At 45.4% G+C, this 144,179-nt stretch overlaps 1 pseudogene; it reads right to left on the reverse strand.

The window, feature by feature from the left end:
* Positions 1-128,913: 128,913 nt before the first annotated feature.
* LOC146823232 (thioredoxin domain-containing protein 5 pseudogene) lies at positions 128,914-129,945 on the reverse strand (annotated as a pseudogene).
* Positions 129,946-144,179: the final 14,234 nt, after the last annotated feature.

Raw genomic sequence — 144,179 nt, forward strand, 5'->3', positions numbered from 1 at the left:
CACTACATCTACCACAGTCCCTTGGGGCAACTTGCTGGTGTGACGAGCAGTGTGCGACCAACCTTTGCATAATTTATTACGGCTCCCTTGAGCCAACGGGCTGACGAGCCTTGGATCTGCACCTGCGCGCCATGAGAGGTATTTGACCTGTTTTAATTACATTTTTGGCAGTCCACGCGGCACCCCTTTACACTGACCTGCTCCCTGCCGACGAGAGGCAACTACCTCGAAACACGTGTCCAGGGATGGCTAACGCAACACATACTGTTCTTTATACATCGTGGCATAGGCGTACCCGCCGTCGCCACTACATCTACCACAGTCCCTTGGGGCAACTTGCTGGTGTGACGAGCAGTGTGCGACCAACCTTTGCATAATTTATTACGGCTCCCTTGAGCCAACGGGCTGACGAGCCTTGGATCTGCACCTGCGCGCCATGAGAGGTATTTGACCTGTTTTAATTACATTTTTGGCAGTCCACGCGGCACCCCTTTACACTGACCTGCTCCCTGCTGACGAGAGGCAACTACCTCGAAACACGTGTCCAGGGATGGCTAACGCAACACATACTGTTCTTTATACATCGTGGCATAGGCATACCCGCCGTCGCCACTACATCTACCACAGTCCCTTGGGGCAACTTGCTGGTGTGACGAGCAGTGTGCGACCAACCTTTGCATAATTTATTACGGCTCCCTTGAGCCAACGGGCTGACGAGCCTTGGATCTGCACCTGCGCGCCATGAGAGGTATTTGACCTGTTTTAATTACATTTTTGGCAGTCCACGCGGCACCCCTTTACACTGACCTGCTCCCTGCTGACGAGAGGCAACTACCTCGAAACACGTGTCCAGGGATGGCTAACGCAACACATACTGTTCTTTATACATCGTGGCATAGGCGTACCCGCCGTCGCCACTACATCTACCACAGTCCCTTGGGGCAACTTGCTGGTGTGACGAGCAGTGTGCGACCAACCTTTGCATAATTTATTACGGCTCCCTTGAGCCAACGGGCTGACGAGCCTTGGATCTGCACCTGCGCGCCATGAGAGGTATTTGACCTGTTTTAATTACATTTTTGGCAGTCCACGCGGCACCCCTTTACACTGACCTGCTCCCTGCTGACGAGAGGCAACTACCTCGAAACACGTGTCCAGGGATGGCTAACGCAACACATACTGTTCTTTATACATCGTGGCATAGGCGTACCCGCCGTCGCCACTACATCTACCACAGTCCCTTGGGGCAACTTGCTGGTGTGACGAGCAGTGTGCGACCAACCTTTGCATAATTTATTACGGCTCCCTTGAGCCAACGGGCTGACGAGCCTTGGATCTGCACCTGCGCGCCATGAGAGGTATTTGACCTGTTTTAATTACATTTTTGGCAGTCCACGCGGCACCCCTTTACACTGACCTGCTCCCTGCTGACGAGAGGCAACTACCTCGAAACACGTGTCCAGGGATGGCTAACGCAACACATACTGTTCTTTATACATCGTGGCATAGGCGTACCCGCCGTCGCCACTACATCTACCACAGTCCCTTGGGGCAACTTGCTGGTGTGACGAGCAGTGTGCGACCAACCTTTGCATAATTTATTACGGCTCCCTTGAGCCAACGGGCTGACGAGCCTTGGATCTGCACCTGCGCGCCATGAGAGGTATTTGACCTGTTTTAATTACATTTTTGGCAGTCCACGCGGCACCCCTTTACACTGACCTGCTCCCTGCTGACGAGAGGCAACTACCTCGAAACACGTGTCCAGGGATGGCTAACGCAACACATACTGTTCTTTATACATCGTGGCATAGGCGTACCCGCCGTCGCCACTACATCTACCACAGTCCCTTGGGGCAACTTGCTGGTGTGACGAGCAGTGTGCGACCAACCTTTGCATAATTTATTACGGCTCCCTTGAGCCAACGGGCTGACGAGCCTTGGATCTGCACCTGCGCGCCATGAGAGGTATTTGACCTGTTTTAATTACATTTTTGGCAGTCCACGCGGCACCCCTTTACACTGACCTGCTCCCTGCTGACGAGAGGCAACTACCTCGAAACACGTGTCCAGGGATGGCTAACGCAACACATACTGTTCTTTATACATCGTGGCATAGGCGTACCCGCCGTCGCCACTACATCTACCACAGTCCCTTGGGGCAACTTGCTGGTGTGACGAGCAGTGTGCGACCAACCTTTGCATAATTTATTACGGCTCCCTTGAGCCAACGGGCTGACGAGCCTTGGATCTGCACCTGCGCGCCATGAGAGGTATTTGACCTGTTTTAATTACATTTTTGGCAGTCCACGCGGCACCCCTTTACACTGACCTGCTCCCTGCTGACGAGAGGCAACTACCTCGAAACACGTGTCCAGGGATGGCTAACGCAACACATACTGTTCTTTATACATCGTGGCATAGGCGTACCCGCCGTCGCCACTACATCTACCACAGTCCCTTGGGGCAACTTGCTGGTGTGACGAGCAGTGTGCGACCAACCTTTGCATAATTTATTACGGCTCCCTTGAGCCAACGGGCTGACGAGCCTTGGATCTGCACCTGCGCGCCATGAGAGGTATTTGACCTGTTTTAATTACATTTTTGGCAGTCCACGCGGCACCCCTTTACACTGACCTGCTCCCTGCTGACGAGAGGCAACTACCTCGAAACACGTGTCCAGGGATGGCTAACGCAACACATACTGTTCTTTATACATCGTGGCATAGGCGTACCCGCCGTCGCCACTACATCTACCACAGTCCCTTGGGGCAACTTGCTGGTGTGACGAGCAGTGTGCGACCAACCTTTGCATAATTTATTACGGCTCCCTTGAGCCAACGGGCTGACGAGCCTTGGATCTGCACGTGCGCGCCATGAGAGGTATTTGACCTGTTTTAATTACATTTTTGGCAGTCCACGCGGCACCCCTTTACACTGACCTGCTCCCTGCTGACGAGAGGCAACTACCTCGAAACACGTGTCCAGGGATGGCTAACGCAACACATACTGTTCTTTATACATCGTGGTATAGGCGTACCCGCCGTCGCCACTACATCTACCACAGTCCCTTGGGGCAACTTGCTGGTGTGACGAGCAGTGTGCGACCAACCTTTGCATAATTTATTACGGCTCCCTTGAGCCAACGGGCTGACGAGCCTTGGATCTGCACCTGCGCGCCATGAGAGGTATTTGACCTGTTTTAATTACATTTTTGGCAGTCCACGCGGCACCCCTTTACACTGACCTGCTCCCTGCTGACGAGAGGCAACTACCTCGAAACACGTGTCCAGGGATGGCTAACGCAACACATACTGTTCTTTATACATCGTGGCATAGGCGTACCCGCCGTCGCCACTACATCTACCACAGTCCCTTGGGGCAACTTGCTGGTGTGACGAGCAGTGTGCGACTAACCTTTGCATAATTTATTACGGCTCCCTTGAGCCAACGGGCTGACGAGCCTTGGATCTGCACCTGCGCGCCATGAGAGGTATTTGACCTGTTTTAATTACATTTTTGGCAGTCCACGCGGCACCCCTTTACACTGACCTGCTCCCTGCTGACGAGAGGCAACTACCTCGAAACACGTGTCCAGGGATGGCTAACGCAACACATACTGTTCTTTATACATCGTGGCATAGGCGTACCCGCCGTCGCCACTACATCTACCACAGTCCCTTGGGGCAACTTGCTGGTGTGACGAGCAGTGTGCGACCAACCTTTGCATAATTTATTACGGCTCCCTTGAGCCAACGGGCTGACGAGCCTTGGATCTGCACCTGCGCGCCATGAGAGGTATTTGACCTGTTTTAATTACATTTTTGGCAGTCCACGCGGCACCCCTTTACACTGACCTGCTCCCTGCTGACGAGAGGCAACTACCTCGAAACACGTGTCCAGGGATGGCTAACGCAACACATACTGTTCTTTATACATCGTGGCATAGGCGTACCCGCCGTCGCCACTACATCTACCACAGTCCCTTGGGGCAACTTGCTGGTGTGACGAGCAGTGTGCGACCAACCTTTGCATAATTTATTACGGCTCCCTTGAGCCAACGGGCTGACGAGCCTTGGATCTGCACCTGCGCGCCATGAGAGGTATTTGACCTGTTTTAATTACATTTTTGGCAGTCCACGCGGCACCCCTTTACACTGACCTGCTCCCTGCTGACGAGAGGCAACTACCTCGAAACACGTGTCCAGGGATGGCTAACGCAACACATACTGTTCTTTATACATCGTGGCATAGGCGTACCCGCCGTCGCCACTACATCTACCACAGTCCCTTGGGGCAACTTGCTGGTGTGACGAGCAGTGTGCGACCAACCTTTGCATAATTTATTACGGCTCCCTTGAGCCAACGGGCTGACGAGCCTTGGATCTGCACCTGCGCGCCATGAGAGGTATTTGACCTGTTTTAATTACATTTTTGGCAGTCCACGCGGCACCCCTTTACACTGACCTGCTCCCTGCTGACGAGAGGCAACTACCTCGAAACACGTGTCCAGGGATGGCTAACGCAACACATACTGTTCTTTATACATCGTGGCATAGGCGTACCCGCCGTCGCCACTACATCTACCACAGTCCCTTGGGGCAACTTGCTGGTGTGACGAGCAGTGTGCGACCAACCTTTGCATAATTTATTACGGCTCCCTTGAGCCAACGGGCTGACGAGCCTTGGATCTGCACCTGCGCGCCATGAGAGGTATTTGACCTGTTTTAATTACATTTTTGGCAGTCCACGCGGCACCCCTTTACACTGACCTGCTCCCTGCTGACGAGAGGCAACTACCTCGAAACACGTGTCCAGGGATGGCTAACGCAACACATACTGTTCTTTATACATCGTGGCATAGGCGTACCCGCCGTCGCCACTACATCTACCACAGTCCCTTGGGGCAACTTGCTGGTGTGACGAGCAGTGTGCGACCAACCTTTGCATAATTTATTACGGCTCCCTTGAGCCAACGGGCTGACGAGCCTTGGATCTGCACCTGCGCGCCATGAGAGGTATTTGACCTGTTTTAATTACATTTTTGGCAGTCCACGCGGCACCCCTTTACACTGACCTGCTCCCTGCTGACGAGAGGCAACTACCTCGAAACACGTGTCCAGGGATGGCTAACGCAACACATACTGTTCTTTATACATCGTGGCATAGGCGTACCCGCCGTCGCCACTACATCTACCACAGTCCCTTGGGGCAACTTGCTGGTGTGACGAGCAGTGTGCGACCAACCTTTGCATAATAAACTCACCAATCTCTCTACATCACTAGGGGTGTTTCCACACAGTCTGAAAGTAGGGACTCCCTCTCTTAAAACAAAAAGCTTCTGCCGACAATAATAACTTCTGTTCTACTTCTTCTCTTCATCTGCTCACAGAAAGTCTTGAGAGCAGTGTCAACAACCAATTTCAACAGTTTGTACATGAAATAATGCCCTGGGTGATGTCCAATCTTTTTTTTTAAGGATGAATGCAACAATAAATTAGTCATTCTGAAAATCACTGGAAATGCCCGACACATCTCCAGCAATTGTGATTCCAGCAGGTGGGGCCAACTCAATCTATCAGTGCTTTTTACCATGGCATACTAGACTAAACTGCAAGAGACCTCTACCATGGCATACTAGTCTAAACTGCAAGAGACCTCTACCATGGCATACTAGTCTAAACTGCAAGAGACCTCTACCATGGCATACTAGTCTAAACTGCAAGAGACTGCATGGAGTTTGCAGATAAGGTATTGAGCTGGTTCAAACTCTACCCTGATCTCTACCTTGACTTCTACATTGATCTCAATAAATCAAAATAAGCAGCTCCTTCCCTAACCCTGTTCCTATACTACAAGGAGTCCCTGAAGCTCGAAACAAGCACTTGCTTCCTTCAACCTGTATCTTGATTTCCAGGTAACATCACTGAAGACTCTTGCATACCATTCCACCAATATGCAAATATCACTCAACACTACTTGAAGGGCACCTTCCCTGATGAGAAGCCCCTTCTTGCTATGACCCTAAACAATATTCAGATCTGGCTCACAATGCATCACCTCAAAATCAAAATTGTGTTCCCACTTAAATCACCACACTTCTTTTCTACCCTAGCTCAAAACTGGTTGGATGCCATGAGCATTGTCAATTGACCTCCAATCATCACCACTGAAAATATGAAGTCCCCTTGCTTTACTCTAAATGACCTGAGCTTTGACAAGCATATCAATAACATAGCCAAAAAGGGCAACTATCAATTGAGACTTGACCATGGGATCAAACCATCTCACAACCCCAAGGGCATTGTTCAACCCATGATTCATTCTGGAATTGACTAAGGCAATTCTATTTTAACTGGCATTCTTAACATTCAGCCTGCTCCTTTAAAGCCATAAGTCACCCCGCATCCTGACTGATTTCAAGAACTGATAGCCTTCACCACTCTACCCTCAGCTGGTTTCCCACTGAGAAAATATCTAGCTATAAACATGCTTGCTTAGTTCTTGTGCGCCTGCACTCTGAACCCTGTCGCTACTTGTCCAAGAAACTGAGCTCTCAGGGGAGTCCAGCCAGTTTGACTTCCCAGATTATTTTTACGTGAAGTCCAAATGTTGAACAAAAAGTGAACCTTGGACCAATCCTTCTCTGGATGCACACCCAACGTTTACAAGTTCATTCACACCCATCCCTCTTATTCTCTTTCTGAAAAGAAATGAATCTACTGCTTGCCAGCCAATACCACCCTCCTTCCTTTCTCTGAGATTAGGCTCTTTGACGGCATGGGATCTGCACACCACTGGCACATTTCACAACTTGAGGAGTGTTACTTATACTTGCCCCCGTTTATTCGATGCATTGGGATTTTGGTATCCTCCATCTACTCTGCTGTGCTCATTCCTCGGTTACGTATTGTGTATGTGCCTAGGCTTCTTGTATATTTGCACATCCGATCTGTTTTCAATGACTGCTCCTGATATAATATTGATCTAGGTAAGCGCTCTCGTGCTTATGGGCCTTGCACGGCTACACAAAATGCACAATAAATACAGTGATCATACTATAAAGGGCCCACAATTGTGGAATGCCCTGAAATCTAACCTGAAATATGTACTATGCAGGAAACTCGTAATGATTCAAATCCTCAGAATCGCTTTTTAACAGACTCATTGCCAAGAGCCACAATCATAGAACAGGAGATAAAAGGACCAGGGTAGATAGAACTCTAACTGCCCTTGCTCTCTTGTTACCCGAATGCACTTCATTGTTTCAGTAATTCTAGCACTCAGTAGTAACTATATAGAGGGGCAGGAGCAAGAGTAAAATTTGGTAAAGAGGGCCAATGTTCAAGGAAATTCCCTATAAAAAAAGGAGTACGACAGGGTTGCATTTTAGCTCCATTTCTGTTCAACCTTTATATTAATAACGTGGCAACCCATTTAGTTAATGAAAGCCAAGACTACCCTCAAATAGGAGGAAATTCAGCCCCCATTTTACTCTACGCGGATGACGCGGTAATCATGGCCAGGACCCAGAGGGGATTACAAAAAACACTTTGTTCTTTCTCCGACTATATGAGTGATAGGGGCTTAAAAATTAATATAGGGAAAACCTTTACTATGTGTTGCTCACACAAAAGGAATACCCAATGCAAGATCTTTCTAGGGAAATCAAGGATAGAACAAACCAAAACCTTTTCTTATTTGGGAATAGTATTTGAACAAAATGGGTCTTGGTCCGCCGCCACGTACACAAGAAAACTAGCGTTCTCTCGTGCTATCGGGGCAATACAACAATTTGCCAATAAAGTGGGAGGTAGGCCAGTACATGTCTTACTTGAAATTTACAAATTAAAATGCATTTCAATAGCAACTTATGGGGCAGGAATCTGGGGCATAGCAGACACTCGAGAGATTCAACTCTGTGAGAACATTTTCCTTAGATACCTGTTAGCAGTACCAAAGTCAACCTCTACGTACGTTTGCCACAAGTAGTTAGGTCTGACCTATGTTACAGATCTTATTAAAATGAGTCCTATTTTACTGTGGCATAAGGTGTGGACGACTAAGGAGACAGAATTAAATAGGAACATACTCCTTGGGGCGTGGCTAACCGAGCAGCGAGATGGCCGCTCTTTGAGTGAGCTCCGCCGGCTGCACATGAATTAATCCTTTAATATCCTACACAGCGCTACCGAGGGGCCCGGCTTCCGTGGGTAACTGATGCGGCAGTCCGGAGGCACGATAAACTGAATCCTTGCCGCTCGCGGGTGACTGCGCGCCGAGATCGGGCGGCCGCGGGTGACGCCGGCCCGCATACCAAAGCCCTCCTGCTGCTGAGGAGCCCGAGGCGGCTGTGACACCTGGCCGAGCCTCGGGGATTACTGGGCCTACGGAGATCGGCGGGGGTGAGACCACTCTGGCGCTCTTGGCGCGGGGCTGGAAGCTGCCGGCGGCCACTACGCGGAGACCATTGTGACCGGAGGCAGGGAGCGGAGCGGCCATTGGACGGAGGTAACAGCTCGGGGGAAGGTCGGGGCTTGGGCTGAGGCGAGACGCCGCCATTTTGAGGTGCGGCCGGGTCGATAGCGGAGAAGCTGCGGACCCGTGGCGCGCTGCAGCCCACACTGCGAGAGCACCCTGCTTGGCGTGCCCCTGAACCCCTGCAGATCGCCGTTTGGTGTACAGGTGTCGATCTTGCCCTGATACCAGGAGCTCCGCTCCCGGGCACAGCAACGTATTAGCAACCTCAGCCTGATCCTGCCGGAGCCCTTCCCGTGCTTTGTCCTCCAGCCGGAGCTCGTGGGGGGAACTTGGTGGGGTCGCAGAGGGACACTGGGCAGCCCACCGTGGATTGGGGCTGCTGACCCCCAGTTCCCTCCTGCGACGACTCGCACTGCGCCTGTCGGCCCTAAAAGCCTACGCGGTGTGCCGGGGAGTGCTTCCCACCACAGCCTGCACCCCGTGCTCCACGCGTGTCGGAGATGGGGGGCACGAAGGATGCAAAGCAGCCCAAACTGACTTTTGACCATAAGCAGAAGGCCAAGCAACATACAGCGGACACGGGAGCCGCGTCGTCTCCTCCCAAAAGCCCTGCAGCTGAGATTGACTTTGGCGCTTTAATGATGGAGGTTAGATCTAGCCTGAAGAGTATCGACGCAAAGTTGGATGCTATGGCCACACAGCTAGAGGCGGTCAAGTCCAAAGTGGACGTACACGAAACGAGGCTAGACTTCCTAGAAAACGGGCATACCGAATGTGCCGAGTTTCGGCAGCAGGCGAAAAATCACATCACCAATATTGAGCGCGAACTGGAGTCCATGCGGGCCAAGGCGGACGATCTAGAAGCGCGCTCCCGGAGGTCCAACGTCGGAATCACGGGCATTCCGGAGACGGACAACACCGGAAAGATGGAGGTCTTTGTGACTGATCTACTACACGAGCTGTTTGACCCGGACCTGTCCCAGGTATTCACGGTGGAGAGGGCGCACAGGACACTGGGCAAGAGACCGCCACCAGGCGCCACCCCACGCCCTATATTGGCCAAGCTGCTCAATTTTCAGGACAGGGACCGCATCCTGCAGATGGCCCGTGAAAAAGGCAAGATCATCCATAAAGGGAATCATATCTCATTTTACCCTGATTTCACCCCCCTCGTCCAGGCTGCCAGAAAGGAGTTCATACCTGCGAAGAAACTATTGATGCAGGCCGGAGTCCAATACTCCTTGTTATACCCAGCCAAATTGAAAGTCTTCCATGAACAAACTGCCCACTTCTTCACCGACGCTAAGTCAGCCTTGAAGTTTGCTAAACATATCAGTGGCCCTGGCGCCAGACGCAAATCGCCGAGGTTGGAGGAGGAAGCGGCCCGCACAAGCGACAATGATTGAGGGACTGAGGGTAATGGGGTCTGTGTTGCCCCTTTCAACTAAAGCTGACATTTGCTGGCTTGTTTGGTTCCCTCGAGAGGTGAAATGGAGGGCACTACTGGAACTGCTGGAGCTGACCCATTCCTGTTGGGAGGGTCTTGGTTGTTGACTGTGTCACAGGTCCGAGGCGTACTGGACGGCGAAAACTAAAGTACTGTTTGTTCCATGCTGCTGGGCACCCCTCGGGTGTCGCGTATAAACTTCAGTGTGCAGCCACCCTGTATATTCAGGGGTGTCAGCTAGGAGCACCTCGCCCCATGGGAAATCTCCCGTTGTTTTTGTTCTGGGTTGACTCAAGTGCGATTCAGAGCACGTATGGGATTCTAGCGCAACCTGATTGGGGGGTTGGCGTGGGTGGGGGTTGGGGGGGGATGTTGAATGTTTGGTTACCGGTGCTGGTGGAGCGAGTTGCAATCTATCTTCTCATGACTGTGCTGCGCGGGGGTGTGCGGCGGCCTGGGCCTGTCGGTGTGGGGGGGGGAGCGGGGTGGCGGCCTGGTCGCCCTGGATGTGCTATAGACATGGGGGGAGTTAAACTGTGGACTTGGAACATTCGTGGCCTTGGGGACTATAAAAAAGCCAGATTGATGCATAACATGTTGACCAGACACAATGTTGACATTTGCTTGCTGCAGGAATCTCACATCAACTCGACCCCATCGCCCAGGCTGAAACACCACAGGTGGTCGCATGTATATTCAGCTATCTACTCTAACTATGCCAGGGGGGTGGCTGTCCTCATACGGAAAGGGTTGGATTGGAGAGAGCATCATTGTGTACTGGATAAAGAGGGTCGTTATGTACTGGTGCATGGCTCGTTGCAGGGTAGGCCGCTGGTTCTGGCCGCTATATATGGTCCAAATGTAGACGACCCTGATTTTTTTCGAAATGTATGGGCGCAAATTGTGTTGCTCGATTGTACCTTGATAGTGGTGGGGGGGGATTTCAATGTAGTGCTGGACGATGATTGGGACAGAAGGGGTGCTAGTAGACCTACGCATGCGAAGGCGAGACAGGCGTTGCTAGATGTGATGGAGGAGGGGAGGCTGACTGATGTGTGGAGACTTCGTCACCCTGGGGAGAGAATGGGGACCTGTATTACGTGTCATCACGACGCTTGGTCCCGCCTAGACTTTTGGCTGCTGTCTCCTGAGGTGGCTACATGGGTGGGGGAGGTGGACATTCAGGCCAGGTCGCTCTCGGACCACGCCCCCTGCATGCTAGAGCTGCGGATACCCAACGTGGCCCCTAGGGCGTTTTCATGGCGGCTGCCGCCCCACGCCCTTACGGATCAGGTGTTCACGGAAGAAATCAGAGATGACATTGTCAAGTACTTTGCCGAAAACGAGGGTTCGGCCTCCTCTGAGGCCGTGGTGTGGGACGCTTTTAAGGCGGTGATACGGGGCCAGTGCATAGCTCGGCAGGCACGGGTGCTACATACCATACGTCGGACACTGGCTAAGCTAGAGCAAGAACTCAAGGAACTGGACTTGGCCTTCTGCCGAGACCCGACGTTGGCTATTGCAGGTAGTATTAAAGCAAAACTGTTGGACTTCAACGAGGAGGCACAGAGGGAGGTGAAGTTCCTAGGGAAACAGGCCGAAGCCCGCAGATATGGGGAAGGTGATAGACCGAGCAGGACACTAGCTAGACTGATCGCTCCCCAGGCTCAGGCGCATTACATACACACTATCAGGAATAGTGAGGGGACACAGGTCACGGGCCAAGAGGCGGTGCTGAAGGCCTTTGCCGATTTTTATGCTTCCCTTTACACGTCCAAGCACTCTGCTGCTCCGCCTCCCCTGGACGGTTTTCTTGATTCTATCGCCCTTGTCTGGTTCAATGACAACCATAGACAATACATGGACCTGCCTGTCTCGGCCCAAGACATAGCTCAGGTTATCAAGAGCATGCCAGCTAATAAAGCTCCCGGCCCAGATGGCCTAACCACAATGTTTTACAAGACATACGCTGAAGAACTGGCCCCGAAACTGCACTCTGTATTCGTGGAGGCGCTAGAGCTGGGTGCCCTCCCAGACTCCATGCGCGAGGCACTCATTGTCACCCTATTAAAACCCGACAAAGACGAATTACACTTGGACTCCTATCGTCCCCTTTCTCTCATAAATGTGGACGCCAAAATTTTCGCCAAGGTCATTGCAGACAAATTGCAGCCGCTGTTGCCGATCATCGCTCTCCCGGACCAGTCAGGCTTCATTCCTGGCCGTGCCACCTCGCACAACCTCAGAACACTTTTCTCCATCCTACATTATCTCCACCCCTCTGTCCAGGCCGCAGTCGTGTTTTTGGACGCGACTAAGGCCTTCGATTCGTTGGAGTGGCCGTACCTGTTTCGTGTCTTGAGCAGGATGGGCTTCAGTCGTAACTTTATTACGCTCATCCAATTGCTATATGACAGACCTCGAGCTCGGGTGCGAGTAAATGGCCTGGTGTCCGAGCCCTTTCCCATCTCCAGGGGGACTAGACAGGGGTGCCCACTGTCGCCCCTCCTCTTTGCTATTGCGATGGAGCCACTGGCGGCCAGAATACGCCAACACCACACGGCGAGGGGGATAAGCTTCAGCTCTCGTAGTCTGCTGATCTCTCTTTATGCGGACGACGTCACTCTGTATGTCTCCAGCCCCGCAGAGAATTTGAATCCACTGCTCCGAGAATTTGTACGTTTCGAGGGTCTGGCGGGCGTGTCTATAAATTGGTCCAAGTCCGTTGCGTTCCCTCTAACTAGCGAGACAGCTCAACCTCCTTCGGACTACCCCCTACGTTGGGAGACCGACGCGGTCAAATACTTAGGTATTTGGATTAGTCGGGACACGCAGGAACTATGGTCACTTAACTTCGGCAGAGCGGTCGACTGGCTGGAGCGGAGGGTGGAGGTCTGGAACAAACTTCCCCTGTCCCTGGTTGCGAGGGTTGCACTGGCGAAAATGGTAGTTCTCCCGAAATTCCTATATCTGTTCGTTAATCTTCCGTTGCCCATGACTGCATGCTTCCATGCACGAGTCCGCTCCTTACTTGTATCTCTGGTGTGGGCTGGGCGGCAGGCAAGGACCTCTTGGGCTTTGCTCACACTCCCGCTGCGGCAGGGGGGCCTCGGGGCGCCTGACCTCAAGCTCTACTCGCTGTGCGCTCAGGCTCAATTTTTGCACTTCTGGGTATTCCCCACCCCCTACCAGCCGCATGTAGCGGTGGAATTGGCCGCGGTTGCCCCGCTGCCACTTCGGGTGGCGTTGTATGGCAGGGTTTCCCGCCCCTCGAAGGAGGTGGACACCGTTGAAATGATCCGCTGGTCATGGAAGGAGTTGCGCCGGAGGGCGGGCCTTCCCTTGCTCTATGCGCCGGCCATTCCGCTGCGAAGCAACCCGATGCTGCCCTGCCTTTGCGCTAGGGGAGACACCATCACGCTCCAGGGGAGGCGGGTGGCCACTTTCGCAGACATCTATCCTGATGGGACGTTTGGAGCGTTGGGTGTCCGTGAGGACGGTCAGCCTACCTCGTTCTCGGACGCGCTTCTGTATCACTCCCTCCGGGAGTCCTGCAAGAAGATGTGGCCTCAATTCCCTGAGGCACCTCCACAACTGGATGCCCTGCAGAACTTGCTGTCACGACCCTCCCCCGCGAAACTGGTATCCAGACTGTACAACTGCATGCAGGAGCAGGCCCCGCTCACTGTGCCTGTGGCCAAGCTGGCTTGGACCGCAGACCTGGACGGTGCCCTGTCAGATGACGTGTGGGAATACTGCTGTAAGCAGCTCACGGCGCTGTCACCGAACTATAGGCTACGACTGGTCCACTTCAAATTCTTGCACCGGTACTATCGCACACCAGTGCTGCTACACCGCATGGGAATCCGCACTGACGCTTCATGCTGGAAGTGTGGCGGAGCTGACGCGTCCTTTCTCCATGTGGCGTGGAGCTGCCCAAAGCTAGATGAGTACTGGTCGAGCATCTTTGAGGCCATCAATCACATTTTACACAGGTCAGATGAACCCACTCCGCTTTTGGGGCTCCTGGGATACGTTAAAGACACCGAACCCGTTGACAGGAAACTGCACGCGATGCTGCTGCTTTACGCTAAACGCCAGGTGGCGATACACTGGGGCCGTGGAGCCTTGCCCACGTTCGCCGCATGGGTTCGAGACGTTACATATGGTCAGGCACAACTCACGAACTACTGGGAGACGATGCCTACCGCGTCTAGGCCCAATGACATCTGGGAACCATTCCTGCAGTGGACTAGAGAGCAGGCGGGTTCGGATGCCTCTGTGGACTCCCCTGGGACGGGTGTTTCGGATGACATGGGGTGAACCTTTGAGCCCTGTGTGCATTGTGTTGGGATGGATGGATACATGCTTTGTTGATGTGTGTGAGGGCTGTGGAATGTGTTGCTCTTGCCGGATCCCATGCCTGTTGCATCCTATCGGGTGGACGTATTGCCCCCCTTCCCGTCCAGGCGCCCTGCTGTTTTGTCCTGCCGCGTTCTCTCCCCTCCCTCCCCCGCCCCCGCCCCATGGCCGCTGCCTTGCGTTCCTCCTGCAGCCACCAATACTGCTTGTAGTTGTCCCTCAATGACGGACGGGTCCTTGTACGTGAGCCCCTGCGTATGCGAGATGAGATGTCTGTTGGTTCTTTTTTTTTTCTTTTTGTAATAGCTCTGCACCGAAGTTTGCTGTTTCCTTCCGAATGTTGCGGGGGGGTTGGGTGTAAAGGTGGTAGTGGACGATTTACCTATACAGTATCTCTTTCATGTGCTGCGGTCCTGGTACTCGCCGGAGTGTCTGGATGAGACCGTGAGCCTAGGATTCGTTTCCAGTTCACGAACCCAAAAATGTAAGACCAATCCACTCTGCACTGGTTACACCTTGGTACTCCTCACCAGGGTTGAGGGTATGTATCGCCATGAATGTTAGGATATTACATTGTTTACGTCTCCTAATCTGGTACACCTTAATTGTAAACACTTGTTGATATTGCGGCCTGCCTCCGGGTTGTTGGCGTGACGCGGTGTGACCATTCTTTAGCACAATAAAGGTCTTTAAAAAAAAAAAAAAAAAAAAAAATAGGAACATACTCCAAGATTGTTTAAAGTTACAGGATGTATCAAATATTAAGTGGCTCACTTACGTCAAAGCTTTTTTGAAGGAGATTGGGTACCCTGAATTCTTTGACTCCCCGGACATCTTAGCAACAATATCACGACAAAAACTAAAAGAGATTTGTCTTATTACTTTAGAGACAAAACGGTGGTAAGTAGAAGGAAAGAAGGTCTCGGTAATGGAAAATCATTTAATTTTACAGAGACCTGGGCTACAGGATTATCTAGTAAATACCCAGAGTTGTTATTCTAGGATGCTATTGACCCGTTTTAGGGGGGGGGCACTTTTTTCAGATGGATCACGTTCCCGGAACCGAATATTTGGTCGAAAGAGATGATACCCTGCCCCTGTGACGATATTTCACAACAATCATTGATACATTACATTCTGTTTTGTAAATTTTATACACTGCCACGAAATAAGTATCTAAAATTTTTATTGAAACGCTGGGGATTGAAACAATGTAGATTGGCACTGCTAAAATTACGCATGTTGGAAGATGAAATGTCAACATACTTGGTTTCCCTGTTTTTAAAAAGTGTAATTAGATGCAGACTGTCAATGAACTGAAAATTTTATTTGGTTGACCATTCGGAAATTCCTTTAAAGTTTTAAATGGATTGTTTTTTTAATAGCTTTTACAACAGTTGTTATGATTTTAATTGTGCTTTTGTGATTTTTGACTAAATCTGTAGAAAATAGCTGAATCTATCAGAAGAAGCACTGCATTTGGCTTCATGGTCATGCAGAACCCATTCAATGTTATGATTTTGCCTCAGTTTCTTTTGGAAGCGATGCTTTGTCAAGTTAGACTAGCAGTCTCTCCATTGGTAACACACCAACTGAAAGTGATGCGGCAAGCAGAAGTTCTTGTATACTAGGCTTCTGTGGTAGGTGCTATGGTGCGTCAGGTAAGATCACCTGTTTATTTTCACTGGCGTGAAATCAGGGGCGGATCCTACACTTGAGCGGAGGAGCGTCACCTTACAAGCCCCAGAGCTGAAAAATAACCGTATTAAGTTTTATTTTTCAGCAACCCATCCTGAACTAAGTGTCAGGACAGGGAGGAGCCAGCGCTGCAGAGTGGCAGCAGCAGAGAGCTATGCGCTTTAAAATGCCGGCCAGCTTGACAAGCGCATTTTAAAGTTCTCTAACCCAGCTGTTATAGCCCGGAAATTTCATTAAATTCATCAAAAAAGGTTATGGCATGCCAATACAGTTCATAAGTGTCCAGAATAGTACAAAACGAATAAGGGAGTCTGTCAGAAGTATTGTAAATAAACGTACAGTAGAATAAAGAATAAATGTAGGCCAAGGAATCAGCAGCAGAAGAATGGATGATCCAAGAGCCCGAAGACGCAAAGGGTCCAGTATAGGCACCAGTGGAATGTGAACAGGGTCAAAAATTGGTGACTATGCCGTAATAGCTGCACATCTGTCGCAAAGATATGGATAAATTGAAATAACACAATGTCAAATATTTTCAGCATGCCGTGGTGCTGTCGTGTTACTCACCAAGCCACCTTAGGTGCCAATCAGCCACACCTTGTAAACAAGGTGCAGGACTGTATCTACAAACAAGAATGCACTCCAGCACACACAATCCAGTTTTTCACAATAAATCCATTTTTTTTTTTTTTTTTTTTTAAAAACCTTTATTTCTTCAAGAGTCTGGACACAGCTATTCAGCCGACAACCCGGAGGTTCGGCAGCTTCGGTAGAGAAGAACAGAGAAGCGTCCACATTGCATTAAAGGAGCAGTGAAAAGATTCCATTTTTAAATAAACACAAACACACAACAAACCCCAGCAAGGCAAGAACACTGAATGCCCATGGTGATAGCCCCCCAGGGGAGGCCGGACCCCAATCATCTAACAGTCACAGTACTTTGATAAGAGGAAGAAGGGGGACAGCAGAGGCCCAAGAAGTCAATTAACCATCACATCTGATATACTGAGCTGGAAAGAATGTCAAGAAGAAAGCTGTTCCTCTGGGGGATCCAAATCAGGGGCAAGACATATTCCCCCCCTGTATTGATTCCACCACCCCCAGATGGCATGCCACTTCCGAGGGCGGCCTCTAGCGCAATATACTGTCTTTTCCCTGAGCATACTCCAGTCCATATTGTCTTTCCACGCGGTCAATGTGGGGGGCCCCACGGATCCCCACAATCGCGCGATATCTCTCTTAGCGACCATGTTACCCAGAGTCACCCATTGGGTCTGTGCCTCATCGTGATCAGTGGGCCCCCAGACATTCAGGAGACAACACCGCGCTTCCGGCTGCATAGCAGTGCCCGTCACCTCCCCCATCACTGCATGGACTCTCCTCCAGAATTCCGTGATGACACCACATTCCCAAATAATATGCAGGAAAGTACCCACCATACCACATCCCCTCCTACATAGGCCTTCCTCAGAGAATCCCATATGAACCAGCCTTGGCCCCGTCACATACACTCGATGCAGTATTTTGAGCTGCACCAGCCTCAGACGCGACGGGATCGCAACCTCCTTGGGAGAGGAAACAGCAGACTGCCAATCCTCGTCATCCAACTCGAGTCCATCCCTAGTCCACTGGTCCCGTAGCCCCAGAAGCATATCCGCCCGGACATTTATCAATTTCTTGTAGATGAGCGAGATCGTGCTCTCAGGCATATGGCCATCAAGGATCCGGTCCTCCAAAGGAGAGGACTCAGGCACCTTCTCGCCCTCTACGAGGACTGACCGGAGGGCGTGACGCACCTGAACATAGCGGAAAAACTCGGATGTCCCCAGCTCATACTCCTTCTGCAACTCTTCAAAGGACTTCACCCTCCCCTTAATCAGCACATCTCCGACCCTGGAGATGCCGATCAAGTCCCATTTATCAAAACCTTTTGTATGCCAAAGCCTACCCAATCTTTCAGATTCAAACAGCGGGGTAGCGAGGGTGAGCCTATCCTTCCATCCCAGCGAGTCAGTTGCCATCTTCCACACACGCACCGCCACCCCAGTGGGCCCCGTGAGGGACGAGTCCAGGGACCGCGAGTACAACGCCCTGTGATAGTTACCACCATGCAGCAACCACCTGTCCATGGCATAACCAGGGCTGAGGGCAGGGCCATAGAACCCATGATTAATCGCACTCAGCTGGGTGGCCCAATAGTAGCGTCGGATGTCTGGAAGCGCAATACCCCCATCATACCATGGAAGCGTCAACTTAGCAATTGCTATTCGCGGCCGCCCATCCCACAACAACGTTCGTTGGAGGCTTTCGACCTCCCGAAAGTAGTTGGCCGGTACCCAATCTAGAGTATTCTGCACTGCGTAGAGGAACCGGGGAAGAGACATCATTTTGAACAAGGCAGCGCGCCCAACGAGGGAGAGCGGCAGCCTCCGCCAGCCCTCTACATCCCGCCGCAGGCGCGCTAGGGGGGGGAGCAGGTTCCTCTCATACCGCAAAGCGGAGTCCATGGAGATAAAGATCCCCAGATACACGAAGCCCTGCTGAGCGATCTGGATCGAACAAGTTCGCGGGATCGGTGGAACCTCGCCACTCAGAACATATAAATACGATTTACTCCAGTTGATAACGAGACCCGAATTCCTACCGAAAGATGTAAGTACGTCACAGACCACTATAAGTGATTTCTTGGGTGAGGCAAGATACAACAGGATGTCATCAGCATATAGCGAAATACGGTCCTCGTGTTCGGGCGACCATCTAAGTCCCCGTATATCCGGGTGCCAGCGTATCCACGCTGCCAGCGGCTCAAGGGCGTGGGCGAACAACAATGGCGACAGGGGGCAACCTTGCCGAGTGCCCCTCCCAAGCTGAAACGGAGTCGACGCCCGGCCATTTACCACCACACTCGCAAGGGGTCCCTCATACAGCAACCTCACCCAGCTCACAAAACCATGGCCAAAGCCGAACTTGGCCAGCACAGCCCACAAATATGCCCATTCCACCGTATCAAAGGGCATCGTGGCATCGAGAGACGCCACAATAGCCGGTTCACGCAGCGTGCCCGCCCTGGCGATTACACCATGAAGGCGCCGAAGGTTTAACGCAGTGTTACGATGCGGAATAAAACCGGATTGATCCGGGTGGATCAAGTCTCCAAGTACCCTGATCAATCGGTCCGCCAGGATTTTATCCAGAATCTTCGGCTCGGCGTTAAGGAGTGAGATAGGCCTATATGAGGCACACTTATCTCGGGGTTTACCATCTTTGTGTATAACAACAATTGTCGCCAGTCGCTGATCCAACGGGAGGGTCCCACTCCCCCGCGCCTCCACGAACATGGCGCGCAGGTGAGGGGCGACCCTATCCGGAAACAGCTTATACAGGTCCACTGGCAAGCCATTCGGGCCCGAGGCCTTGCCCGAGTTCAGCGCGCGGATAGCTCCCGCCACCTCATCGACCGTTATGTCACCATCAAGATCATCCCTATCTACGTCAGAGAGACAGGGCAAAGCGATATCACGCAAGAGGTCACGCGAGTCCTCGGGCGGCCTATCCGACACTGAGGCATAAACCATACGGAAATAGTCCGAGAAACACTGTACAATCCTCTCAGGTTCCACAATCACCTCTCCCCCCTCTCCCGTCAACTCCGGCACTACTCTATTAACCCGTTCTTTTTTGTCCAGCCAAGCTAGGAGTTTCCCGGCCTTGTCACCAACATCATACAGGCGGCCCTGCTGTTCCCTACTGAGGGTCTTAGCGGCATTCGTCACCAGGTCCTTATACTCAGCTTGCTTCAAGCTCAGCTCATGCAGTGAGGCCTCTGTAACCTCCTCCTCTAGCGCTCCCTCCAAAGCCACGATCTCCTCCTCAACCTGCATAACCTCGCCATCTCTCCGCCGCTTGGCCGCCACTACAAGGGAGAGGGCCTCCCCTCGCAGCACGGTCTTAAATGCTTCCCACAGCGACACTGCTGAGTCCACGGATCCCTGATTGTCCTTGAAAAAATTATCAACTGTCTTCACCAGTGCGCTGCGCATCTTGGGGTCTCGAAAGTACCAAGGGTTAATAGGAGCCACCCTTCCCCCTCCCTCACGGCCGACATCCAGCCTGACCCACACTGGCGAATGGTCCGATATACCACGCGCCATGTGCCTGGCCTCGGACACCAATGAGGCATGCGCAGCCAGAGTGAGCAGGTAATCAATCCTAGAGAGGCTACCATGCGCCCCGGAGTGGAAGGTGTATTGGCTCTGTGTGGGGTGCCGGAGCCTCCAGCAGTCTATCAGGCCAAGTGTGTCTAGAAAGTCTGGAAGCCACTTCTGAGCCCTCCCTGTGTCTCTGGGCGGGTATCTATCCAGCAGCCCGGAGCCGACAGCATTGAAATCACCCCCCACCACAAGCATACCCCCCGGGAGATCCAGCAAGGCCCTACCCAGATCTGTAAACGTGGAGGCCTGCAGTGCCGGCGGGACATAAACCGAAACTAAAACCAAAGTTCTTCCTTCCCACCGCCCCGCCACCGCCACAAACCTCCCCCTATCGTCAACAATGGTGGAGTCCACCTCAAATGGTAGCGAGGCTCTGACTAGGATGCCCACACCCCTGGACCCAGAGGAGAATCCCGAATGAGCTATGAATTTATAACCCTTCCTATTAAGAGCATAGCACGTGTTACCTATAAGGTGCGTCTCCTGCAGTAGGGCGACATCCGGCAATGACCGTTTCAAGAATTGCAAAACAATCCCGCGCTTAATGCGATCCCCCAAACCATTAACATTCCAGCTAATAACACTTAAACCCCTACCCCCCATCCCCAAACGTAAAGAGGCCCACCCCACACCCGAAGAGCCACCATGGAACAGTCCTGAAAATAATCACTACGCCTTGCAGAAACGAACCCCCCAACAACAAACCCAAAATCCCAACTATCCCCCCCACCCTGCACCCCTGCTGCAGCTTACAAAGCCCCCCCAACTTGCAGTGTGCCTGTCGCCCTACCAAACCCAAAGTCTACAAAAAGTACCCTAAGGGAGGAAAGAGCTCCCCTCGTCCTCCCACAACCCTCCGTTTTTACTGCATTCAGTTCAAGTCATTAGCTAGAGTCAAATCGAGTCAGTCCGGTTCCGAAGACATCAACCTTGTTCATCCCGGCCACTGTCCCCGCCTGCGGCAGTGTCCTCTCCCGTCCGTCGTCGGGGCAGAGCGTCCAGCCATTCATCGGCCATGACAGGCGACTCAAAGAAGAATGTTCGGTCTTCGTACACCACACGTAGTCTGGCAGGGAAGAGCATGGCATATTTCAGTTCCCTCTCCCGAAGCCGCCTCTTCACCCCCAGGAAGCCCTGCCTCTGCCTCTGCACCTGCTGGGTGAAGTCAGGATAGAAATTCACCGACGCGTTCTGGAAGGGGACCGGGCCCGTCACCCTCGATGCTTGCAGGATAGCGTCCCGATCTCGAAAATGAAAGAGCCGGGCGACAATCGGCCTCGGTGGGGCTACCACCTTGGGCCTCCCACCTGGCACTCTATGGGCCCTCTCAACTGCGAAAAACTTCCCAAGACCCTTGGGCTGCAGATGGTTAAGCACCAAGTCCTCCACGAGCAGGTCTACAGAAGTCTCGTCCGAGGACTCCGGGACCCCGATAACGCGCACGTTGTTGCGCCTGGCCCGGCTCTCAAAGTCCTCCAGCCGACGGGCGGCGAGATCACTCTCGGTCCGCAACTTACGGACCTCGGTCTGTAGTTCCGAGACATCATCAGCGAGGCCCGTGGTCTTGAGGTCCAGGGTTTTAACACGTTCATTTGTTTTGCCCAAATCCGCGCGGATCAGATTAACGTCCACCAAGATGGTATCCACTGTGTGCGCCAGGGCATCAAACTGTCTCCCAATCGAAGTCTGCAGCCCTTCAAGCGCGCCCATGACATCCTGCAGCGAGAGCTCCGGGGCCAAGGGTGAGGCAGTCTTCTGTGTATCCGGCGACTGGCTCGGTCCACCCGGTGACCCCTTCTGCTGGGCATAGCGGTCCATATTATTGGCTTGAGTATAGGCTCCCCGCCTGGTGGCCTTAGGCTTCAGCCGATCCACCTCTGCTTTGCCCGACATGGTTGGCTCAAGCAGGTCGGTTCAAACAGGACGGCCCTCTCTCAGCGGGAGGAATCAGGAGTGCTCAGTCCTGCGATGGGCCACCAGTGTAGCGTGCAGAGCGTCCAAATGATAATAAAGCAGCCGAGAGCACTCCCTGGGCAGGGCAAACAAAGGGCGAGAAAGTGAAAGTGAAAGGATGGGGACCTCCGTCCGGCAGTTCACACCTCGCCTGGCCGCTGTTGTTCAATTAGAGGTCGGGCATCCTACCAACTCTAGCCCCTGGCATCCCTCGGAGATAGGCCTCAATCTTCCGCCATGCATAACTCCGGTTCCCGGTGGGCGATCCGACCTCGGGTAGCATCAATCGCCTCCCTAACAAGTCATCTGCACGATGCCATGCATACAAACAGGATTAGAGACAGGATAGTCGACGGAGGGCACGAGGGTCTCGGGAGCTCAAAGCTCACGCGGCCATCTTGGTCAAGCGCTAGGCTCCTCCCCCAATAAATCCATTCTTGATAAAATTATGAAGAAATTATCAGATCCAATCCAAAGGAGTCGAGTTTTTCCACAAAGTTTGTACTTCGAAGAATAGATTTCAAACAGTATTTGTCCACACTAGAACAGCCTACACTTGTTTTGTCCTCTTAGACTTTTTCAAGGCTAAGCACAAAAGAGGTTCAACATGTTTCTAGAGTCCCTTCCAGTAAGAAAGACATCATGATGTAGTCCCAGTAATTTCTATCTCTCCACTGCGCCTGTCACTTGTGATTTTAACTAACAGCATGATTAGAACTCTATTACATGCTATTTATATAGAGGAGCTTTAATGATGTATATCATTGTGTTTTCTAGGTCGGTATTACCATAAGGTACCTCACTAATAGGTTGTTAGAGTGTTTGGTTTACCCTTGATACTAATGAGAACCCAGCCATTGTGTAGATAGTTATTTTACTCATTGTCCTGATGAATTGCCACTTGATCTTTTGACAACCCAGGCAAGAAATATGTTGACCTTTACTCTCTAGCCACCGCTGAACATTATACCAGTGGTGTGCCATGTCATTTTTTAGCTGCAACAAGTGGACTCACTGATTACAATGAATTTTGAGTACCACTGAGTCCTGTTTTAAATCTCCCTCACACCCTTGACACTCATAGAAGATTAATGGAATGGTGCACCAGTGACAGTAATTTGTTCACTACTGTTAAGATAATGAGTCCGGCAAAGTATCCAATTTTGTCATCAGTTTTATTCAATAGGTACAAAAAAGCATCATCCAGCCAACGCGTTTCGTTCAGATTGGTTGCTTGAACTTCATCAGGGCTAATTATCAATGATCCATGTATATGTAATCCAATGACGTTGTAGGCCTCTTACACCAAGAAGCCATGCACCAGAGGAATAAACTCAAGCATTGCAAAGGTCAAAAACACGTCTAATAAGTCTGAGCAAGTGGCCACATGATAATGCCACCGGTATGATAGCCCAAGCGACAATTGCCCGTAATAGCTGTCAATCGAAAAGTATTTAGGAAATCTCCCTCACACCCTTGACACTCATCTACACTACCAGGCTCTATAGTCGCACCGTACCTTACAGCTTTAGGAATAAAAGATCCCAGATAAAGAGCCCCTGATCGGATACCCATCAGGCATTGCAGTGCCGGCCTGGCAAGGAGCATGCCTTATGAAGAAGTATGATACCCAGCCGGGTGTGTGAGGGCCCTAGTTCATAAAGTGGGAGACACCCTCTCCTTTTGGATATTTAACTGTACTGACTAGTCCTCTACTTTCCTCTCTTTAATATTTCCAAGGAACTGCGTACCTTTCTTTTAATACAATGACGATACTTAGGTCCCACTTGAATAGATGTGGGGGACCAAGAAAAGTGGATGCATTCACAAATTGTTGTGAATAGACTACAAATGAATGTTCACAGAGGTAGATTTAGTACATTAATCCACAAAAAATAGAGAAAGAAAGGAAATGCTGGAATGGAACCAGAGGAAAACAAAAAGGTGAACCTGGAAAAAAAGAAAAAGAAATAAAGCTGAGATAAAGAAAAGGAAGAAAAGGAGATAGAGTGCTGAAAGACAAAACCTCAAAGAAGAGTTAGTGAAAGTAGGGAAGAGAGTAAGGGGGTGAGGTATAACCCCCCTAAAATAATTGGGGGAAACAAAAAAGGAGAGGAATGGAGATAGGAAAAAGGAAAGAGTGGGAGGAGGAATAAGGAGGAAGAAAAAGCCAATTTGTGAGACCAGCTTAGTCTCAGAGTCAAACTGTGCAAAACGGGTTCACATTCTAGGGAATATGCAAAGGACTACAAATAATTCATATTGTTCCATTCGTCCATAATATTCCGACATAGTTGTAATAGAATTACATTTAGTAATTTATCGGCATTAGCATTTGTTTAGCAGGAGCTGGAGGTTACCACTCCGAGGAGGTAACTTAAACAGTTCAGTGCCACCTGAGTTCGCTTGTATCAGTGTATCAAGCAAGCTAAACTTGATTGGAACTACAGGCTCTGTGATTATCTTCTTGATGCATCCAGGCGCTATGATGTAAGAACGTTTTGGCACATAGTGTCTCACGGGGACCGGAACCTTGTTATAAAACCAGTGGTGCATGTCCAGCCCATTTTGAGGCTCAGTGCAACGGTTGAGTGGTACCTGAGGTTACTAACACCTCACATGTAAATCATTCGGACAAGCATACTGTCCGAAATCTAGCTTCCTTCTCATTGTATGAGACCCTGAGAGCCAACAAGGCCCAAAAGAGGGTCAAACCACCGGATCTGGACAAAATTCCCTCAGATCTCTTTCTGCCTGAACCAGAAATTTGGGCCCCATATATAAATACTATCTCTAATGCAATTATTTACGGTGCACCAATACCAGACTCCTGGAATGGATTAGAGATAGTGCCAATTTACAAAAAAGGTAATCATATTGACCCCAGCAAATATTGTCCAATAAGCTTGATAGATAATCTGCAGAAAATATTTGCAAAAAATGTGTTGGATAAACTTTCAGCGTGGATGACAGATAACATTCTGAGTGTCAAGCAGGATTCTGGACAAAGACCAGCACCATTGAACAGGGCTTTCGCTTGTTATGGTAGAAGATCAATGGTTTTACAAGAGGCAGTTTATATGCCACTTTCATTGATCTATGAGGGGGGGGGGGGTTGATAAGGTTCAGAGAGAGAAGTTGTGGGAGGTTATGGGTTTATTGGGTGCCCCCCTCGATTTTCTGGGAATAATTAGTCATTTATACTCAGATAATTTTGCTCACTTGAGGTGGTCGTGACTGAGAATCTGCGCATCTTGTGTGCTCACTGCTCACCCCGTCCTTCATGACGTTTTATTGCCGTTTAGCCCTGCCTCCTGCCTCCCACACAGACCTGCTCCCTCCCAGGACTACTACTTATGCAGGCCACTTCACAGCCTCGGTGAGTCAGCCCCTGACCTCCTGGTCTGCGTGCCACTTCCTGCAGCCTCTTACTATCGTTCCTGTCCCTGACGCTGCGAGCCCCGAGACCAGGGTTAGATCCTGCTGTCCTCTCGCTATTTTGGTTAATTTTCAGTTTTAGTTTTAGGTTTTAGTTGGATAGTTTATTGCTACTTCATTGCACCGCTACCGAATACTATTAAAACTCCTTGGCATTCTGTGCTTCTTGTGTGCTCACCCCGTCCTTCCTGAGGTCAGGGCCGGCTTTAGCACTGGTGGCCCCTGTGCGACAATGTTTTTGGCGCCCCCCCAATGACCACCTCCACCACAGATTCACCATCATCATCATAGTCTTTATTCGAATTAAAAATTAATTCATACAAGACACAAACGAGTACATAAAACAGAATTATGAAAAATCTCATTCACCACAGATTCACACACTACCACCATTTGACAGTGCTTCTCAAGTCTCAATAACCACTGTCTCTTAGATTAATATTTTTTTCATAGCGCGACTCATACCAGTTTAAGGTGTCAGAACACTTTCCATTACACACACATTGCACAGAGACAATCATACATGTGTAAATGCTTGGATAGGAAATGTTACATAACACAAATGCCTACAAGGTGTAGGAGTAAAATGACATCCATTCTGGTAGACAGTATAGTTTGAGTCCATGGCCTGGAAAAACACAAATTCAGAATTTAAAAATGTTACACCAATGTTGGGGGTTTTCCTAAATAATAAGAATTGATTTCTACATAAATGAACACTTTTTGTAATATTAGGATAACAAAAGACTGTTAAAAAACACACTTAGTTCTTAACAGTTTGCATGCAGCTCTTTGATGACAGTTAATATATTAGGATTTTAACTTATACAAGTAACAAAAGGGTCTCTCTGTCAAAAGCGGTAACCCATTGACAAATTTATATTTTATGCACTTTGTGATATGAATGGGACACGTTATTTGCTGCAGACATATGAACCTTCTGCACTACGAGTCAACATTTCTTAGACGAAGTTCCGGTCATCTCCTACGCCGACGATACCCAGCTGATCCTCTCCCTCACCAACGACCCCGCCACAGCCAGAGCCAACCTCCAGGAAGGAATAAAAGACGTCGCGGAATGGATGAAGCTCAGCCGGCTGAAACTGAACTCAGATAAGACGGAAGTCCTCATCCTGGGAACATCCCCCTCTGCCTGGGACGACTCCTGGTGGCCCCCTGCCCTGGGCTCCGCTCCAAAGCCAACGGACCATGCTCGCAACCTGGGCTTCATCCTGGACTCCTCCCTCACGATGACCAAGCAAGACAACGCCGTCTCGTCATCCTGCTTCAACACCCTGCGCATGCTCCGAAAGATCTTCCGGTGGATCCCCACCGACACCAGGAAGACGGTCACCCAGGCCCTCGTCACCAGCCGACTGGACTACGGAAACACCCTCTACGCTGGAACCACAGCCAAACTACAGAAAAGACTCCAGCGCATACAGAACGCCTCTGCACGACTTATCCTGGACACCCCCCGCTTCAGCCACATCTCTCCCCAGCTGAGAGACCTGCACTGGCTCCCCATCAGCAAGAGGATCACGTTCAGACTCCTCACCCACGCACACAAGGCTCTCCACGACATGGGACCCACATACCTCAACAACCGCCTCACATTCTACACACCCACCCGCCACCTCCGCTCCACCAGCCTCGCCCTCGCCACCATCCCGAGCATCCGCAAGACCACCGCCGGAGGAAGATCCTTCTCCTACCTGGCGGCCAAGACATGGAACTCCCTCCCCACCCACCTACGACTGACCCAGAACCATCTCTCCTTCAGGAAACAGCTCAAGACCTGGCTCTTCGAGCAGTAGCGGATCCCCCTCCCCCCAGCGCCTTGAGACCCTACGGGTGAGTAGCGTGCTTTACACTTCATTCATTGATTGATTGATTGATTGATTGAAGGAAAATTAATCAGATGAGTTATCTTGACATTTTTATTGCTGTAACTAAGAACGCGGCACCAGCTGCCTCTAAAAAAAATAAACATGGCGCCCCATCCCAAGTCAGCGCCTGGTGCGATGGCACCGATCGCACCGCCCTAGAGCCGGCCCTGCCTGAGGTTTTACCTCTGTTTTGCTTAGCCTCCCGCCTACCCCATGGACCTGCCCCCTTCCAGGACTACTACTTATGCAGGCCACTTAGCGGCTGCGCTGCTGGCACACCAGATCGGGCCCAGCACCAGGAACCCTGGTTCCTCCGCCATACGTTGCAACACCATCGTGGATCTCCTCGCCATGGCTCCCTAAGCTCCACAACAAAAACTGTTGCACTTCCTCACCTAGATGCACAGAGGGATCCTTCGTCTGTGTTTGCTACCAATTCTCCTGCAGCGCCAACACCCCACTGCACCCACTCAGCCAACCCCACTCCTACAGAACGGCTACAGTGCATGCTGCTCAACGCCAGATCCCTCTGCAAACATGCTACCGAAATCTGGGACACCATTTCCTCCCTCACACCCGATCTGGCTCACATCTTTCTCAGTCCCGACATCGCAACCACACGCCCCACAGCTACTAGATGTTACACAAAAAACATGCCAACAAGCACGGAGGAGGCGTCGCCATCATTCACAAGGGGACCCTCCACTGCTCCACCACCAAAGATGACGCCTCATTGATCGTGGAACACCTCAACTTCCAGATCAAGATCGACATAAAAACTACCATCAGAAGAACCCTCGCAGTAGACCAAGTGGACTCAGCCCCAGCTTCAGCCACACTATCGCCAAGATCATCAAACCCCTAGCTATTGACTCCAGAAACGACATCTTCCTTAACGACCTGAACTTCCCCCTAGATGACCCCAATGATTCCGCCAAACTCCTAGAGGGAATAAACAACATAAGACTCACGCAACTAGTCACCATCTCCACACTGCGCAGGACATTTACTCGACAGAATCAAATTCAGCCACACCACTGGACTCACCAGGTTGGAATGCAGCATAGTCCATCTCACCATAGCAGGCCCACAATGAAACATTGCACCCACCCCCAACCTTACTTGCCGAAGCTGGAAGAACATCACCAAACCTAACTGGACAGCCACACTTGCCGCCCACAGACCCCACACCTCTGACATCCTCCAGACAGACATCCAAAATTTCTCCGACTGCCTCTCCGATGCACCTACACAGTCGCCTCCATGAAAGAGGTCGGCACCAGAAGACCCACCAAACACACCAGCTCGTTCACCCCTGACTTCCAGACCTTCAAACAAGGTTGTAAAGAAACTCAAGAGACGATGGCGCACTGACAAAACCTCCTCGAAAGACACAACCTTTAAAGCGGCCTTCAGCAAGTACCTCTACCACCTCAAGTTAGCCAAGAAGGATGCCCTGACCACACGCCTAGAGGCAAGTACCAACCCCATGAAAGAACTCTTCAGCATCATCAAAGAATTCAACTGCCCAGCCACCACTGAGATCACAATCTGCCCGACCCAAGGCCTCTGCGACTCTCTGGCTGACCACTTCCACAACAAGGTAACAGATATCTACTGCAACTTCTACCAGTAGCCCCCAACCTCAACTACCTTTTCACAGACACCGATATCCACACCCACCTCACTGCCTATACCCTTTTCACCACGATCACCACCACAGCGATCATGATGTCCACTCACTCTGGAGCACCAACCGACCCCTGCCCCCACCACATCTTCAACCTAGTACAGAAGGAAATCGGCAACGCACTCACTACCATCGTTAACTTCTCCATCACCAGCACCACTTTTCCAGATGCCTGGAAACACACTGAGGTGAAACCCCTCCTAAAGAAACCCACCACCAACCCTAACGAGCTCAAGAACTAAAGACCCAATGCACTACTCCCTTACCCATCGAGGTCCTGGAAAAAGCCATCAACCGCCAACTGACCGACTACCTGGAAGGTAACAACCTACTTGATCCCATCCAGTCAGACTTCGGCTCCATCCACACCACCAGACCGCCCTGATAGCTGCAACCGACGCCATCAGAGCCATCCTCGACTGAAGCGAGTTGACGGCCCTGATCCTCCTTGACCTCTCAGCAGCATTCAACACTGTATCCCACCACACCCTAATCACCAGACTCCATAACATCAGTATCAGAGAAAACGCTCTCAAGGGGATCTCATTGTTCCTCACAGGATGCACACAAAGAATCCACCTCCTACCATTCACCTCCGAACCCAAGACCATCATCGGCGGGGTCCCCCAGGGATCGTCCCTCAGCCTCACCCTTTTCAATGTCTATATGACTCCTTTGGCTGACATCGTCTGCATGCATGGAATCAACATAATTTCTTATGCTGACGACATCCAACTCATACTCTCCATCAAGGAAGACAACAGCACCACCAGACGTAACTTCCAGAACGCCGTAACCAAAATCGCCAACTGGATGAAATCCAACTGCCTGAAACTCAGCACAGACAAGACAGAGGTTCTCATCTTTGGAAACAACTCCTCCCCTTGGGACGACACATGGTGGCCCCTTGCACTCGGCCCTGCTCCACCTCCACTGACCACACCCGCAACCTCGGCATCATCTTGGACAACCAACTCTCCATGAAACACCAGGTCAACGCAGTAGCCGCCTCCTACTTCCACACCCTCCACATGCTTCGTAAGATTTTCAGATGGATTGCCATCAGCACCAGAAAGACAGTCACCCAAGACCTCGTCACCAGCCGAATGGACCACAGAAATGCACTCCACGCCGGGACCACAACCCACCTCCCTAAACCACTCCAAACCATACACACAGCTGTAGCCAGACTCATCCCTGACCTCGCAAAACAAGCACGCATCACCCCACACCTCTGAAACCTCCACTGGCTTCCCATTTAGTAGAGATGCCAGTTCAACCTTCTCACACATGTCTACAAGGCCCTCCACAATGCCAGACCCACTTAATTCAACCACAGCTTGGCCTTTCACCAGCCTACCAGACATCTTCGATCTGCGTCCCTCGCACACATTCCCTGCATCCGGCAGGGCCGCAGTGGAGGTTGTTCCTTTTCCTACCTCACTGCCAAGCCCTGGAGCGACCTCCCCCTCCATCTCTGCCCCTCCCCCTCTCCCACCGACTTCAGGAAGGAACTAAAGACCTGGCTGTTCAACTAAGGCTCACCACACCCCAGTGCCTGCATACCCCTCGGGGTGATAAGCTGCATTCAAGAAATACTGATTGATTGCTGATTGATTGATTGAGAGGTGACTGAAAGGATCAAGATCAATAAGGTTGTTTGTCAAGGATGAGTCTTGGCACCCACTATTTACCTCCTCTATATAAACAGGTATATTGATTACTTAATGAATTGTGGAAACGATTCACCAGTTTTGGCAAGTAAGGAGGTACCTGTGTTACTGTTCGCGGACGACACCTTATTTATTTCTAAAACACTGAAAGGTTTGTAAACCTTACACCAAAGGTTTGTAACTGTTTGTAATCTGTATGGTTTGGAAATAAATACAGGGAAAACACATTTTTTTGCATACAACCCTCACAAAAAATGTAGGGGGAAAATAAGATTGGGAAACAATGCTCTCTAAAAAGTAACTGAGTTTGATTACTTGTGTGTTCGGATATCAAACTCGCATGTTTGGCATGAGCCGATTGCAAAAGTACACTTCTGCTCAAGCACAGATCAAGTACGTTAATAACATTTTCACCCTTGGCAAGTCCCACACTGTATCACCAGCATTTGAGATATATAGAGCCCAGTCCATGAGTGCTGCTCTTATGGGTCAGATTTATGGGGTCACTGTAAAATGGATAGCCTAGAGAAGGCAGAAAAATGCTTTTATAAAAGCCCTGGGGAAGCTTCCGAAGAGTGCTCTGTTAATCCCTATAAGGTTAGATTTGGGATTGACATCAATCTTTGCTGAGTTGCGTCCCATTTTATTTTGAATAAGAATTTACGGGATACGGATAAGTTGAGAATTTACAGAGAAGGAATCCTCGACATAATTTCATATCCCAGATGACAAAAATTCCATGTTGAAGCACATAAAGGATTTACTAATAAGCTTGGGGTTTGGGAAATAAGGCATAAGGTTTCATGTATCAGCAAGTGTTATTGTGTAATAAACGAAAAATATTGATATTGTGCATTTGAGAAATTGTTGACCTCACACAAGGGGGTTTATCTTAAAGGTGAAGTCCTGATGCTGAAATGGGAATACGGATTTGCGAATTATATGAATTTAATATTATCTCCAGCTGAGTGAAGTTTATATACTCTATTTGGTCTACTCCACACCCTAAGAAGACTTCTGAGATGGCTAATAGACCCAACACTTGGAGTGATAGTACTAGGTTGGGTCATTTCGCGGCTAGACTATGGTAAATTCTTGTATCTTGGATGCCCTAAGTCAGTCATGGAAAGAATGCCAGTCATACAAAACACAGCAGCATACATTCTCTTAAACATATCCAAACACCAATCAACAAGGACAGTACTGGCTGCCCTGCACTGGCACCCAGTTGACAAGAGAGTACAGTTTAAGACTTTATGCCTTGTACATAAAGCAATCCACAATAAAGGCTATAAATTGATTCAGGACCTTATTACTCCGTATGATCCAGTGAGATCGCTATGGTCTACTAACCTGATGTTACTCACTCTCCCCAGAATCAAGAGAGCCAGAGCCGGCAGTCGCTCCTTTGCCTACATTGCTCCAAGACTTTGGAACTCTCTCCCGTCACAAATGAAACTGATGGAATCAGAACTGAAATTGAGGAAACTACTAAAGACTAGACTGTTTGAGTAGGTTCTGAATGATAGATGTCCTGGGGCTAGTTAGCGCTGTGAAGCCCTTCTGGGTAGCCATGCGCTCTAGAAACCAAGGAGAATAGAATATTACATTTAAAATAGGGGTCCTACATTTGGCCGCTTTTAAGAGCTTGTGGTCAAAATCTGAGCCTGAAAGTAAAACCTGCCTGTCATGTAAATAAGCAGATGAAACTGAGAAGCATGTTCTTTTCTTTTTACTTTGCCTACAAGAAACAAAGGAAAACATGGGTTAAGCTACTTTGTTTACAAATAGGGGAGAGATAGTGCCACTCTGCTCATAAAGTATATACATGAGAAACTAGTATGTGAGTTGCTTTTGTGATCTCTAAGTACCTCCAAACAGGTGAGGCATTAATGGAAGAGAAACTTGAAATAACTATACACACAATTGAACCCCTTTTAATGTATTGTTATGGATTATTAATAGGAATTATATTTATTTGGATAGAAAAAAGAAATCATTATGCTTAAGGCATTTCTTCCTAATAAGCACATACTTTATGAATTTCCAATTGGATTTTACTTATTAACTTTAACAAATTGTAATTTTGTGATTTAATGTGTGTAATTGCTGATGGATGATTTTATCCGAGCTGACAATAAAGATAAAGAGTGTGATTGAGAGCAATATAGTAACTAATGGGGCATTTTCAATTTAGCAACAAATCCTGCTTTTATACTGAATAATGCATTGTTTAACCTTCTGTGTCTCATGGTCAATGTAGATGAGGTCACAGGGGAGCCAGATAGCGTTAACAATATTGGAAGAGTTACAGTTCATACACTGTCATCGGGAGTGATGCTGTGTGTGAATTCCTTTGCGTTAGAGGTCTGGCAACAAATATAGCCATTTTGAAATTTATAGTCTCCTGTCATGGGAACTAAACCCCAAGTGTTAATGAGAGTGTTTTTCTTGGGGTCCCACCCTATGGCTTTAACCTAGGGGTCACATAGATTTTTTTCCCTTTCAAATGAAAACAGTGGAGGTTCTGTAGCAAGGCCACCCATCATCAGGATGAACCAATTTTTTGCTGACTTTGTTGGAACAAGGGCTGAAGGCAGTGACACAAGAGATACGTTAATTGTTATCCCTGTACTGTGAGTTCAGTAATACTCCACAAGGACAGTACCATGTGCTTTTGAGTGTTCTTGAGACACGGTGTCTGGGATACCCTGTGTCATTCAATTTTGTGGAAGGATGGATACTTCCCCAAAGTAGTATTCTTTGCGTCTGCTCTGCCTACGGATACATAAGAATTGGCCATATGGTGAACCATCTTTCAGACTTCTAGGGTGATTGCTTTTGTACAATTGTAAGGTGTTCAGCTCTGTAGGTTTTCGGCATGAGCTAGTTTACAAACAATGGATTTAATAGTGAGATCAAGGAAAGGAAAATAATCCTTTTTGGAGTCAAATGTAAAAGTAAGATTTTTATGTGTGTCATAACAGCAATCTGCAAAACATGTAAAGGTATCGGTACTGCCTCTCCAAGTGAGTAATATGTAATCTATATACTGAATCCAAAGATGGATGTTCTGCTAGTGTTGGTTACATACAATTGAGATGTAATTTGTTTTTAAGTCAACCACGTATAGAATGGCGAAATTAGGGATGAAGCAAGCTCCCACAGATACTCCAAGAAATAATTTGTTTTGAAGTCATCCACGTTGAGAATGGAAAAATTAGGCACAAAGCAAGCACCCATAGATACTTTGTTCTTCTTGATGCAGAGCTTTGGGTCAACCCTCTTACCATTCATCTTCCGATGTCCCTTTTCTTTTCCGACTGAGAGGTGATGGGAGTTACCATTACATCTATCAATTTCAATTAGGGGACAGGATGTGGCCTAATGGCCAGGGCGGTCAAACTCAAAGCTGGGGAACCGGGTTCATGTCTCGGCATGGACAATCAGCATCCTGCGATTCTGGGCAAATCACTTAATCTCCCCGTGCCCTACAAAAATTAATGTGTCCGTCTGTAATGCAACTGGTGCTCTGATACCTTCGGGTCTAGTTTGCGCTATATAAAACTCCCCCCAAAAATAAAAAATTAACAATGTAACCCATTTGGCTACACAATAAGGACCAGGAATCGGTGGTTAAGAAGGTGTATTACCAGTTAGCAATCAAATTAAGATACACTCATCTCAGCACCATGCTATAAAGATACAGAATAACAACTGGGAAACCCAACCTCCTAAAGAAGTTTAGGCGTATCAGTAAAGACGAACAAGAAGTTCAGTCATAGTGGTACAAAAGATCAGGAGTAGGAGCTGGTGCTCAGAGAATAATTTTTTGTCCTCTCTTCTATACATGAGTAAAATCTAGAATTGTTTAAGTTAAAATCCAAACTAAGGAGGATGGTTTAAACCCTAACGTATCCCAAAATCCAGGAAAATGCAGAAAAGTGGGGAAATACAGGAAAGTTCGGGAAGTGAGAGAAGGTGTCAGCATTGTAGGCACTGGGTCAAGAGTCTTCTGGGTCACAGAATTTTGAGTATCAGCCTAAGCCACACTCAGCAAGAGTCAAAAGGTAATAAACATAGCGGTCTAAATCTCTCAAAGTCAAAGAAAAAGTGGCATTAATCTCAGACAGTGTAGACTCCAGTCATTTGCACCAAAATCACTCATGTAACACCCCTCAGTTCACCTCCTCAGGGGTTCCATTATCCTTTTCCATTCTCACGTTTTAATCTGCAACATTCATGAAATGTCCCCACAGAACATGGGAACAACATTGTCCTTGTTCAACCAAGCCATATTGTAAGATTGCTGAATAGGACTCTTCAGTTAAAGCTCTGGCTCTCCATGTTCCGTGGTCAAAGTTGCTTCCCAGGCTTTCTCTATTGCTAATACGATGTTGTATCTATTCTCAAACCAACAATGTGAGTAAATGCACCTGCAAGGAAAAGTCAGCAAAGCAGAAATGAAAAACAGTATTTTATGCAGAATGGAAAACAGGACTAGTAAGGGCAATTTTGGAATATACAATCAATGGAACACATTTAATATGCGTGTGTACTTTCAAACACAAATGAATATAACTTGTCAGTACATTAGATTCATATTACATGTGCCAAACATTAAATCTTTCATTAAGTATGTGTAAGTATGGCTAAGAACTACATTTTATATGATACATACATGAAACATTTGTGCACACATTACCTAAATCCATTGTCGTTTCTAAAGTAAACACATTCCAAATAGGTGAGGATGGGTTATTCATCAAAGCTCCAAACATTATCTCATTTATTAACCCCTTCAGCGCTGCGCGGATTCCCGCGTAGTGCTGAAGGATCTGAGCGCGGGCGGGGCCATGACGGAACGGTTCCGTCATAAGCACAGCCCAACCGACGTGCATGACGGAACCGTTCCGTCACAAGCGTCGAAGGGGTTAAGATGAACGCACACAGTGCTATGTAAAAATGTTCTAATTCTACAGTGAATGCACTTCAATAATGATGTCAAGTGCAACACCTTTATTATTAATTTTGCTAGGCCACACAGGAAACATGCTAAATGCATGTTTACATTATGGTGCCGATTACGATCCGGTAAAAACCGGGTACGAACTGTCGGTCGGAGCGTTTTCTCCGTCCGACTCGTACCCGGTCGTAAAACTTTACAAACATGGAATTACGATTCGCACGGAAACACCATTTCCGTACGAATCGTAAAAAACACCGACCGACGAAAATATACATACGAATGTGATCCGGGAATGCTGCGACGTGACGTCGGGACGCTTTCAGGCAGCGTTTCACGACCCAGGAAGTACGATTCGAACCGACAGCAGTCCGGACGGCAATATTTTCACGGCACCAAAAAGTGCCGGAAAAGCGAAGTACGGCGCGAAACGACCAGAGTAGGTGGCCCGGTACACGTACAGGGGTGTACATACACGGGTGGGGGTACGACTCGAACGTACAGGGGTGTACATACACGGGGGAGTACGACACGTACAGGGGTGTACATACACGGGTGGGGGTACGACTCGAACGTACAGGGGTGTACATACACGGGTGGGGGTACGACACGTACAGGGGTGTACATACACGGGTGGGGGTACGACTCGAACGTACAGGGGTGTACATACACGGGGGAGTACGACTCGAACGTACGGGGGCTGGGGGGGTGTTCGGCGCGTATGCGGGCACATGTCTCCATGTTTGCTATGGGTGTTCGGTGCGGACAGTGTTTATTCCATACGGTTGTAACATCGGACGCACGGGATGGATCGTGATTCCTCGGTCGGACTTCACTTTTTACGTTTGTACGGTAAATCGTCCGTGGACGTGTCGGACACATTTTCCGACCCGAGGACGTGTGAGGAATTCTTCCCAATGCGATTCGTATGGTCTTTTTCCCATGCGAATCGTAATTGGCAGTTTGTACGGCACTTGTACGATTCGTACGGTAAAAAGACCGGATACGAGTCGTACGGGGAATTTTTTTAACGGATCGTGATCGGCACCTATGTGTTTGTAACATGTAAAGGTGGAGTCAAAATTACACAGCTCCATTCTGTAAATAGAAAGTTTCCTCAACTAAGAAGTATTTTCTGCTGAGGGCAGTGTCAATTAATTCTATGAGATATGAGGCACGGACCCTTATCTGAAATGGTCTAGAGTCAAGAAATCTTTTAAATTACATGTTCAAGTTGAAGGACGTTACCAAACAAGGACTCTATGTCAAGGCCAACCAGTAAGTCACTGATAATGTGAAAGTCAAGATCCTCAATCAGCCAAAGGAGATCCATGCTTTCTCTAATGCAGTGATACTCCCAATATAGCCCGGGGCAAGGGGGGCGCATGCGGACCTCCTGACCTTTACATGCGGCCCTTTGAGCACCAGTAGCGAAGGGCTAATGCTGACTCCAATCAGCACTAACATTAAAAATATATTAAATAAAATGGCAAGCATTTGTTTAAAGATTAATTTAAGTGAAAGTAAGGTGGTAACTAGGCTGTCCTGCACCTCTTAACTTTAGAAACACCTTAATTGTTTAAGACCTCTTGCAGCAATATTGCCAAAGTATGATAATGCCTCTTCAGAATTCAAAAACTGTATTTTATTAACATGCAGAACCGTTTTACCTTAGTACATCTGAGTATATCTGTGCATTGAGAAGTTTTTTTTGTAAAAGTCATACTTTTAAAACATGAATTTAGAAACATGAATTACTCCCTCTCTGAAAACAATACCACAAATGAAATAAGATGCAAGTCAATTGTTATGACCACTTTTTGGGTAGCCTGGGTTTTTATTATTCATGAACAACATTATAGCTTGTTAAATCAAACATAGGAGAAGGTTTTGTAAAGCTCACATCCTGAAGTGATATATTTCAAGATCCTTTTATATGTGATAATGATGAAAAAGGAGGGAGAGGGAAATAAACCAATTGCCTAGGATCATAACATTTGGTGAAGAAGTGGAGGAGCCGAGATTAATCCCAGGTTTTCTGGCTTGACATTGTGCAATTCAGCCACTAGATGAATATGTTGCACTTTCCATACACCCACCTTACTGCCGATGCCCCCACCCCTACCCCCACAAATGCCTAGACCTCTGACCATAACCCTGCTGGCATCAATGCTGCCCTCGGTCACATCACAGACCAAACCTTTTGTCCCCTGGAAAAATGTTTGTGAGGACCCAGGCTCCAATGTAAGTTTGGGTTAGTGGTACAAAACGTTTTATAAATGTATCAAAATGTTTGCCCAGTGGTAAGGAAATTGCATGCAAACTGCAAGGTATAGGTTGGAACGTTATGTTTTTTACCTGGTCATTTGTTGTTCTAATATTGCTAAGGGGGGGTTGTTTGGGTGGAAATAAATTCTTATTGCTGGGGCCTACCCAAGATGCTGTGTTGTGTTTTATATCCTGAGTATGTGTTTCTCTAGACCATGACCTCTTGAAATGTACCACCTACCAGTATGGACGGTGTGTGGCTTCTGCACCTTGTGGTCTTCTTTGTCTTCAGTAGCATTTCCTGTGCACCAATTTGCATGCATTGATTCATTGTCTCTGTGTAGTGTGTGTTTGTGTGTGTGATGTGGAGTGCTCTGGCACCCTACACTGGTATAAATAGCGCTATAGGGAGAATAAATACATTTGAAAGAGGGGATGTGGATGGATGGGGGGCACTGATGGGGGAGTCTGTGGGGAGAGAGGTCCCACCAGTAGCAGTAGATGGACAGGGCACCACTTGTGTGACAGCCGGCCCTTCCACTGGTTCCAAAATACAGACGCAGCCCAACACTATAGTGCTGCTTGAAGGACTACAGGCATAATTCTGGGATGTTGGGTAGGGCGTAAATAACAGGTGTATGTTGAGTGTAATTATTCAATATTAGTAAATATGCCAAACGTTTGAGCTTATTAAGTGATCTTCAAAGTGTCTGCTTGAGTTTGCCGAAGGGGATTATGTCTAAGAGGAATATAATGTTCAGTATTGAAAGCTGTCTTAAAATCTCATGATTATAGTCAGTTTTATCCACGATGGCAATTCCTCCCCCTTTTTCTGCAGGTTTAATTACTATCTGTGTGTTATATTTCAAATAATTTAATAACAAATGTTCAGATCTAGTAAGATTATCGGATACAAACTCAAAGGATTATCTCCATTCCAGGACATCCATGCAGACAAATGTTTCAGTGGGTATGATAGAAGAAGGGCTATTAAAAGTAGAAGGAAGAGGAAAGTTACTAGTGTAAATATCAGGGTGATTTTCGAAAATGACTTTAAGTCTGATGTGTCTGGAAAATTTGAACAAATCCTCTTGTAGATTAAAAAAGAAATCTCTACTTTCAGTGGGGACAGACAATAGACTATCATTCAATAAAACAATCTCTGCAGAGAATACAGCGTACCTAGATACATTGAAAATAGCAATGTTGTCCAACAAAAATGTTTCTTAATTTGTAATGTTATTGTAAGCTTGGTACCATGGTTTTGAATTTTGAATTAACAAATAATTTGTTTAATTAACATGAATAGGCCTCAAATAAAATAATTGAGTTGCATTTGACCTAGCAAAGTTTTAAAAGTTGACATGACTAGGCCTCAAATCCACTTGCATTTGTTGTTCATTTCACATATTTTAAACAAGGTTTCTAATTTCTTTGTCTGTGTAGCTTGAGTTAAAATGTGTCCTTCCTTCCACACTCTGTAAATTATCCTTACTTCAAGCAGGTTTACAATGCGGTTTTTCCTGTATCTTAAATTAAAATGAAATATTTTTGTGTTTCTAATGTTCCTGGAAGAAGGAGCAGAGCTTGAATGTACCTGTACAAGGCTACTTCCTCTGGCTGGAAGTTGTTTATGTAATTTCAAATGTGATAATCTTTTATTCAGCACGACTCTTCATTAGTTTTTAGGGTAGAGGTCACTGCTCATTCTTATGTAGGGTTTGTTTTCTATGTGATGTGTTTTCTGTTTTATTATTGGATATCGGGATGTTTGCTTTGTTCCACACCATGCTGACAGTCTAGTTTCTCAGTTTGAAAAACCTATATAACATGCTGTATTTGGGAAGTGTACCAGACTCTTTTGGCTTTCCCTAAAGAGCAGACTCCACGTTAGTCTGCCTTTTGGCTCTGTGCTAAACCATATTTGGATCTGGTTATTTAATTAAATAATGCCCTACGCTAATTCCTACTTATTTGCTTTTTCTGAATTATTTGCATTTTGATTTGAACTGACTGCCTAACTGTTTTTGCTTCTGTAATGAGTCAACATTTTAAATGTAACTTTAAGGTTTTGACTTTGAACGTTGTGTGGTGTAAGTTTGATTTGGCTTAGTTATCTCTTTTTCAGGGTAATTCCCCTTTCGGACCTAGACAAGCCCCCGAGCCCAATGGGCAAATAAAATAATAATTTAGGATCAACAATTTTTAGGGAAGCGAAATAGTGTCAACAGTTTTGGTGGAGAATACCAAGAGGAAAGGGGAAAAGAACAGAGATGAAATTTATATGGTAAATTCCCAAGATATATTTGCATTCCCGTTCCATTGTCCTGGACCCAATTTGATTAATGCAAGTGTTCCTGCGACTGTTCTGAGTTGAAGAACATGAGTATCAATAGGAAGATTTGCAATCTGTGCATGGGATGTGTTGTTCCATCCTCTGTCACATACACTGGTCTGATGCATTGTGGTACTTGTAGTTTTGGATGAGAATTTGTAGTGGTGTTGTGGTGCTATGAAATATTGCACACAGGTGATTTTGGTTAGCTGCAGTCCGTTAATAAGTTTGATTATTGTGATTAATTTATCTGGGTTTTGAGAAATACAGTTGGCGATTATTATTGCACATGCGTTGCAGTAAATGTTCAAAGTTGATTCATTACAGTCAGATTTTTAAAGTTGATTTTTATCGCTTTGCCATGTCTACACAGTGAAATGTTGATACATTATATTTTGTTGTGAACTTTATTTGATTTTGTGAGAATTACATTTTCTAAGTTTATGTGGAAAAGGTCAGCAGATTTTAAGAAATCCAAGATCTCAGGAAAAATATTGAAATTAGGGTACTTGTCTAATAAGTAGAAGTGTGAGTTATGAGGCCATACATGACACTATTAGGGCCCGATTCACAGAACTAACTTAAGACAAAAGCCTAAACTTACTACCATTTTGGTATTCACAGAAGGCACTTACTCATTTTGGTATTCACAGAAGGCACTTACTCATTTCGGTATTCACAGAAGTTAGGAGTCTTAACTTTAGGACTCCTAAATGCCTTCTGTGAATACCGAAAGTCTTAAAATTAGGATTTTTCTCAGTTTAGTAGTAGTATAGTTAGGAATCCTAACTATAGGACTCCTAAATGCCTACTGTGAATACCGAAAGTCTTAAAATTAGGATTTTTCTCAATTTAGTAGTAGTAAAGTTAGGACTCCTAACTTTAGGACTCCTAAATACCTTCTGTGAATACCGAAAGCCTTAAAATTAGGATTTTTCTCAGTTTAGTAGTAGTATAGTTAGGACTCCTAACTTTAGGACTCCTAAATGCCTTCTGTGAATACCGAAAGTCTTAAAATTAGGATTTTTCTCAATTTAGTAGTAGTAAAGTTAGGACTCCTAACTTTAGGACTCCTAAATGCTTTCTGTGAATACCAAAAGCCTTAAAATTAGGATTTTTCTCAGTTTAGTAGTAGTATAGTTAGGACTCCTAACTATAGGACTCCTAAACTGAGAAAAATCCTAATTTTAAGACTTTCGGTATTCACAGAAGGCATTTAGGAGTCCTAAAGTTAGGACTCCTAACTTCTGTGAATACTGAAGTGAGTAAGTGTCTTCTGTGAATACCAAAATGAGTAAGTGCCTTCTGTGAATACGAAAATGGTAGTAAGTTTAGGATTTTGTCTTAAATTAGTTCTGTGAATCGGGCCCGTAGTTTTTTAGCCTTTAAAGATCTAGTTGCAAATGGGAACTAACTCAGATTAGTGGTTCTTTATTCTCTTGTGCACTGAGATAGACACACTGATCAAAGGGGGGTTACCGCTGCCTACGAGTGATTGACAGTGCCATAAAAGATACTATTCCCTTTTCCATAGTGAGTTTGATTTCTTCCCTTGTCCGGGTAAAGGAGACAAAGATATTTAGTTGGTTAGGATTATATTGTTCTGTTTTATTTCCACTTTAAACTGTATTATGATTGGTTGGTTGATTGTGACGAGAGTTAGATTGAGTGAAAATGGGTTTTGCTTTGAAAAAGTCTCTGTTTTTGAAGGAGATAAGGTTACACCTGAACGTTACCCTGCACACAAGATACTGTAAAACTCAGGACTTCACACTTGCTTGTGGATCATAGATTGGAATAAAGTTATTGCTGATGATAAAAACATGCAATTTTCTTTGAATTATACTTTTAATGTAAGGAAGATCGTGTATTTTAGGCTTGGTATATATGAGATGAATCCACAACCTAGACCTGCACAGTTTGAGGCTTTCACTGAGGGAACATAATGCAAATGAAATGGAGAGTAAGAAAATGTTGAAAGGTCAGGTTAGAAATAAACATTTAGTTGAATGCAAAATGGATTATGCAGAAAGCATGGAGCAAAGACATGATATAGGGTGTGCATGTGTTTCCTGTGATTGCCAAAGAAACATACAAAAAGAAAATAAATAATGACAAAGATGAACCCAAAATTGAGGAAGATAGAGAAAAGAATTAGATAGAAGTGATTCTGATGAGGAGGATCGATTTTTAGATGATTGTGAAATTCAAGACCACCTTCATGTAATGATCAAGGCTGGACTGGTCATATAAGGCATTGGACATTTCCCCGGGAGTCTAGAGTAGCAGTGGCGTAGCAAGGTCAGGTGGTGCGGAAAGTTTCTTGTCACCCCTGGCTTAACGTACAAATGCAAACAAATAGCATGCATCATAACGTTTACGTTACTTACCAAACCCAATATCATAGGGAAGAGGATGATCACAAAGAATCAATGAACCAAAAATAAATTCAGCTTTGCACTTATAAGCGTGGGGTGACTAACCGGCAACGCAGTGCATAGGACTGGTTGCGGGTTGAGTGATGATGAGTCACCGGGTGTTTATGTCTCGCTCAAGTACAAACCGCAGAGACAGACTTCGGCGGAAAGAAGCACCCCCTCCCCTTCCTTATCCATACGCTCTTCACTACACAGCATTGAGTTCAGACGCGTTTCGTTGCGTTTGTTGACTGAACTTAAAAGTTTTGATATGTATTATGTTGACTTGTTGAGGTTAATTAATTGTCAGACGAGTTATTAAACTTGTTTTAAATAATACTATTTTTTCAAAAAAACGTGTAGTGACCCCCCCAATAATTTTTTTATTATTTTAAAAACACATATTTTTGCCATTTTGTCACCACCCTCAGTGATGACACCCGGGGTGGCCGGCACCCACTGCACCCCCTTCCTATGCCACTGTAGAGAGGTGGGGGCCAGTTAAAGCTGTTGGGGCCATTTTTGTTTCTAGGGGCCGGTGTTGCAGCTGTGCTGCAATATCCCCTCCACCCCCAGTAACAAAAGCAGCAAGTAAGCATTTCCAGTTCCCGGGGCCAAGTCGTGCTTCACCAGGGGCTGGTCTGAGAATATTGCCAGGGCTGCTTTGGGTTCCCAGTCTGGCCCTGGTAAGGATGCACCACAACAGCAAGAATAGGATTGAGGAGCTGGAGAGCTGAGTCCCCATGAAAGTGAAACATGATCTAATATAGTTGCCAGTGCATCGGTACTGAGTAAGCCAATAACAAAATAAATTGCATTTTTAGACTTCTATTTAAATTTGGGGAAATTGTATTGGTAGCATTTGTTTAGAAAGAATAATGAGGAAGAACTGAGATACATGAGAAAGGAAGCAGCAAGACATAAAAGTGATGCATGTGAGAAGCTTGAAGAGTTGGCAGATGAATGTAATGCTGATTTGTATACAAAGAGATTATGCAGACATCATAGAATAGATATGAGTGAAGACAATATACAAGGAATGCGACTTGTGATCCCGAGAACACATATTAGAGATTACAGGGCATATGTATGAAAGTTTGGTTTTGCGATTACCAAATAGCGAATTTTAGAAAATCACTATTTGAGAATCGCAAAACGAGATGTAAGTAGGATTTGCTAAATAATTTGCAAATCCTACATATTCCTTAATTGCGAATCGCAAATAGAGATTCGCAATTAAGGAATTCCTTCCCATTCATTCCTATGGGCTAGGAGGCCCACAGGAATGAATGGGAAGACAGTCTCAATTTGCGATTCGCAATTAGAGAATCGCAAATTGAGAATGCAATTTCAAGGGTGCCAGGGTGTCAAAAGGACACCCTGTTGCACCCCTGAAATATGTATGTGTGCACATGTGGTGTGCGCCACACGGCACTTTGAAAAATGCTAAAAAGTGCATTTTTCAAAGAAATCGCAAATTACCACCAACTTGAAGTTGGTGGTAATTTGAGATTCCTTAAATGCAATCGCAAAATAGGGAATCGCAAATTTTGGGATTCCTTATTTTGCGAGGCTGTTTTTCAATCATACATACTCCTAAGCCCAATTGCGATCGCAAATGCCGAAATTCTGCGAATTTTGGCATTTGCGATCGCAATTTGGAATGATACATATGACCCTACATAAAGTGTGTAAATGAGTGGGATGATTTGAAAAGATTTAAAGACAATTGGTCGAAGAAACGGGGAAAAATACAAAAACTAAAGAAAATTGAAAACAAAATAGAAACAAGCGTGAGTGACTGAGTGTGGAATAGTTATTGAGAGAAGTGCATGGAGGGGCATATGTACATGTGCCATGGACAAGATCTGATCTTTTTATTTATTTTTAGTTTTATATAGCACAAACTAGACCCGAGACATCATGTATCAGAGCGCTTAACATGAGCACCAGTTTTTTAACAGATGGACACATTCATTTTTGTTAGGCACGGGGAGATTAAGTGATTTGCCCAGAACACAGGATGTTGAGCGATTATGCCGAGACTCAAACCAGGTTCCCCAGCTTCGAGGAAGACCGATCTAGCCGATAGGCTACATCCTCTCACTTTACATTTACGAAAAACTTTCGAAACTTAGAGAAGTACCTGATAAGTGGTATTCAGAAGCAGAAAGGAGTGTCACGGTATCAAATGTGTTTTTAGATAGATGTAAATAAATTGTTGGAGATAAAGATTTATGAATAGAGTGAAAAGGAATTGCAGGTTCGCCAGGTTCACCAGATGCAGAGCCTCTGAGAGAGGCTCCGCTCCCCATAATAGTCTATCTCCTGTTGTAATGGATACGTATGAATTAGTGATTAATCGCCTGAAGACTAAAGTTCCAAAACGAAAAATAAATTGGACAAAATAATGAAGGCAAAACACAGTCAGTACATGCATAATATGAGAGATTGATGCAGACTGACAGACTATTGCAGAATTGAAGGCCCTGCAAAAGAGGGTGTTGGGGGATTGGTCTCAGCGGAAATAAGTTCACATTTTTAGGAAAGTGTGATGTGTTGGCAAGCAAAGTCTTTGAATGAGATTGTGAAATACGTGAAGTATTGTAGTGATTTTTTTGATACTAAACAGCGAATAATCAATGAAAAGCTGATGATAGTACAGTATTTTCTGAAAGGTGGTAAGAACGTTTCTAAGAGGTTCAGATCCTGGTTTTAATTCTGGATAAGTTGCAGGTGCAAACACTGGTATGCAAGAAGTTGGTGTGCAGGTTAATAATTTTCAGTATATGGAAATGTTGTTCAACAGGGCACTGGCAGAGGATTTGTCAATAATTCATACATGGCTAAACTAATATTTTTTTTATGTTTGAAAAGCTTTATTGAATAAATTAGAATTACATAAGGAAATAAGCATATACAGAAAATAATCAAATATAATATTAAACAACAACTAGGCTGATATCAAGCTAGAGAAAACAAAGCATTTTGTGGAGTTTATAGAGGACGGGAGAATGGAAGAGGGGGAAAGGAGAGGAGAAGGAATAAAGGGAAAGAAAGGGAATAATAATACCACAATATCATAGAATACGGCATTCAAACAAGATAATATAAGAAAAACAATATATATTATACATCATAGAAAATTATATTAAGATGAAAAGTATGTAAAAAAAAAAGAAAAGAAAGGACAAAGTCAATTTGTTTCACTGAGGTTTAAAATTTTCTGAATGCATTGACATGATCATCTGGTCCAGGTAAGTAGTAAGTGGTAACCAAAATAGATCTCTGGTATGAGCTGGTTTACAGGAGGAGGCAAAGGCAACATCAAGTCTGTGAAAATGACAGAGAGTGTTCCACCAGCATTGTATGGAAATGTTTGTAAGAGATTTCCAGTTGAAAGAGATATGTTGGAATGCAAGAGCGAGCATAAGATCAAAAAGGCCATGACAATAAGAAGAGAGAACTAGAGAATCAGAGAGACTACCCATAAAAAGGAGAGGTACAGAATAAGGAATAGAAATTGAGAAGATACGAGAGATATATAGCCAAATCATTTCCCAGAATTTAGAAACTGTAGGACAGAGAAAGAAGAGATGGAGAAGGTCAGCATTAGGAGAGCCGCAAGTCCAGCAATTAGAATCAGAAGAAGTAGAGAACCGTGACAAGGAAACCGGAGAAAGATAAAGTCTGTGATATAAAAAGAATAAAGATTGAATGAGAGAGGCAGAACAGGAGATTTTTAAGGATCTGGACCAAAGTTTATCCCAAAGAGTAACAGACCAAGCATAACCCAAATCCGCCTCCCAGGAAAGTTCCAATTTAGACTTAACACGATCTGGATTGGGAGAAGAAAATAATTTATAAATAAGAGAAGCTTTAGGGAGGGCAAGAAGGATCTTGAGAAGAGGGTTTTGAACAATAGATGAAGACGAGGAAGGGAGGGAATAATAGACATCAAGAATTATTGCCATGAGAATGGTAAATTTATGTAGAAAAGAACGAGGGCAATTAAATAAAAGTTGGAATTGAGGAAAGGAACAGGGTGACGTTCCATCAAAGAACTGATTAACCCACATGATACCCCTTAGTCTCCAAATGTTCCAAAAAATAGGTCTATTATTCAGAAGAATAAGTGAGTTATGCCAGATAGGGGTGTCTAAGAAAGACTCACAGGTAAGAGTAGGAGGAAGAACCAAAGGTGATAAAAGAGAGGAAGTATGTCTGAATAAAGGGAGTGAAGTAAATAGGGTTTTAGCAGAGAAACGTATAACTTCTTTAAAAAAGAACGGTAACAATAGTGTTCGTTCGATAGAAAGCCAAAGAGAAGTAAAAGGAGAGAGTTCTGATATAAGCCATTTTGAGGCTTGGCGCAGCAAGAAAGATTTATGGTAGAGACGAAAATCTGGGAAATTAACACCCCCATTAATTTTGGACTTGCGAAGGATTGATAAAGCAATTCTAGATTTTTTGTTCTTCCAAAGAAATCGTGAAAGACACGAGTCAATATGTTTGAAAGGAATAGCAGGAATGTGAACAGGAAGCATGGAAAGGATGTAAATGAGAATAGGGGCTATCATCATCTTAACCGAGTCCACCCGCCCCACCAAGAAAGAAAAAGAGGATTCCAAGAAGAGAACAATTTGTCCATACGAGAGAGGACTGCAGACATATTTAGTTTAATTGAGGAGGGAATAGAGTTAGAGAACATATACCTAAATATTTAATTTTTTAGCTATTGCAAGCGAACCCAGTGGAGGAGAAGGAATGGGGAAAACAAAATTTTGTGAGAGGGAGAATTTCAATCTTATCTGAATTAATGTTGTAACCGGAGACCTGTGAGAAAGAAGTAAATGCAGATAATAATAGGGGAATAGATGTTTCTGGAGCAGAAATGAATAGAAGAATATCGTCTGCATATGCGGAGAGTTTCAGCTGATGGTCACCATAAGGAAAACCAGAAATGGAATCATTGTTACGAATAGAGGTCAAGAAAGGCTCGAGGGCCAAGACAAAAAGAAGAGGGGAGAGATGACAGCCTTGACGAACTCCACGTTGAAGAGGAAAGTAAGAGGAAACATGACCATTAACTAGTACCAACGCTTTAGGGGTGGAATATAACAAAGAGATAAGAGAAATGAAGTTAGAACCAAAACCATGCCAACGTAAAGAAGCAAATAAAAAAGACCAATCAACTCTGTCAAACGCCTTCTCTGCATCCACAGAAATAGCAGCTAAAGAGATAGGAAGAGAGGAAGCTTTATTTAAAGCATTAAGAAAGAGACGAGAATTAATCAAGGTAAGCCTGCCTTTAACAAAACCACATTGTTCTTTACCAATAAGATGGGGCATAAAGGAATCCAGACGTAAAGCAAGTAGCTTAGCAAATAATTTATAATCCACATTAACTAAAGAAATCGGGCGATAGTTTTTACAAATTTTAGGATCACTGCCCTCTTTAGGAATAAGACAAATAGTGTCCTCTTGAAATGTACCCTCTGCCTTACCAGATAAATTAAATGAGTGGAAAAGCGTTAAGAGTTTGGGAAGTAAGAAATCAGAAAAATGCAAATAAAATTCAACGGAAAAACCATCAGGACCAGGCGCTTTCCCTTTAGTAAGGGTATTCAAAGCTGCGGAAAGCTCGTCCAACGAAAGATCCTTTTCGAGATCAGAAAAATTAAGATGAGAGGTAGAGGGACTAGGAAGTTTCCCAAGATAAGACTGAATAAGAGAAGAAGTAGGAGGGGATTCAGGTGTGTAAAGATTTTGATAAAAGATTTGAAACTGCTCAAGAATATCCTGATCCTTGTATAGAAGTGATCCCTCAGAAGAAAAGACAGAATCGATGCAAATACGTTCCTTACGGGATTTAAGGTAAATAGCCAAAAGTTTCCCTGATTTATTACGAACACCATAATAACGAGCGCTACTTCGAAGGACAATTGATGAAGCATTATCAGTAGTAGTTTTATTAAATTCAAATTTAGCTCGTAGGAGGTCCGGTCAGATGGAGTTGGTCGAGGAAGAGTAAAATTCATGGTCCAAGAGCCTAATGTGTGCCAGTATAGATTTCCGTTTCTGGAGGAAGAGTTTCTTTTTCTTAGAGACGAAGTCAATAATGAATCCCCTTGCGGTTGCTTTAAAGGAATCCCAAAGAAGATGAGGAGATGTGCTGGGGTCACAATTAAGCAAAAAAAATTCATTAGCAAAGGAACGAAAAGAGGAAGAAAAAAGAGGGTCAGTAAGAAGAGAATTATTAAATCGCCAAAGGGAAGACTTGGGATGCGGGGGGAGTAAATCTAGATCTGCCACAATTGGGGCATGGTCCGAGATGACTATGGGTTCAATAGAGGAGAAGAGTAAATGTTGAGATAAAGATTGAGAGAGAAAGATATAGTCTAGACGAGAAAGAGATGCATGGGGAGGAGAGAAGAAGGAGTAGTCAAGAGTTTCAGGATGGGAGAGTCTCCAAGAGTCAAGAAAATGCGATTGAGAGATAGTGTCAAGAAATTGTTTGTGAGTCTTGTGAGGAATAAAACGAACAGGTGACTTACGGTCGAGAAACGGATCTACACTCTGATTACAATCACCCCCCAAAATAAACAAATCATCTTGATATTGAATACATTTGTTTGTAATTAAAGGCCAAAAAGCAAAATCAGGGTGTGTAGAACCATAGATATTAAAAACAGTTAAAGATACAGAATTAAGTAACAACTTAGTTAAAATCCATCTACCTTCAGTATCATTTTCTTGTGATACGACTTTACATTTTAATTTCTTATGACATAAGATGGCAACACCATTTTTTTTATTAGTAGAAGGTGAGAATAAAACCGTGCCCACCCAGCTTCTCTTCAACTTAAGTGATTCGGCTTCTGAAAGATGTGTCTCTTGTAAAAGAACTAAGTCAGGATTATATGAAGCTAGGTGGGAAAGGATTCTCTGTCGTTTAATAGGATTATTAAAACCTTTTACATTCCAAGAAATAACTTTAAATTAAAAACAGTAAAAATTTGATAGGAACAAAGTATACGATAATAAAAGGGGAGAGAAAAGATGCCAATAAGAGAGAGAAAAATGTGATACAAGAAAAGAAAAAGACCAGAGGAGGATATGAGGAAGTGAGAAGGAGAGAAATTCAAAACCTCACAAAGAAAAAAGAAAGGAATAAATATAGGGAAAGGAGGTGACAATGTAGCCAGTAGGTAAAAGGGAGATAGAAGGAAAGGAGGGGAAGGAAAAAGAATAAGAAACTCAAGAAGAGACAGTACATATCCAAAAAGGATGACTGAAAGAGACATACCTGAGGGGAACATGAAAGAAGGCGGCGGGGCAATGGCGACACTCAACAAGACAAGCCTCCCAAAAGAGGGAGTCCGGAATGCACCAGGACAAGGGAATGTAGTAGGAGAGTCAGATGGGTAGAAGGGATAAACACCAACCAATCTGTATGGGGAAGCAAAAAGGAAGGTTAAAATCAGGAGAGGAGATAGAGGAATATACAACAAATTAACACAGTACGAAGAGATAAATACTAATATTAAGAACTTGTACCCTCTAAGAATGAATACATAAAAAGAAGAAGTAAACAACAACAAGAACCACAGCAAAACCATTCAAGAACCATCACAAAAAAAACCTGCAATATAACATAAAGAAAGGAGCATGAAACACTACTGAAAACATGTAAGAAAAAGGAAAATTAAAAGATCAACCATTGGAAGAAGCGGAAGTGTCCATGCCACTGTTGGTTTGAATATGAATGAAGTTCTTAAGTTCTGCAGGCTCCTGGAATGTCCAAGTCTGCTTCTGGTACGTGACCTTGAAGATACAGGGATGAAACAGACCATAACGGGCACCAAGAGAGCGCAAAGGGGGACGAAGATTCAAAACTTCTCTCCTTCTAGACGCAGTAGCGTTGGAGACATCTTGAGAAAGAAATACCCTCTGACCCAACCAAGATATCTGACGTTTAGAGCGAGCTGCAGATAAGAAGAAGGTCTGTAAATTTCAAAAGAGAATGATGACTCCTCTTGGTTTAGCCGAAGCAGAGGAACGAGGACCCAGTCTGTGAGCCCTTTGAAGGCTGAGAGAAGTAGTAAGTGGCATGTCTAGAGGTTTCGGGAGGAAGGAAGTGAAGAATGATACAGGCTCATCTCCCTCCAAAGATTCCGGCAAGCGATAAATGCGTAGGTTGTTTCTTATGTTTCTATTTTCTAAATCCTCAGTATGTTGTTGAAGGGCAAGAACCGATTTTTCCAAGGAAGAGATGCGTTGGGAGTTAACCTGTATCTCCGGCAATTGTTGCTCCACAGATGTTACTCTATTATCCATAGAGGACCATTTCTCCTCAAGAAACTGCATCTTACTATTGGTTTCCTCAACAAACGGACGCAAAGCGCGTATCTCTTCCAAGAGTAGTTCCATAGAAATAGGAGATGGTGTTTTGTCTGGAGAAGGAGGATCTTGTTTCAGACGCTTGGATGAAGCAGTAGGTGGAGAGTGTTTGTTTGAAGTAGATGACGTCGAGGAAGAGCGATTAGCTACAACACCTGCCATCTGGCCTGAAAGGGAAGATGAGTCTGATGCTGAAGAAGCAGAAAGCATTGCCGCAGGAGCACTTTTTGAGGGAATAAAAACAAACTTTGGTTTACGCAATTTGCCCATAGGAAGTTGACAGTCAAATCACAGAGTAAGCAATGTATGATAAAGATTGGTAGAGCAAAATATTCCAGGAAAAACAGTTGAAAATGTTGGTTAGCAACTGCATTAGTATGTATAGAAAATACAATAAAATAGGTGTTCCAAAAGGCAAGTCATAGTAAGATCAGGCAGTAAAAGGGGTGCAACCCTCCAGGCAGCAATGGGCATCCAACATAGGTAGTGTCAACGAGGAATGGAATTAAATTGCAGGCAAGAGAGAGTCAAGAGTCCTCCAAACAAAAAGCACACAGTGATTGGGCATGCCAACAAGTGAGGACACTGAGGAGATGCTCATCCAGAGTACAGTCATCCCGAGGAGAAATCACAAAGCAGGAAAAAAGGAGAACGAACCTCCATAATGATATAGTATGCGCAGATAGTCCAGTGGGATATCAGGACAGGAACAGAAACCCACCCAGGACCGGAGTCAGTGCATGAAGAACATAATACAGCAGCGCTGAAATTTCCTCAGAGAAAGACGCGCGCGTCTAAAATGGCAGCCGTCAGGAGGAGAGAGGAGCACCATCAGAAAAATCAACAAGCGCGACGCGCTTGAAGTCCCAAAACCATCTCACCGGAAGCGGCAAATATTCCGTTGTAAAATGCGGGCATTCCGAAGAATCAGCGCTGAAGGGAAACGCATCCGCGGCTTCAGAATACGTCCCGGCGCGACGGAGCAAACTCCTTAGGCGGCCATCTTGATCGGCGCCTTGACCACACCCCCGGCTAAACTAATATTAACATGCAGAAAAAAACTGCACCTTACCAAATCTGTAGCATGCTTGGGCAATTAAAATGAGAGTGTAGATACAATCCAGATAGAATACAAAATGAGTCGCAAATGGTTCCTCAAATGTGACAGAACATGAATCAAATGGCACAGAACATGATGACTCAGTTAATGTCCCCAGCCAAACAGGCCTCTGCAAAACATGCGGAATCAAGGGAATGTTAGTGGAAACATGCCTTCAACCTAAATGATGCATCATAATATATGGAATAAAAGGCAGATTTTTCAACTGAATCCTGTTTTTCAACAAAATCCTTCAGTAATTAGTTGCAATTTTCCTCAAATACTTTCTTTACTTTCTTACTTTGGACCGCGTTAGGCACAATGATTGTGACTGAGTGGAGAGGAATATTGCATGCTTGGTGCAGTCTTAGAGGTAGACCAGAGTGGTCCATATGTAGATGGTGGTGTTAATGGCCAGCCTGTATAATTTTTTACATAGGCACAATCCGCTTCACGGTTTGACCAATGGCAGTCCAACGTACCCATCTCAGGAAAAGAAGTCGAGGTTGAAGGTGTCTAACAAAACAATTGCAAGGTTTCAACAAGTTTTCCTGTAACAATTGGTTCAATTGAAAATGACCATTAATTCAAAATATGTGACACGAGTCCTGTTAATTTGTTGGGTCGTGACCTATTTTGTAAAATGAACTGTGTAATTTATTGCACACCAGATGGTGTAGCAATACAAACAAAGGATGAAAATTCTAATTTCACAAGAGTCAAGATTAAATCTGATCCCAGTTCTTATAAAAGAGGACTTACCATTGTTGAACCAGGCCCTCTCTGCAGGGTCAGCCCCACACCTTATGCCTTCACTCTGCCTGTTTACTAAATTGTTTTTTGTCGGCATTAGGGCTCTGTGCACTTTACCACTGCTAACAAGTGTTAAAGTGCCTCTGCTCTCTCCCTAAAACATGGTAAAATTGGTCTACACCTCATTGTCACATTTAATTTACATTTATTGTAGTCCCTACAATATGGGAATACAGGTATCCACAGTCTGTAAATAAAATGCTGCTTGTGGGCCTGCAGCCCCTATTGTGCCACCACTAAAGAAGCCATTCAAAATATGTCTCAGGCCTGCCATTGCAGCAGTGGAGGCAGGTGCAATTTGAAAGTGACGTGTCGTAAACTTTCCAGATGTACTTTAAATGGAAAACATGCATATCTGTACATTACTCTGTTTTTGCTACTCCCATATGTGCTTAGATTTCCCATTAAGGACATAAAAACAGTGTCCAGCTGCACTTTCTGTTTCACGTTTCATGAGTGTGCATATTTTTCATTTAAAACTGGCAACTGCAGCAACAATAAACCATCAATCAACTAGTGATGTGATTGTTGCTGTGTTCTCATGGGGGTTTACTTTTACTGAACTGGCACTGCATGATGAAGGCATTACTTCATTCAGTTGAGCTAGAGGTTCGTTTTAAAAGTAAATAACGTTATAATTATAATAATACCCTGTGCTCCGTTTTGGCACCACCCACGTCCATCTCTGGTATGATCCACCTGCATCACTGGCACGGCCCAAAGATGGATCCCAGTGAGCAAGCAATCCCACCTACCTACATGTAGGTGGGTTTGATGAGGGACGGGGTTCAACTCCTGGAAAATTCTGGAAACAATTATGCATTTTACAGTCCAATTTTAACTTCCCTTTGCTAAAAAGCTATAAGACTCGAGGTGAAGCTGTCCAGTCTAAAGCCACATTGCGCAGGGCCCAAAGGGGTATCTTACTCAGCCCTCTACCAGAATGCATAGGGGCATGCTGCCCAAGGAGGACTGGATTATATCAGTGTGTGCTTTAAAAGTCTATGACAGGGGAGAGTCATTGTGTGTTGGGCTCATTATGGGCCTGCTTCTCTTCCAGAAGTTGCATTCTTACACACTGCTCTCCTAATGCATCTCCGTCGTAACCTGCAATCTCGTTATACTTATTGGCACCTACACACTGCACTTTAGTTTTAACCAGCAGTTCCCTAGATATTCGGTACTGTCTGTAAAATAAAGTAGTAGTGAAGCTCAACTATCCTACCACAAGAAATCCGTGTGATATGATAAAATTAAACCCACAGAACCAGACACAGCTCCGCTTGTGCATCTCAAGCCTGGCTAGCAGTCCTGTGCTGAGGCCATTGCCTGGACTTCAAGCCTGATACAACTGTAGTCTGTAGGCGCAACAAAATGGGCACAGTTTAATGGTGACATAAGATGGTCGATAAGTATGATCATTGATTTGGGTGAGCTGCTTATAGCTCAATCCAGGCACAAGCCAGATGTCCGGCTCTAGCTCAGCTCAAGGTTCTCTTGGAACCTCAAGCCCAGAGTGAGCCAGGTTTCATGTGGCTTTTGCCTGACACTTTTGTTCCACCTTCCTTCACAAAGTTGAAAACAAAGCATTAACCTTTAAGGTAAAAAGAACAGATAAATAGAAACCTAATTAGAGGCTGATTTGAATCAGAAAAACTGGGAATAATTGGGGCTTCACTGAACCAAACTGCATGATCTTCGGCAAATATTTAATTTCACCAATCCCTCTTTTGCCTCAACACCTCCCAATGAATCAATTGTGTGACTTATTAATGTCAAAGCTGCCACATCTTAAAGACATTTGCAGTTTTTAACTTTGAAGAGACATGATAACACTTTACAGGACATTTGTTGCATGATTAACTTGACGAACACTTGCAGGGCTCGGCTCGGCTTGAGCAGAGTACATTCAGCTCCTTGGCTCTGCTCTGGCCTGGATCTGCCTGTTAATTTGCTTTCTTGCCTACCTCTATATGATCACAGCAATAGGTCGTAAAATTTACGTCAAGTCTTACAGTTTAAATTAAGTGTATGTGGTTTACATTCATCTTTCACTCCCCCGAAATAAAGCAAGGCTTCAAAGGAGATACCTTTGTTTCAGAAATACTTTTAAGCTGAACTTTCTGCCCCTCTAAATGAAACTACAGTCCCTGTGCAAACAAGACCAAAACGACAAAAATGCAACATACACAACTCAAAATATTACTTTTAAAAGGTTTCAAGCAATTCTGTCCATAGAACTCTATGGATGCACTGATTTTACACAAAGTACCTCAAGTGCGTCAAAATCCACACGGCAAAAAGATCCGCAGAGGAGGGAAGTGTCAGAAACCACAGCGATGCATTGGTTCCTGAGTCCACGGGGAGGCGATGCATCGGTTCTGCTGCATGCAGGAGAAGTGTTGTATCAAATCCGAACTAAAGGGGAAGTAATGAGTCGAAATCCAAGACGGTTCTGGTCTGCGGGTGATGTATCAGAAAAAAAACACAACCTACACTGGTACATCACGAGCATCCAATATCCTTTCTGCTAAGCTGCTCTAATTTCCTTCTTTATCACCCCCATGATGACAGGGCAACGCCCCTCACGCTCTAAAGCACCAGCTGCCCCTGCATTGCAGCCTCTAATGCAGTTTTAAATTGTCATTTTGACCAGACACATAAACCTTTCACCAGGCGTAAACCTTCCTTTTTAATACATATAAGTCACCCCTAAGGTAGGCTCTAAAGGCCATAGGGTAGGGTGCATTGTATTTAAAAAAGTAGGACGTGCTCTTTTACATGTCCTGGTAGCGAAAAACTCTAACATTTGTTTTTCACCACTGTAAGGCCTATATCCCATTTGATAACATTGGGTTACCTTATTACCTTTAATAAGTGCTAACTTTGATTGGGAGCAGATAGGAATGTCAATTTAAAATCTCTTTAAGGGTAAAGTCAGATTTTAGATTACAGGTTTGAAAATGCCACTTTCAGAAACTTGCAACAACAACAAGGTGATGAATGGAATGCTTGAATTAATGTCAGCACTGGCAATGGCTCGGGCCACATCCCAATCCATCATTTTTTGCCCACCATGCACACCTCCATATTTAAAGCTTACAGTGAAAGAGAAGGTTTGGGATTTTATTGAAAATGAAATCAGATTCACAAAAAGTGCAAAACCAGTGTAGATACATGGTGAAACCAAACATGGTGTATCCTCATACTCCTCAGTGCACACTTACTCGTGAAGCAGAGGAAGGGATGGCACCTGCCAAACAGACGTCATTTATTTGGGACACATAACTGAAACAAGAGTGAGGAAGGTGTCTAAAGAACGCATCTATGTGATTCAGAAAATAAACGCACCAACTCAAAAAGAAGTGAAAATATTTGTGGGAAAGGTTGGCTACTGTTATGAATTCCAAACTTTTCCCTGATGCAATGCCTTTACAGAGGCTTACTCAGAATAATGTGAGTGATCTGGTGCCATGGAACAATGAATGCATGAATCTTTGTCTAGGACTCAGACATAGTCTCTGTACTGTACCCGCTCTTGGAATGCCTAATTGAAAAAAGTATTTTTATTTGTTCAGTCATGAGAAAGAAGGGTGCCTCCTTTCAGTACTCTCTCAGCAACACGGAGTGGCAAAGCGGACAATTGAATATTTCTCAGCGACATTCGATCCAGTAACCACCTCATATCTGGGAGTGACTGAGGATCATTGTTGCAAGATGTCTTGCCATTCAGCAGAGTGAAAGGATTGTGATGGGTAATGCACTTATTGTGCACGTCCCTCAATCAGTTGAGATTTTGCTGATCCATACTCGATCTCAGCATCTGACAGTCACCTGGCAAAGTATAAGCTAAGTATTCTTGCGACGGAGACCTTTCAATTAAATGTTGTTATACCATGAATCCTGCCACACTCCTGCCAATGCATGATGGAGAAGATACCAATGATGAAGACAGTAGTTATGATCACAGTTCCCTGTCAGCTGCGCGCCTGGGCGGGTGCGCAGTTTACATTTTCTCCCCGCGCAGAAGGCCTGTCTGGAGCGCGCATAACAAAGGGTAAATCTGCTGTGTTAAGTGGAGCTCGAGCACACAAATAAAACAAAGCATCAAGGAATCCAGCACTGTCTACTGAAAGCTCTTGCTTCTTGGAAAATACTCCCTTTTCAAGCTGTGCTTTCAGTCCACACAGTAGATTTGCTTTCATGATTTTTCTTATTTTTGTCATTTTAATTAATAATATGTGCTGTCTGTCTCTGACCCTGAAACAAACATTGCTCACAATGCTTTTTTACAAGAAAACAGACTCATTGGGATCGCTTTACATGTCTGTTTAAATCCGGGTGATTTCAGTACAAAACATAGTCTAATTTCCTTTGGAATTAACTTTGTTCTTTAGATGGACTTCTCATGTTAAGTTAATTTAACAGGTGAGGTTCTAAACACATCCTACTTTATTTTCTAAACAAAAAAAACTAAACCTAAGCTTTTTCATTCATGTCAAAATGAAGAGACAAAAAGATATTCCAGAAAAAGCAGAATAGCACAATGTCTGAAAAGAAAACATGAGGCCAAATCCCAGCTTCCCTACTTGACCTGTGATCTTAGGCGAATCGCTAATAGCTTAACTTCCCAGTGGCGTAGCAAGGTCAGGTGGTACCCGGTGCGGAACATTTCTTGTCACCCCCGGCTTGACAAAATGGCGAAAATATGTGCTTAAAATACATATTTTTGCCATTTTGTCACCCCCCTCAGTGATGACACTTGTCAACCCCGGCGTGATAAAATAGCAAAAATATGTGTTTAAAACACATATCTTTGCCATCTTGTCACCCCCCTCAATGATGACACTCGGGCGGCCCGCACCCACCGTACCCCCCTTCCTACGCCACTGTTGCTTCCCACATCCTCATTTTTTAAGATCCTCAAACCTGAGGACACCTTTAACTAATTTTTTGTTCATGATGTATGCTATACACAAACCACACATGTATTGTCTAAAACATTGGTCCATATATAAAAGCAATGTTTTTTGTGTATATATATGGTGTGAATGATGGACTGACTTGTCTCCTTGATGACAAATGAGAACATCATAATTACATGGAGGACTGTGAGAATGTTCTTAAGTTCATGTTTGGAAACTAAGGGGCATATTTACAAAAAGTTCACGCAACGCAGCTCAGCAGTAAAAAATGCTGCACTGCAGTGCACAAGAAGAAGAGAGCAGGGGAGCGCCATATTTACAGAACTATGGCACCCTCCTCCACTCTTCCTAGCGCCGGTGCTGAAATTAGCTGCAGTGCGCCACATACACACCTTTGCACCATACTGCAAGGGTGTCTGCACCACAATCTAATTATTTTTTGGGGTGTATGGCAATGCAGTGTTCATGAGCACTCTTTTCTGAGTGGTGTGTGCAACTGACACATACCACAAGTCACTATGCGCACAAGTGTGCTACTTCGCCGAAACTATTAGGCAACATATCTGCTACATTTATATTTAAAGAAATGGGGTTAAGGTAAAAATTAAACCTTTTTCATTCCAACTACATTTGCTAGAAAGCCATAGTTGGTAGATATAGTGGTGTAGGGAGATGCAGCGCTCATGAAATAAACCAACCCTTCACACATGCCATCATAGCTTCATGGGCAGCCGGCACAGGTAACAGAGGTAGGGCGGGGCAATGTGGCTAGCACAGGTGGTTTTATAATTTGTTTTATTTTACTTTCCCTGTCCCATCATCTGTCCCCTTCCCCCCCTCCCGCCCTGTCCCACCACTATTACCTGTGCTGGCCTCGCCTGTCCATAGGTTAATGCATCTGCTGCAGGAATGCACTTTTCAAAACGCTGGGTATGGGTTGAAATCCCCTAATGGGCTGCCCAAGCTTCTCATCCTTCCAAGATTAATTTAGCCATTACCTATAAGGATGAAAGTACAGTGCTCCCTGTCACAGCTGTACTGTTCTGTGACATTATGCTTTTTAAAATGTTGGTTTATGGTATCTGCATATTTTCTCCTGGTCCCCTACCTCACAATTCTAAATGCTACCAGACAACAGTAGACTCTACCTGTGAGCCGCACACAAAGAGCTTCCCCTTTTAAATTTACAGGTTAACCTGGTTGTTGACACTATTGATTTGATAGAGACACATCCCTTAACCTGGTTGTTGACACTATTGATTTGATAGAGACATATCCCTTTCTTGTACCACAAGACAGTGATTTACTGTATCCCAGATGTAAATGCAGTGTGGTTATTCTGGTATTTGGTTCTTGACACATCGTTGATTACTGGGCTGGGTGTGGTTCTATATAAACAGTGGCACTGTGAATCGTGACCCGACTATAGTGTTGGAACACTGGGACACTGATGTTATTGGTCAGGCAGTCATGTTTTACATTATATTCTGACTGTAGTGCTTTGGATACTGAAGACAATAGCATGCATTGGTGAAGCATCATACTTGAGTAATGTAACCTCAACACAAGCAGCAGAATTAATAGCTATCACAATGTAATGCTGTGCTGGCAATCCATTTAGTGTTACAATTTGCACTGATAGTCAGTATGGTTTTGGAGTGGTCCATGATTTTGGACAGCTGTGATCACAAAGGGTTTCTTCTGGTACAGGCAACAAAACTAGGCCAAGAATTTTAGATTTGCTGAATGCATTACAATTACCAAGAGAAGTAGCGTTTGTAGAATGTGCCGCACATAAGAGTGCTGATTAGGTGGTTACACTTAGTAGCCAATATGCGGATGACGTTGTAAAATACAGTGCTCTTATCTCTGCTGCATTGGAATCAAATTAAGATTGCAATGCTGAAAAGAGAAAGCATAATTTGTTTCTTGTCGACATCAACACAGACATTAAAAGAATTGAAAAATTTGCAGAACAATGGGCCTGAAGATGAAAAGAAAAAGTGGATTTCAATATGTTATAGCAATTATGACAATAATTAGTGGAAGTCAGTTATTAGACTTGTTTTGACAAAATGTATTTTGAATCAAATGGTATGACAGATCTTAAGTCACATTAGACATTCTGAAGTCTCTTTCACCAAGTAATAGATTGACTTCATTGAGATGCCTCCATATAATGGTCTAAGATACATTTTAGTCATTGTTTGACTTGTTTCCTTGTGGAAAGCAGCATATCCAACTAGAATATGTGATAGCTTAACTGTAGTCAAGCTCTTGTTCAGAGAGTTAATCCATAGATTCATTTTGCCAAATTTAGTAGTCAGGTAAGGGCAGTCATTTTAAAAGTGAATTAATGAAAATGTTATGTATGGCACTTAATCTGGAGCAAAAAACCCACTATAGCTATTGTGGAAGTTGAATTGTTTTATGTAAATCTAAGCTCATAATAATACAGTAATGTGCCTTAACAGTAACATAGAAAATGCCCATTAAAAGAGTGGCCAGAAATGCGCCTCTGTTAAACATTCAAAAAGTGAAAATGCTGATTAATACTGCAAAAAGCTCCCATTTCTATCATTCTTTCACTGCTAGGCCCCAGTAGTTTCTTGATTCTTTCCTATCCCTTTAAGCAAACAAATGCCTTTTGTAAAATAAGGATTAAACGTTATAACTGAAATGTAGATCTTGACGTCTTCATGAAATTTTCAGTTTTCTGCAAAATGTATTATTTTTCCTTCCTCACACTCATTATATTTTAGATTGTTTTCTTTGCCAGATGCTATTAATAAACAAATATAGGTTTAAATTCCATTATCTAACCAGGACATGTTAGATAATGTTTCATTTCATAGAGCAGACCATTGTTACACAATGGGACACTGAAGAGCTCACAGAGTAGGCTTGCAAAGGTTCGCATGAGAACCATCCTAGATCTATCTTTTTGCAAAATGCTGTAGCCACATTCAAATAACTACATGTCGACCTGGGCGTTTATTGTAGGGAGTTAAGGGAGAAGGTAATGGACCATTGGAAGATCCTTCCTCATTGGCTATAGATGACATAACCACCTGGTTTTGTAACATGTTTTGTGCTTTCTATATAGTATGAGTTCCTAGCTGGAGAGTTAAGGCATTCTATAGACACTACCGTGCCATGTCCCTCAGCACTTTATTGTGCAAACCTGAATTGCCATAAACTACTGCTAACGGTGATTTATTCTCCTTGCAATTTGTGAGGAGATCTTATGCTGATCATAGCTACTGCTGTGAATAATTCCTTTACTTGTCTCAACGGTTGCTACTCCAGCTATTAGGGAACTCGGTTAAGTTTCAGGAACTTCTCTTTACGGAGAGTTCGACCTTCTTCATAGCTATCAGCCTTTTGCACTGAAAATGTACTTGCTCGTCTCCAAAAGGAACTCTTAATGGGATCTTGCGAGGAAAGGTTAGACCCTTTAGATTAAGATAGATACTCATTTTTTTATGGAACGCGCTGTTATTTTGTATGCTTGTTCTTGTAAATGGATTTATGTGACTAATCTGAATAAAAATACAAAAATACAGACTAATCTCGTAAAGAGAAAAGAAACTTTAAAAAATTTCACCAAACCTCTCATTATGGACTGAACATCTAAAGTTGAAGAAACCTTTTTGATTTTAGAGATTTGTTTGGGGTGTGCTCTATTTCCATATGGTGGCAAAGATTCATTAAACACTATCATAAGAGGAGCAGACTTGGAGCTAGTTTACAAAATGAAGGAAGGTCCTGTACCCGTGCTCCTAAGACAACATGTTATAACAAAGTGGTAACAGTTCCTAAAGAAAAAGAGGACAAGTTCTCCACAACCAAACTATGGTTCTGAGTGACTTGTGAGTGTCTCCAAAAGACGGTTGAGTGTGCTTGAAGTGTGGATAGACCTCCTGATATCTTTTTTGCCCTCACACACTCTTGCGAGTGTAAAGCATCCTCATTGGGCAGTGCTCCTCATGGGGGTGGCTCTGCAGTCCCTCACGGGCCCTACAAGAGGGCTCTTTGTTGGAGATCTTTTTAGAGGTGCCATACTTGTGCGTGTGGGTGTGTGGGCCAAGTGAGTAGGTGCAGGTGAAATTAAAATTACCTCTCGTTACCTAGATAAGTTTAATAAAGGGTCCTTGAGGTAAATTAAAAAGGTAATAGGGTTTGGAGACTCTCCTTCAGACTAAATAAAGGGAGAGACTAGTGTGTTCCCACCCCTCTCAAACCGTGAACAAAAGTGGATGGTGTCCTAAGAATGAGTGGTGGTCGACATATTTCGTGCAAACCGTAGGTCCCTAGTGGATCCCTGTGCGCTTCATCAGGACAGTGTGCATAAAGTGAAAGCTTGTGGGAGTCAGGGAAAGACACCCTATACTTCCACTTAACCTATCGTCAGGTAGGATAAGACGTCTCTGTGTCCGAGACATGTATTGTCCGTGTTCTCAAAAACCAGAACCTGTTGGAGACAAAATGAGAGAAGGAAAGAGGAATCTAAATGAGCTGGATGTGAATAGTTCAAACAGCTCAGTTAACATAGGAGGTGTGGAATGAGGGTTCCGTAGACTGACCGGGTCCACTAACTACGTGGCCCTGTAATTCAAAGTATAATGCGCGCAATTAGCATGTCAGAATAACTTATGTGATTATCGGTAAGGTTCTATTGTGACCAACTACAGGCAGGAGGATCTGTGGGAAATGGGCCCACAGAGAACGTATGCCTAGTGGCGTAGACAAGAGGTATAAGGCAGGTATACAGAAATCGTATAGATAATGGGTGTCAGAACATCACCCAGTAATACCTACTCACTTGACCCCACTTCAAGCACACTCAACCGTCTTTTGGAGACACTCACAAGTCACTCAGAACCATAGTTTGGTTGTGGAGTACTTATTCTTTTATTCTTTAAGAACTGTTACCACTTTGTTATAACAAGGCAAAGATTCATTGACACGAAGAGGCATAGAAATTGGAAGTTCGCTTAGTAAGTTTGAAGTGGAGCTACTTAGAACATCTTTATGAGATTTCCGCGCTCGCACTATCGATCAGAAGCATCAGGTGTGGTTGAGAGAATCACCTGTATTTTAAACCAAAGTTTCCCAAAATGACATCATTGAAATGGCCTGATCCTCTTCCACTAGTGTTGGTGATTTTAAGACGCACACTTAATAAAGTGACTGGATTTTCGCCTTTATCTGCACTTTGGAACATTTCTGATTATCTCGTTCTGGACTAATGCAAAGGTTTGGCTTATGGAGAATGCTCTTATCTCTCACCAGGTGAAATTGACTCACAGTGTCAAACTCAAGTTTGTTCTGTAGATACAGAGGGGGGTGGAGTTCGAATTTTGCAACAACAATAAGAGGATGCACAACAAAAAACTCTAGAAAATCAGAAAGCAAAAGCTCTCATTTTAACCCCGCCCCCCCGAGCAAATCAAGTTGTTTCAGTCAAAACATTGTAGATCAAGTGGCAAGTGAAGATGAAGATGCAAAAGTTGGCATGAATGGGTGTGATGATGTAAGTTGGATTCAAAATGGATGGTCTGAGATGGTGAGAGGGTGTACAAGAGTGTCAAAGACAGATCACAGAATAGAAACAATTGAAGAAGAGACAGAAGAGACAAACAAATAGAGGCAGAACAAGAGACAAACAAATAGAAGCAGATCTGAGTGACAGAGAAGCGGTGATCCTATGCAGTATGGTGGGCTTTGCTGCTATTTTCTCTGTAGGACCTCTTACCCTTTAAGCATCTAAAATAGTAAGGCTGGCTTTGGTTTTATTTTTCCCCGCATGGCCCCTTGTTTTTAACTATTATGTTCAAACTTTTATCCTGATTAGGGGTGTACCACACATTTTATCCAAAAGCACAACTTACCTCACAGGACCCCTTGACTTTCCTGTCCACCGCAGGTTTGTCCCGTTTGCGCAGAGAAAGTCAATGCTGAGCATCTCCCTTCCGCTCTCAGCTTGCCGCCATCATAGAGGTTAGCGGTCTAGCCTACCGTGCCTCAGGGGATAAAAACCAATGAAGGCACAGGCACGCAGTGGACACGTGCAGCTGACGCGCCACTGGCACGTCAAAGGCATTCCTGTTTGTGCCGGTCGCGCCTGGATGGGGCCAGGCCCCCTGCTCCATTTGTAAGGTATACCAGAGACGCTCTTCTGTCATTATGTAATACTGGCAAGCCCAATCTCTGCCATACCCATAATTGGAGCACCAACTTAGACTGTTATGAATGTCAAGCATGTAACTTTGTTTTTTGTTTCAAATCTTTTTTATTAAAAAGGAAAACAAAGTAAAAGTATTAAAACATAACGCTACCTCAGACAGCACTGGCTTCGGACATTTACATCAAATCAGCTTCAGCTTCATGGTTTTACATCCAGTTACTTCTATACATTGTGCAATTTTTTTTATTCTACTTCGCTTTCAACATATAACTGTAGTACTGAGTTAGCAACACAAAATCAGCAACAAAGTGACAGAAAGAATGGTAAACCCAGAATTGTGAGAGGTGAGAGGTACTGCTTGTGGTGGGATCCTTTTAAAGCTAGGGACTAGGTAGATGCCTCTCTGTGTAGTCCGTCTGGTATGTCTCTTATAGCATGTCAGTATTCTGAGGTGGCAGGGTGTCTTCAAAGAGTTGTAAGGCTCGAAGTATGGGTGGAGTAAAACAAGTATAATCTAATTTGGAAAAGTGGTCTAATAGAGGTTGCCATGTGTTTGTGAACCTATTTGTGCTATATGCTAGCGGAGTCGCGAGAAGTTCTTTCACCATGGTATGCCAGAGGTGGGTAAACCATAAAGCGATTGGCGGTGTAGCTGTTTTCTTCCAATACAATGCTATTATCTGCTTGGCTGCTCCAAGCATGTGGGATATAATACGCCAGTCTGCATAAGTCATAGCAAGGAGGGTTGAGGGCCTAATTCCCAGAATGATCACTATTGGGGTTGATGGTATGGGATAACTAATTACATCTTTAATATGACTGAGAATCTCTTTCCAACAAGTGGTCAGCAATTGACACTCCCACCATATATGCAGAAAGTCCCCAATCGCGCTCTGACAGCGCCAGCAGTTGGGTAGGGCATTGGGGAACATTTTGTGCAGTCGCTGAGGGGTGTAATACCACAGTGTCATAAGTTTATATGCAGTCTCCCGCTGTGGTATGCTTCTAAATGTTTGCGGTATATCTCACCAGAGTTGTTCCCATTGCTTGGGAGTAATCTCATCTACACTGACCGTTTGCCAATGTGTCTGATATGTGTGGGGCCTAATCGGAGTAGAGTGTTGCGATACTTGGTAGGTGCGCAAGATCAGACCCCGGGATCCGTCATAGGTGCGAACCAGTGTCTCAAAGGAGGTGCTGGGCCGGGTCGCCCCTTGAATGTTCGATGGTGTGTGTAGCCAGTGTGGGTTCTGGTACTACTGTAACCAAACCTCCTCCGTCAGATGGAATTCCTTTTTACACTGATCGAAGGTTTTAAATTGATCACCCTCGAAGAGGTCCCGGATTGTTTAGCATTTCCCTTCTGCCCATGTTGGGAAGCAGTGCGATTGTAGTGCTGGTGGAAAGCTTGGATTGCGTGCCAAAGGAGTATTAGGGGATGGAAAGGAAGTTAGGCCCCTTGAAGTTGTGATCTTATCCCAGATTTCCAATACTGTTTTTGTGGGGGTGGCTATATAGGTGCTACGTGGTTGAGACACCTGTGGAAGCCACGCTAGGTCTCATAGGTGTCTGCAGGCTACCGTCCTATCCATGTTTAGCCAATGTTTCTCGCTCTCGCGGTCCACCCACTCAGAGATCTATCGTAGATGTGACGCCCAATAATATTCTAGAAGGTTGGGGCACGTTAGTCCACCTCTATCTCGAGGTAGCATGAGAAGTTAGTTTGGGAAGCGTGGACTTTCCCCCCCCCCCATATGAAGGTCATTAGGTCTAGTTGTAAGCGTATTATGTGAGGTTGCGGTGGTTAGCGTTTGTAATAAATATAGTATTTTTGGTAGAACAGACATTTTGTTTGCATTAAGTCGTCCTAGCCATGATATCGGTAGAGACTTCCAGGCACGTAGGTCTTCAAGGACCGTTTTTCTATATTCCGACCAATTTGCCTCTGTCCGTGTGGATATCATGGAGGTTAAATTTAGTCCAAGATATCGTATTGAGTGAGTAGCCCATTGAAAGGGGGTAAGGAATTGGAGTTCCGGGACCTCTTCCTTGGGGATGGTGAGATTCAGTGCCCAGGATTTGGTGGGGTTGATTTTGAGGCCAGAGTCCTCTTTAAATTATTTTAAGAGCGTAATAAGGGCTGGTAGTGAGGTGCGTGGCTTCGACAGGGTAAGTAGTAAGTCGTCTGCAAATAGGGCTATTTTATGCTCCACTCCTCCAAAAGAGATACCGCTAATATCTCCTGATTGTCTAATACCTATAGCTAATGGTTCTACGACAAGAGCAAAAAGTAGGGGAGAGAGCGAGCAGCCTTGTCTGGTGCCCCTATGAATATGTATCGGGTGCGTGAGCTGTCCATTGATCCTGACCTGAGCCTGGGGGGAAGTGTATGATGCCATTATCCTGGAGACCATCATGGGTCCCAGCCCAATCTTCTATAGGTCTGCGCTCAAGAACTCCCAGTCTACCCGGTCAAAGGCTTTCTTTGCGTCTAACGATAATAAGCATGCAGGGAAGTTCCGACGGGTTGCCCTTTCGGCTAAATGGGCTATCCGCCATACATTGTTGGCTCTCTGACGTTGTGAATAAACCCAACTTGATCCGGGTCACTGAGTCCCGGGAGGTTCCGTTCAGGCGGTTGGCTAGGATTTTTGTGTAAATCTTGACATCCGTGTTGAGAAGCGCTATGGGGCGATAGGAGGAGCATAGAGTGTGGTCTTTTCCAGGTTTGGGGAAAAGCGCTATTTCTGCCATGGCCATGGTGGCTGTTGGACCCAGGATTTCTGTGAATAAGTTGAAGAGGCGCAAAAATTGATCTTGGATTTTTGGAAGAAACATGCGGTAGATGTGCACCGGCAGACCATCTGGGCCCGGTGGTTTGCCCACCGGTAAGTCCTCTAAACACCACTGGAGCTCTTCTAGTGTATTTGGTTCCTTAAGAAGTTGTGCATGTTGTTTGTCTAGGGGTCCATGGGCAATTAGCGAGTATTGCATGTAACTTGTTCGGGTGGGATGTCCCTTGGGCATAGAGGGTAGACTAGTACGTGTGGAAGGCTGTCGTTTATCCCTTTCAGTTATGGCCCATACGTCTTCTGTAGTTTTGATTTTAGCCATATGTGCCTTTGCTGCCCTTTGTCTCAATCGGCGCACCAAGATTGAGCCCACTTTGTCCCCTCCATCATAATATTTTTGCTTTAGCGCCAACAATGCGTGTTATGCCCTATTCGTTCTATGTATCATAATTGACCCCAAAGTATGCCCAGGCGTTGTTTATTGGAATGTGTGGGTACCGAATGGTCTAATTTCTCCAAGGCTTTTATGTCACTGGCTAGTTTGGTCTCTACCAGCCGAGCCTCTCGGCCACGTGCTATCGCTGTGGACGTGATTACTCCTCTAGTGGTTGTTTTGAAAGCGTCCCATACGACTGGGTATGGAGTTTCAGGAAGATCATTGGATATAAAATATGCTGAGATTGCCGTCCTGATTTCTGCTACATCTACCGGGTCTCGTAGAATATATGGGGGAAGTCGCCAGCGAGGATTATGTCATGAGGTATGGGTGTGTTTTTGCAGCAGTAGTTCCAAGTGAGCATGATCTGAGATGGAAATATCCGACATGGAGGCGGAGATTATGTCCTGCACTAATGAATGGGAGAGGAACCAGTAATCTATGCGGGAGTAGGAGTGATGTATGTGTGAGTTGTAAGAGTAATCTCACACATTTGGGGAGTGATAACCTCAGGCATCTATAAGTCCTAGGTCCATGATTGCTCGCATCAGAGTTGCAGACATGGCCCCAGTTACCTGAAAGGAATTAGTGCTACGGTCTAATTCTGTGTCCCACACCAAGTTCAGATCTCTCCCAAGGATCAATTGTTGGCCTTCATGCATCTCCTGCTCTCTCAATATATCTCTAAGAAAGAGATCCTGAGCTTAATTAGGTGCGTACACATTGGGAAGGGTGAGTGTTTGTGCCCCCGGTTGAACATCAAGTTTACTATATCTACCCTCCTTACTTCTTATCACTCGTGATTTACCTCAACCGATTCCTGACTTACAGGGTATTGCGACTCTGGCTGTTTTTGTTGGGGAGGATGCCCAGTATTGTGTTGGGTACCTGGGATGGGCCATACGGTGAGTGTCAGATTGTAGGAGATGCGTCTCCTGTAAGAAGATAATATCTGGATCTTGATGTAATAAATAGCGCCAGATCTGACGTCGTTTGCTGGGGGCGTTAAGGCCCTTTACATTAAGGGAGATCATTTTTAGATAGGGAGCAGTGGTCATTGTTGGTGTGAAGCGTGTTTTCTTGTGGTATAGCGTTGTTATACATGGGGGTTAATCCTGAGATGGTATCTCTTCCCCTCGAGATGTCTAAAAAGACCTATGTTGATAAGAGTGAGGCCCATACCCAGGGGAAATACTTCAATATGACCCACATTCCATAAAGTCGCAAATTGAGAACCAGCTGACTCATGGTGTGATGTCCCTCCCACCCTTTGTTAGATTGAGGTGAGGGAGAAAGGATAGGAAGAAGAAAAAGATCAAAAACATTAGAGGGCCAACAAGTTCCATTCCAGTCTAAGAATGGGCACAGTGTCAATGCACAGTCGATTCCAGAGATGTCACTCTCTCAGGAGTAGAATCGGTGAGCACGGGTCTAGAAAAAAGGATATGTCTCTAGTCAGGGGTCCTCTTGCCCCGCTGCCTGGCTAAGTCCAGGCAGGTGGATTGAATCTTCACTGCATACAGTTTCTCTGCATGTTTTTAGAAGTTACACCAGGATTGGTCCACAGGCGCTGGTTCTGGCGAGATAATAGTATTATTCTGAGGCCGCCGAAGGAGGAGTGGGCGACTGGAAGAGGAGTCTCCACGCTGAATAGGGGTAGCGATTGAGCGCCGCCATTACTGTCTATTACTCGAGGTCCTTGGACTTACCATGGGTGTGGACTCAAACACATAGAAGGACAACTTTTTCATTTTGAAAGATTGGGCGATTGAGCGCATTCACTTATTGGTGTGGTAGTAGGAACCGCTGAATTGGAAAGAGGAACGTGGACCAGAATATGTACCTACTGATACTAGTAGAATTATAACAGTGTATATCCTCAAATTTGAAAGTGTCTAGAATGAGTATCGGGAAACTCCGAGCCGAAGACTCTGCAAAACATTATAGTTGCCCTGAAGAAGCCTGAAAGGGGGAAACACGTTGGCTGTTTTGCTGCTATACATACAAAACTGAAATAAAAAAAGACTAAGAACATTTCCGGCTACAGAAATCATTTATTCTGTCATCGTCTGTGATGAATGAAAGAGATTAACTCTTTGGTCATTATAGCATTGCCTCTCCCTTCTTTCTGTATATCTGTTTTATATTTGAAACCAAATTGGTGGCTGGTTTCGAGGAGGTGGGCATTTGTTGGGCCACTACTGGTTGAAATAACTAATATGTATTAGATATTGTACAAGAACACAAGTAATTGGTGCAGCATCTTATACCCTGCCACTGTTCTCACTGTGTATGTAACTGTTGTATAATGCCCTGTTTAGCCTGGGCAAAGGATTGTTCTCTGCTTCTGGCCCCCCGTCGTGATCTAAAGACCTTAGCCCATTCAGGGTGTGCAGATTCCCTGCTTGCTGGTAGCAAGGAGGAGGGGCTGGCCATCCTGGGCGACATAGGGAGTTGTAAAAGTTGCTTGGCCTCGTGTAGAGAGCGCAGCATCCATCGTTTGCCCTCCCAGGTGAAGATTAGGGCAAAGGTATGGCCCCATTGGTATTTAATGCCCAGGTCGCAGAGTTTATCTGTTATTGGTTTAAAGTCTCTGTGTCTTCGGGGTGTCACAGGAGAATATCTTGAAAGAGTTGAATTGTATACCCCCTGTATGTCAGTTCAGATTTATTTTGTGAGGCCTGTAATATTGCTTCTTTTTCAGTAAAGAAGTGGACTCTGGTTAGAATATCTGGAACTAGTTCAGAGCGTTCGGGGGGGGCTAGCCACTCGATGGGCCCTGTCTAGTGCCAGTGGGGATGCGTCATCATCTCCTCTGATATCGGGGAGTAACTCCGCGATGAATGCCACGATGTCTGGACTTTCCATCCCTTTGGGTATGCCTCTTATTCGGAGGTTATTCCGTCCACTTCTATTTTCGAAATCCTCCTGCTTTATCTGGAGTTCGATGTGTTGTTCCTCAAGTGCAGTCATTGGTTTCCAAAGGTTGTTCTGGTCTTACGTGCGGTTGTCTACTGTCCTTTCAAGATCATCAACTCTCTCCCCAATTTCAGTTATATCTTTCTTCAGCTCTTTGAGGCGTGATGTAAACTCAGTTTTAAGGGAGCAAGTTTCGGTTTTATTTCGCAAAGAAACGTATTCATGAAGGCCTGGCTCAGATGCCATGGGGGCTGGAGTTGGGGGGGGCAGCCTTTTACCACACAGAGGTCACTGGGTTGTCTTTAGATAAGCTTGTAGCGATGTCTTTACCTGCCTTGGAGCGTGGCATAGTCTATGAGTGGTATCTCCCTTAGAGATTAGCCAGATCGCCTATCTAGTTGGATAATGCAGGTGCCTCAAGTTAATCTGAAGGTGCGGAACAGAGCCACTTCCAAAGTAGCTAGACAGGTTCCCACTCTGAAAAGGAGGATCCTACTGAATGCAGCTGTAAGTAGCACAGTTTGTGGGTGTAATATCAACTGTGATCACTCCCAATGAAGCTTCTTCCCGACGGGGTTTGCAAATGTGATCTAGGTCGGTATGGTAGTTCAGCGGGGGGGAGCCACTGTCCTGTTTGATATTACTGGTGAGGGGCCCCTGGCCCTTGCCAGTTCTGCTTAAGTACTGCGCCTATATAGGCAGGGTTATGGATAGCATGTCTAGGTCCGATGACAACGGCGATACGGGCCCCTGAGTCTTCCTTGGGAATAATTTGAGTGCTATATAATGTCAATGTGGGAACAGGAGGTCCAGGATCCCATCTTCTCTGGCAATTTTTTCTCAGCGAAGTATTGGCGAGTTCGCGTGTTTGAAGTGTGGGCCCGATCCCTCATATGCAAGGCCATCTAGAACATAAAGGCAATGAGTCTCCTACCTTCTTGGCACGGTTCCATGCACTGTGACTCCCCAGTGGGTCTACCAACTCCCAGCAGGGTCTCCACATAAGTGCTCTTGGGTACCCTCAATGGCTGTGGTCCCCTCCTACCTTAAGCCTCGTGCTACACCGACGCTTGATCCCGTGAAGGAGAGGGGTTCCAAGTCTGCCGGAGGATTTCTCCAGATCCCAATGTGGTCTAGAGAGGGTCTATGCTACTGGCCGTAGAGGCGCCGAGTTTGCACAATGTGCACCCACTGATGGCGCTGCTTCTTCTGTTCTCCTCTCAATGGTCCCCTCCTGCCAAGAAACTCACCTCTGTAGAGCTGTAAGGCCTCTTCCAGCCCATTTTACCCTTCAGCGCAGCAGTTCAAGACAGTATTATGGCCTCAGGACTCGCTGACGCCCCAAGGCCCTGGGGCTATGTGCTGGGGGTTCGCACTGGGGACCGTCGGGGAGTCAGGTGCATGCTAATGTGCCTCCGCTTGCTGCGTTGCCCCGTTATCCCTCCTCGAGGGGTCTGCCGCGGTGCAGGTGTCCACCGTATTTAAATCAAGTGGGCCTCAATGCGTTGTCCCTTCAGCCACGCAGGTGCGGAGCCCAAGATGGCTAACCGGGGGGACCAGCTTCGTCTGCTGCAGTCGCGCGTCTTTCCTCTCCGCTCCTCCGCCGTGCACACCACTGTGGTCAATTACCTTCTACCTGAGTGACGGCTTCAGTCGGCCCACCATTTTGGTGCAGCTGGGCCTTGCAGCAGCTCACTTAATGGCTATTCTGACGGACGTCTCAAGATGGCGACCTCCGGGTCCCACCCTGATCAGAATGTTTCATTGTCTTTGTGCCTGAGGCGCGGAGTCCGGTCACTGTGTCCCCATCAGTAGCGCCGCCACATCTACTCCGTCCTTCGGTGAGCACCTCGTCCAGGCAGCCCACCGTTATTAGGGGGTAGGACCGCTCAAACGTTCTCCGTCCAGCGATGTCTCCGAACGTCTCAAGATGGTGGCTTGAGCTTCGGCTTTCCAGTCGATCCAAGCTTTATTTTCGGCCAACAAGCCCAGCAAGAAAGGACACACAGCCAACCTACTAGCTAGCACTTCCGGTGCCTGAGAACCTTCTGGGGGGGCACTCTAATGCCTCAGTGCCGTGGTATTAGCTTTAAAAGGCAATGATGGCACGGAGACACTCCGGAGCATGTCTTACTCCATGCACTGCTAGACCACATCCCCATAACTTTGTTTTTAACAAAGACTCCCAGGTCCAGCAAGGTCAAGCTACTTTTCCGACAATCCCTGCAGGGACAATTGAAAGGTAGAATCCGGGGAGGGTGGTTTCCTGTGTTGTACTTAACATGAGGTCCCTTCTCAAAAACAAATATGAATTTGCTTATTTCATGACCCAACATAAACCGGACATGAGATTTCTTACAGAGACCTGGGCAGATAGCTCCTCAGACCCAGACCTCAAAATTGCCATTCCAATCGGCAACAATATCGAAAGACTGGTCTGAGTAGACAAAAAGGGTGGGAGAATTGCAGTTGTTTATTGTAACTCGATCAAAGCAAACTTTTCAGCCCATCCCTCATCTGGAATTTGAAGCACTTAGTTTCAGCTTGAAACCAAACAACACATACACTTTTCAGGGATTACTGATGTACCAACCACCAAACCCCAGGGGCAGCTTTAGCTGAAAGATTCAGGACTTCATGGAATCATGTGAAAATTATTCTAGCTTCACGATTGTGGGCGATTTTAATTTTCACCTAGAGCTCACAAACAACTCAGACACGGATCATTTGGTGGATAATCTTAAGAACTTTGACCCTAAGCAGTTAACAGAGGAACCCACTCATCAGGCAAAACACACTTTGGATGGAGTATTCACAAATAATCAGAAACTAAGCGTGGACAAGGTCCTGCCTATACTGTGGTCGGACCACAAGGCCATTTTCCTTTCACTTGAGGTCCCCCAATAAAGGCCTTATACCAATGCACTTAGAACCCTCAAGTTTCAGCCCTGGAAAAAGCTTCATGTTGACGAACTGAAGGATATTCTTTCCAACTCGTATAACTATACTCACTGGTTAGAATCAGCTGTCCTTAGACTGGTACCAGCCCTATGGTACTCAGAAGAACTAAAAGTCTTCCAACTGAAATGTAGGCTCCAAGAGAGCAGATGAAGAAATTAATATTGCTTGAAAGAAAAGATTAAGTATAAAATATTACTTTGTAAGTACAAGGAACTAATTAAAGCAGCTAAGTTTAAATACTTCACTGAAAAGATAAGCTTTACTAAAAATACAACCAGGGAGCTATTCCAAAGGTAAAGTCTTTGTCAAGCTGGAGCAACAGCAGTACTTTTAACCCTGACCAGTCATTCTGCAATAAGCTGGCAGATTTTTTCTAGACCAAAAATAATTCCATCTTTCAAGATTTCAATTAACCCAGAACACCTTGGGTATAGGAGGGTCTCCAATCCTTGCAGAGGAACTGGATTCACAACAATTCCATAGGGACCCAGCCACCCAAAAATTTGAAAAGTTCACCCTTTTCACTAAGGAAGAAGTGATTAGCCTTAGTAATTCCCTCAAATCTGGGGCTCCCTCAGATCCCTGCCCCCCCAGGTCTTTAATCTGATCTCTAGGTCAGTTGCTGGTCCACTTATGGAATTACTACATGAGATACTGACCACAGGGCATATCCAGGCCATATGGAAAAAAGCCTCCATTCTGCCTCTGGTGAAAAAACTGTCTCTGGACCCAAATGATGTAAAAAGCTATAGGCCTATCTCTCGTCTTCCCATTCTGGCCAAGATATTAGAGAAGGGAATGAATGATGAAATATTATCATTCCTAGATGCCAACCAGCTTCTCAACTCCTCACAGTACGGTTTCAGTGCAAACCACTGTACCGAATCAGCTCTGGTAGCAGCCTCTGAGGAACTGAAAATGGGGATAGACAAGGGCAGCAAAGCTGCATTTAATTTATTAGATCTATCTGCCGATTTTGACACAGTCCACCATTCACTCCTTATAAAACGGCTCCACTCGCTGGGTTTTAGGAACTCCCCACTGGCTCTGCTGAGCTTGTTCCTAAGTGATAGGCAACAGCTCGTGGAGATGGAAGATTCCAGTTCCTCTTCCTTTTCCCTCCTTTGTAGGGGGCTTCAGGGGTCCTCCCTCAGCCCCACACTTTTTAATATCTATGTTACCCCCTTAATTAATCTCATTCACAGTCATGGCCCGCCAGTATTCTTCTTCTCCGATGATACATAAATTGTGGTGTCCATATCATCAGACATTAAAGAAGAGGCAAAACATGTCTGTACCTGTATGTCTCAAATTGCAAACTGGATGCAAAGAAATTGTCTGAAGTTAAATTCAGAAAAAACCGAGGTCCTGCTTTTTGGAAATGAGCCCGCCTACCCTTGCCGGCTCAAAAAGCAAGAAACCTGGGAGTCATCTTTGACACCAAATTATGTTTCTCAGAACAAATAAATTAGGCCACCTCATCTGGCTTTTTTGTGCTCAGGGTCCTTAAGAAGATTTTCCAGTTCCTTCCCCTGAAACTGCAAAAGACAATGATGATGGCACTTATCATCTCGAAGATGGACTACTGTAATGGTATGTATCTGTTACATTACTACAACCAGTGATCAGAAGATCTACAAGCGTAAGAGTACCAAACAAGAAGTATGCGGCAACTAAATGGACATATTTAGCTAAGATTGAACTAGAGTAAACAGACATTGACTTGAACAACAAACAGTTCATTTTGTAGAACCTCCATGAACCTGTTGTGAACAGAAGAAAATCAAAATTGAATCATTTTAACGAGAGTGCTGATTTTTTAAGTTACAATTTTTGAATTTTTAAAGTGCCTAAATTGTATTTCTTATCCAGAGTCTGATTCCTTGCATCTAAAGAAGATAATGTTTTGCAGCTTAGCTATGCAGTTAAAGATAGCAGGTTTCTCATGAACTTTATTAACTTTTGTAGACTTTGAATTTTTGATTTTTTTGTACTATAGTAGTTCAGATTTTGTTTGAAAGCGTTTTTCTAGAAGGAGTATAGTCAACATTTATCAGCTCTATTTAGCATTAAGAACATTATTTTTACAAATTTCCTCTTAATAATTTTGATAGCGATTTTAGTGAGCCTTCACACCTCAGTTGGATATGATTCTCCTAAATGTGAAATTGAGTTGTATAACAATAACAATACACAGAAGGATAAAAGGTTCCTGTCTGTGAGACAACAGCGAATTGGCAACCACACAACTCAACACCTAAGAACTGCCCATGCTGCAGGAACTCGGTAGAAAGCGTTGCCCATGTCATGTTTGCATGCCAGGCATACACCATCCCAAGGTCTAGATGGATTAAACCGACCTGCCAGCAGCTGGGCACACGGGACTATCGGGTCGCCCTGCGCATTCTCAGGTTAGATCCTAGACCACTCTTTGCCTGCAGCGTGGCCAAATTCCTAAGCCATGCATGGCTCATCAGACGGAAGATCCAGATAGGAATATTGTAGCGCTCAGTAACATGCAGACAAGAAGCCGGTGCCTTAGGGCTCTTAGGCTGGCCATCTATGTTTTATTTATATGTTAAGCACGTGCACTTTTCTACCCTTAGTCTCTCCATGATGTTGCCCCGATGAGGGTTGGACATTATAACAAGCCTCATTGGGGATTACAAACTGGGCCCAATGAAAGAGGTATTGCACTAGGAAGTAATGCTTCTTCCTTCTCATTTGGCAACATCTCCAATGTATGTTTTAATTGTACCATGTTGTATTAATCGTTTTATTGCGGATTTGTCAAACTGCATATTGCACTCTGGTTGCAGTCACGCACTAGGGTGGATTGTTTATATATAATTACCTGTACCACGCTGCTGTATGAATTATCCACTTTTTATCCAAAATTGTGTTTTTATAGCTTTTATGACATTAACTGTCAAAATAAAGCTTATCCAACAAAGCATATAAGACCATTTAGATAAACTAACTAGTGAATATAGATTGACTGATGTAGAACAACACTTTATTGGAGAATTTACTGAGAGAAGAGTAACAATTAGTAGAAGTATGGGTGAAGCAGAAGGGGTTGAATTGCAAGAAGAAGCTGAATTAAGATTCAGAAATTCGAAAATGCATCCTAAACTTGGAATTGAACAAGAGAAGAAATAATCTGTATGTATGATGTGTGAGAAATCTGAAAATTCAGAAACATTTGAAAGGATTGGGGAAAGTGAATGTAGTTAAAGTTCTATGGTTGATGATCAAAATATGAAGGGTGAAGAGCCTATATATAGAGTCATTTATAATATCTGTTATCTGTTGTATTATTAGATCTTCTGATATATTATTATATTATTGTTTCACACGATGCTGACAGTGTGGTTCCCCTGGTTGAAAAACCTATATAACGTGTTGAATTTGGGAAGTGAAGCTAGACTCTTTTGACTTTCCCTAGAGAGCAGACTCCTCGCTAGTCTGTCGTTTGACTCAATACTTGGAGATTTTCAGGATTTGCCCTTGACTTTAAACTGAACAGACTTTTTATCTTTGTCTTCTTCCTAATGCATTATTTTGCCTGTGATAAACCATATTTGGCTCTGGCTATTTAATTAGAATAGAGCCCTATACTAATTTCCATTTATTACAATTGCGTTTTGAATTGAACTAACTATTGCTTTTGCTTCCGTAATGATTCAACATTTTAACTGAACCTCCATGTTTTTTAAAGTTGTGTAGTGTAAGATTAATTTGACTTGATTTATTTCCATTCCAGGGTCAACATCCTTTGGGGTCTAGACAAGACCCCCGAAAGGCCCTGATAAGAATAATTTAGGATCAACAATTTTTAGGAAAGCAATGTTGAGGTTATTGCTCCAGCAAAAATTGCTGGACGCCTCATCCCTTACAAAGTTGGTAACACAATATATATTATACAAAATGGGGGACAAGGCTGGGAAGATACTGTATTTGTTAGCAAACAAGGAGCTGGAGACCCATATCGTCCCTAGCGTAACCATATCAACTGGTGACTTACTAACAGATGCAGTCCACATTGCCTGGGAGTTTGCAACCTATTACACTTGCCTCTACATGGAACAACTGCTGCTCCAGACCGAACGCGACCACCCCATTGTTAATGACCCCATAATACCTATGCTATCCGATACAGACAGACAGGGACTGGAGGACCTACAGATGGAAGATGAGCTCAGAACAGCAATTCATTCACTCCCGGCTTGGAAGACCCCCGAAATACAAGTCCCATCTGACGCCAATACTGGTGGGCATGTACATCGAGGCCCTCCACTCAGGTTAACTACCATACAACCTACAGCGCACTGTCATTTCAGTGATCCTAAGTCCAGGAAACTAGCCACCCAATGCTTGTCTTACCAGCCCATCTCCCAGATCAAACTGGAGACAAAACTCCTTGCAAAAATCTTGGCGAATAGTCTACTGAGAGTCAGCAGGACGCTGGTGCACCTGGACCAGAATGGATATATGCCAGATTGTGGTACCCGTCACTGCCTGCGACACCTTCACACCATGATGGCTGGGGTGCAGGACCGTAGAGCCCTGGTACCCACAGACTTTGAGAAAGCATTCGATTCAGTCAGATCTGACTTTATGACCCAGGTACTGGAAAGCATGAATTTTGGCCTGCGCTTTTTATGCTATATAGTGATACTCTATGCTAAACCATGGGTGAGAGTCAAGGTTAATGGGGAATTAGCCCCATGTGTGCTATTGAACATGACACACAACAGGGATGCCCACTCTGCCTCTTCTTTTGGCGTTGATTGTAGAACTCCTGGCCGAGTAGATCAGATGCGATGCCCAGCTCAGCAGCTTTAGATGGCCTGGGGGTGTAGCAGATGGGATCTTGCTTTACGTAGATGACACCCTGATATGTATGACCAATCACGAGACTTCCTTACCCCAGCTGATGCAAATGCTCCAGATCTATGTCGACACATCTGGCCTCACTGTGAACTGGTCCAAGTCTATATATATACCTTTGACTGGCACACAATGCGACTTCAGACTGACCACCACCCTTCAATGGGCAGACCTACATTTCAAATATCTAGGCATGCTCTTCACCCACACTAGGTAGAGGGCATTGGAAAAGAATATTGTGCCCCTGATCGCCTGTGTGAAGCCGGATATAGACAAACAGTAAACGCTCCTCCTCAATGTAGCAGGTAGGGAGCCCTATTTAAGATGATCTCCCTTACCCGATTAGTCTCCAAAATTATCCCCACACTCTGCCTTCCCAGTTATTCTCATCCCTGCAAACAGCTAAAGTGAAATTTCCATGCAAGGGAGGGCAACCGAGGATGCTTTTGGCAAATGCGTACTGAGACCATTTGATGGGGGACTAGGGATCACAGACATACAACTATGCTATTGGGCCAGCCACATCAGTCCAATTAATGATTGGCTATTGGCAGACTGCACAGACCCTGTGATAGCTATGGAACTTCAGAACCTTGAGCAATACAATGTATTGGGTCTCTTATATGAGTCATATACACTCACTACTCTTCCCCCAGCGACTGTGACATCAATAATTTGGTGGCATCATGCGTTGAAGGGGGTTAAGTGGCAAGGCATACCAACTGGGGAAATACCCTTGTATTCTGGAACATGACTACATCAGGAACAAAGGGATTTCGAAGATTTATACAACACTAGTAAATAACACTCCCGACTCCATGACAGCTCTAAAGGAATGATGGGAGGTTGATTTGGGTACTTTAGAAGAGGAGGACTGGGCGGAGGCAAGAATGGCCCCTAGGGTTATCGCAAAGTCCATGAAACGGAGTCTGATCCAACTCAAATACCTACACCGGGTGTACTACAGCTCTTCATGATCGAGCTAAATGAACAGTAAGCTTCACCCAGGATGCCTGCGTTGTGGGGTGTCACTGGGGACTTTCTTTCATATGAGCTGGGAATGCCCAATCATACAACGATATTGGCATTAGATATGTAATATATTGTCCGTAGTAGCAGAAAGGCCGGTGATACCTGAACCCAAAATGATGCTACTGGGACTGATGGATAAGTGGGGGAGCAGTAGATGTATGAGACTTATGGTTGCTACAGAACTCCTGCTTACCAAAAGAGATACTGCTCATCAATAGAGGATGGCACAGACACTTCCTGTGGTGGCGTGGACTCATGGCATGGACTATAGTGCCAAGGCCAAGGAATATGTATATAAATCCTGGGGCTGCCCCCATAAACATACTAAGATTTGAAGCACCTGGATGGTCTATTCCACGACCAATGATATGTGATGATCTAGGGATTATTATAGTAAGCTCGATTCTGATTGGGCACAGATGGGGGTGGGAATAAGCCAACAACATTATGACTAGCATGATAAATGTGAACATTAACCATGTTGTAAAACCTATTAAAAAAGAGTTTGGAAAAAAATATATTTTGTTAGGAAAGCAAAATAGCACCAATGGTACCAAACGATATTGTATCAATAATGGCCTTATATTGATGGTAACCCAATCAAAAGTATTTGTCTGTTATTCTCTAGGACGATCATAATAACAGTAGCTCTCAGCCTTGCCTTGTCCCCTGCCCCATCCCCCGCCTGACTGCTGGTCTAAAAGAAGGGGCCTTGATCGGCTTCCTATGTATAGCATTGCGTGCTCCAGGCCCTTCTAATTCCTCGTTCGAGCTAGCAGAGGTTCCTGAAATGTTATGATTTTCCCTCAGTCGTCTTTTGGAAACATTGCTTCTTCAGAATAGACTGGCAGTCTCTCTATTTGTAGCACAGCACACCGCTGAAAGTAATGGTGCAAGCACAAGTACTTGTGCAGTAGACTTCTAGGGTAAGTGCAGGGTAGGTTAGGTAAGATTGCCAGTATATTGAATGCAAAGAGATGCATGAAAGGGGCCTTTTATAGTGCCAATCACTTTGACTTTTTTTCAATCGTGAAACGTTGTTCACCAAACTTCAGTGACCTACAAGACAAGTCTAACAGGAGAAGCAGAGAGTAAGGGTCCCTAAGAGCAGCCACGGAACCTCTGCAGCGGTGTGTGCCTCCACGGAGACACAGAACAAATGCAACATACTCCATGTGTGAGAAACAAAAATGCACGACTACCGTCCTCATGTATCACGTCTTCACCTTGTTTATACCGAAAGGACAACACGATAAGCGTTGCTCGTGCTCCCCTCCTCTTGGTTGAATGTGGCACGTCCCCTGAATACATTGTGGAGGCCAACAGCTCTTGCAGCTGTTTTGTGAACCTGGCCAGTCAGCAGGGTGTTAAGAAAATCTTTCAAACACGTGCATGCAACGATCTATCAGCGAACTGGCCTCTGCTAAAAGGGATCGGCGGAAAACCTTTTCAACTGGGACCACCCAGTGGGGTCTGTCAATGAAAGCCACTTTTTTTGTCATCTTGGCTCGAACTTGTGACTGGCCGTAAAATACCGCCAGAAAAAAACGTTCTATAATACGTTAAGCAATGATGACGTCTTGGGCGCCATCTTCCTTCCTTCAAAACTACGTCGGAAAACCTCCCTTACATTCTCGAATATCTGTGCGGGTGCATAGAAAAACAGAGAGGGCGAGGCTGCTCTCAGTGCCTTCCTAACAAAAACGTTTGGTTAGTACTTTTTACAAGCTAAATATTTTTCCATTCCTATATTATTAACAATAGTATAAGTTTAGTTTGAGAGTATGACCTTAAGGTAAGTGTTTGCCTAATGCTAGACGTTTTCCAGTTTGGATTTGTTTCTTGATATTTTCAGCCTTCAATGTTCATGCAAACTCCCAATACTTTCACTGGCAGAATTTATTTGACTTATTAACGCCACGCTCGCGCTCTGCATCGCAGAACACACAAGAAAGGCAAGGTTCCAATTACATATATTGCACTAGTGCCGGTAACATTTTTCACCAACATATTATGATTACAATTGTGCACGAGTACCGATGCAATTTAGCATCAACACCTGCAGCAGCTGACTAGTGCAAAAAACAAAAATATACATTTTTTCACCAGGCATTGGATCGAGATGTCAATGCAAAATTTCACCAGCAACACAGCAATCTTGCCTGGTAACTCATTTGTATTTTCATTGTGTGTGTTCAGTTTTGAAGCTTACATATGTCTCGTTTTAAGACTGACTGAAAATTAAGAAGTAATATGACCACTGCTGTATGTAAAGTAAACCAAAACTAGTATAAAGTGTTATTTCTCTTTTTTACTAAATGTTTGTGAAGTTGTCTTCTGTGTGAAACTTAATGTAATAAAACACGTTTAAGTTGAAGAACAGCAAATGCAACAAAAAACCTTTTGCCGGCTAGAAACAAAGCCTTCAGAGAATAATGATAAATATTCCGAATCAAATTCGTTTGTAAAACTGGATAATTGTAGGAACTGAAAGTTGAGGCAAACGCATATTTTCGATTATTTTATTTAAAATTGTTCCCCTATGTTGTTTTTGAAATGTTGTTATATTTCTAGAGCGGTCATACTTTAACCCTCCTCCCCCAGCTCCCCCCTCCAATCACTTCAGGGACAACACTGCTGCTGCATGGACAGCTATGGGTTTGTAGGCCACTTCCCACCAGTGCTGAATCTTAGAATTTCACCTGCAAAATGAATCCCTCATTCATTCACAAAACTTCATCTAACGCAAGAGAACTCAAGCGCGCATTGCAGCATTTCTCTTCCAAGAGAAGGAGTTGTGAAAGCAACCTCGATGCATCAGGCACTTTGCGTTTGTTTAGTTATAATTCGACGAGCTGGTAGGTCTGAACCTCACAAACATTCCCCAAACTGAAAATCCGTACTTATGTGTTGTGTAATTATGATGCCATGGGAGATGTCATTTTTGATGTCATCTGTGAAGTTTGTATGGGTACTTACCATGACACATTTGGTTACATTTGATGCTTTTGTCGTAAGTGTTGTATGTCTTTGTGAGAATATAAAGCATTACTTCCGCTAGCCAGGTGAGATTACCTTCCCCTTCAAATATAGTTAATAGCACCAATTTCTGACGTTTTTTAATAAACTTTTAGAATGCCCAATCTCAAAACATGTATCTGAACCACCGCCCCGCCCCAGACATCACACCGTGCTTACAACCACTCGTGAATGGGTCACAAGTTTGATGTCTCCCACTTGCATAAGACACATGTGCAGAATCTGCCGTGGTTAACATTTTGAGATCGGTTCATACACTGGCACCGAGTTGGCACCCTCGTACTTGTAAATTTCTTAGCGATCGTTAACACTGCAACCCAATGGCCCAGGCTAGTTATTGTTGTGCTTGGCAGCACTGGGCAGCTTCCAGTCCTCCCATGCATGCTAATGGAACCCTATGTACCTGACCTCCACCTTGGAACTCCTTTAGAGATAACTTGTGGAGTCCCACTGGGGTCGGTTCTGTTGCCCGTTATTTTAATGGGTACTGCCCACTGCTGCACTGATTCAGTCAAATCACTTGATTTTTTAATTATGCTGGCAACAGCACACAAATGACCTTGCCACTTATAACCCTTAAACCCAAGGTGATAGCACAAATGCAAGCTTCACAGTCACTTCTGAAATCCAGTTAACTAGACTTTTCTTGAACTCAGGCCAAACAAGACAGAGGTCTTGCTGGTTAGAAATGTTTCTAGATCTATCTGACATCTATAGCCTCCCAGCTTAAGCGCCAATCATACACCTGCAACATTCGTTAGCAGTTTAAGGGTCATGTTTGATGTATGCCTCAGGTTGGTATCTCAAGTGATCCAGACTGTAAAGACTTCTTTATATAATCTCCCTCTGCATAGGAAATTGTTTGTCTACCTGTATTATGCACACTGGATTCAGTCAGTAATCCTGCAGGTGTTGTCCACATTACACTTTGCTGAAAGGCTTCCATCCTATTAATTGAGCAAAACCGCAGGGGTTGAAAAATGCTGCATCTGGCTTATTGATAAGAACAAAAGTACTTACAAACATTTCCAAGTGCCAAAAGTATGGTCTGTGGTGTCACAGAGGGCTGCATTATTGGTAGCAGGGTGGGAGTTGGGGGTATGTGATGTAAGGGGACATAGTGCGAGCAAAGCATGTACATGGTGTGGACTGTGAGACATGATGCTATATTGAGAGCTTCCTTCCATACTGCCTTTTTAATTAAGTCCCTAACCTCAAGAAGAGTTATGGATTTGACAACACTTTGATATGTTCTATCAGAGTTGCTATTCCTCTGCCACACCCTGGAGTAACCCTTATCTGCTTGCTATCACTACCTTGGGTGAGTCAAGTGTACAGAGGAAGTTACTTGATTATTGAATTTGGAATAACATAGAACATTCAGCCCTGAAATATCCATATGCCTCTGGAATCTTAGTTGTAAACATGAAGAGTACTAACAAACAGGCTCTGTTAAAGTGGCGAGTGCTATTTAAAACTTCTTGTCCAAGACACCCTAACAAGGTGTGCAATTCACTGAGGTGGACAGACACAAATACCCAAACTTCTCTGCTGGAAGTGGTAGAGAGGTGAAATTCTAGCCACGGCACTAGTAGACCTGATGTTTAAATGAGAATAGCCTCCAAGTCTCACCATCAAAACCACTCATATCCCGACTGGTGTGTAATGAGCAAGATGGAAACTGCGGATTCAAAAGACAGTTTTTATTAATCACAGCTTTTCTTAGTGGCAAATTAGGTGCGCTTAGCAATTGCTTTTTGAACATATTTTTATGATTTATTTTTAAAATGGATAGGAAGTACTTAAATCAAACTAAACACTGGTAGTTAGTATGTGATAAGAAAACACAACTGTAAACCAACAATGATTTGATTTTACCCATAGGGAAGAAAACACTCTGGTGCCGATTACGATCCGGTAAAAAAATTCCCCGTACGACTCGTATCCGGTCTTTTTACCGTACGAATCGTACAAGTGCCGTACAAACTGCCAATTACGAATCGCATGGGAAAAAGACCATACGAATCGCATTGGGAATAATTCCCCACACGTCCTCGGGTCGGAAAATGTGTCTGACACGTCCTCGGACGAATCACCGTACAAATGTGAAAAGTGAAGTCCGACCGCGGAATCACGATCCATCCCGTGCGTCTGATGTTACAACCGTATGGAAAAAACACCGTCCGCACCGAACTCCCATAGCAACCATGGAGACATGTTCCCGCATACGCGCCCAACACTCCCCCCAGCCCCCGTACGTTCGAGTCGTACCCCCCGTGTATGTACACCCCCACCCGTGTACATGTCGTACCCCCCGTGTACGTACGTGTCGTACCCCCGTGTATGTACACCGTGTACGTTCGTGTCGTACCCCCGGGTATGTACAGCCGTGTACGTGTTGTACCCCCGTGCATGTAAACCCGTGTACGTTAGAGTAGTACCCCCCGGGTATGTACACCCGCGTACGTTAGAGTCGTACCCCCGTGTATGTACACCCCCACCCGTGTATGTACACCCATGTACGTGTCGTACCCCCCCTGTATGTACACCTGTGTACGTGTCGTACCCCCCGTGTACATTCGTGTCGTACCCCCCGTGTATGTACACCCGTGTACATTAGAGTAGTACCCCCCGGGTATATACACCCCCACCCGTGTATGTACACCCGTGTACGTGTCGTACCCCCGTGCATGTACACCCGCGTACGTTAGTCGTACCCCCCGTGTATGTACACCCCCACCCGTGTATGTACACCCGTGTACGTGTCGTACCCCCCCCTGTATGTACACCCGTGTACGTGTCGTAACCCCGTGTACGTTCGTGTCGTACCCCCGTGTATGTACACCCGTGTACGTGTCGTACCCCCCGTGCATGTACACCCGTGTGCGTGTCGTACCCCCCCGTATGTACACCTGTGTACGTGTCGTACCCCCCCCTGTATGTACACCCGTGTACGTTCGTGTCGTACCCCCCCGTATGTACACCCATGTACGTTCGTGTCGTACCCCCCCCTGTATGTACAGCTGTGTACGTGTCGTCCCCCCGTGCATGTACACCCGTGTACATGTCGTACCACCCCCGTGTACGTTCGTGTCGTACCCCCTGTATTTACACCCGTGTACGTTCGTGTCGTACCCCCCGTGTATGTACACCCGTGTACGTGTCGTACCCCCTGTACGTTCGTGTCGTACCCCCGTGTATGTACACCCGTGTACGTTAGTGTCGTACCCCCACCCGCGTATGCATGGAGCATACTCCCACCCCAACATTCTAAGTACGGAGCGCACCCCAGGCCCCAACATCACCACCTTCGCACAACATCGCGCATGTACGAGTCGTACCAAGCCACACACAAGGACAGCACTGTACAACAAAATGGCCCATGTACACACCGTACACACGCTAAAAACGCACGTACACAACCAGGACAAACCAAAACGACAGAAGAATACACCATTCGAATGGCACAAAGCCACAAAACATGTTCAACAACCACTAAAACAACACATCCACTGACCTGCAACTGCCAAAATCCAAAACAGAGGCCCAAAACACAACCACTCCTTATAACACACCCACCCAAAGTTCAAACACAGCCACACCCACCAATGGACCAATAAAAAGGGCCCACACACACAAACCATGAGCCTTTGCAACAGACTCACAGCTGCCAGACCCCACAGACAACCTACAGCACCATACTAGAAGCTTTACCACACCTTACACTTGCACACCTTCACACACACACCTTCACAAACACCCCCTCATCACATTCACACACACACCTGCACAACCACACCCACACACCCACAACCATCCACACCCACACCCCCCCTCCATCCACACCCACACCCCTCACCATGCCCACTAACAAGAATCCAAAGTTCACTAGCCGAGAGTTGGAGGTCCTTGTCGATGAAATCCTCAGAGTCGAGCCACACCTCTTTTGAACATTGGTCAGACAGACCAGCACTTCAGCAAAAACAGCCATGTGGCAGACCATCGTCGATGCTGTGAATGCTGTTGCGGACACCAGAAGGAACAAGCAGGAATGCCAAGCCAGGTGGTACGATCTGCGGAGGAGGGTCCGAGCCAAGATGACCGATGAACACAACCAGGCCAACGTCACTGGAGGAGGGCCGGCCCGCAGACCCGTACACTACCATCCCTGGGAGGAGAGGATGATGGCCATACTGCCGGTGGTGGCAGTCGACGGAGTAGATGGACTCCGAGAGCCGGGTGAGTACACAAACAACTCACCTTACATGGGGGGAACGTCATCCACAACCAAACTCACAAACAGGCACGCAACCATCCCAAGCTATCGCATGACTCAACCACACTCCATGAACACGCACATGCCACTGGCACCACCATGCCCCATGCACCCAGCTGGACAATGTCAAGTCACAGAAGACACCAACACATGACACGGTAAGCCGGATGGCGGGAGGGTGGGCCCAAAAAATCACATAGTGCAACTCAGAAGCAGACAACAATGCCCCCTGCCCATATGGCCTAGGTCACAGCCAGACAAACAGTGTGTCCCAACACAGGAATGACTTGCCAGCAAATGGCGTACACCTTGCATCAACACATGGGGGTGACGGCACATTCTTGCACATGAGAGCAGCCAATGAACAGCCAACACTGTGAAAGAGTGGCAGCACACACCACCACAGCAGCAGTGCAGACACAAACACTACACCCAATGGGTGCCTGGAGATCAGAAACAAACTCACATCAACAATCAAAGGGCCATTCAAAGATCTGCTAAAAGTGTGTGCCTAGGAAGCTGGGCTGAGGTGACAGAGGGTGACACACAGAGGGAGGGAGAGGGGGACAGAGAGGGAGGGAGACACAGGGAGACGGACAGAGGGAGGAGGCTGACACAGGGAGGGAGGGAGAGGGGGACAGAGAGGGAGGGAGACACAGGGAGACGGACAGAGGGAGGAGGCTGACACACAGAGGGAGGGAGAGGGGGACAGAGAGGGAGGGAGACACAGGGATACGGACAGAGGGAGGAGGCTGAAACACAGAGGGAGGGAGAGGGGGACAGAGAGGGGGACAGAGAGGGAGGGAGAGCAAATCAGCCTTGTGGTGTGTGGGAATGTCTGCTCGTCAGCAGGTGGACTGCGTGCATGTAGACAAGGGTGGCCAGTGCCAGCACCCCCCCTCTCCTCCATGGCAAAACACAGGGCCATGTCACAACCTGTGCACGAGCACAACGACAGCTACCTGCATCATATAAGTGTGTGGAACAACTCCATGTGCCCACGTACAGTGCTACACGGAAGGCGCCAATGCACGGCTCGCCACACCTGCCCACTCCACTGCTGACTGCAGTCACACTTGACGCAGCAAGTAAGACTGTGCCACACATAGGTAAAGTCGCCAAAGCTGTACCCAAGGGACATACCCATGCACAAGTGCACTGTGAGTGGAATGCAAGACATAACCAAATTCCCAGAGGAAATGTTCCAACTTTGAAACGAATGAAACATGGATGTTGCATGGAACAAAATTAACATTGTCTCTCTCACACACAGGTCAACGTCGTGGATCACCCCCCAACACTGGGGGGGAAGACTCACAGGACCCGGCTCGGCGGTATGAAGGAGCCACCGGCAGTGACGACTCTCACCACTCTGTGGACGAACCCGACCCCGACCAACCTGGCCCCTCTGGTGTCCAACGACCTGCAGCACCTGTGTCAGGTACAACCGGGCCAACCACCACCCCCACTCCTGCCACATCCCAGGAGACACCCAGGAGCCCTGCCCCACCACCACAAAGCAGCCAGGCCAGCCAGGAGGGACACGGTGTCCCGGGCACCCAGGAGGAGGCAGGCGACAACGCCAATGCCACCCCTCAGGGGTCCCGGAGACCCGATGTGCCCACAAGGGCAGGCCAGGTGCAAGTGGGCAGGGGTGGTGGGAGTGGAGGACGGCGGAGGCGCCAGCCTGACCAGTTGGCTGGGGAACCGGTATATTCCCATGTCCGAAACATCCTGGACACATACCGGCAGGACACCACGGGCATGGCCCAGGTTGTATCCATCCTCGAGGAGATCAAGACCCAGCAGGCCCAGCAACATGCGGAGCAACATGCCTGTCTACAGCAACACCAACGGCGGATGGAGGACAGACAGGCTGAGCTTGTGACGGTGTTCACGGGAATTCACAGTACACTCTGTCGGATGGCCGACAACATGGGCAACCCTCCCTGTGCCATCAGGCGTAGAACATCACCACCCACAGGGAGGGATCAGGAGGAGAAGGAGGAAACATCCGATGGAGCATCCCAAACATCGTCACGGCCTGCTTCTGAGTGTCCCCGCAGGAGGGCGGGTCGTCCACGTAAAAGACCGTGAGGGTCGGCGCTACAGCACCATCTACCAGGACACCTGGCCTGGCACCTGGCAACAGCAGCACAGCAGCAAAAGACATTCTCTGCCACATGGCCTTGCTGGTCACTGTCTGACCAATGTTGACAAAGAATGTGGCCTGGACTCTGAGGATTTCAAATGGCAAGGACACCAACTCCCCTAGTGAACTTTGGATTCCACACACCCGGAAAGCCCCTCATGTCAACCCCCCCCCCCCCCCACTAAAATAAAAAGTCACACCATGAAGAGAAGATGCCTACTGGTTACATTATTACCTTACATGTGTCTTGTAAAGTCTAACCATGCCTGAGTTCTCATTTGACTTCAACCATCCACACCCTGGGGCCTGAGTCTGGCACAGGACACACGGGTCACAGTGTATTAGGCAAGACAGACCTGGAGCACCATACACACCCGTGATGGGCCCAACCAGCTGAGGGGGTGGCCGCACAACCGTGCCGACAGACATATTGAGTACAGCGACAGCCATGCGCAGAGGTCAGGGATCATGTGGAGTGTCCTGGGGGGCACCCAGGTATGTGTGGACAGGTGGCAGAACCATGTCCTGCAAGCTTGAGTCAGGTGGATGCAGAGAATGGTGGCCTGGCCAACGTTGGATGCATGGGGATGGCACATGTCACAATACCCACACAGTCATGGACATCATGCACAATACACAGTCTAATCCCACACAAACAGCTTGCATCTTGCTACTCTACACATAGACACATAGCCACTATCACGGTAAACCATGCCAGACATGCCGTATGCCCCATGGCAACACACCAGCATTGACTGAGAAGAGGCCCCTTGGAGGCATAGGGACACCTTTATTAGTCATGTATTTGGGATTGCAGAGGCAACTCAGAGTACACATGAACGGGTCATGTGGAGTAACATGTGGGTCCAACACTGGCACCCCCCTTCTGCACCACAAATGCGTGATATCCATGGAACTGGCACACAAGTGTCGGCAAACAGCTAAACACCCCCTGCTGCTCACGGAGAGCCTGCCATACACCATTGAACCGCTGATGTGGAAGTCCCACACCATGTCAAGGCAATGCAAACCGTATGTGTCCGAGGGCAGTGTAACACACATTGATGCCATCATCACATTCCACAATCCCATCACTGATGACTGACAACAAGTCTGACCATCCATTCAGGTGTACCCATCTGCATGTCATGTGTACCATGGTGATGCGACATGTCTGCAGAGGAACCAAACATCGACAGGGGCAGTTTGCATACATCGTGAACAACTGCCACACCCAATACACCCCTGATGCATCCCTTACCCTAAGGAGACTTCCAAACTTGTCCGTGCGTGTAACGCTGAGTCAGCACACGATGACGTGTCCATGAGGAATAGCAGTGCCACAACAATGCAAGCAGCAGACGGCATGCGCAAGTACCTTGGGAAGAGAGACACACAAGAAGTCAGCCACAAAAAGCACAGCCACTTGCATGTGCATGTACTCGACACATGTATGGATGACAACATGCTAGGTCACAATTATGACTGGGGAAATACACTCATCACTGGCACCATCACTCCAGTGACACATCCACACACACCTCTGACTCACGTGGCATACATGCAGATGGACACACACATCGCAACACATGCCACACGGGGACCAATGCGTGCACACTCAGACACTGGTACTCACCACTAAGCAAAGAAGTCGCGTATGAGCCGAGTCCGGATGTCCTCTTGCGGCTCCACATCCTCCACATCACTAGCCCCATTGCCAAGACCTTCGTCCTCCACGGGTGGATGGTCCTGATCATCTTGATCCAGGATGAGTGGCACAGCTTTCTCAACTGCCATGTTGTGCAGCATGCAGCAGACCATGAAGATTTTGCAGACCTTCGCCGGGGCATATGGGAGGGCGCTGCCGGTCTTGTGGAGGCATCTGAATCGGCTCTTCAGGAGGCCAAATGTCCTCTCTATAACTCGCCTTGTCCGGCCATGGGCGGTGTTGTAGCGGAGCTGGGCTGGCGTGATGGCGTTGCGGAGAGGTGTGATCAGCCATGGCATGTTTGGATAGCCAGCGTCCCCTACATGGAAAGCACATGGACATAAGTAGGACAGGAGAAGCGGTCGTGCTGGAAGTCTATGCAAAATACAGGACAGACAGAGTGTACCCACCAACAACACATGCTCGTTCGTTGCGCAGCTGCGTCATCATTTCAGGCACCCTGCTACGCCTCATGATGTAGGCATTGTGTGCTGATCCTGGAAAACGAGCACAGACATGTGAAATCACCATGTTGGATAGACACACCACAAGGGCATTGATGGAGTGGTAGTGCTTGCGATTCCTGTACGCTACCTCCTGTGCCTGTGGTGGTACCAAAGCCACATGTGTCCCATCTATGGACCCAATGACATGGGGCATCCCTCCCAGGGCATAGAATCCACGCTTGACCCCATTCAACATTTCAGGGGTTGGGAAATGGATGAAGTCATCCAGGTGAAGCAACATGGCCTCTAAGAAATCATGCAGCACACGGCAGAACATGCTCTGGGACATGCCACCAACATGAGCTATGGTATTTTGGAAGGTACCCGTGGCCAGAAAATGTAGGGCTGCCATTGCCTTCAGCTTGGGTGTCAGTGCCGTAGGATACCTGTGCAGCGGTTGCAGGTGTGGTGCCAGTCTCGCTGTCAACTCCAGAATCAACCGTTGGGGGAAGCGGTAGCACCGGATACAGTCATTCTCCCGCATGGCAGCCAAGTCCGGAATTGGTCGGGGAAGAGGCGGCGCTCTGCAGTAATTTGGAAGTGACAAGGAAGAGTGAGTGCACCACAACAACAATTTATTTGTACTGAGCACATGTTAATCTGTCAATACACATATGCGACATACGGAGTCAGGTATGTGCCACATGCCCTGGACACGTATGGCTGCCAGGTGACACTCCTACCACGACCCAGCTACACACGGAGATTGTGAACCTCCACATGCCATGGCATGGGATTAGCTGTGTCCCAGTGTAAATGAACAGCCAGACGCAACACAGGAGTGACATACATCCACACATCAGAAGAAGTAGGATGTCGATTGCAGAGACTGGTAGCGGAACACTGGAGCCACAGGTCACATGACATTACACTAGGACAGCCCACACACCTTGCCAATAAGGTGTACATGTGATGACTCACCACACATTCATAGAGAGGATGCAGACATGTCCTTGTTACGCTACTCCGTGTCCCATGCATACATACGCACCTCACATCTGATACCACATGTGGCCTGGTGTGCGTAACTGTGTGCCATGTCCATCTACACACAGACACATGTTGGTTGCTGCAACAGCTGATGCTTTTGAGGGAGCTCCAACATCAAGCTAATGGGAACACACCACACATACATGACATAGACACATCGTGCACCGTGGGTAGTGACATGTCTGGTGTGGTAACCCCTGTACCGGGCATCAGGGGACACTTGCGTGTGTTGTGGACCGTGCCATGCCAGTGACGCTCATCCCAAGTGTGCAGTACGACATGCACACATGTCAAAGGAGTTAAGGGCATGCCTGGCACACATTGCACCGTCACACATAACATCTGTACACATCTCATTATACATCTGGTGCCTTCTCCACTCAGGAGTAATGTGCCACATCACAGCCTTTCACACCTGTGCCCCACACATGTAGTACTGGCCAGACAATGCCTTGATGTCCATCCATGGACAAGTATGTCAGCCCTATTCCTTCCTGTGTGCTGCCTGTCACCACTGTGATGTGTGAAAGGCACCGTACTTTCGCCAAGAGGGCCTGTGTCCGTTCCCTAACACTATGGGAGTGCTGCCGTATGTGTACCCATAGTGATAGTGAGCGTACGCACGCGTGTATGGTCCGTACCACTATGGGTACACATACGCGAGCACACCCATAGTGATACGGACCGTACACGCGTGCATACGCTCACCTTCACTATGGGTGTCCTCGCGTATGCGTACTCATAGTGATAGTGAGCGTACAGGCGTGTGTACGGGCCGTACCACTATGAGTACGCATACGCAAGAACACCCATAGTGGTACGGCCCGTACACACGCCTGTACGCTCACTATCACTATGGGTGTCCTCGCGTATGCGTACTCATAGTGATAGTGAGAGTACAGGCATGTGTACGGGCCGTACCACTACGAGTACGCATACGCAAGAACACCCATAGTGGTGGTGGTGTGTAACAGGTTTTGGGACCTTGCCTGTGCCCTGTCCAGTTCAGTACATGTGGGTCCCATGTCAGTTGGCACTGATGCTGAGTCCAGACATGGGAGTTAGTCTCTCAAGTGTCATGCCTTACAGCACGCATGTCCTATGTTGTGGCCTGTGACATGATGTGCATGAGTGTGCGATACGCATAGTGCAGGGATGGTGGCGTGTGTTGCAGTCATTCCCATTCAGGACCATGGAGTTGTGTGGCCACTACTGTCCCCTGGGGGATATTTTCATAGGTGTCATGTGTGTCATCACAAAACGTGGACACTCTCAGTGTCTACAGCATAGGTTGTGCTCTGTGCCATTGTCCCCTGGCACCATGTATGTTGACGTGAAATGTAGTACAAGTGTCCACTGTACAGCCTGACCTGATTTTCCTTGTTCATAGTCACAGTGGCCAGTGCCTGTGTGTCTTGTTACAATCATCTGATGATGGCTATTTGTACATGATTATTTGGACAGGCGCACCTCGGGTATTTGGCGTCCAATCTTGCATTTATGCATCCCCTGTGTATTTCACCCAGACTAAGAGATGTAAGTGCCACCTGTGTCTCAACAAATTGTCTCATGTAGGGGGTGGTTGGTGCGGGCAAAGCCTACATGTCAAAACCTGAAATCTCCTTGCTAGTTCTGGCCAGTGTGTGATGTTTGGCTGGACATACACTCAAGGTGCAGTGAGCCAGTCATGTTGGGCATGTTTTCAGTATTACCTATGCAGCATGTGCCTCAAGCTCATGGATTTGGTCCCTCCTCATCCCTATTGTCGGCAACGCTGTGTGGTGCAGATGCAGTGCTGGATTGTCCCCAGGGCCTGGCTCGTATGTCAAACTCCATTTCATGTCATTTGCTATTGTGTCATGCTCTCCATGGATTTTCTGTGGCATGGTGGGTCAACCAACTGTGTGTTGCATGCCCTACATCTGTACCTTGGTTTGTAGATGTTACTTAACTTTCTTTGCAGGCTATGCACTGTCACCTATGTAGATTGGACTCATGTGACATATGTATACAGGTGTGTGATTAATTGCTGTCTCTTCACCTTGCCCACAGCATCGTCGGGGGACACGGAGGGAGACATCAGCACAGACGGAGCGGAGGGACCGAGCACCAGTGCCAGCGTTGACATCGTGGCTGGCACATTGAGTGGTACAGAGGCGGAGGAGAGTGAGGCCGAGGACCTGTCCACTGGCACCACCGAATATGAAGCCGACGGGTCCGAGGATGATCTCTCCGAGTGGGCGGAGGCTGCACCACCAGCTGACAGCGGAACATCATCGCACCCCGCCCCCTCCATTGCCATCAGCCGCCTCCCACTTGCTCGTGTCCCTTCCCAACGTCCCCGGTCACCACATGTCTCCTTCCTGCCAGGCACCGCACCCCCTGTCCCTGTCTCCACTGCTGCCGCCAATGCCGAGTCTGTGGACATCCAGCGGCAGTTGCAGGTTGGTCAGGCTGCGATCCTTAATGTCCTCCATGGCCACAGCCAAGTGCTGCACAACATGGAGGCATACTTGGAGGGCATTTTTTCGTCGCAGGCTGACCAACGCCAGTTGCTGAGGTCCATAGACTCGACGCTGACTGCAGCAGTGGGTCTCCTGCAGCGCTACGTCCCACCCCCTACTCCTGCCCCATCCACACTTCCCACTCCCATGCCTGTCCCACGTACACCCAGACGTCAGCATGCACCCACCACAACAGACACAGGCACCACACCAGCAGGGAAGGTCATACGCACACCTCCTGGCACGCACACACAGGGTGAGGTAGGCACACCCACTGGGTCGGGGGGAAAACGTAAGACACGCAGCTAGAGTGGGAGTCCGCATTCCACCCAATCCACTCCCTCCAAATCCCCACCCCTCATCTCTCCTGGCCACATATCCGGCAAGGACTCCTTCATGGCCGCTCTGTCCCTGAGCCCCACTGTGACACCACCCCGCAAGCGGTCAAGGGAGTCCCCGGTCAGGGTGGTTGAGTCCCCCCCTGTCCACACACTCCCCCAGTGGCGCTGCGACCCATCCCTCCGCCCCCCCCCCCTCCTTGGGGCCTGTGGTTCCTTCGGGTGCAGGGGAGACGCTGGAGGACCTTGCAAAGGTGTGCAGCGAGATCCTGGCCTCCGCCTTTGGCCCTGCCCCACCCCCTGTGGTGGAGTCCTCCATCCCTGCACCTACGACGCCTACCCTTCGCCCTCCTGTCCCTGCGGTGCCTGGTCCTTCCCCCCCCAACATGATGCCCTCCCCGCTGTGGAAGACGAAGGAGTCTAACTGTGCAGGCAAGCTAGGGGACACGCGTCCCACTGTGTCCCCCGTCCAGCTGTGACTCATGGACTGCCCTATGGGCTTTGTAAATATTGAACTTTCTACAAACACACTATTTAAGATCATGCTGATTAAAGCCATTTTTGTTTCCTTTGAACACTACTGCTTTTCTGATGTTGCTGTTGGTGGGGCTGCTACATGATTTTGGGTGGTAATCATGTGTTGGGTGTGTGGGAAATGTAGTAGTGTGCTGGTCATAGGGGGGACCCTGGTATCTGTGTGCCATCACACGGTGTTAGCTAGGTTTCTCTGTTCATGTAAGCAGATGGTGAAATTGTCCCAAGGTGTATTCCTTCCTCTGTGTACCCTGACATCTTCCCTGCAGGGTGTTCCCAATATTTGATGCTGAGCTGTGTGTACATTAGCTGGGTGTGTGACGGACTCCTTCAACTTTGCACATGCATGCTGAGCGATGTCTCCACCTGCATCATTCGTGGCATCCTTGGTGATCACTGTACTTGTGTATGTAGTCTGTTGACATGACTTCATGTGGACATGTTCCCTTTTTGGCTGTATGCATGTGTGTACTCCCAGCCTCGCACACATGTGGTACATGTACTGCAGGGTCTTTGTGCACCTGACTGACAATTGTGGCAATTTGATCTGTGGGTACTCCACCCTTATTTTTTTCCATGGGCAATGCTGGGGGCCTCTGCACCCACCCCTCCTGTCTCTGGGCACTGCTGGGAGGACTCTGCACCCACCCCTCCTATGTCTGGGCACTGCTGGGAGTGATAGGCACCCACCCCTCCTGTGTCTGGGCACTGCTGGGAGGACTCTGCACACACCCCTCCTGTGTCTGGGCACTGCTGGGAGGACTCTACACCCACCCCTCCTGTCTCTGGGCACTGCTGGGAGTGATAGGCACACACCCCTCCTGTCTCTGGGCACTGCTGGGAGTGATAGGCACCCACCCCTCCTGTGTCTGGGCACTGCTGGGAGGACTCTGCACACACCCCTCCTGTGTCTGGGCACTGCTGGGAGGACTCTACACCCACCCCTCCTGTCTCTGGGCACTGCTGGGAGTGATAGGCACACACCCCTCCTGTCTCTGGGCACTGCTGGGAGTGTTAGGCACCCACCCCTCCTGTGTCTGGGCACTGCCGGGAGGACTCTGCACCCACCCCTCCTGTGTCTGGGCACTGCTGGGAGGACTCTGCACCCACCCCCCCCTGTCTCTGGGCACTGCTGGGAGTGATAGGCACACACCCCTCCTGTCTCTGGGCACTGCTGGGAGTGATAGGCACACACCCCTCCTGTCTCTGGGCACTGCTGGGAGGACTCTGCACACACCCCTCCTATTTAACAATATGTACGCTTAGAACATACACATGTGTGGGTTAGCTCCATGCATATGAGGTGGGGTACGTGTCGTACATACACGGTTGGGGTGGGGGTACGCTCCATGCATACGCGGGTGGGGTTACGGGTCGTACTTACACTGTTGGGGTGGGGGGTACGCTCCATACGTATGCGGGTGGGGTACGGGTCGTACTTACACTGTTGGGGTGGGGGGTACGCTCCATGCGTCCGCGGGTGGGGTTACGGGTCGTACTTACACTGTTGGGGTGGGGGTACGCTCCATGCGTCTGCGGGTGGGGTTACGGGTCGTACTTACACTGTTGGGGTGGGGGGTACGCTCCATACGTATGCGGGTGGGGTACGGGTCGTACTTACACTGTTGGGGTGGGGGGTACGCTCCATGCGTCCGCGGGTGGGGTTACGGGTCGTACTTACACTGTTGGGGTGGGGGTACGCTCCATGCGTCTGCGGGTGGGGTTACGGGTCGTACTTACACTGTTGGGGTGGGGGTATGCTCCATACGTCCGCGGGTGAGGGTACGGGTCGTACTTACACTGTTGGGGTGGGGGTACGCTCCATACATACGCGGGTGAGGGTACGGGTCGTACTTACACTGTTGGGGTGGGGGTACACTCCATACATACGCGGGTGTGGGTACGGGCCATACATACACGGTTGGGGTGGGGGTACGGTCCGTACATACACTGTTGGGGTGGAGGTACGCTCCATACGTACGCGGGTGAGGGTACGGGTCGTACTTACACTGTTGGGGTGGGGGTACGCTCCATACGTCCGCGGGTGGGGTTACGGGTCGTACTTACACTGTTGGGGTGGGGGTACGCTCCATACGTACGTGGGTGGGGTTACGGGTCGTACTTACACTGTTGGGGTGGGGGTACGCTCCATATGTCCGCGGGTGGGGTTATGGGTCGTACTTACACTGTTGGGGTGGGGGTACGCTCCATACATACGCGGGTGGGGGTACGGGTCGTACTTACACTGTTGGGGTGGGGGTACGCTCCATACTTACGCGGGTGGGGGTACGGGTCGTACTTACACTGTTGGGGTGGGGGTACGCTCCATACATCCGCGGGTGGGGTTACGGGTCGTACTTACACTGTTGGGGTGGGGGTACGCTCCATACGTACGCGGGTGGGGTACGGGTCGTACTTACACTGTTGGGGTGGGGGGTACGCTCCATGCATACGGGGTGGGGGTACGGTCCGTACGTACACTATTGGCATGGGGGTACGCTCCATACGTCCGCGGGTGAGGGTACGGGTCGTACTTACACTGTTGGGGTGGGGGGTACGCTCCATGCATCCGCGGGTGGGGTTACGGGTCGTACTTACACTGTTGGGGTGGGGGTACGCTCCATACGTCCGCGGGTGGGGTTACGGGTCGTACTTACACTGTTGGGGTGGGGGTACGCTCCATACATACGCGGGTGGGGGTACGGTCCGTACATATCCGTACCCACGCTGTAGAATGCTTGCGCGGCCTTTGCCACATGGGTACGGGCCGTCCCGCCATTGTTGGGGTGACGTAGGGGTGGGCGTGGTACGACTCGTACCCACGCTCTTAAGGCGTGGGTACGGGACGTACCTGTATTGTTGTGTTGCCGGTTCGCGTCATCAGGCACTTCCGTTGTGGCGGACGCTGGCTTTGCTGGACACGCCCCCACCCCCTCGTAGTGACCAGGGCCTGGGGGTCAGGTATGTCCAGGGCATGTGTGCTGTGTGACTTTGGTGGGGGTTTTGTGGCCTGCCCCTGGTCCTGCCCCCCCCTTTCCCCCCTCCCTTTGTTGTTCTGACCTTCTGCGGCGTCTGAGTCCGAACCTGTAGAGGAGGTCGACTGCTATGAGGGCCGGGATGACACGTAGGTTCGGGTCCATGTCTGTCCGTCGCGTACAGGTACTCCTTGTTCGCGTCGTCCTGATTTCCCGGCAGTTTTTGGCAGCCGGAAAATATTCACCGTGCGGGATGAGGTTGGTGCGAATCGTAATTCCTGGTTCGTGAATGGCAGGCTGCGTGCGTCCCGACGTCACGTCGGCGCTTTCCCGGATCACATTTGTATGTTTATTTTCGTCGGTCGGTGTTTAGTACGAATCGTACGGAAATGGAGTTTCCGTGCGATTCGTAATTCCATGTTTGTAAGTTTTGACGACCGGGTACGCGTCGGACGGAGAATATGCTCCGTCCGACGGTTCGTACCCGGTTTTTACAGGATCGTAATCGGCACTTCTGTCTCAAAGTACACTCACTAAAACATGGTGTAGTGAGAAAAAAATGGACCTTGAAATAAGGAGTCCTGCAATTCGGCCTTGTTTCACTAGCTCCTGGCGAAATAGGCTCTAATCTACTTCAGTCAACCCATGGAGAAAGTCAAGCACCTCACATGAATAAATGAATGAAAGAGTTTATATAGCGCTCAGCTACTCCAAAAGGAGTGTCCCATGCTGCAGAATCACATAGCTGCTCGCCCAAAGATGGTTTAGCTTCCAAAGAGCCAAGTTTTCAACAGTTTTTTAAAACTCATCAGATCTCAGGGGCAGCGGAAGTTTGTTCCATGCCTCTGCCCCCAAGAGGCTGAAGGATTCACGACCCCTGCGCGCCAGGCGAACCTTCGGGATGCAGGTGAGCGCCCCCGCTGTTGATCTAAGTGCTCTAGTCGGAGTATACCAACCAACACGTCTTGTAAGGTAGCTGGGCTCTTTACCATGAAGAGCCTTAAAAAACATTACTTAGGTCTTAAACTGTATCCGCTCCCTAACTGGGAGCCAATGTAATGCTTTAAGATGCAGTGTCATATGGGACCTCGGTTTTAGGCGAAGAATCGCCCTGGCTGCAGCATTCTGCCCCACCTGAAGATGTTGCAGGAGGGAGTCTGACACACCCAGATAAAGGACATTCCCGAAATCCAGTCTTGATGTGATCAGTGCCTGGATCACTCTCCTCCTACAGTCTAGCGGAAGAAGTGGAAGAAACTTTCTCACCATCCGTAACAATCCAACACAGGTCCCGACTAGAGCCTGAACTTTGGAACGCATAGTAAGAGCACATCTATACGAATTCCCAAGTTTCTGACTATAGATTGAGCCACACTGGGAGGAGAAAATTCCTCTGGCCACCATTGACTCCAGTCCTGTACTGTAGGCAGGCCGAAGAAGTCTATTTCTGACTTGTCCGAATTGCACTTCAGCTGGTTTTCCTCCAACCATCCGAAGACGTCGATGAGGCAAGATCTAATCATGCCCCCATCGAATTCATTACCTCTGTTGCAAGAGAAAACCAGCTGAGTGTCGTCAGCATATGAAATTATCTTTACCACATAGGACTCTACCAGTGTAGCTAACAGGGACATAAATAGATTAAAAAGCGTAGGGCTCAGACAAGAACCCTGAGGGACTCCAACTTGTAGACTAGGCAAGGGGGAGGAAAATGGAGGAGTCCAAATCCCCTGCGCTCTCTTCTCCAAATAGGAGGTAAGCCAGGCTAGAGCCTGACCCCTAAAACCCATCCTTTCCAGTCTATCAAGGAGCCTCCTATGTGGCAGCGTGTCGAAAGCTGCCGACACGTCCAACAATATGAGGATCGCTCTACCCCCCTGATCCAAGATCTCCTTAAGATATTCTGTCACCTCCAACAGTGCCAATCACTGGCCCTATAACAGAGTCCCAAAGAAATAGATGAAGGAAAGGAAATAAATGAAAAAAAATATTTGAAATCCTACATTTAAAAAAAATTATTTTTATTAAACATTTAAAATAAAATACACCATTATTATAGCTACAAATAAAAAAGATTTTGCAGCAAGACTCCAATCACATGCAACACAGTTGGCAGAAGTGAATAGTCAGAACTCCTCCACACCCATCAACAGGTGAAACTCACTACCCCAACAGCCAATCACACACAGCCTACCAACTTTGGAAACCAATACAAACAAAAAACACTGGTTTCACCATGTCAGCGAATGTCTTTGTTGGATTGTCCCTTATTTTGAGGAACAATTTTTGAGGAAGAATGAGGATTTACAACAAGAGGCTCAACATTTTTGGCATGCCCAGGGTGGCAGTTACATTAGCTCTTCTGAACTGATGTGACCCCAACCAAATATATGTAATTTCCCAGGGGTTTGTGAGATTGGCATTAGAATTGTAATTGTAACCCCTCCCAAAACAATTTATCACACTTTGCCCAATGTTTGTGGGATTTGAGATAGAATAGCAAATCTGCCCATTCACTCCCTGAGCAATATATGCTCTTTTCCAACTGCTTTGAGGATTGGAGTTAGAATAGTAAATCAGGCCTATAATGTTAATAATGTTCTTAAAAAATATTTGTGGTACTGAGCTTAGATTAGTAAACTTAAAATTTCCAGAATTTATATTTTTTATATATTTCTAAAATTGTAAGATGATTTTCAATATTTATTATTTTTAATTTAGCTATAGTCAATTTGCAAGTATAAAGATTGTTTTAAAATTGTCTTTACTATTTACATTTAAATAACTATATATTTTATATCTACTACATATACACTATTGATTAATGTGTAAAAGAAAATTGATATACAACACACAATTTATTTGCTATAGATTGTTCATTTTGATAATTGATTATTTGTCGAATGGGAAAATATAGAAAATAATAAATATTTCAATTAAAATGTAATTATCTAGTTACATTAATATAATATCAAGTAGATTTTTAAACATTTTCATAAACGCAACTTTTTTGTAAATTATATTTTTATTTCATTATTATGGTTAAATATATTTTTGACAATACTATACCATTTTAGTTTATATATTTGATGCTATTTTTGTTTGTTGACTTTTTGTCATTTACATTGTAAGTTTAGAGGATCACTTTTTAGTTAGCTATACTTTTGACTCAATATTTTTGTCTCACAATATGTTTGTAGTTGATCTTCAAACATACAATGTGGCTTTTAATTTGAATCTGAAATTTCTTTTCATTCTATTTTAAATTCTTATTATTCAGCTGACGAGAAGGCTTGGCCTTTATTGGATATTTCATTGGCAGTTTAGATATACTTGTCACCATCAGTGGACTGCCAACTATGTTAAAGTCTGAGTTTAAAGTCTTAGTATATAATATGATATCAGCCAGAGTAAGAGGACAGATTCATAAGAAATGTATCTCTGTAAATAACAAGAAAAATCGAAAAAATTCAAACATTAATCATGCAATCATACTTTGATAGCAGTGTAGAAAAAAGAAATAGGAACGTTTTTAAATGAGAGAAGGAGAAATGAAAAAGAAAGAAGATTATAGGAAAAATAGAGTGAGACAAGAAGGTACCAAGGGGCATATTAACAAGGGCTTTAACTCTGCTTTTTTGGCTTTAAAAGCCAAAAAAGCGGAGATAAAACTATCGCCCTATTCACAAGAGGGTGCTAACATGCATAATCACATGTTAGCACCCTTTTTCCCGACGCCTCCCTTTGCATCTCTAATGAGATGCAAAGTGGGCGTCACTGGGAAGTACAGCCTTGCAAATATCGCCGATGTGCACATCGCGATATTTACAAGGCAGCCCCAGCATTTTAGCAGACGTTAGTTTTTAGAGAAAACCACTGTTTTCTCCAAAAACTAACAACTGCTAAAATCCTGACTTATCCATCCCTAACATAGGGGGTGGATTGTGCTGCTGCGAACACAGGGTCTTATCAGCAAGCTTATCGCCCTTTTGCAGGGAACATCGCTGGAAAACCAGCGATGTTCCCTGCAAAAAAAAGCGATATCCCCGCTATCTCTGGAATTTGTATCGCCCTGGAGCTACTCGTTGTTGATAACGCGCTACCAGGGCGATAAATTCCAGAGATAGACGGCGATGAATAACAAAGCGCTAAGCACGCTTTGCGTTATTGATCGCCGTTCCTTGCTGATATGCCCCTAAAAATGTAAGGTATAGCAAGACACATCTCTATAATGTAAGCACATGTTTATCTTCAATGCTTTTATGAATACTATCCCCATTGTTATTGCATAAATAAGTAGCAAATGGAGACTACATAATCTTCCGCTTTTGGGAGGGTCCCATTTGTGTAATTTAAAGCGGTCAATTTTACGGTTGAAACAATACCTTTTTACCATATAGTAAAATACATTTTTGTGTTATAGCTCCAATGGCAAGTATTCTGATGAATTACATTTGCAATAAATAAATCCAGAAATTTATATCCAACTAGAAGAACTTTCCTTTAATAAGCATACTACCTAATAGCACATTACTGTAGCAAAAATATGCTATGCTATGATTTAGCTAATATTCTCTAAAATTAAAATTATATAAAAGAAATAAAAAAGTGTTTTGGCATGACTACTGTAAACTAATGGGTGAGAAATTTAACGTAAGCAGTAATGAAGGTTTAATATAAACTCTATTTTTTAAAACAAATAATGTTTTGGTAGAGCTAACAGAATAAAAAGCACTGTTGTCATTTTTCAAAATAGAGTTTTATATATCAATTGACCGATGAACAGTCAAATCAGATTTCCACTCATGTTCATTTTTAGAATTTTCTCTTGTATTCTTAAGAGAAGAAAGTTATCTGCATAACGTTTTTTAGGATCTAAACACTGTAGAATGCCATAATGAAGCAATGTTGATCTCGCCAGAGAAAGTACCATTAGTAAGGTAAAAAAACCAATCATTTAATAATATTGCTAGCTTATCGTATTGTCTTTTACAAGAATGATGAGGATAATAAATGCTTTTTCAATTTATAGAAGGGGGTTACAGTCTCATTATAAAGAAGCTGGGAAGAAACACAAATCCATAACGGTCCAGGATTTCTAAAAAAACATTCTTCCATTAATTTGGACATTTATGCTGTGATTTTAAAAATATACCCAAAACCCTATCAGTTGTACCTTTATTGAGCTGAAATTTAGCATTATTTATTTTCTAAAGAGAGTCCTGTGATACGGTAGTAAAAGAGCAATGTTCCAAAAATTTGATATTTTGGAGAATTTCTCCATATGTTTTTCTCAACCACTTTCCTCTTCTTTAAAAAACAAATCATATAATTACTAGAAGCAGCTTTAAATGCACCCCAATTATTGTATAATACGGGATGTCAAGAGAACAGAATTATCAGCTTTAAATAATGAGGTGCATTTAAGGTCATTTAATAAATCTAGAGAATCTTCATCTGCTACCTTTCACCCTGTTGTGAAGAATATTAAAATCAGATCATATAGGGACATGGCCCTAGATTAAAATGGAGCTGATCTTTGCATATTAGAGGTTATTTGATAGGGCCTTCCTTGACAAAGCATAGTCTAGTTGTGTACTGCTGAGAAAGAATATTCTCATTATTAATATTACACAACCTCCATGTATCAACCATTTCTTACTGCTCAATCATTTTTGTAAACTGCTTTTGCGTATTAATGGGGATATAATTAAAAGAAGAAACTATAGCTGAAAAAGATGAACTAGCTAAATAAAATCAGCACTAACATTAATGTTATTGTTTATAAAAAAACATTAATTTGTCATTCATTTCTTTCTAAAAGTTCAATTTAATCATATTTGTACCATATATATTCATAATCAATCCGGTTTGTCTTTCAGCATTATATGAAGAAATATTCATCTACCGTCAGAATCATATTCTTGATATTTAATATCAACTTGAAGGGATTTGTGAAATAAGAAAATAGCCTTGTTTTTCCTATCCAATGCAGGTGAAATTTAACTTTACCCACCCATAATCTTTTAAGTTTTTTGGTTTCTATCTTTGATAAATAAATGCATTTCCTGAAGCAAAGCAATTTTAGCAGGTAAGCAAGATAAATGTGCTAAGACTCATTTTCTTTTGATAGGATTATTGAGACCCTTGGCATTCCATGAACCAATTCTGGCCATGTTAGAATTTAAAAGACATGTATAAAATGATGTATAATCTATGAAACTCTAATAAAAACATGAAAAACCTCATAAGACATAGACATACCAGGATGTAAGAAAGAGTAGTAGAAAGAAAGAAAAAAAATTAAGAAGTCCTGAAAATTCCCATTTTGTTTTGTTGCCAATTTCCCTTGGATTCAAAACCCATTTCTTTGTTTTGGCTTTATTAGACTGTGACGCCTCTGGAATGTTTATGGATGAGAAATAAGGGTGGTTTGTAAAAAAAAAAAGAATTCTTTCCCAAGCTAAGACTAAGGTGGAATTGTGGAGACGGTGGATGGTGCTCCACTAGTATCGGGACCAGTCATTCAATCTGCAGAGTTGCTACAGGTTGTCCAATTTAACCATCAGGAAATATGGGATTCAACTTGATAACTTCATCTAATCATCCTGTTATCTTTGGGGTGCCTTGGTTGGTTATCCATAACTCATATATTAATTGTTCCACCAGGATTCTGTCTCTCAGTTCTGAATTTTGTGTCCAGAATTATCTCCACAGTAAGCAGACTAAAGATCAGAGGGAGATGACTTCTTCCGAAAGGTTTTGAGATGGTTGTGGCCAATCTTTCCCCAAGTTCCCAAACATCATGATGTGTTTGGGAATGTCAAGTCTTTACCACCACATCAATCATGTGACTGCCATTAATCCAGTACATGGTTGTGAAATGCCTTATGAATGTATTTACTTTCTGAGTCAGAAAAGGAAGAATTACATCAGTATCTTGACAAAAACTTGGAAAATGGTCTCATCGTTCCATCCACGTTGCCTGCTGGGGCTCCTTTTTTATGCCCAAAAAGTCAAGCGATTTGAGACCATGTATTGAGTACAGGGGCCTGAATAAGGTTATGATCAAGGACCAATATCCTTTATGATTGATCAAGGATGTACTGAAGTCAGTGATAGGGGGCTTAGTCATATGCCAAACTTGAACTTTGAAGGGTATACTATTTGTTTAAAGTAAATGGCTGGGGGAAGTGAAAAACAGCCTTTCGAACTATATATGGACATTTTATATACCTGGTGATGCCTATTGGTCTGAGCAATGGCCCATCAATTTCTCAATGCTTCATGGATAGCATCTTTACAGATCGAATTAATTTATCTTTAATTATCTACCTGGAAAATATTTGTATCTTTTCCAGCGCCTTAGAAGAACACCGCCAACATATTTGTAAAGTTCTACAATGATTAAGGGACAATTCTTTAACCTGCAAGCGTGACAAATGTTTATTCAAACAGACTAAGGTGGAAACATTGGATTATTATATCACCCAAGGGTCTGTCGATAGATCCTAGGAAAATCAAGTTGTTTTGAATTGGCCGCCGCTTCTTCTGTTAAAGAGCCCCAAAGCTTTTAGGGTTTGCCAATTTCTACAAGCAGTTTAGTGATCATTTTCTGAGCATTCCTCTAACATCTCCCGGGTACTGAAAAAAGACCATTGGAACTCTGAATTTCATTGGGATGAACATGCGGAGGTGATCTTACTGGCACTAAAGAAAGCCCCCACCACAGCGCCAATATTCAGACAGCCAGACTCTGCAAGATATATGTGGAGATGACAGATGCCTCTAAAAGACCCTTATGAGCTGCTACTTCAGCAGGAAGAGGATGACAGTTTTGTCACGATTCTAGACCTTGCCCTGTATGCAAATACTGACTTCCATCCATGTGGACGCCATTTGGAAATTGCCATCCATCCCCAATTCATGCCGGGTTTTGTGGAGGCCAGTCTACTCATGCTTGAAACTCCAATACTTAAAAACCCTGCTTACTGTTTTGTCTCCACCCCTGCCGGTCAAGGACGGGTGGAGGAATTCAGCACACCTGTGTCTGGAAGCCGCTAGCCTGCTCACACCTGATGCATGTGATCACTGTGAGCTCTTTTATGCCCCTGCTTCCTTCAGTCCAGCATTGGTCATTGTAGAAGTGTCCCTGTTTAGCTGACCTCTTTGTTTTCTGAATTCCTATTGCTGCAGATCAGAGCTTATAAATTCTCCCTACTTCCACGGACAAAGTAATTTCACAGTCATGCGCACATACACTCATCATACGCTGGTGGGGCCCATTACACCAACATTCATTCTATTACTCTATCCACACTGAATATAAGAAAGAACTCTTTAATCAATCTGCACCTAATTTGAGGTCAATGCAACCTAATTGAATTATCTTGAGTCTTGATAAAACAATTTAAACACATTTGAGATCTCAATAACATGACAAAGAAATAACCACCCGACACTGTGATTCAAACAAGAATTATTTATCTAAATTAATTCATATGAAAGCCATTTAATTGCAAAATCATTATTCTCATATTTACCTATCCTGGCTAAATGTCGTTCTCTAAGTCAAGACAGGTCTCTCAGCAAAGAATTAAAGTCTCTCGAGCTGTAATGTAGAGTCACCGTCCTCTCAGTCAACATCGGCCTTCTGAGCATAAGTTCAGGAAGAAGTGGCCACAGACCCTCTCTAGTCTAGTAATATTTATACTAAAATTTACATATTAAAAGTTACAAACACAGCTCTAAAACATCCGTTAAGCAGGAAAAGATGTCAGCTTGCAACATTTAGAAGAATCTCCGCTCTCGGATATCTCGAAATTCAAAACAAGGAAATAGGAAGTCCAAAACGAATTTGTAACATCCACGGATGTCTTTCTCCAGAATTGTATCACTTCCAGTGAAGCCACCACAAGTTTATCAAAAATGTTCATTTGTGACAAATGTTCTCTACCAAGGATAACTGGCGGTCATCCCAGAGTTGTCATCTTTTTTCAAAACTTTAGTTCAGGCAGAGGCCGAAGTCACAATCAGCGAAGCCTCTCTTCATATTCCATCTACTCAAATGCAGGCTGTAGATGTCGGCCATTTTCTTAGTAGGCCACAATGGACAACTTAATTAAAAAGAAACACAAAATAACGTTACTATATTGTATTGATTATACAGTGTTAATTCCCACTAATACCCTTATGTGTATGTATTTATCTAGCCATTTGCAACATAAAAAGGCATTAAAGCATATTATTTTAAAGCGCAATCACATAACAAATATCACATAAGCCACACTTATTTCATTAATTTGCTCACCAACTTAGTTCACTTATTAATTTAGCCATGCAATTGCATTCCCACGTATAGTTCTTTCATTAATAAGGTTGGTTAATAAAAAACTCGACAAAACTTAGTACTTAATAATTAATCATTAGTAATTTTAATTATAACATACAAAAATATAAACTGATGTTTGGGTTCTAGTAGAAAACCCTGCTCCAGCAATCCCCCCTTTGGTGATATATCATCACCACAAAAATCCAACCCAAAAAATTTAGTTCCCCCTTTTTAGGAAAAATCCAAATGTCTTTTTGTTCTTACATTAAACTCCAGTTTCTCTTCCATCATCTCTTTTTGTTTCTAAGTACATGATCTCCCTAAATTCTTCCAATTCGATTTCTTGTGGGTCTCTTTTTGACCTCTTTTGTCTCTTTTCAACATTTTCTTTTATTATTTTCTTTTTATTCCTCCTATATCTACAGCATAAACACCCTAATCTAAGAATCAATAAAGCAACAATCACACATGTCAAAGGAAATAATATCTTACCAAAAATAGTACTACCTATTTTAGCAATAAAATTCTTAACAGCAATCATCTTATTAGCCATTTTAGTCCAGATACTTTCAGCTTCCAGTGGTACTAATTCTTCATGCAAATCAGTAATATTTTTGATATAGACTTTTAAATCTTTGCTTTCATCAGGAATGTAAGTGCAACAATGTTGAATTTTCAGCATTCCACAGACTCCACCCTCTTTTGCCAATAGAATATCATGGGCAAGTCGATTTTGCATAGACATAGCGCGTAAAGCAACCATCTCTGTATTTACCAATAGGAAACCTCCAGCGGTGCTTGTCGATAAGCGATCCACCACTGTTGACAGCTTCCGAATTCCATATGCATTTAATGAAATTCCCACTGCTGGTATCAAAGCTCCAAAAATATCTCCTACAATTTCTGTCCAAGTTTCTCTTTTAAAACGTGTTAGTAAATTAATTTGTTCTGCATCTTCTATTCTATCCATATGGAAAATCTTTAGAAAGACCAGGCCAACATAACATGTGCCATACCAATGGTCAGGCAACCTGTAATAAGCCTTATTCCCACAAATATAATACACTCCCGGGAAAACTGGATCTTCTCCTCCTTTGAATCCCCATCCCGTTGCAATGAAGTATGTATCATGGCACTCACTAGTCCCAACAAAATAATAATCATATTGGGATTTCCTTCTGGTAATGCATAGTTTACCCTTCTGTGGTGCATCTAAAGCCAAAGTTGGACTGGCCCCATTCTTCAACTCCTTTCCCATCTCAATGTCCCACATTGTCTCACTCATTTTATATCCTCCTGCCTTTTCATGCATACCCATTCTCCTTTTCTCTACCATGTCTAGAAAAGCTTCTTCCTCTTCCTTCAAACTACAAGTTAAATTATTTCTAAAAATTTAATCTAATGTTAATTCTTCTGTTTCAATAAAAATCTCACCTAAAATGTTAGCTTCTTTAGCAGGATTCAGTTTTTTATTCATAGGCAATTGCCCAAAAATGTTATCCTTATTAGACATATCATAATCTATTTTCCCTAATAAATAAAAAATACTAATCAACACACTACATGAAATTCCATACGTAGCTGGAAGATGATGATAAGTAACTCCCTCTGAAACGGATGCAGGTAATTGCATACAGACGTAGTAATCCCTTACCTCCATTGTCTTTACGTATTCATACAACAATTTTGAAAAAACATTGCTAGAAAAATCATTAATTGACCTATCCTTGTGTATGTATATATTGCTAATTCTAGTTGGTACTACTTTTTGCAAACTCTTCCCTATGTTAGTCATATTCTCAGTATGTATTCCCAAAGAGTCTACTGTAACTCTAAAAGTAACTAATAAAGCAAGCACACTCCATAGTAGCATCAATAGTCCTGTACAGCAGCAGCACATTTTGCACCATCTTTTCAGGAAGGTACATCTACTTTGATTATTTCCTGTGTTAGCCATCTTATTACTTTGACTGTGTCTTTTGACTTAGCCTCTACTACTCCACTACTGAATCTCTAGGACAGATGGTTACAATCTGTTAATTTTTCTTTTAGATTTCTTTTTCTTCACTCTTCTCCAAGTGACTCCTTTAGTTCACTCAATTTGGATTTTCATCACTTTTCATTTCTTCTTCATCAACATCAAATTGTATCAGATCCTGAACATCTGTCTCTTCTCCAATGTCAGACAAGATAACTTTCAGGATTCCAACAGTCTCCTCCTCCTCAACCACTTTCAGTAAGGTCCCCTCTGGATTTCCTTGACTCTCTGCCCCTTCTTCTTCTTCAGACAGTGCCACATACGTCCATTCTGGTGACCTATACTTCTGGTTGGGCTTCCTGATTCTTTTGATCGCCTCTGGTTCCTTTGGTTCTTTTGGTTCTTCTTCTTTCGCTTGATTTTGGCTTGACACCTCGTTCACCTGTTCAGCTTTTGATGACTTAACTCGTGTCAGTCGATATCTCAGCCTCTTTATCTTGTTAGGCCAAAGATCTCCTTTTACATTTCTTTTCTGTTTTACTTCTCTATTGTTCCTTTCTCCAATCCAAGTTCTCTTTCTCAGAACTCGACCCTCTGGTATCTCATTCTCACTCTCATCCGATTCTGTCTCATTTGCCTCTTGTTCATCAACAATTCTCTCTTTTTCCACAGTCTTCTTCTCCACCGATTGAGATTTCCCTACTACTGTCCCTCCTCGGGTCTCCGACACGCAATCTTCTTGCTGTCTACTTGTCCCTTCACCTAGCTTATCATAAATGTTCCCTACACCTCCTCGGGGGTCTTCCGCAATCTGTCCCTCTCTATCTTCTGCTGACCCTACTTCTTCAAGAATGATCTCAGATGGATTCCTCTCAACCTCTTCATTTGACTCAGGTATAGTCTCTGTGGAATCACTCTTTTCTTTTATTTATTTCTCTTTATTTTCTCCACTGCTAGTTAGAACCTCAGGCACTTTTCCAGAATCTGAACTCTCTTCTGAGGTTCGCAATGTTCCTCTTGAAACTCTTGAAACTTCTTCTGGTAAGAAAAAAGAATCACCTGACTCTCTTTCTGACTCTCTTTCCCCCCTTTCAGGATTCTTTTTTCTTCTCACTGTTTCAGTGTCTGCATCATCACTGGAATCTGACTCTTCAAAGTATTCTTTCCCAATCCCATCCTTTGGATTTGGAACTCTCAGAGTATGACTTGCATGGATCCAGTTCTTCACTCCAGCACACTTTACAGCAGTTGTCGTAGTCACAATGACTTGTCTTGGCCTTCCCCACCTTGGAACCAAGCAATTTCTTCTTCTGTGCACTTTTATTCTCACCCAGTCCCCTGGGCTCAGATCATGGGCTGCCTTCTTTTCAAGTGTGGTGGCGTCTTCTCCAACCTGGTGAAACATAGAATGAACTGCGTCAGCCAGGCCTTTACAGTAATCCAAAATCATGTCATCAGTTATAGTCATCAGCTTGTTGACGGGCACAAATGCATGTCTCATTGCACGTCCCATTATTATTTCATGTGGACTCAACCCCGTAGTTCTGTCTGGAGTAGATCTAATAGTCATCAGCACTAGAGGCAAGACATCAGGCCATTTCATTCCAGTGGCTAAACACATCTTGCCAATTCTGTTTTTGATTGTGCCATTCATCTGCTCAACAACGCCAGAAGCCTCTGGTCGGTATGCACAATGTAGCTTCTGCTGTATACTCAATGCTTCACAAATTAAACTCATGAGTTCATTATAGAAGTGTCCTCCTCTGTCTGACTCAATTGTCACTGGGAACCCGTACCTAGGAATCAACTCCCTTAACAGTAACTTGGCCACTGTTATTCCATCATTTCTCCTAGTTGGATATGCCTCCACCCACCTTGAGAACAAACAGACTACCACTAGAACATACCTCAAGGAGGAGCCTAGCGCGCAACCAAGATGGCCGCGTAGGTGCGAGGCTCCCGAGGACCTCCGCGACCTCCTGAATTAATCCTGGCGATATCCTGTCCTTGTTGAGGGAACTGTGTCGGGGAACCGGAGCTGAGGTGCCACCCGTTTTTTGGGCTCGAATCGGACCCCGAACGCCGGTGGGAGCATCGATCGAAGGTTGCGGCCTTCTCCTCGCCGGCCCCCCGGATTGAGTAGTGGGGCGATCCGGGGACAAAGTGAATAACAGCGGCGAGCGGGGCTGGGCGACTCGCGTACCCCGCACTTTCACTTTCGCTTTTGCGCCCTCCTAGCTCTCAAGCGGGGTCGGGCTGCGGAGCGGGGTGTGGTGGTGTGGCCTTGTCCAGGAGCCCGGCGGACCCGCCGGCGGTGGGTTGACCCGCGGTTCGGTGGTCACCCCCGCCCCCCCCCTGGCACCCGTGACTTGGTATAGCGGCCCGTTTGGGGAGCTTGGCACGACGGTGGAAGAGCCAGCATGTCCACCAAACAAGATGGCGACCGGGCGAAGGTGAAGACGACCCGCCGTGGTACGGCGCACCAGGCTAACAGTATGGACCGCTACACGCTCCAGAAGGGTTCTCCGGAGACATTGCGTGCATCCCCGGTGGGCCCGACGGAGGCATCTGCTCAGCCGGTGGATCTGACCCTCCGGGACGTCATGGGCGCCATCGCAGAGATGAAGGCCTCGGTGGACCAGCGTTTCGACACCTTAGCGCAAAAAATAGACTCGGTCCTGGTGGATGTGAGCCTTGTGAGGGCAGACTTGTCCAAAACAAACGACCGAGTCGACTCCCTGGCCCACACCACAACGAGCCTCACGACAGACGTGGTGGCCCTCCAGAAGGAGGTGCGCCGGCTTGGCCAGGCGAGCGCCCTGATGGACCGGCGACTGGAGGACTCCGAGGGTCGGGCCCGGAGGAATAATGTCCGTATTGTGGGGGTGCCGGAGGGACGAGAGGCGGAGGCGGCGGATCTTTTCGTGGAAGAGTTGATCCTGACCCATCTCCAGCCCCGGGGGCTGAGTAAGCTTTTTGCGGTGGAGCGTGCTCACCGGGTCCCCGGGGGCAGACCTAAGACTGGTGCCCCGCCGCGGCCTCTCATTGCCCGGATTTTTAATTTTCGGGACAGAGATGCTATCCTCCAGACCTCCAGGCAACAGGGACCGGTCAAGCTTGACAACATGGAGGTGCATTTCTACCCAGACTTTACTCCGGCGGTCCAGAAGCAGCGACAGAGCTTTCTTGGTGTTAAACGTCGCCTAAGGGACCTGAACCTCAAGTACTCAATGCTCTTTCCAGCTAAGCTGAGGGTAGAGGTGGATGGTCGCACGCACTTCTTCGACCGGCCCGAGGCGGCTGGGGACTGGCTGGACACTCTGCCTGGAGATCGGGGCCGGGGGGGCGGGGGGGGGCGCGGCTGGCGAGGAGGGCCCGCCGGATCAGAATTGAGGGGTGACTGAATAGGCCTTGCTCTGGACGTTGTTCCTTCACCATTTATTGATTGCGTATGTTCCCCCCCTATGGAGGTCGTGCGGGGTCTGTTGGGGGCTTCCCTCCTCCTCTGGGGGACTAGTTAGTATTTAGCTATGGGGCGACGGGCACACTGCACTTTGGGGGGGCTGTCTGGGCTCATGCAGGGGTGCAGGGAGGGGGGAGTTCTGTTGGGACCGGGGGGTGGGGGGGGGTGTGTTGTTTGTTAGCACCGCAAGGCAAACCCGCTACTGTGTTGTTGTTTTTAGGATGCTCGATGGGGGACGACCGATTGTTTCGACGTATGATGGGGGGTAGGGATTTGACTGTGTTGTCATGGAATGTTAACGGCCTGGGGGATAGGATTAAGCGTGGTGTGGTCCTGCAGTACTTAAAACGTATTTCACCAGATGTTGTCTTCCTGCAGGAGACGCACCTTATAGGTAACTCCTTTCATGCAATGAATCGGCGGGGATATCGTTTGGCGGCCCATTCCGGCTTCACCTCGGGCTCGCGGGGGGTGGGTATTATGATCAAGAACTCGCTCCCGTTGGAGATTGATGAGGTGCGCCATGATGAGAGGGGACGCTACACGGTTCTGGTGGGAAGAATGGAGGGTAGAGTGTTTATCTTTATATCAGTGTACGTCCCGCCTGGGTTACAAGCCACCACATTCGCGGACCTGGGGCGCCTCCTTCTGGACCTTCCGAGTGGCCTGCTGGTGGTTGGAGGGGACTTTAATGCGGTAGCCTCTGGGTCTATGGATCGCCATCCCCCTAGGGACCTCCCCCGGGCACAGGCGTGGCTGCCCGGCCTTCTGGACACGCTGGGCCTGGTGGATTGCTGGCGATTAAAGCATCCCGCATTGCGACAGTACACCTTCCACTCGGGTGCCCATGGTAGCCTCTCGCGGCTTGATTACATCCTTGTCCCGGCGGCCCATGCAGGGAGGGTGGGGGAGGAGCGCCATCTGGCGCGGGGTATCTCAGACCACTCCCCATTGTTGTTGCATTTCGATGTCTTCCCGAGGGGGGATGGCAGGGTGGCCCCAATCAATGCATGGTATTTGCGCGACCCCACCATTCGTGCCGGTTTGATTGAATCCTTACAGCGATATTTCGACGAGAATGTGGGGTCGGTCCCTTCGGCCATCTCCCTGTGGGAGGCTTTCAAGGTAGTTCTTAGAGGGGAGGCCCTCTCCTTTATCTCCCATGCCCGGCGGCGCGAGCGGGAGGAGGTGACCCGGGTAGAGGCCGAAATTGCAGAACTGGAGGGTGACCTGGGGAGCGGGGTAACAGACGCCAAGTTGCATGTTCTACACCTAAAGCAGGTGGCCTATCGGGCCCTCGTCACGGAGGCGGCCAGGGGCCTCAGTAGAGAGCAGCAGGGGCGATTGTATGATGTGGGTGATAAGGCTGGCAAATTGATTGCGTGGTTGGATAAGAGGGAGAGAGCGAGCCGTGTGGTGCCTTTGATTGAGAGTGTTGATGGTGCGTGTGTCACTGAGCCGGAAGCCATTGTCTCCTGCTTCGCGGATTATTTCCGCGAAGTCTACTCCCCGGTTTCCCCCTGCTCGGAGGAAGATTCCCATGCCCTGCTTCGGGACATCGCACTGCCCTCCCTTACGGTGGAGGACAGGGATTCGCTGGACGCCCCTCCCACCTCGGACGAAATTGCCTTGGCTATTCGCTCGGTTGCATCCGGCAAGGCCATGGGCCCCAATGGTATTCCCATCGAGCTATACAAGCTACGCCCGGATGTGTAGGCGCCCCACCTGCGCGCGATGTTCCTGGCGGCCCACTCGCAGGGTTCCCTCCCGCCGGACCAGCGTCTGGCCACAATTGTGGTGATCCACAAGGAGGGGAAGCCCCGTGAACGGGTCACATCCTATAGGCCGATTTCGCTCTTGAACGCGGAGCCCAAAATCCTCGCCAAGGTGTTGGCCAACCGGTTGGTCGGCGTGGTGGGCGACTTGGTCCACCAAGACCAATCTGGCTTTATACCGCACCGCAACACGGCGCTCAATCTGCGGCGCTTACACGGGGTGCTCGCGCGTGTCCCATTTGTGCGGGAGCCGGCCATCTTGGCGTCCTTGGACGCCACCATGGCGTTTGATACGCTTGAATGGCCATACATCTGGGCGATGCTGGCGAAATTTGGGTTTGGCCCGGGTTTCATTAGCTGGGTCAAATTGCTATATTCGGGCCCATTGGCGCAGGTGGTAGTGAATGGGCGAGTCTCGGCCCCATTCGCGCTGGGGCGGGGCACGCGACAGGGTTGCCCCCTGTCGCCTCTCCTGTTTGCCCTGGCCCTGGAGCCCCTGGCGGAGTGGCTGCGGTGGCACCCTTCTATCCGTGGTCTCCGCTGGACCCCCGAGCATGAGGACCGTGTGTCCCTCTATGCTGACGATATCCTTCTGTATCTCGCCTCCCCGCGTAAATCACTGATCGTCCTGGTTGATGTTTTGCGCTCATTCGGTCGCAACTCAGGCCTGGTCATCAACTGGGCGAAATCCTGTGTCTATGTGCTTTCCGGGGAGGCTCCGGTCCTACCACGGGACTGTCCGATCCAGATTGCCTCCCAAGGTTTTCGGTACCTGGGTATCTACATCACTCTTGACCCGGAGGCCCGCTATGAGCGGAATTTGCTACCCCCCCTCCAGCGCTTGAAGGAGGACGTGGTGCGCTGGCGGCGTCTGCCGCTCTCGCCGCTCGGCCGAGCGGCCTTGTTTAAAATGATGTCCCTGCCGCACTTCCTCTACGCCCTCCAGAATACTATGGACTTGGTCCCGGCACGCTATTTCCGTGAGGTGGAGGGCCTCCAGCGGCGCCTGTTCTGGGACGGGAGACCGCGCATTGCTCTGGCTAAATTGACGCTCCCGTGGTACGATGGGGGGGTCGCCCTCCCGGACATTAAACGGTATTACTGGGCCTCCCAACTAGCTGCAATTAATCATGGCCTTTACGGGCCCGCCTTGAACCCGGCATTTGAGATGGATAAGATGCTCCTGCCCGGTGGCGATTACAATCGAGCGCTCTACTCTGGCGCGCCCGACTCCCGTTTGACGGGACCGACGCGTGTCATGGTGCGTGTCTGGCACGCGGCTAATGCAGCTATGGGGTGGAAGGACCGTTTGACCAGGGCGTCACCGCTGTATGCGTCTGAGAGGTTGGGCTCCCTGTGGACGTCGAAGGGCTTCGAGAAGTGGGACACGATCGGAATCAGCACGGTGGGAGATCTCTGGACGAGGGGGGGATTCAAAACTTTTGAGACGCTGCAGGCGGAGTTTCAGCTGCAGGGCAGTGAGTACTTTCGGTACCTACAAGTCCGCCATGCGCTGGGCTCCGTCTTCCCGGATGTCGCATCCATTCCGGAGTCTTCCCCCCTGGAGGACAGAGTGCTAGATGGCCATGTACCGGACAGCACGATCTCCCTCATATACAAAAAACTGATCAACGATAGATCGTGCCTGCTGACTAGTCTCCGCGAGGCTTGGGTTGCCGACGGGCTGGAGCTGGACGACGAGGATTGGATTTCCGCGGTGGCCTCTCCGAAAGAGGTGGCCATCCCGGCTCGCCTTCGTTTCGTCCAGCTCAAGATCCTCCACCGGGTTTACGTGACGGGGCCAAGGCTTCTGCGTATGGGTTTTGCTGGTGACGGAATGTGTAAGCGTGGCTGTGGTGCGTTGGCGACTTTCATGCATATACTGTGGGAGTGCCCGAAGGTGGAGCGATTCTGGCGTGGAGTGCATGAGGTCCTGCGTGTGGTTACGCGTGTCGCGCTGCTGCCTGAAGCGAGGAGATGCTTGCTGAATGTATGGGAACCGAATGACTATTCGGTCCCGCAGACGCGGTGGGTGACTCTGGGATACATGATAGCTAAGCGTGACATTGCTCAATTGTGGGGATCCCAGAGGCCCCCTGCGGTGTCGGCCTGGAAAGAGCATATGGATTGGTGTATGTTTCGTGAAAAGGTGGTGTATGTGGCGAGGGGTAGGCCTGGGGCGTGGGTGAAACTCTGGGGCCCCTGGAACGCCTACCGCGGGGGTATTTGTGAGCCACCACTGCTACCGGCTGCCTCGCCTGCTCCGTCTCCCTAGACGGCCCCCCTCCCTCGGCCGCGGGCGCGCGGTCCCCCAGTCCCTGACCTACTCCCATTCCCCTCTTCAGAGTTCTGCTGCTGGTTTGGATCCCCCACTTATGGAGCACGTGCTGTCACTTTGGATCGCGGGTTGCCTTGCGGGTGTGGTTTTTTGGTGTTGTTTTGTTTCAAGAAAAGGGAACCGTACTGTGGGCAGGGAGCTGTGTGGCCTGCACCATTGATTACTCCTGTTTCACTACTCTGCACTGCCGAGAGACTTTTACTGTATGTATGTAATATGCTTTTGTCACTCTAGCGGCCGGCCGGGTGGTTGTAGGCCCATACCTGTAACTTTTACAAACTGCAATAAACGGTTTCAAAAAAAAAAAAAAAAAAAAAAAAAAAAAGAACATACCTCAATCTATTGACTTGTGGCATTTCAATGAAATCTATTTGCATTCTGGTAAAGGGACCTCCCTCTCTACCTATTGTTCCTAGGCTCACCACTGTCTTCTTTCCAGTATTGAATTGCTGACAAATCAAACATCTTTGACAGATGCTCTCCGCTATCAGCCTGAACTTTGCATTGTACCAGGTCTGTTTAAAGGATCTAATCATAGCATCCCTCCCCAGATGTCCCTGGCCATGATACATTCTTGCCATTGTTGACAACATAGCATTTGGCATGACTGGTCTTCCATCCCTATAGATCCATACATGATCCTTTTCTCTTGGTGCACAACCTGCCTTGATCCAATCTCTCATTTCCTCATCTCCTGCTTCATCCTGCAACTGCCTCACCTCTTCCCATGTTTCCATCACATTAGTAAACATCACAGAACGAAAAGACATTTCTTTCTCTTTTCCCCTGTTGATGGAATGATTGTTCTTTGCACAATACTGTGCTATGTCATTTGCAAACCTGTTTCCAAGAGTAACAAAATCATCCCCTTGTCCATGAGCAGCACATTTTACAACTGCTAGCTCTTTAGGCAGCTGTATCGCCTCAAGCAATTTCCCAATCACTTCAGCATTCTTTATAGGAGTTCCACTTGAGGTCAGGAAACCCCTCTGTAGCCAAAGCTGGCCAAAAACATGAACAACTCCGAATCCGTACTGACTATCAGTCATTACAGTCACTCTCACATTTCTTCCAATCTTGCAAACTTTTGTCAGTGCCACCAATTCCGCTACCTGAGCAGATTTAACTCCTTTTAAAGGTGAAGCTTCCATAACTTCTGAAACTTTACACACCGCATAGGCAGCACTCAGCACACCTTCTTCTGTTCTCAGACATGATCCATCCGCGAACAACACATGATCACTCTCAGGCAGTGGCAGATCTCTTATGTCTGGTCTCGGTTTTGTACAGTAATCAAGCACATCCAAGCAATCATGATCAACATCATCTCTCACACTCACATTTTCAGCATCTGGCAACAGTGTTGCTGGATTCACATTCACACATCTCTCAAGAGTCACATTTGATGCTCCCAGAATGATTTTCTCATATTTAGTCAGTCGACTATGTGACATATATTGAGTTCTGCTTCTTGTCAAAAGAATTGCCACATCATGAGGTACGAACACCCGTACAGGATATCCCATTATTATACCCTCACTCTGTTCCAAGCTTCTGCATGTAGCAGCTACTGCTTTCAGGCAACCTGGTAAACCCACAGCTACTGGGTCAAGTGTTGATGAGAAGTACGCAATTGGCCTCCTCAGACGTCCATGTTTCTGGATTAACACTGAAAGTGCACATCCATTCCTCTCACTACAGTACAGCTCAAACTCCTTCTCATAGTCTGGCATTCCCAGAGCAGGAGCTTCACATAATCTGTTCTTCAATTCTTCGAATGCTGCCATTTGTTCTGCATTCAATTCCAATGGGTCTTTTACTTCACTTTTGGTCAATTTAATCAGTGGCTTTGCTATCAGGGAAAAATTACTTATCCACTGACGACAATAACCCACCATTCCCAGAAACATTCTCACTTCTCTCTGGGTCATTGGGGCTCTCATTCCTCTGATAATTTTGATCCTGTCAATGGTCACTTTTCTTAGACCTTTTTCAATATTGTGTCCAAGATAATGTACTTCTTTCTTGCAAAATTGCAATTTGGCTGGAGATACCTTTAATCCTCCATCAGCCAGATGATTCAATAAAGCTATGGTATCTACTTCACAGGCTTCACGTGTTTTCGATGCCACAAGTAGGTCATCGATATATTGTACTAGTACTGAGCTTTCAGGCATAGTCAGACTTTCCAAAGATTTCTTCAGCAACTGATTGAATATTGAAGGGCTCTCTGTATACCCCTGTGGGATTCGGCACCATGCCAAAATACGCTGTCCAAACCGAAATGCAAAAATCGGCTGGCTGTCATGATGCAATGGAATTGAAAAGAAAGCATGGCACAAATCAATTACTGTGTACCATTCAGCATCATGGGGTATCTGATACAAAATCACTGATGGATTTGGCACAATAGGACAGCATGATACCACAATTTTGTTAACCTTTCTCAAATCTTGTACTATTCTGAACTTCCCATTAGGTTTCTTCAGTCCCATTATAGGTGAAATGCATGGGCTACTCAGTAACTCTCTCAAGACTCCTTGCTGAATCATTTTTTCAATTATAGGTGTTATTCCTTCAATTATCTCTGGTGTCAATCTGTATTGTGGGATATTGGGATAAGAGATTCCCTCTTTCACTGTAATCTTTACTGGGTCTACATTATTCATCAATCCCACATCTTCTCCAGTAAAATCCCAAACTTCTGCTTTTACTGTATGTCTCAATTCTTGAGGCAAGTCATCTGGATTAAATACAGCATATGTTCCAACAATCTCATTTTCTCTATTATCTAGAGTTACTCTGTATAAGACATCCTCATCCGGTGTCTCAAAGGCTATTCCATCCGGAGTACAGAAAATTGTGCAATTCATTTTACACAACAAATCCTTACCTAACAAGTTCACTGGACTAGTGTCACACACTACGAACCTGTGCATGTCTGAAAATTTCCCTATCCTTACCCTTACTGGTTCAGTAAGACGAGTCTTAATCTGTGTATTAGATACACCAACCACTTGGATTGCTTCGTCCGAGAGAGGAAGATTTATTATATCTGCTGACCTGACAGTTGATCTCGTTGCTCCTGTGTCTACTAAAAAAGTAACACTTTCTCCATTTATTTTCCCATCTACAAATGGTCCTGCCTGGTCTATTTCTAGAATTGCTCCAAGTATGCACTCTTCCTCTTCTCTTCGGCACCGTCAGAAGTCCCCTTCAGACTCACTCCCCTCATTCTTTAGCCAGTATTGTTGTACTGGATTTGTACGTCTCGGTTTGTTTACCTGTTCCTCATTGTAAAATCCCGAGTCTTGATTGTATTTTTGGGATCCTCTGTTCTGTGGCAAAGGCGGTTTTGGCTCTTGATTCTGCTGCTTGACAACCTTCTGCTGTTGCTGCGGATGATTACACCCCTCGTTCTGCACCTGTTGATTCAAGGATTGATTGTCATTATTCACTAATGGTGGATTCGTACACTCGGATCTCCAGTGCCCTAATTTTCCGCAGATGTGGCACGGAAATTTTTTCTTCGCCTCCTCAATGTTCCCCTTTCCTTTTCCTGTACCATATCTGGGCCTATTTCCTGGATTATTTGCTTGTTCAACCAGCTGTGCTTCTTGTCTTTCTGCAACCTTCACCTGTACCCACATCGCTTTTTCCTTCAGCTTTCTTTGTTTCGCCTCAATTTCATCACTGAAGTACTTCGCATGTCTCAAGATCTCATCAATCTTCTTACTCTGCCAATCAACTGTGTGCTCACGTATCATTTCACTGATTTCGGGTCGCAAACCATATACAAATCTGTATACAAAATGACTCAAATCCTTATCACCCAGATGTTCATCTCCACTGAACTGTTTAAAAGCCAGTATTAACCTTTCATAAAAGGCATGAACTGATTCTTTTACTTCCTGATGTGTTCGATCTATCTTAACCCAATCTGTCTCTTTAGGAGGTACCTTATTTTTCAGGAACACTATGACCTGTTCATATTTCTTCATAACCTCCGGGTCTGGAGCTCCTGTTCTTTGATCTCTCGGGTATTCTTTAGTGGGCCAATCTATGACTATTTTACACTCTGCCCACAAGTCTGCTGGAACAATTATATCAAACAGACTATTCAGGTCAATCCACAGCACTTTTGATAATTTCACAAACCTATCAACCTGCCTATACCACTCGACAGGCTTCTCTCTCAGTCGAGGGAAATCATTTGTAAATGACAAAATATCCTGCCTAGTCCATGGGACATGTACATATCCTCCTCCAGGAATCTCTCTCATAGGATAAGCATCCACTGTTTTTTCCTTTTCTCTCATGGGAAATGCTGAATAAGTCCTGTCCACTGTATCTTCTCTTTTCTTATACCATCTATCCTTCCACTTTTCCACATCACCCCATTTTCGCAATAATCCAATCATTTCCTTAATCTGCCCTGTTTGGGCAACATCATTTAGATTCTCAATATCCTTATCAGTAAAATCCACTCGGTAAGGCTTCTGTAAAGCTTTCACTTTATCCATGTCAATTCCCATTTCACTCGCTATTCCTTTTAACCTGTCATGTGTATTCCTAGCCCTCCATGTGATGCTCTTACACATGAATAACAATTCTCCATCATGATGATTTTTTAACATTTCTGTAGGAATTGTTCCCGCTATAAGCTCCTCCAGTTCTATACGCAACCTGGCTACATCAATTGCCTGAGAATCTTTGTCCATCCTTTGGAGTGCTTTCAACCAATCATTCAAATCCTCAGCCGTTATTCCTGTAGATTTTTTCTCTGTACTCACTTGTTCTGCCATCCTCTGTGGTTCCAAAATTGATCCTCCCATCATAACATTTCTTTCCACACAACCAGTATTCAATCCTGAGTTAGGTTGTACATTTAACTCTCCACATGTGGCATGTCTCAACTGATTCTCTCCCGTCCTCATTCCTGACTGTTCCGGAGAACTAACTAGTCCATTTCCTACATATGGAACTGTTAAACCACTTTCACCCATTCTTTGCTTATCAAAAATAGGCATAACCGGACCTATGGTTACAGGCACTGTAACAGCTTCTAGATTCTTAGTTAGTTCCCTGATTTTCTCTGTCAACTCAAATGTTGTTCTTGCTAATTCTCTTGTTTTCTCATCCTCGATTTCATTCTCTCTTTCTCTCTCTCGCTCTCTCTCTCTTTCCCTTTCCGCGAAAGAGCTACTACTTTTCAGATCAGGTGTCACAACTTCTGTTTTTATGATTTGCAAAGTATCTCTCATTGGGGTAGCAACTGGTGTTCTCACTTCTGGTTCTCGTCTATATGGAGGTGGTCTTTTGTAAATCATGTCATCCAAGACTTCATCCTCATATTCATTAGCCCCATACCTTCTCAATTCTGCATCATGTAACTTTTCTGTACCTTTCCTCCCTTCTGTTTCCTCAGCAGTCCTCACAGGATATAGTCCCTCAGTCATACTAGCATCTCGCCATCTCCTCATTCGATCATGATGAGTTTCACGATCATATTTCCTCCCGAACATATACCTATAATTACCTCCACTCCTCTGCTTTTCTCGCTCATGCACCTCATCTTCCCATTCTACCAATGCCTCGAACTGTGTCGACCTTGGTCTGGGCTCTAAACTCATCATTCTCTCCCGTAAATTTCTCAACACGGCCAGATTAAATGAACCATGTTCCGGGAATGCTAAAACACCATCTTCTCTAGTATATTTAGCCCAATTGTCTAACCAAACACAGGTATGATACCCATATTTCGCAACCATGAAGGATGCAGGGGTTCTTGTCGGAGGTAGTAACTCCCCTTCTCTAGTTACTATATCCTTATCCTTGTCAAACCATTTTTTAATTTTACTGAACAAGGATTTCTTTTTTTTCCCTCTGTTTGGTAATACATTTTTGCGTTTACCACAACCCTCTAGTCCTTTCTACAACTGTACGATCTTTTGTCCAATAACAGCGCGACCTACACTACGCACCAATCCCGGAGCGTCTACGTCACCCCGTACTTCTTCCAATCCCTGTGCGGCTCACACCAACGCACCAATCACAGTGCTTTCACTGTTCTAACCCACTGTCCAATCACAGCGCTGTCTTTTCTGACGTCAGCAGTCGCTGCAGTCGCTTCTACTCCTGTCTCCTGTCACTCGTCTACCCCTCCTTTACAAAATCTTCTTGGTAGACTCTGTTTCAAATTCTACAAATCTATTAGTTACAACATATAAACATCTCCATTGTCTGCTCCGCTAACCACAGAATAGTAAAGACCTTTCCCACGAGAATCCCGCTTCTCTTTAGAACAGCGCTTACCTCTGCTCTACCACGGAATTATTACTTTCGTTGACACAGTAGCACATCCCTCTACTCTGCCCTTCTAACATGCATCCATTAACTGTTTCCTCCCGGAATGTTCCTAGGAGCTTCACAATCAACTAAAATGCCCATACATTCACGCACTTTCACACCAGAAAAGGTAGCACATTTACACAGAATCCTGTCTTTCCCGAGAACAGCGAACAATCTGCCCTACTACAGAATCATAACATACGTTAACCAAGCAGCGCTTACCTCTGCTCTGTCCTTCAAACAAGATCAGAGAATACCTATTACCTTCCCAGTGATAAGCGTTAACGGCAATCCTAAAAAAGGATCCCTGATACCTAAAACCAGAACTTCACAGATAACCTTCGCAACCATACACACTTCTCTTATACAGAAAATATGTCTCTAATAGTAACACACGACGATGTCACTGAATCGAACCCAGACAATGCGACGCGCAACTTCAATTGTCACACGCTTTTCCCTGCATTCGTACAGGGCCAACAATCCCGCCTTTCCCGAGAGCAGCACTTACTTCCCTCTGCCCTACTACGGAACTGTCACCGACTCCCTACGTCCCAGAAGCCGTACACACTACATATAACTTAATACGACGACTTCAACATCTAGTGTTAGTACATGTATCAACATCAATCAATAAATCCAAAAGCCTATGTACAAGCAATCTATCAGATCAAGATAATAATCAAAACCATCATACTGCTACCAGGAAACTGCTGCAGATCAGAGCTTATAAATTCTCCCTACTTCCACGGACAAAGTAATTTCACAGTCATGCGCACATACACTCATCATACGCTGGTGGGGCCCATTACACCAACATTCATTCTATTACTCTATCCACACTGAATATAAGAAAGAACTCTTTAATCAATCTGCACCTAATTTGAGGTCAATGCAACCTAATTGAATTATCTTGAGTCTTGATAAAACAATTTAAACACATTTGAGATCTCAATAACATGACAAAGAAATAACCACCCGACACTGTGATTCAAACAAGAATTATTTATCTAAATTAATTCATATGAAAGCCATTTAATTGCAAAATCATTATTCTCATATTTACCTATCCTGGCTAAATGTCGTTCTCTAAGTCAAGACAGGTCTCTCAGCAAAGAATTAAAGTCTCTCGAGCTGTAATGTAGAGTCACCGTCCTCTCAGTCAACATCGGTCTTCTGAGCATAAGTTCAGGAAGAAGTGGCCACAGACCCTCTCTAGTCTAGTAATATTTATACTAAAATTTACATATTAAAAGTTACAAACACAGCTCTAAAACATCCGTTAAGCAGGAAAAGATGTCAGCTTGCAACATTTAGAAGAATCTCCGCTCTCGGATATCTCGAAATTCAAAACAAGGAAATAGGAAGTCCAAAACTAATTTGTAACATCCACTGATGTCTTTCTCCAGAATTGTATCACTCGCAGTGAAGCCACCACAAGTTTATCAAAAATGTTGATTTGTGACAAATGTTCTCAACCAGAGTTGTCATCTTTTTTCATAACTTTAGTTCAGGCAGAGGCCGAAGTCACAATCAGCGAAGCCTCTCTTCATATTCCATCTACTCAAATGCAGGCTGTAGATGTCGGCCATTTTCTTAGTAGGCCACAATGGACAACTTAATTAAAAAGAAACACAAAATAACGTTATTATATTCTGTTGATTATACAGTGTTAATTCCCACTAATACCCTTATGTGTATGTATTTATCTAGCCATTTGCAACATAAAAAGGGCATTAAAGCATATTATTTTAAAGCGCAATCACATAACAAATATCACATAAGCCACACTTATTTAATTAATTTGCTCACCAACTTAGTTCACTTATTAATTTAGCCATGCAATTGCATTCCCACGTATAGTTCTTTCATTAATAAGGTTGGTTAATAAAAAACTCGACAAAACTTAGTACTTAATAATTAATCATTAGTAATTTTAATTATAACATACAAAAATATAAACTGATGTTTGGGTTCTAGTAGAAAACCCTGCTCCAGCACTATCTCGTACTATCCTTGTTTCCAGAGTTCCTGGGTTATAGTTATTCCTTGTTTCCTGTTCCTGATCTGCAGCTAATTCCTTAATTCCTGAACTAGCACTTTCTGCAGTGATACCTTGATTCCTTGAATCCTGAGCTGTAGCTAATCTTTGTTCCTGAACTAGCACTGCCTGCAGTGCTACCTTGATTCTTTGATTCCTGAGCTGTAGCTAATCCTTGTTCATGAACTAGCACTGCCTGCAGTGTGTCACTGAATTCTGAGACAGCACTAATATAGTGCACCACGGTACCCTCTCTCCTTCTGAATGTACATTTTTCGAGTCCCTGCCTCCTTTCCCATTTTCTTTAATCCAGTTTCTAGTTTGGTACCTTCCTATTCCTGCTGTTTTGCTTCTAGTTCGCATCATAATCTTCAGGTCTTGCAAGAGTTCCAATGTCAAAATAGTCAATAGGTCTGATGGGCCTATTTTTCTGTCCCTGTTTGACTTTGGGTTACCTTTAATCCTGGTTCCTGGAATATCCTGGCCAATGCGCTCTTTTGCTTAAGTTCCACTTATCTAGTGGTTCAACCATAAACCATGCCGTACCCAGAACAAATAATTTATCTTGCCACTTACTTCTTGGGTAACCCCAGGCAGGCCTATCTGTTCTTGGGTCACAAAGAATTGTGGAGATTGTGTGAGAACTTTAAAATTGAAGAACAGACGGAGGTATATTTCTTAGAACAGGCCCTCTATGTTCCTACACCGGAGTTGCAAATGTCAGTCAGTTTTATTGCTGTTTTTGCAATGCTTTATATAACTGAGCCTCTTTCTTGCAATATGCAGAAATTGCCTACAACAAGGGCAAACATAGTACTACTGGAGTTTCACCTTTTTGTCTTCAAGGTCTTCACCCCAGAATTGGTTGGAAAATAGTTCACACTGATTCTTTAGTACCCGCAGCCTCTGAGTTCTTAGCACACCTAATTTTGGTATGGGATAAGGTTAGGGAAAGCTTATCAGCTGCCCAAGAGAGGATGAAGTAATATGCAGACAAACATTGTTATGCTGCTCCTGATTATTCTGTAGGGGATAAGGTTTAGCTATCCCCTAGTTACTGCCCACTTGAGTGCAGACATTCTGAACTTGGTCTTTGTTTCCCTGCCCCACTTACTGATAGTGAAGGTCATTAATCCAGTGACCTTCCAGATTAAACTCTCACCTTCCTGGTGACTGTATCTGGTGTTCCATGTCTCCCCATTGAAACCTGATATTCCTGATCAAGTTCTCTTGTATAAAGCCACCTCCACCTCCAATCTTGGTGCATGGTGGTCCAGAATTTGAGGTTTTGGATTTTTGTTATTCATGGGAAACTGTTGTTTTTGGTCATTTGGAAGGGATATCCTATCTGTGACCAATCTTGGGAACCAACCTATGTCTTCCATGCCTCCACCTTGATACAAAGGTTCTTCCATTTACATCCTGTCAAGCCTAAATTCTCGGGAGAGAGCTATACTGTTAAACGCGCCCATTGGACATGCCTTCTAAGGACTGTTGGCGTGCTTGTGGAACATGCCTCTTACCTCTAGCAGGCAGGCGCCATCACAGGAGTCTTCTGACACCTCAAAACTGTGTTCTTAGGGCAGTACAGCTCCAGAATAATAATAATATCATGTTTTAAATCAAAAATGTCTGCTCAAATCTACAAAAGACTAAGAATGGTAATATAGCTTCCTCCTTTTTATTTTAATTATTTGCTTTCATTTTCAAAGGTTCAGTGAAGAAATGATTTTGTCTTTGTGTATGTAACAATAAAAGAACAAGGAAGAAACAAGTTATATTTTACATGTATGTGTTTTAAAAGCTGGCTTTATTGTTCAAAATGCATAGATTTAGCCACATCCTATGAAATTAAGATTTTGCTCCCACTTCTAGTAGTGCTTCTTTTTCTTAGCAGATTACATGATATTTAAGAGATTCATAAGATCCTAGAAAAGGATTATTATACCACACGGTTTAGAGTTCATTGCACAGCTTTCAATGTTTCTGCCAAGCCTGGTAAGTCCTTTGAATACGGAGGGAAAAGAGATCTGAGTTATCACAGCATTTTGGGAACCAGGATTTCAAAAACACAATTATATCTTGCCCTTCTGCACTCCAAGGACTGCCATAAATACATACATTATTTGTTCAGGTCCTATTGTCTTGTTCTTTTCTAATCACAGATTGATACATCACATGTAGTCACTGACTCCTATGACCAATCTTCCAGTTATGTTTCTGGCAGGAAAAATTAAAGGACTTTGCCCTTAGCTTACTCCTTCCCATCTGCTGTTGCACTTTACTTTATTTGGATTTGAGCTAGTTAACTGTCAAGCCCACAACTAAAAACGAAAATCAAATGAATAGATAATACAAGTTATAGTACTGCAAAGGATAGCAATAGAGTAAAATCAATTAACCCAGCTATAACATTATAAGTAACCAATTATGCCTTTAAAATACAGAACAAATACACCTCATTAAACTTACATTTTATAAAGGTGGTAAAAGGGAAACTTTAACAATGGGAAAAAGTAAAAAATGTCTGTCCACTCTGCCTTTAAGTAGAGTCATGTTTCCTTGCGGTTCACTAAGGAGACTGATTTGTATTTATAACACTGTAAACTAGCCCGCGCCCCCACAATGTGATTTTGCACTGCCACATTGTGAAAAAACCTTATTCAGGCCTAGATTGTCAGGTAGTTTCAAAGTCTATTTTGCCAATACACTGATGTATCAGAAAATAGAAAACAAATGAGTGGTGATAAATGGGATGCCATTTACTTTGATTTTCCAGCATTCGATGAAATAACAAATGTATTCCCTTCCAAAAGATTTCAAATGTAATGATCCCATCTAACAAGGCTGTGGACAGTATTTTGGAATGTTCATAATTTTTGCATTCAAGCACTTGGTGAATAATACCTGCACAGTACAAATAAACATACATTGATGAGCAACAATTGGGGTTTTGAATATCTCTTGGTTTTTTTTACAAGGAAAGTGTTTATGATTCCTGGTGAATTCAATATTAAAGAATCTTACAAGGCCCAATACCACAATTTATGCATTTTCATAAATAAAATTGTGTGTGCAAAGTAATTAAGAAGAAAAATAATCTAAATTCCAACTCCTGGCTGGTAGCAACACCAGCTGCAATACCTCAAACTTCAACACATTCGGTTTTCCCAACAACTTCCATTTAGTAACATTTTCGTATGTTCGAGGAAAATACACAAAAGATTTGACAGGGTCTGGAGGAGTATGTTTTCCTTTTTTCTTTTTGCAGTACATCCCTGGCATTGAAATGCTGAGTAACTTTTCCAAGCTCTAGCATCGTTTTACTCTTCCAGTTTTTCTCCTCCACAGAATAGCAACAGGTATCCTCGCACTGAGAATTTGTTGCTGCAGTGCAGCCCGCTTTTCCATTCTTAATATCAGGTAAGCCAGGGAACTCTTTTTTGTAGAGATCCTCCCACATGGGAGCTAGATGCTTACAATGCCCGCACCATGAGTCATACAATTATATGAAAGTAAGACCTGTAGCAACTGTCTGGTCAAGGTTAGCTTCAGAAAGAGTTAGCACCTTAGACTTGTTTTTCACAGATTCTGCATCTGGTTTTGGCTCATCAGCAGGTTCATCAACAAGCTCCACAACCTCTTCAGAAACGTTTTTCAGGGAACCAATGTATTCTTCAAGAGACTCCAAATCCCTCTGCCCTTCGTACTGATCCACCTTTTATCCATTCTTGGACCAGAGGACGGTTGGATAGCTACGGACCGGGCTCCCAGTGCAGAGTTTGTAGTGCTGTGTACAGTCCACCTTGCCAATCTTTACAGTCTCAGAATTTTCATATGAAGCAGCAAGCCTTTCCTAGATAGATGTCAAAGCCTTGCATTGGCCACACCATGGAACAAAGAATTTGATTAGAAGTTGACTTCTGCAATGTGCATCTTGAAGTTGGATGTCGTATGATCATACAAGCCTTATTTTGCTTCAGGTGCCTTGGGTTATTCCATTTCAGGCTATGGTTGAGTCGGGTCTTCATTCAACATCTGCAACATCCAACTTTCCAGTGCCTGGTAATCCCTAGAGCCCTGATACTTCTCAGCTTCTTGGCCAGGTTTGAAGAACTTCAATGTAGTGTATACTCAAACTCCTTGTTCTGTGCACAGTGCACCGACCTGAGTATAATTTGCATTGTAAACCCAAGCTTCCAGCAACTATTTTACTTGTCTCCCATTTTGTTCCATGTTAGCTGCATACACTGACAATGTACCCACCAGGGCGCGATGAACACGATGAAATGTGGTGGCTCAGTATTGGGGTGAGTGAACATATCAGCTCTGTAGAGGTACTTTCCATGGGATTCCTCCTCCTCTTACAGCTTGGAGTCATCGGGCTCCCCACTGGTTGGCAGGCGGTCCAGGCTGAGACAGGGCAGGAGAAGCAGACACCGACAAAGGGAAGATATGGCAGCCAGCGGTGAGGGTCGAGTTGGCAGAGGACGATAGAGGGGTAGAGAGGCAGGGAGGGAGTCAGCTGTGCGGACAGGGTGGTGGCTGAAGGCAGGCCTGTCTGCTGTCTTTGTTGGCCTGCACATGTATTCCTCATGCAGTCAGCGGTACTGAGATGAAGTAATTCTCTTTGTTCTTCCCATACACAACAATACACAGCTAATGCTTACAAAACATGTTAAACACCAATGGCCAGGACTTGTTTCCAAAGTAGGCCATGAGTCAAGTGAACTTTGATAAATTAATGATATTGCATATGGCTGGGTTCAAACTGGAACGGCATGGTGAGCAAAAAAACGATGGATTTAGGCCCAGATCTCTGTACTGGGGTGAATGTATGACATTGTTCTGCATTCTGTCCATCAACCGTTGTTTTTGCATTTGTCACCCCAAGTGGGAAGGGTATGCCCAGACTTGGGTCCTGTGCTCTCCATGCCACTGGAATCAAGCTATCCTGGCTGAAGAGGGGTGAAACCCCAAAACCGGTCCTAGGATGCTTGTTTCCAGTCCAGGGAGGACCTGGCTTGGCTGTTCGGGCTGGATTGTACCCATGAGGTACAGGGTCAAGCCTGATTTGCATATGGCTGGGTTCAAACTGGAACGGCATGGTGAGCAAAAAAACGATGGATTTAGGCCCAAATCTCTGTACTGGGGTGAATGTATGACATTGTTCTGCATTCTGTCCATCGACTGTTGTTTTTGCATTTGTCACCCGGAGTGGGAAGGGTATGCCCAGACGTGGGTCCCGTGCTCTCCATGCCACTGGAATCAAGCTATCCTGGCTGAAGAGGGGTGAAACCCCGAAACTGGTCCTAGGATACTTGTTTCCATTCCAGGAGGACCTGGCGTGGCAGTTCGGGCTGTACTTAACCCGTGAGGCACAGGGTCAAGACTGATTTGCATATGGCTGGGTTCAAACTGAAACAGCATGGTGAGCAAAAAAACGATGGATATAGGCCCAGATCTCTGTACTGGGGTGAATGTATGACATTGTTCTGCATTCTGTCCATCAACTGTTGTTTTTGCAAATTAATGATATTGCAAATTCCCATAGGCCACCAAAGAGCGTTCTAGAACTGGAAAACAAACATGTTTGTTATTTTTCACAAAAGCATGCATGGGAAAACTGCTCGATTTCATGCCTTATATCTTAATTCTGTGTAAAGCAAGACTAACTAACAAGAGTGAATTTTTAATCAAAGTAAAAACCATTCTTGAGGAGCTGAGTAAATATAGCATTAATCTGTCATATATATTTATGCATGAAGAAAGTAGAACATACCTAATTTGAATTAATCAAAAGGAAATGTATTAACAAATTAATACATTTTTTCTTTTTACAATTTTATCTGGTTGTAACATAGCCAGGCTGTCACAAGAAGCAAACATTATTGAAGTACGACGCAAGGCTAGCTAAACGGTGATAAGGTGATCTAGAGGTGACAAGGTGCTTTAAGTGAATAAACTATATGCAGTGCTGTACAAGAGGTATCTCAAATGTTCAATTCAATAGACATCCATCCCTATACACATGAATCTCCTGTCCATATACTGCTTGCTCTGCTTTTCACGTGGAGTGGCGAGGGTAGGGAATCTATTGTACAGGTATGTCGACGTTTCAACCCCGAGAAGTGCGTGATTCAAGAGGGATTTTATAGTAGTACAAGTTTATTCAGGCATGAATAAATAAAATCTGTGGTGCATTGCACCCACTCGATGCAGTTTGTGTTAAAGAAAGTAACCGGCAGCCATATCCTTGCCGGTATTAATATGAGACCTTTGCCTCTGTGATGAACAGAGCTCCTTCCGGAGTGTCCCACAGATTTTATTTATTCATGCCTAAATAAACTTGCACTGCTACCAAATCCTCATTTAAGGGATTCCACATTGGGAAACACATCCTGGATACATATACTGTGAATAGGAGGGATTATTTCTGGTCACAAGATATGTGCAGTCTTAACTGTGTGTCTAACATTGGACCCTATTGAATCCCATTCGGGACGGAAAAAGAACAGGATTTGAGGATCTTCACATATTGAGTATAGCCCTGAAGAAGTCGCTGCGCACAACTGTAAGCGCGGTGAAACACGTGTTGGCTAAGGCTGTTGTGAATAAACTGAAGTGCATGTTCCAGCAAAGAGTCAAGCTTTTGTCACACAGTTATTGATATAATTTATAACTAATATACAGAGCCTCAATGCGTCACCAACATCTTAACCAGCATCAAGCCATGCCTTCTGACTTTAGGAAAGTAATTTTCTTAGCTTTGGTCCTTTCAGGAAGAAACAGTAGGATACTTTTCAAGATAGTGGTGCCTTTTGCTTATGCCTCCTATGAGTCTTCTTTGTCAAGATCAGTTCAGATACTGTTTACCTGTGGAATGGCTGCCTACTGGGCTGAGGCATCAGGAGCGTCCATCCAGGACAGATTGCAACTTAGCCAGCTCCATCTACTTTTATCTCTCATTACAGACTGGATGTGGGGCATCATTGATCACTAGACTTTGATAACAAGGCATTTGCTGCTTTTCTTCTGGAGAAATTAATCACCTGTATTGCTATATTCTTTATTTAATAGATGTGTGGCAGTTCTCTAGAGCATGCGTCTTGTTATAATGGAATTACATCGCATATTTTCGAGGTTTGGCATATCCTCAAACAAGTAAGGACTGGGATATGGTAGGACTTAGAAGGTAAGGGGTCGGTTACTAGCCAGTAATCACCATTAGTCTGATTATCCTTCCTTGCTCCCCTATGTACATTACACCCTCCCTCCCTTGTCAGTGACCTCAAGTGATACCTTGGCATGACTTGAGCTTTTTTTGTTTTTTCCTCTTCTGGGAATGGGGGGAGCCTAGAGGGAGGGGTGGACATATCAAGGGATAACAAGGACTTATTTAATATTAAGGTAGATCACATGATGCATGCGGGCCACTTCATTCAAGTAAGTACGGGGACAAGGAAGGATAATCAAGTAATGAATATTACCTGCAAGTAATTAGCACATCATCAGTTAGCTGAGATTCCTAAACAAAATAATGCTGATGTCAAGTCATGGACTGTGGACTGGAATGTTTGACCACAATCGAGCCTCACAGCACAGCGTTGTGATAAAAATGGAGAAACATTTGTGGCAGCTCTGGAGTTTCTGGATTCAAGGGTATTAAATGGAAGGTCATCAGTGTAGGAAGCTGGCTCTGTATATACTGTACCAAAGTGAGGTATAGTGTGCACAGAGTCCAGTGGAACCCCAAAGGTAGGCAGAGGTAAAGTTAGATAGCACGTCACTCTCTATCTGTGGTAGTGTGGTCGAGTAGTAAGGCTTTATCAGAGGACAGTGTTAAGCATTTGTTGTACACACTCAGTCAGCAAATGAATTTACACACTTAAAGACTGAACTTCAGACCAATTGTTTTTGTATAAAAATATTCTTTTAGTTATTTTATTTCCTAGAACCAAGCAAGCCTGGCACAGGTGAGTGATAAGTACTTTGCAGTAAATATACAGATTGTAGCACAGTTTGGATTGCAATTGTAAATGTACTTTGATTTGATTACAGTAGTGTTACTGATAAAGCAATGTTTTTCAGAATACAGTACTTATAATTTGTATAGGATTTTGAGTAAAATTACAGGTCAGTTACTTTTGAGATTACTTTTCTTACACAGTGTAGTATACCTGGATACTACACTGGGGCTTTTCCTGTAAACAGGTAAGTAAAATCGTTTTTGTTAGTTGGTACAATTTTAAAGAATTTCTTTAGGTTTTCAAACTCCACACTTAGAACTTTTTCCAAGAAAAATAGTCAATGTTATCCTATGGAGGAAAATAGTGTTATCGGCTTTAGGGTAAGTATTCGGTAGTGGGAGTTGAGGTTCTGGGGGTAGACTCAGGGGTCCCCCAGGGTCAGGGATGCACTCTTGTTACACCATCAGAGGCACTAGGGAAGCCGGGTGCATAGTGCTGATGGCCAATGTTATCCATTTGGGGGATCGGGGGCTTCTGGTTGGTGGCTGCTTACAAGCAGGCCACTTGGTTGCAGGAGCAAAGCTCCTGGATTTTAGCTCAGGGCAAACGGGGAAACAAAGTAGCACCAAAGGTGCACCCTCAGCGGCACTAGGGCCGCCGGGCGCAGGGGGCACAAATATGTGGGGCTATACTTGGACAGTAGAGGCAGTTTTACCCACCAAAAGTAGTTTATGCTGAAGAAAGGGAACATTTTAATTTACATCTTCAATACCCTTGCAAAGAAGCTCGAAGGCCCCCTCATTCGAGCCATTACTAGCAGTAATTTCTAAAAAAAAAAATACTTCTGACTGTGGCATATGCCAGTTGGGTCATGAGAGGCCAGGATGCAGCCCTTCTGGACAGGCTGCAGTCCAGAGCCTTCAGGCGGGCTTTCTCCTTTCCCTACAATTCATTCTCGGCTCAAATACGGTTGTAGTTTTGGCTTACAAAGGAAGACCTTGGCAGAATGCCTGCTTAGATAAAATGCTAGTACAAAATTTGGAAGGGTCATAAAAATCCATTTAAAAGATCACTATGGTCCACCCCGGAAAAGGATCTACAATAATTCACAAGTATCTATTCAGTTCTATAAAAGTGCTGTACTTAACAGACCATTGGGACAAGAACTTACCTTTTCCAACCTTCAATTGTCTAGTGAATAAGATGGTGAAGTCGCAGTCATACTTGGATGATACAAATCCAATTTAGATCTTAATCTTACTCCTGGATGGTGATCAAACACTGCGATGATTTGAAACCTTCTCCATACTTAAATACTGCCTTCCCAGCTTACATCAAGAGAAGATTGATGGCCAACTACCAGCACTGGCCGGTCAACCACCCTGGAAACAGAGCAGCCCAACTACTTGCAGGTTCTACAGTGCCAAAAAGTAGGACTTCTTACATCTGGTCTGCACACGACTCCATCTTTACAAGCTTTGCATCAGTCTACTAAAAAGTAGTCTCAACATCAGAGCAGTTAGAAAGTGCAGAGAAGCAATATTAGTGAGATTCAACCCAGTAGACCCTCATTTGAACTGCAGACTGGTGAGAGTTCTGTCAGCCTCACTTTTGCCCAGTTAAACTAACATTAACACGTCAAACGCTGGACATGAGCTGAGGTCAGTCGGTCTTGCTGCTCCGTCTGTGTTAAAAGGCTAGCCTGCCCATGGGTTGCGGAAAAGTGCCTTTTAAAAAGAACATCGCATATGGTCAGTTAGTGTTAATGCACTAATAAGCTTGTATTTGTAACTGGGTATTGATCTTAGTAGACATGGTTTTAACTTTGTTGAATCATTCGATCCTGTAACTGATTATAACAGCCACGTTTTTACGTTAATTAAGCCAATCGGTCCTCTAATTGATATAGTACTTTTCTTGAGTTGATCTTTTACCAGATGATACAGTATAAGGACAATTGATTGTAATCAAGTTTTACTAAGCACACACGCACTTTATCCGTCAGCAGACAGTGTTATTCTTATGGTAGCATTGGTATGGTGTTATTTTAATTGCAACATTGCTATGGATTTAATTAACTGAAACAATAGCATTTGAATCAATCATGGACTGTGTCTGTGTTCTGCATGCCAATAGTGGTGCAATCCTAGTCAGGTGACCACATGCCATAAATGCTAGTCTATACAAATGTGACATCTTCAGATAGTTTAAAATGTACAGGCGTCTCCAACGAGTAGCTCCTGAGCTACTGGTAGCTCTCCAGTTACCTGTAATTAACTCTCCTGTGTGCAGCCCAGGCTACTAATATAGAATCTTTTTCTTGGTTCAATTAATATATGAATACCAAAAATTAAATATGTGTATATGCTGGAGCGAGGTTTTCCCTAAGAATTGTATACCTCCTCCATTTTATCATTTAGAATTAAAATGAATAACTGAGTAATATTAATAGTATTAATGGTTTGCTGTGTGTTTAATTAATCAACATTACTAATTAGAAAATACACATGGGAATCGCATTTGCATGGCCTGATTGATACGTAAACTAATTTCGTACGCATACTAATGTCAGATATTTAGAATTTGCATGTTATATGTTGCTTTTGTGATGTGATTTGTGAATCGTGCTTTAAATTGTGAGTATAAACCGCAATGCGTGTTGCTTTGCTAGATAAATACACACACATAGAGGGTTTAGTAAGGGAATAACATTCTAATAGTCATTTCCATGTATTGATTACATTTTGTGTCTCTTTGCTTAAGTTGACCTTTCTGGAGTGGCCACAAAATGGCTGCCATCCCTATTTTGACGGACAGACGAGATACAGAAGTCACTGAGTGAAGTGCGCCTGCGCTAAAAGATGAGCAACAATAACCTCGTCCTGACCCCAGGCAGACTGTACTCGTGAAGGACGCACCGGGAGGAGTGCTAAGCCTCAAACAATGAACTTCCTTAAACCATGAACTGTTATAATTGATGACACCATGAACACAAACCTGCATGGGAATAAACATGCCCTGGATGGACTAGAAACTGTTACAGTTTTATTAATAAATTGAGCACTACATCTAATGCAACATTAAATGTATGGGAATCAGGAAGAATGATTCTGGTTCAACCAATCGAATTTGTTCTAAAACATGTATTGTAACATTTGTTGTCGAAATTTACTATAAAAGTAGACTAGAGAGGGTAGGAAACACACACCTTCACTTTACCAGATTGCCCGACGTTATGCTGACGGAGAGGACGGTGACACTGCTGGACAGCTGCTTACCAGAGACTCTGATGGACTGATCAGATGTCCAATTAACTTACGAACTGATTCTTTGATTTATGGGCATAGAGACGAAAGATCTGAATTTGACATAGAGGACGCCATTTAGCCAGATTAGGTAAATATGCGAACCAAAATACTGAATGCTATATGCTTTGATTAGATAAAACTTTTAATTCATTTAAGAACTGTGTCGGGTTATTATTTGAAGTATTTTGATGTATATTGTTTAGAAGAATACGTTTTCGTTTTTCCCAGCAACTAGCTGATCCATGGCCAATAGCATGGGAGGAACTGTTAGGTTATAAAGGTATTAAGACCCTGGTGAGGTAGGGAGGAATAGGTGAACTTGTTATTACTCATCAGGTGATTGGTGCAATCTTCCTCCCATTTTCCAGCGCATGGAATATAGAAAGGATTCCCCTCTCTCGAGGACCATTGATCTGAAAGTAGAATGAATGAATGGTGCTATGGGCCCCACCAGTGGATAAATGAATGAAATGTGGTCGTAGAAGAAGATCTGTGGTCTGGTCTGTAGCGAGGGGATTTGTGGTATTCAGCGCTGGTGCATATACACTATCAAAATGGGTATATTTAGAGAACACATAGGCTGATGTTTGAAGAAAAATGGCTGAATTCCCAAAATGTATTTAAAGGTATTGTTTCAGTGATAAATCAAGTAGCCCTAGAAAGAAAGGGCACCAAGGGGCCCCACTGGCACCCCTTGGTGCCAGGTGCAGTGCACATAGGGCTGTTATGTATTACCCATGCAAGGGCATTCTAAATTGATGACGATTTTTATTTTACTTCTGGCCACCTTCCTGATGCACTGTTGTGAGCTCTGCTGACAATCTTGGATGGTGGTCCCTTCTACACCAGTAAATGAGTAGCTCGGGGTCATTTTCATTAAACATAAGTAGCTCTCAGTCCTGAAGATGCTGGAGACCCCTGGTAATCATACTTGCTGCAATATCCACTTCCGCCTGAGTTCCCGGTTTCCCTTTTTCTGGAATCTTCTTCTGATGAGGTCACAAGTTCAACTAAAATCCAAATACTGGGCAGAGCTCGCAGGTCAGTCAAGTGGTAAGCGAGACAGCTGGCCAGAAGGTTTTTTTACAAACGCTTATATAATCAGTCGCTGGGAAAAGGCAACATTAATAAAGATAACAAATGAACGATCCAAATCGGTGCGAATGCGTGAAAAGCAATGTTTTTAAATGAAGAAGTGGTTAACATGCGACTCTCCGAGTTTATGAGGCTGGCAGATCTGCTGTGATGTTGTCGACGCCCCGCACCTCCTCCGTGTGTGCACAGTGGGTCTGCACTGCTTGTGTTAAAGGTTCAAATTCCAGCGGTGCTCACAAGCAGCGAGCCAGGAATGTGCGGCACATCTGCTTTGCATCAGGCCGCCCGTCCGTGTTTATTTCTCCACGTGCTAACCATCATACAAGACTTGTGTGAACGGTTTCGAAGAACAATAACCCTATTTATCAAGTCTAAAAATCTGTGGCTCTCTTAATAAAAAGGGGTTTACACTTTTGCGGCGCTTTCGCTTGCAGAGGGCTTGATTCCTAAACAGTCGGCGTGCGCGTGAAGTGGATGAAAACAGCTGGCTGTGCGCGGGTGCGCGAGGCGGCTTTGATTCCCGGAAAGCAGTCGAAATGAGGGCTCGGTGGGTGGGACTGGTGTTGGTATTTTATGCACTGTGCAGAGACCGTGAAGCCGTGTGCATCTTCAGCTGCAGGGCGGGCACAGGAGGGCCTTTGTCCTTTTGTAAATGTATGTGGTATAAATACTCACAATGACTGAAACCCTTGTACCTAACTCGCATGGTAATATATGTCAGTCCACATTGTCAGTGTTATTAGTAGAACACGACCCATCTACCTCAGTGTTTAATTTGCAACACAAATGAAAGAGTGGTGCCCCAAAGCTTCCCTTAGGAGCCCCAGCCAGAGCTGCTGAATACCCGAGATGCCAAAAACGAAAGCTGCATAGACTTTTTTCACCTCTGGCCTCATTCCTCCAGCACCCTACTCTTCACCTCTCTTTATCTTACTCCTGCATGTTATTTTACATCCCTTTTGTTACTTTTTTCTTATCTTCCTCTCTCTGCCTTCTTTCTCAATTTTTTCCGCCTTACATTTTGTATCTTGCTCTGGAAGTGGTTCCAAAAATGAGTGCTGCAGTCCACCACCTGTGACCATGTGCATACATTTAACACTCCCACGCAAAGGTACACCAGCCTGCAATACAATAAATAAGCAATCTAAAAATATTTATAGTGGAAAGGTCAAAACGATGAACATGCCAGACTGCCTTGCTCATTTAGATTTTGTCTGAGGACTTTGGAATAGAAAAGCGATTTTTGGGACGAGGAGAAACGGAAAAACTGCAGAGCACAGAATAACACACAAAAGGGCAATAAAAGTAAATGTAGAAACTAGAAAAGCTGCACATGCTCAGAGCTCTGCATCAAATGGCCCCGTGGTCAGCTAGTAAGACTAGTGAAGCTGTGATCAGCAAATTTATTAAATCATTTGTAAGGTTTATAAAAGAATATACAAACCAAAAACAAGCAGTGGTGTATATAGAAGAGTCAACACATTGAAAACCAAAAGGGGTTAGAGAACCAGGGCTAACTAAAACCAGTAATGATGTGGCTCTAGGGAAATTTCAGGCATTGGTAGATGTCAGTCTTTGCGTGCCCTGTCCTACAGTTAAGGAGGACGCAGCCTTATCCAGTTAGAAAAATAAGAGGCAGTGAGACTAAGGCTACTTTGGACCTGACGGAAGATTGCAGTATTTCTGGCTAGCTATAATTTTATGAAGAGCGACTGTCTTGCACAGGTCTAGATGTTCAGTTCTGTTGCTGGAAAATGCTGGGTTTTTGCTGAGTCTTTAGATAGATGTCTGCTACTGGTAGGTTGAAGTTGGGGCAATATGCTGACAATCGCACATCCAACTTCTCCAGTAGGGTTCCAGTTCTTTATGTAGCCATAGATAAGTGCAGATTTTGGCTTGGGTCGAGATGCTGGTAGGTGTATCGGTGCAAGGATGCTTTGATTCCACTCCCTTTGAAGTTTATGGAGAACAGGTCTTTGGGAGCCTTCTTGGCAACCGCGGTCAGTAGTAGGAGTTCCTGCAGGGCGGTGACGTGGGGAGGGGGAGGGGCAGGGTGGGGGGTAGTAAACTATGGATTACGGAGGTTTACAGGTAAGTAGACATTTAAATCAATAAAACGAATTTCGTTGCATGCACTGCATCGCATTTGGGGATGCAGTGCACGCAACGAAATTCATTTTATTAATTTATATGTTTACTTACCTGTAAACCTCCGTAATCCATAGTTTACTACCCCCCACCATGCCCCTCCCCACGTCACCGCCCTGCAGGAACTCCTACTACCGACCGCGGCTGCTTCTTGGATAAGGAATGGAAGTGTCTTTCCTCTTTGTCCAGTAGGATAAACTGAGTCTCAAAGTCCTGGAAAGTGATTGGTGTGTCCCCTTTGAAGAAAAAGTTATTTTGAGCGGTTATTAGGAAAGGATGATTTTATTTTGATTAGTAATTAAAGCTGGTAGTATGACTCAGTGTCTTGTAGACTTTAAGATCTTGCTTATATGATGTCAACACTACCTTGGCATATGTAAGTCTCCAAAGTCTTTGTAGTTCTTTACATTTCCTTTTGGCTATTATCAATTTGTTATAATACCAGCAGGCAGTAGTTGTTTGACGATATGAGTTGCCTGTTTTAAGGGGAATACCTTATCCAAGGCATTTGATATCCAGTCATTAAAATGAATAAATACTTCACCATCACCACAATTGTCTAACTGAACCAAAAATTGAGCGGATCATAAACAGTTCATATGTTTCTCTGTATTAAGTCTACACCAGGCACAATAAGGTAGTTTACTAGCCCTAAAATTGTGAGAATTAACCATCTCTAAAAGAATGGCAAACAGTTTGACTTTATGGTCGGACCAAGGAACTTGCACAATGGAATGAATGGATAAGGTTCAATCTTGCAAAAATATGATCCAAAATATGTCCTGCTTGATGTGTGGGAGAATTATCATGTATGGTGTAGTTCAAAGGATGAGCAAATATTTGCCAATTTTAAGGTATTCATATCTTTAGTATTATCAGAGTGTATATTAAAATCCCAGCGGCCAACCAGAAATGTTGAGTTTAGGTTGGCAGTGGCCATTCCCTCCTGAAGTGAGCATAGAAATGTTTTTTGCTGGACCCAGAGGGTGATATATTAGCATTATTTTCACTATACAGTTGTGACTGACGGATAATGAAGCAGGTACCATTACTTTATTGGCCAAGTAGAGTGTGACCAACGTAGAACAGTTAATTGTTCCCCCATCCTCGTGCACCCTTTAGCTGTTCGTACGACATATCCCTGGGTATAGCTCATGAGAACCCCGGGTCAGAGCCTTCCTTTATTCAAGTGTCTGTAACAAATAAGAAGTCAAACTTTTGCTCTTCTAACAAAGTTCACATTTCCACTGTATTAGCGAGCAGCGAGCGAGCATTCACTAAAGTACAATGGATGCCTGGAGTTGGCTCAGAAGAAGTGACTTTGATATGTTTGTAGTTAGCAGTGTAACAAGGTGTTCAATGTTCAAGTTGTGCAGTGCTTGTGCTGCTTCGTCATTTCTAGTCTAGAAAAAAACATCCCAGCTTGTTAGTGCTTTGTGTTCTAAGGGCCCTATCAAATTATTGTAGTGGAATAAACATATGCAGGCCTGATATCTCTGGAAGGTGGGTGGTGCAGACTGGGACGGCCCTTTACAGTTGGGGCTGTGAAGTACAGACCAGTGGGGTCAGGAACTAGTTTCATTTCCAGGCTATGGGTGTCAGAGATCAGCAAACATGGAGTACTGTGCTTGGCAACAGCGGTTGTTGGGATTCCTCCGCTTCTGCTTCAGTTTGCACCCGTTTGGCGTTCCCTCACAATGATTGGTTTTTTCCTTTCCTCTGTTTCCTTTGTAGTTAGTTCCCTTATAAGCAGGGCGCCACTATTTTCCTCATCTCCTCTGTTTCCCTCTTAGCGCTGTGCTACCCTTTGGCATTCCTCGATCACTCTGGCTCTCATATTGAATGCCCCAAGAACAAAGTCCCACTTGGCCGGTGCTCCTACCCTTTCGGTTCTCCAGCTGTATCCTGGTAAGTAAGAGGCTAGTTACAGTGCTCCCTGACCCCAGTAAGCACAACCATGAGTTCTGGGTGACCGATAGATCAGGAGTTATTATTGCTGGTTTCTTTTCTCTGGGGTAGCATGGTCTTACCATGTGTTACTCAACACGCTGAGGGTGCCCGGTCTTAGAGAAAAAGGTGGTTTAGCTCTCCTTCCATGAAACCACAACCAGTCTCGAGTTCTGACTCCTAACTATTCCCTCAGTTTGGGTAACTGAGGTATCTGCTGTCAATCTGTAAATTTCACTCAAATGACATCGACAAATCATATACCTGTGCAGAGTAATCATGCTGGCAGGTAGAGTACTTGTGCTCCATGCAACATACAGACCGTAGAAGAGAGCACCCACACAGAACATCATGGCACCTGCAAAGCTCACTGGTATTTTCCCTCTATCTTCTGGTTATCAATGACCACCTTATGGGACCCTCACTTTGGTTCTTTATGCTCGTGTTGGCTTGGGGGTGCTCACAGGTTTCTTCACGATGCCAATTACCTTTAAGGGGAGTTCCTTCCCCGCTGATAAGCACAGGCAATGACAACATAACCTGTAGTTTGGCTTCCTGTCAAAGGTAATATGTACTGCTACATGAGGAAAAAAGGGGCACATGATTAAACACAGTGAAGCATCTGTTATTCACTTAACCAAGCCATAGCAATGTAGTTTGACAGTGTGATTTATGTTGGTGCATTACAAATGACAAATGGGTTTAAATCATCTTTTAGATCCTCAGGCAGGGAAAAAGATCACTGTTCTTATAAAAAAAAACTGCTATCTTTATTGACACAACTACTGATACAGACAAGAATGCTCTATTTTCTACCACTAACACAGTCAATGAGTCGAGCTTACCTTTACTTCGTTCTACAAAAATAAGAAACACAGACGTTGCTCCGATTACGTGCAAGGATATATTTGCCAATATTCTTTTTTGAAAGGGGTGGTAGAAATTCAGGAGAAGCAATGCTCTAACCTGGTCTCTAGTAGCATTTAAATTCTGATTCTGTATCAAGGTGTGCATACACTTGCCGCATTCACAACATTATTACATGATTAACTCAAACAGCCATGCCCTGACCCACGCTTCTCGACTAGATGGTGACTTCCCTTTTTCATTGACTGAAAATGGTGGTATTCTTAAAATACGTTTAAGGTATTGGTAAAATTGGTTCCTTTGCCAGGACCAACACCTATATGCTCCATAGCCTCTCACCCAAATATGAGCTTTGGAATTTCCATGATGCATAGAAAGTGTCTCCTTATCAAGATTAATTAGAGATTGTAGAGGTTGGCATTCAATGACACTGGGCCTCAGGTCCATGGTTTGTCACTTAAGGTCATTTCTATCAAAGAAACAGGAAATATATTTTCTCCAGTAATCTATTTCAAACGTTAAAACTTCTCACTCTAATTTATACAAAAACAGTGGTAGATATTCTTTGTTCCTTCACAATGATTAAACAATTTTACCATACCACTAGATATTTTAGATCCTCTAAAAGATTGACATATAATTGTATGTTGCTTTACACTAAATGCTTTTTCCTTTGTCCCTATACTTTTCAGACATGAAACAGGAAGCGCCATCTCATGCACTCACATGGTCCCAACCGCGGAGACGATACTAGAGCCGATGCTGGACCTCCTAACCCACCCAAGAACGGCACATGTCAAGGAACCAAAACCTTACAGCACATAATGTCCACCAGGAGGAAGAGGGTTTGGGATAAAATAATAAAAGGGAGACTTGTGGTACTGGATCTACTCAGCAGCTGGGCGATACTGTGTAACAGGATGCTGTTGTTCCAGAGACCTTTGGGGTGTGCGAAGTAGATACACACTGAATCAAAACCTCTGGTTTTGCAATGATGCGATATACTGGAAATAACAAGAGGAAGCAATTACCATTAATACACTAAAAGGCCTTAATATACAATGACCATGCATTGACTTCAGTTACATACACTTACCGGTTTTCGCCGCAGCCCGGCATGAGAGCAGAATAACCAAAATCACAGATTGGAGTGGGGCACTCCTAAGGACAACACTCAGAAGATAGGTTGGAGTTAATGACACTCCCATAATAACTTCGGAAGACAGGTTGGAATTAATAGCACTCCAAAGGTAA

The sequence above is a fragment of the Triturus cristatus genome, chromosome 5_2, assembly GCF_964204655.1.
Source record: "Triturus cristatus chromosome 5_2, aTriCri1.1, whole genome shotgun sequence".
Taxonomy (NCBI): domain Eukaryota; kingdom Metazoa; phylum Chordata; class Amphibia; order Caudata; family Salamandridae; genus Triturus; species Triturus cristatus.